This window comes from Numenius arquata, chromosome 1 (genome assembly GCF_964106895.1).
Source record: "Numenius arquata chromosome 1, bNumArq3.hap1.1, whole genome shotgun sequence".
In the NCBI taxonomy this organism is placed as follows: domain Eukaryota; kingdom Metazoa; phylum Chordata; class Aves; order Charadriiformes; family Scolopacidae; genus Numenius; species Numenius arquata.
This window is the reverse complement of record NC_133576.1, coordinates 40,469,807-40,591,702: the sequence shown is the minus strand read 5'-3', so window position 1 is coordinate 40,591,702 and position 121,896 is coordinate 40,469,807. Positions and strand designations below refer to the sequence as shown.

At 42.2% G+C, this 121,896-nt stretch overlaps 2 protein-coding genes across 5 annotated transcripts; one reads left to right on the top strand and one right to left on the bottom strand.

Moving 5' to 3' along the window:
- Window positions 1–907: 907 nt before the first annotated feature.
- CLIC6 (chloride intracellular channel 6) lies at window positions 908–34,601 on the bottom strand. 3 transcript variants are annotated; one of them, XM_074146530.1, is made up of 7 exons: window positions 33,557–34,601; window positions 33,036–33,475; window positions 5,400–5,509; window positions 4,823–4,948; window positions 3,603–3,709; window positions 2,446–2,627; window positions 908–1,069 (listed from the first exon to the last, which is right to left on the bottom strand). In XM_074146530.1, the coding sequence occupies exons 1-7, from the start codon at window positions 34,599–34,601 to the stop codon at window positions 908–910; spliced, it is 2,172 nt and encodes a 723-aa protein (XP_074002631.1). The 3 variants fall into 3 exon arrangements, with proteins under 3 accessions (XP_074002631.1, XP_074002622.1, XP_074002639.1); XM_074146521.1 differs by having other exon boundaries at window positions 33,036–34,601; XM_074146538.1 differs by lacking the exons at window positions 33,036–33,475; window positions 33,557–34,601 and adding an exon at window positions 6,681–6,743.
- Window positions 34,602–47,682: 13,081 nt separating this feature from the next.
- RCAN1 (regulator of calcineurin 1) lies at window positions 47,683–90,762 on the top strand. Of its 2 annotated transcripts, none has more exons than XM_074145396.1 (4): window positions 47,683–48,102; window positions 83,320–83,493; window positions 84,501–84,660; window positions 87,696–90,762. In XM_074145396.1, the coding sequence occupies exons 1-4, from the start codon at window positions 47,845–47,847 to the stop codon at window positions 87,857–87,859; spliced, it is 756 nt and encodes a 251-aa protein (XP_074001497.1). In that variant the 5' UTR covers window positions 47,683–47,844; the 3' UTR covers window positions 87,860–90,762. The 2 variants fall into 2 exon arrangements, with proteins under 2 accessions (XP_074001497.1, XP_074001505.1); XM_074145404.1 differs by lacking the exon at window positions 47,683–48,102 and adding an exon at window positions 80,814–80,900.
- Window positions 90,763–121,896: the final 31,134 nt, after the last annotated feature.

Here is a 121,896-nt window from a genome sequence, read left to right as displayed (position 1 = left end):
AGTCATGGAAGGATGACCAAGAAAGATCCTACATTGGTAGCTGGGGACAGATGTTCACCTATTTCTTCTGTCTAGAGTGATGAACTCTCTCCCTCCTCCCTTGTCAAAGATCTACTATGAGATAGTCCATAGGTCAGTGACAATCTGTGTTCCTCTCTTTGGGAGCACCAGGAAGGAAGTTTGATGGGTTATGCAGCCCTGAGAGAGAAGGCAGGAATGTTTTTTATTTATTTATTTATTTATTTTTAATACCAAAGAAGACTCATACAATGTGAAAATGAGGTGTTCTTTGTTGACCTGCCCCGCAGGTCTCTAGCACAGAGGAGAGGGCTTCCGGGACATCAGGTGTGGTCCCACCTACAAGCTGGCCTCTCTCCTGCATTAACCAGGGTGCTGCATGGGCACCACCTGCTGGCTCGTGGCCCTCTGAGGCTTGCAGAGAAGCAAACCAAAACCCTCCCGGTAACTGTGAAGTTTGGCAACGACTGTGAAACAGAGATCAGAGGCAGCAATAATGACAGGTTAAATGTGTGTTAGAAACAGGGCTTCTCAAAATTCAGCAATTTAGCATAAGTCACTAATCTGTAATATTGCTATAATTGTGTGACCTACACTGTTTCCCTAACTTCAACAAATGCTTTAATATTGACTGATGCCTTTAACTTGCAATGCACAACAGACATTCATATGTCTGTATGTCTGTACCTATCTGTTACAGACACATAAACATATACATATATAATTTAAAAATGAGCAAATAATGCTATACAATCATTATAAAAGAAGGATTGGCCAATAATAGAACTTAAAATTACGCTGCAGAATGTATGCTGGCTTTTGTTTTTTTCTTTCTTGGCTGGTGCCCATCTAAATCTCAGAAGTAATAAAGAACAGAGGCATCTTCTATTTACTTCATTCTCTTTGCAACATCCAAATACGCGTATTCAATTTCTTGATCAGCAGGACAAGTGTTTGTAAATTCATCTCTTGCATATGCATTGTTCAAGTATCTTGAAATCCCTGTCATTTCAGGTGGAAAATCAAAATTTCTGTATTTTTTCGCAACAACCTTTTATTAAAAGAAAAAAGATAAATATCATTACACACATGATCTGAAAAAAAAAAAAACCCAAATCTACTCTTCATGCACATTTTTAATTTTTAATGTGTAATTCTGTTGTTATATGCAACATAGGGGGAAAGGAGAAGGAAAGACCAAAAAAACCCAGAAGACATGAGATGAAGAAAGCTAACTAACAAGCTAACTCAGTTGAAAGGATTTATTTGGTATATTCTGCTAGAGCTATGCAGAGCTATGTGGACTGGTAGACCACACCTGGAAGAGATGCAGCTTACAACAGCGAAGGAGCTAGCACAAACCAGAATTAACAGACTAATCTTACAGTAATAAACTGGCTCACACTTGGATACTTTCACTGAAACAGAAAGGGAAAACTTGAATTAAAATACTAAATTTCAAGTGGCTAGGGAAAATGCCTATTGGCCAATACCTAATCCCTCCCTGTTGGCCAGCAAAGATGGTGTGACATTCATCCTTCATCACCCTTCAGACATTCACCTGACACAAGGTGATTCTCCCTGTATCGGCTCTGCTGACCCAGCTACCTCTTGTGCTTCACTGTGCCTGAGCTTGGGAAAGGGCTCATTCTCTTGCTGCTCTCTCTGGAATACATTTAACCAGGACATCTCTGGGGCAAGTTTTCACTTGTGGAGGTGTCAGAAAAAAATCCTATCTACTCTTCCTCTGACAGAATAGTAGTCAAAAAAGGAAACTTTCTGAAGTGACCTTGTTTGTTTGAAAACCAATGAATTTCCAGTGTGGCCATTTCTCTTTCAGAGCCTGGCTGGCTCAAGAGTCAACCAGGCACAGGCTGTAATAACACCCAGACATCTTGGTCACCAGGACTGTTAGGTGTGTGTGGGTGCTGTGTAAGAAGAGGCTGAGAGCCTTGGCAGGAAGGCAGTGGGTGCTGGCTATCCTGCTACAAGTAGTGATACTTAACAAAGCAAGAGTTTTGGATTACAAGTGGGAGAAACAGGTTTGAATTTCAGCTTTTTTTGGCTTCTTGAATCGGCACGGACAAAATAATTTAACCTTACTGGTCCATGGCACTTTGCATATGAAACGCAAATGAAAACACACCTCTATAGCACTGAATATAGCACTCATTTCATACTTGTGAGAGGCTTAGCAAGTGCAGTCACAACCCAGATATGAAACCAGATATTCTAGTTGAAGAGTCATCAATTTGAGGATCTGCCTAGCTGTGCTGTAATGAAATGGCCTTGTGCATTAGCATTCAGTGTCCCGACAGAGCTACTGTGTGGCCTCAGAATAGATAAAAGGATTCCTCTGCCTTTTAGAAAAGGACCTGAGCTTCTGTGTCGCCCTTCTCTTCAGGAAGCTAAAAAGCAAATCCAAACCTTGATTATATGGAGCTTTGGTAGGAGGTTACAATCCGCTAAGGTGAGCTCATCTCCATCCAGGAATTTCCGGCTGGAAACAGTGATCTCCTCAGTGCTGTAAGCATCAATTTCATCAGGCAAGGGGCTATTTAAATAGTTGTCCAGCTTCCTCAGGGCTTTAAGCAAAGATTTTTCCAAATCTAGGTTAAGACAATAAAAAGGTCATTCAGGCCTGTACCAAGGTCTCTCTGACACTAAAGCAGAAAGGCAACTCCTGCATCCTGTCTTCTGGCACCAACCCAGCTTGCAGACACCCGGCCATGCCAACTCCTGCAATTCCTTTATCCAAAGCTTAAAACTTAATGCCGGGATAAGAGCTCTAAGTAGCTAAAGGGGGTTCTGAGAAAAACCAGACTGGGGCTGTGTTACCAAAAATGGCTCCTGAGACATCTCTGCAGGGTGTGCTTTTGCAGAGTGGCCCGGCAGAGTGGCTCTGCCTTCACATTGACTCTCGCCTTGGGAGCCAGGGGGCAAGTGCATGCCCACAGGCAGGACAGCAAGGCTGGGGGTGACCATGGTGAGCCACCAGGATGCCACTTCGGAGTGTACAGGAAACCGGTCCGCGAGTCCTGAGCTTTCGTCTGAGCGTGTGGGGTCAGGGAGCAGGGGCTGGCAGAGGTTGGCTGGCGGTTTGATAGGCTAGTGGTGCCTGAGTGCCACTGAGGAGAAGCAAACAGCAAGAGAAACAGGGCTGAGACCTGAAGGACAAAGAGGAGTTAATGAATGGTAGTAATGAGGGTCCTGCTCTAGAGAGATGTGCCATGGGGCTAGAGTCCTCATTATTTACACAAATGGAATAGAAAGGTAAGGTCTCAGTTCAAGCAGGCTGTGCTTTTAGCAGAGCTCTTGGGAAGGTGCAGTGTTAACAAGCTTGAGAGCTGAAGAAACAAGAAGTAGCTGGAGTTGGTGCTCCCATACTGACAGTGGTATCTGCTTAAACTAACTTCGGGAATCCCCAGATAAGAGAGTGAATAGGCACAGATTTCCACAGCCTTTATGCTCTGGAAAATGACTGCTTAACCTGAGCTGTAAATGGGCTATCTCCAGCACAATATGCTAGAATTGTATAGCTTCAATTTCTTCCAGCAACTACCCCGTCAGACTGTAGCACATACTTTCATTAGCATCTTTTCTTGGGTTCTTTATGAACGCAGAGAATTTTGCAAACACGTCATTTCCTGCAGAGTTAGACTCGGGGTGGTTCGGTGCAAGTTTGGGATACCTGAGGAGTTAAAAGAAACAAAAAGAAGTTATATGACTAGCCTTTATTTTCATCTCCACTAATTATTTAATACACATTATTTACACTGCAGCCTCACAATATACAGCCACACAGGACTCTTGAAGGGAACCATCCTGACCTAAAAATCACTTAGCAAGTGCAAATTTAAACCACATGGTTAAACCATGTGGATGACCTCCTTTCCCTGAGGGGGATGGGAGACGACCGCAAACATTGCCCAGACAGCCCAGTGCCTCTCCCAGGCCTCCTCCACTGGAGGTGAGGCTGTGTGGAGCGTGGCTCCTGCCATGAGGAGGAGAGGAGGGAAAGTCCCGACTCGCACTAGCTGCTGCTCCTCCCAGGCTCCAGATAGGAAGGGAAAAATGGAGGGGAGCTGCTGCTTGACTGGTTTGAGTCAAGTTTGGCAGCTTGAGAAGGCAGCGCCATTGAGGGGACTGCTGTCCCAGGGAAGAGACGGTGGGTGGATGGTGGACACGATGCTGCCGATGGGTGGGAAAGAGGGGACAGTTTGGGGAGAGGTGGGAAGAGCTGCTGGGGTGGGGAAGGAGAAGTCTGAAACCCAGACCCCACTGTGTAATAAGATGAGCCCACCCAGCCACTCAAAATGAGCCCTAGCACATCTGCCGCGTGGGAGGCTTCCACTGCCCTTTTCTTCCAACTCCCAGTAAGTGTAATCATTTGTCTAGTGCGAAGGGGGAAACCTCAAACAAACACAAGTGGAGGAAGGGAGGTCAGGTTTCTGCAGTGGCACGCCGGTGTCTGCACGTGCTTGCCCCAGTGGGGTGGATTTCATGCCTTGACTTTCCCGCCTTGCAGTGGCACAGCAGTGGACCCGGGGCAGAGGCAAGGGCAGCGGGAAGAGTACAACCAGGGTCTTGGGGACACCCCCGGCCAGGCTTCAGCACTCACTCCAAAGTTATCCCTCCCAGAAAGCTCCACCACAGTGGCCGGACCAGCCCCCCCCCCCCAGCCTTGCAATTATAACCCATGCAGCTCATCAAGAGCCTGACTTGCTGAAATCGAGGGGGTTTGGTCACTCACTGACCGCCCTCGAGGGCCGTGAGGGGCTAAAAGCGGCCAGGAATACGGTACCGGGGCGGCGCTAGTTTTTCTTCCAAGAACTCCTCGATCTTATTGACATCGGTTTTCACTTCACCGTCAAATGTCATGAAGGGGGGGTTTGTTCCTGGGGCAAGGTTCTGCAGGTCAGCAGGCTTTCTGATGGGAAGAAAGAGATGGGGTTAACCGCAACAAGAAGCAATTTTGTGATTTCCACTGTTAATTGCAACAAACTGTTACACCTTTAAAATGGCAGGCTACTCCATGTCTTTCTTACTAAATAAAACTTAGCCAGCCGCCTCACACCGGTGGGGTGAGAATTCGCTAGCCCGTATCTGAGTGTGCTCTGAAATGCTTAAAAAAACCCTAAAATCTTCTCTCTTATGTTACAGAGACCTACTGCAAAACAGATTAAAATGTCAACTGCTTCAAAGGAGTTAGTCCACTTTATATTAGTGAACCCTAAAGAGGAATCAGGCATCCAGACTGTTAACGTAATGCCAAGCCACGGTGCGCATTTCCAATCTATTAGAAGAGAGTCACCCTTTAAAAGAAAGACACCATTTTGGAAAAGTTATTCTGAAAATGAGAACCCCGGTTACAATCTCACCTTTTCAAATCCACAGTTGTGACATTAAATATGACACCTTTTAGCCACAGAATCATAAAGAGACGCTGAGAGAAGGGGCAGTTTCCAATACTTTCTCCATCACTGCCAGCCTACAATCAAAAAAAAAAAAAAAAGGGGGGGGGGGTAAATACTTCTGTGATGAAAGCAAATTTTGATAGCACATGCAGTAGGAAAGCAGAAAACCCAGATCTGCTATGAGTACATACAGCATGTTACTCATCTTTACTAACACAAATTTTCATGCAAAGTTTCTTTACATCCTTCTCCAAACATGCACATAGATATGATGAAAAATCCTGTCATCTTGGAGAGGTAGTTTTTCATTAAAATACATAATGAATATTGCCATCAGTTGGAAAACAAAATTGAAATCCCAGTAATCCTTCCACAGGAAATAGTCTCCACTTCATTTGTCTATGTGAACATAAATCTACCTAAGTCATTGCCAAGATTAAAACAATTTAAATCAGTTTATGATCACAGGAAACAAATAGAGAAAGATTTACCAGCATAAATTGAGACATAATGTCTAAAGCACTTAAGGGAATAAACAGAATAAATCAAATTATCAAGAATTTCAAACTGAACAACTGTGGGGACCCCAGAGAAGGAAGGAAGGAAGGAAGTTTGGCAGTAGCCTTGCTCCAGCTCAACCCACCCGTCCCTGTGCTTTGCTGAACTGAGGCCTAATGAAGAACAAGTGCCAGGTCCCCCTGGCTAATCCCTTCTCCTTATAGACTCAAGGCTCCTACTTTTAAGACTGAAGTGTGGCCGTATCCTCTCTTTCTGTGTGCCCTCGTAATGTAAGGTATCAATGTAAAGCACAAGTGGTGCAAATCACCATACACGTCACCACGGAAGTGTTGCTCTCACGTACTTCGCATTGCATTTTTTTAAGAGGCTTTGTTAAAACAAGGCAAAGTCTTGTGGAGTTACTATAGGTTAAATTAGGCTTCATGCAACATTGTTGGGAGAGTGCAGAGGTCTAATTTTTAAGCCCTTGATAAGATTCTCCTAAAGCACAGTTTTAGAACTGAAGATTAAATATAAAGGCGCAGAAGTAAAAAACCAGGTGTATCATTTACTTAGTTAATAGGTTAGTTCATTAAGGTTCGCAGATCTTAGAACCAAACAACACACATTAATGAAACCAGTTCTACTTGCTCTTTCACCTTCCTCAACGCTATCAAATGAATCTCAAATATAGTAAAAAGTTCTCCATAAACAAACATTGCTGTTGCACAGCTTTACAGTGCTCACCTTCACAAAGAGCTCTATGTCTGGAAACAAGCACCTGGTCTGGCGCAGGCAGGTTCCTGCCATGGAGCTGGAGGGACGTAGGAGGAGGGACACTCGTGCGGCTTGATAAACTGTCTTATTCTCCCTATCGACTCGAAGGATTCTCCCCTGATAACTCTCTGCTGCTTTCTGCCTCTGGTACTGCAACAACCACTGGCTTTCTTGGCAATGAAAACCAGAATAGCCTATTGCCTTAAACACTGCCAGGGTATGAAAACTTTTAGAAATGCTAGAACAGCTGGACGGCTGTGTTAGAAAAGTCTTGTTTTGTAGGCAGCAAAAATGAAAGCTGGTCAAAAGCTACTATTGTATTTTTCCTCCTACTCAGAGCACTGCTTCCCAGCGCTGTATAGTTTACAGCAACAGGACGATAGAAAACTACCGTGTATTTCATAAAAACAAGACTACAAATGCTGCTAGCATGTGCTTAAAATAGAGCTAAATACATGACACTACCATTTTGCCTCATCCTGCCTCTTACTTCAGGTTTTACCAACCCTGCAAGGAAAAAAGGGGATGAAGGGTGATACTGTGACCCCTCGGTGCTAGCAACGGGTACCCCAGACTCTCTCAGTGCTAGGCTGCACTGAGGGGAGAAGCAGCAATCAGGGGATGTCGTTTTGGAGATACCGTGTCTGGAGCAGGCAGGAAGATACGTCTGGTGATGGACTGGCTCCCACCAGCTCCTTTCCAGCTGCCCCTCACTCTCTGCCACAACCACGTCCCAGCCCCCTGCCTTCACACAAGCTGTGCTGCCAACAACCAGCTGTTCACCCGAGATGGGCTCTCAGGGAAACCCCTTGAGCAGAACACTGAGGGGGCAGCAGCCCAAGCTGGTACCAATCTGTGCTATGGTGTCTTAAACTGTTTATCACAGAGGAATTTAAACCATCAACCTAAATCAGTGAAGAAATAATCTTACAGTAAGAGATTGCTATGGTCTGGGGAAAGAACAAACAAGTGTCCAGAAAAACCATTTCCTACAACTGATTTGATATTTTCATTCAGTCTTTGATAGGAAAAATTGTTATCTCAGCAGGGTTCATGCAGCGTTCAGAGAACTTTGCAGATAGCCCTGCGCTCAAGAACAGCTATGTGATCAGGAGTGACAGCAGGGTGAACTTTTCCTGATCAATTACTATCTTCTGATGGCCATTAAATACTAACATTTTGGCTCCCTCTAACTTTTACTACTGGAGCTAAGGAAACAACGTTGTTGCTTCGTATTGTCCCACATCACCTTGGTGACAGTAAATTTCAGGGAGTTCGACGCAGTTCTTCTGGGGAAATGTCCACAGGTAGAGTCAGAGACCCAGGTCAGGAGAGATGTGTTACCATGACAAACGCAGGCATGAAGCAGGCACTGAGTCCCAATTTGTCCTTAACTGGAATGACAAACAGGCAGCCAGGAAAGTGAGGGATTGGCAGCCTTGGAGATGTTACAGAAGCAACCTCCTGTCTTGATTCTAAGCGCAAACTTTTTAATGTCCATACCTACTTGGGAGGAAAATTTAATACAGCACTACTGATTTTCTATTTTGCAATGCATAAAATAGCAAGCAGCCAACCTCTCAGCCTTTTTACCTTTACGTCTCTCAGCCTGCTAGCAACCTTTCACAAAAAAAAAAAAAATAATTTGAACACCAAGGAACCTAATAAAACAGGGAATTAAGCATTGTTGATTACAGCAATGCTCTGCCAACTGTAATGACTGAGATGACTGTTTATTTGGTACTTTTTCACTACTTCTATGGGGTAGTTCTGATGGTGTTAAACATCTCGAAATGTTCAAAAGGCATCTGACCTTCACCTACAGTGCTGTGTTCCCTCCCACGCTGCCTACAAGGGACATTAATAGTGTACTGCTGTCTTCACTGTGTTCTGTGCAATGCAGGTACCATGGTTTCTAGTGAAGTGCTGTGGTGTTTGCCCAGCTTTGCGCCTCAAGTGGTTAAAGTAAGCACTTGGCTTTTACAGCAGAAAATTAACAGACACTAGGATGTTTCCTCATTTCTGATGTGGCCATGATTCTTCTCACAGCCTAAGGAGGAACTCTTCTGAGCAGTTTCCTTGTGAAATCATTGGTGTCCTTTAAAATATAAATCTGTTCTAAAAGCCCATGCTATGCAGGCTGTGTAGTACACCCCGATGTCTAAGACGGGGCCATGACCTCTAGGGTTGCTGTGCCTGGACTGAGAACAACAGCAGATCTTTGGGAGTTACTCAGTCAAAAGCCTTGGCTGCTGAGGTCCTACAGTAAAGGAGGCAGGTAGGGGCAACTGGGAAGCTGAAAGCCATTTAGTCCCCAGGGGCTTGAGCTCCGCAGAGAGGCAAAGGGAGGACAAATCTCTAGACTAGTCACGCCAGGGCTGGTGTGGATACCTCCAGGTTTCCTTCAGATCTCTAGAGCTGGGGGCAAATTACAGTAGCCCACACAATAGCACAAGCAGGGATTAAACCTTTCCTTACTGTAACAGCAACCAACAGTCTGAAGTGACTGCAAGACCTTAAGCACCAAATCTAATTCAGAACTTGACATGGTTTGACCTGGCAGCTCAAAGTATAACCTTCCTTGAAAGCCCCGAACATGGATATTTTGTCCTGCTCTGGAAAACAGGGTGAATACAGCTAGCTAAAATGCCTTCAGATACGTCAACTTGCATTTTGGCTTACAAGAGACAACTCTGTTCTCCTAACTCAGCTCATCTAATCTGGGAAGCTAGAACTCCTACTGGACATAAAAGCATCAGTGACAAATGCCAAAGGTGTTTGTCCAAGTTTTCAAACAGAGGGTCTGCCATGATGAAACCAGCCATTCAAAAATCACGAGCTGGGACACTGAAATAGCTTTATAGTTGTGTACCGAGCAACACGACAATAGCTGAAGTATACCATCATCGTACCATAATGTACTTTCCAACAAAGCAAGGGTGGCCTTTTTACAGAAGTGAGACTGTGTGTCAAGGATGCAGGAGTAAGAGAACCCAAAAAGACCTGCCTGCCCCATATTAATACCCCCAGGAAGACGGCGCAGCTAGGGGTATTGCAGCGTGGGGACAAGACTCCCTGCATTTTTCTCCACAGCAGCGCTCAGGGATGTGTAACTTTGAGCTGTGCTTGGTATACGTGCAGAATTTAATTACACTTCCTCACTGTTGGGCTTAGTGATGATGCAGGGTGAAATCTGAACTCCGGTGAAGTCAGCGGGAGTCTCTTGCTGTTGATTCAATGGAGGATTGTGTTTCCAGACTGGTTATAACCTTAATAACCAGGCAAATGCTGCTATAATTGCAGGTAATGCTGCAAGTTGGCCTCCACCTGCAATTGTTGCGACATTCTCTTAACATCCAGCTCTTGGGGGTGAAGTGGGCCAAATCCCCAAAACACAGAGCTGGTTTTTATGCCCTTCTGCTGCTTAAATAGATGGCTAACCACTGTCTTGAATAAGTGGCATTTATGTTTTAATTGTGATCGGTCAGGAAGTCAATATGCTTTTCCTAGTAATACTGGGATTTAATGAGTTCATTAATCAAACAATTAAGAGAGCTGTTGCTGCAGAGGAGAAAAATGTCAGGCCGTGCACAGAAGCTTTCTTTCAGAGCCTTCAGGCAGCGATTGTATATTGTGACAGTATCAACTTATGACAGCTCTCCATAATCATGTGTCATTACTTAATGGGATTATTAGCCTACACTCCCTGTTTTCATTTGTCACTGTTCCACACTCTCTTCGATCTTTTTCTTTTCATTGTTGTTGTTGTTCTGGGTCTTACTCAAAGATGGTGGGAAAGGGAAAAGCTCTCCACACCCTTCTTTCTACTACTACTTAAGCTCACAGGTAAGAGCATCATCATGCCCTAGGCTAATTGCACTAGGCGGCGATACCTCATGCACAAGATATTAAAGAGGGTCCCAAAAGAACTACATTCAGTTTCTGGAGCTGCAGCTGCTACCACCTTGATTCAGCAGCTCTGCTTTTCTGAGTGGCCTCGAAGAGGTCACTTGCCTCCACATCCTCATCCATAGCAAAGAGGATAATTATAGTGACTTTACCCAGGAGTCATACACTGTATGTCATTCTTAAACCAGTAGTTTGGGCCCTCCCTGAGGTGGAGTTGCTCTGGCCCTGGAGCTGTTGTAAGAATTTGTTTTGTAACCGTTTCTGTCCAAACATCTTAGGAACCACGTTTTTGAAGGTTCTTCTACTGACCTCAAATGTTCTGTGCCTTCAAAATCGTGATGAGTGGAATTTGTTTTTCCTGGACTTTTTGTTTCCTTTTGAAGGTTAAGCATGGAAGAAACAGTTCAGAACGAGCAGAGAAGACTCTTTTATTTGTTTTTGTATAATTATATAATCCCTTTGAAGCTACAATAAGAAGGAGAACAAGGAGCATAATTTTTTTTTTCCCAAAAGCTGAACTCCAATTCCATTTTCTTTCTTCGACACAAGAGAGCTAAGTTACCTCCTTTCCCATATTTATGCTGGCTAAGAGGCAGGTTTATCCAGCAAGTGGAGCAGAACCGCTGCCTACTGGGAAACAAGGAACCGTCCAGCTGGGACCAGCATCGTGGATCTGCCCCTGCCTGTTCTGCTGAGCTAGCTCAATCTCAGGCTGAACTGGGACTTTCCTCCAAGTTTCCTTATTCAATCCTCAGCTATCAGGCAGTTTTTGTGTGCTCTTCCTTCTCATACCATAGCAACTCCCCTCTCCTTTTTCACAACACATTTGATCTCCTGTCAAAGAACAGGAGCCACGGCAACCAGCTCAAAACTACTGTGCTTGAAACATGACAAGGAGATCGCAAGCTTGGGCTGCCTGTGGGAAGCAACTTTAAGGCTGGGTGCAACTTTCAAGACCAAGAGCTATTTTGTTTTCGTTCCTTCTAGAGGCTCATTTGTTCTGCACTGGCATGGATTAACTGAGCCCACTGCATTCCTAGCACCGACTCTTGCCCTGAACTAAGCCAGCCTGATGGCAGCAGCTCCTATGAGCAGCTACCACTGGCTTTGCACACATAGTGGCAAGGCAAAAAAGGTCCCTGTAGCAGACAGCTCTGCTTCCTGCCCTACGGCACCACTGGGACCAGCCATTGAACTTGGCTGCACGATGGCCAAGAAGAAAGGGGAGGGGGAGCTCCCAGTGCCTTCCCCCTCCTCCTCACCCTTGAGAGGAAATCCCACTGCCCTCTGGCTTACCATGAAATGCCCAAGCCCTTTTTTTTTTTTTTTTTAATAGAGCATTTTTATAAAATCACAGGCAGAAAAACAGAGGGAAGCAGTATGACTGCATTCCCACACTCCCACTAGCGCAAAGACCTCCTTGAGCCTTGGCAATAGGTTTTGAGAAGCACATGGGCTTAACTGCAGCTACATTAGAAAATGTCTATTTTCTAGACATAACCATGTTCTGTTAGTGTGCCATGACAGATATATTGTTTTAATTTTTTTTTAACAAAGCATCTTCTCCTTGAGGACACAAAGTGCGTTTTACATTCTTGGTGCCTGCTACAGTATTCATGCAGAATCCTATAGTATCGCAACATTGAAAAAAAACCCAAATTGGCAATATTACTTCTGTTATGAATGCAATAAAAATATAGTTATAAGTAATTTTGGTTCACTAAAGGTAACTGTAATGCACTTAATAACATATGATATTCTGCGCTAGGCACAGAAGCACCACAGGCATGTCATTTGGGTCAGATCATGTTTAAACCAAAGCTTTTTGCGAGGAAGAGACAGATTACCTGGAATTTTCTCTATTTTAGCACTGTGTTCATTTTGTGGCCCTAAGGCTAGGGCAGGAACACTCAAACACTGAATTTTAGAGAACTCTTTTGATGCCACCTACTGGGCTGGAAATGTAAGTCCTGACTTCTGCTCTTGGAGCAATGAGCAGTGGCAGCCTCCGATGTTAGCACTTCTCCTCATGAGAGGTTCTCCCCTGGAGCCACCTCGGCAGCAAGATGCCTTGCTTTTTGCTAATGACACTCTTGAGACTACTTGGGATGCTGAAATTATAGTTCCAGGCTAAGTTTTAAGACAAAGCATCTGTAATTTAAAATACATTTTAATGGACAAAGTAAAAATTTTGCCACTTATTAATCCAATACTTTTAAACAGTCATGTAGCTTTGCCTATCCACTAATATTCAACACTTAAAACAGATGTTTCCAGCTGCTGTTTAATTCCTCAGCCAAATAGCAGAAATATTCATATTTAAATGTGCTGGTAGGTGAGATTCCTGCACATAAATTGCACTTTTTTGTACTTGCCAGAGTAGACTCTTGCTGTGTTTGACATCCACAATAGCAAAGTTCAATGAGAAAGCTGTGTTAAACAGCAGTTGAACACTCTTTCAGGTAAAAAATTAATTTCCCCTTCCCTTTTTCTGTTTTTTAAGAGCAAAATAAGCACCTTGATAGTGAAGTGTGCCATAAAGAGTTCAGTTTTAAAAAGAAATGTATCTTATTTAATACTTAGAAATATTAATAACATCTACCTTTTATGTTGAACAGTGTTATAGGGTTCAGAGAACACTAAACATACTTAAAGGATTACAACTTTGAACACACGAGTTCAATAACACAGTTTTTGTCCTAAGCCCTAATTAAGCTTTCAGGTTAAGGAGGCAACAGTACACGTAACAAGACGCATTTTGCTAAAAATAACTTTTTACGGTGCTAAGAGAAAAAAGTATGCAGGGGAAGGAGAAAGCAAGTACACTAAAAAGTTTTCTCTAAAGAATGAAGGGGTGGTTTGACTTCACCATCCACTCCCACAATGTCACTTGCAAGGCCCCTTTTTCCTGCTGAAGCCGTTAAGTCTGCTCCTGCTGACTCAACTGGGGACAAAAGTTGATCGCCCTCCTTCCAGTGCAAACAGCTTCTAGTAATTGAGTAGCTGAATATTCAATCAGAAGAATGTCCATGTTAAACTCCACCCCTGTAGGAAGCATCGACCTTTTCCATCTCAGCAGAAATGACCCCCCTTCTCTACCCACCACCCCCTACATAAGAAGGACCAAGTTGGGGTTGCAAAGACCATCCCAGCTGGAGCCTTCAGCTACACTGTAGACAAGTTCTCACTCTATACACCCTCCCTCAAGCATTTGGATAATAATAATGTGGTGGTTCAAGATACAGTCTCAGTAGGGAGATCATTCAATGCAAGACTGAAAGGATCCCCATGACCACCCATCCAAACTAAACCATGCCAACATGTTGCAAAAGATCTTAGAGGGCATGCAAAATTTGTCATCTGGACAGTCAGCTAAAAAATGGACCCTGGGACCTTCAGATGTCTTCCTCTCTCTCCCGTTTCTCCTACCTCTCTTTCAAGTCACAATCAGTAAATGCACTTAGGAATGCCTGTAACTTTTAAACAAGCAAACTGGCTTACCAACTGCAAATAGAAGGATGGGTCCCTTAAGTTTTTTATCTGCTAAATGGCCTCTTGAATGGCAACCTGAAATGCTGAAATTAAAACAAGGGGAATTTTGCTGTCAGAATAAAGCAGACTTTCATTATAATCCTGTGCACTCGGTAGGGGAGGAGAAATGACAAAGCAAAACATCAATTGACTTTACATCTCAATGATCCAGTCTGCAAATTGAGGCACTTTGGGAAGAGGACGTGTTAAAAAATGTATGTGCCCAGATCAGCAAGCTGCACAAAACCTGAAGACGGGCAGGCAGAACTACAGGAAGGAAATCTTGAGGAGGAAGCAACAACTCAATTTGTGTACACTTGGCTTGACCGTGACCTGCTACTACCCTGGAGGGAAAAGCCTGGGTTTGCTACAGAACCGTGGAGTCGTCTCCATCCAGGTCAATGGATGCCAAGTGCCACAGGGAGAGGCAGCGGTGCAGAGAGTCCCACTGCACAGAACAGAATGCAATTAAGCAAAAAGCACGTGTCTTCTAGAGCACTTGGGCAGCTGGAAGTGGTTCAAATCACCGGGCATGTTGGTTTTCCTGTTCTCTTCCTCTCCCTCACAAAAATGAAAGCACGCACTGGTCCAAGAGGGAGCCCTGGAGGTCCTGTCTGGCATTTCAGCAAAACATAAGGTCCAGTTTCAATCAAAGAGATGCTGGAGAAATACCTGATGACAAAAAACAGACCTGCAGATGGAGCCTGCAACCCAGGAGGCAGGAGCAGCAGCAGCACCACCAGTGCTTTTTGGAACAGACTGAATATCACACAAACTGATAACCCTAAGTGCTGGGATAATGAAAAAATGATAAAATGGGTACAAACTATTATGTTACACAGTGAAGCTGGAAGCCACCTCACATAGAGTCAGACAGAAAAAAACCAGGTCTCTGGTTAGTAGAGAGAGACACTCCTTAAGGATTCATTATCTTGCCTGTCTCACCCACCCACCCACTTGGGATGACATGCCCTCTCGTAGTGCTGCTTTCTCCAAATACAACACGAAATAGCCCTATAGAGTTTAGGCATCTAATTTAAGTGAGCTGAGTCCCACCCTTGCAGACTACTTATCAGCTAGAGATAACTGCTGAAAAAGAAAGACCAGAGTGTGTTATTCCCAGTATGTCTGACTCAACTCTCTGATGGAGCTGTAGGGAAAAGGCAAGGTTGCCTTAGGTTACATCAAACCTGGCACCTCCATGGAGGCAGGGCAGCATTCAAACCACAGCACAAGATACTGTACGTGGTCCTGAAGATGTCTCTGCAAAAATCTGGTCCTCCGCCTTCATGAAAGATGAAAACAAACTCAGTCAAGTGCTACTAAGATGACGATGAAAATGAGGAACCTATTATACAACAGAGGACAGGAAAATCTGTTCTTGTTTAGACTTGCAAAACAAAGACGGAGGGAAGATATGATTACTCAGTGCAAGTATCATTTTTTCCCTGATAGTTGGGGGTGATGCTGAAACAGAAACAAATGAGTGCAAACTTGCCATGAATGTTTCTAGCTGACAACTAAAAGGGCTCCTAACCACCACAGCAACAAGGTTTTGAACCAGGTTTCCAGTAGGATTAACAAGTGTATCAATATGTATGTGCCTATGTGACAGCACAAGAGGAAAAAAACCAACATTTTGTCTCGAGATTTGATCCCTTTCAGCTGGGACTTGAACCTATTCTCTGCTGGGAGGTCCCTTGCTACCCGTTGTTTCTTTGCCCACAGCATGGACATCACTCCAAGGACAAGATGATGGCAAGTGCCATGCTTTTTGTCTTCCATTCCATTTCACAGAATCACGGAATCAAGGGAAAATAACGCATGTAGCAAACTTGGGGGCAATGATGGAGGGGAAATGCTCATTAAACAGCAGCAGCTATACAAAACAGAGTTTACACTCTAAAGTAATTGAATGATTCCTTGGAAAAGGAAATAAATGATGGATATGGTATCTCTGACAGCAAGCTCCAGCCAGACACCAGACAGGGTAGATGCTGTTGGCACCGAAGAGAGTCCATGTGTTAAGACTAGCCAGACAGCAAAGAAGTAAATGGTGCCAGAGGTTACCCTCTTCTGAGGAAGAACAGGAGAGCAGTTAGCACAAAATTGCATTTTATCTAAAGTGGCTTGAGCAAATCACTGCAAATCTAACTGCTGACGCTGTATGTCTGATGCATGCTTACAACTAGGGATGGACACATGCTAGTATGGGCCAGTATTCATCCACTGGCCAGGTACAGCTGCCCAACCTACAGAATACAAGGAGCAATGCAAGGATCCCAGGGATGGCAACTGAAAAAACCCCACTCCTCAGCCCAGTAGCCTCACACAGAAATGGCAAAAGGCAACAGTCTCAGCTGCAATGGGACACAAGTCTTTAGGCAGAAACAGGAATCCAAACACAACCCAGGATGGCTGCAGCAGCAGCATCCTCTCAGACAGTGAGGACATCCAAGCAGCTCAGGCCTAAGGAAGTACAGGAGGGCTCAGGAGGTTTCTCAGCCACCAGCTGGCCTGATTGTGGATAATCATCAAAACAAGGTATAGGCATATAGAGTACCAGAAGGCCATATAGCAGAACAGCAGCAGCAATGGATAGGGAGAAAGTCTCCTACCTGTAAAAACAATATGATCAAAAGGTGGGATGTTGATTCAAAGATGAGCATACGTGGAAGATTATGAGCCACCAAAAGGTTGGTGATAAGGAGTGGTGACTTTCAGATAGGTGTAAATCACTGAGTGCCTGGACCAGACATCAGAATGTTGCTCTGGGCGCTTGGGGCTGGCCATTGCTGGGGAACAGCATGCACGTAGCCAATCCTCTTGACAAAGAGCTAGATCAATTGCTAAAACCCATCAGCAGTTGTTTGTACCCATCGGATATTAATGCTCCTCCACAAAACAGACTAGAGAGACAATTTCTTAGGAGTCCTGCCTTAAAGTGCTGTCAGGATGTGGAGCTCCAGGGCACAGAGAAGCTGCCAAACTGATGCAAATACAGACCTATGGAAAAGGTGAGACTGGGATTCTCAGACAGGAGGATTTCTTAGCCCAGCTTTCCTTTTTGTCCTCATGGAGACAGGGAAATGTAGACCTTTATAGTAGCATCTAGGTACCATAAATTAAGTACTGTAAAAATACAGAACAAAAAGACTGCTCTTAACTTAAAAACACAAACAGAAAACTTACAGGTAGACCATTAGCGGGGATGTGGGAATGCCAAAGCATTTTTGGAAGTCATTTATAAAACGTTTTATAGATTAAGCCTTTTAGCCAAAGTTAGACAAAAAAGAAATGCCAAGGGAAAGCAAATGAAAGGAAACGAGTATAGGTGAAAGGCAGTAAAAGGCATTAGTTTTTTACCTGCACAGCTTCAACTGACCACAGCACACCATTAAACTGGTTTTTGTGTGACCACGGATTATAAGTAGTAGGCTAAAGGTTGAGTCTACCCACAAACAGGATGACAACTTAAATACATTGTGCTTTTAATGATGCAGCTGTACATTAGTGGTCATCTCATTATTAGTTATCTAGCTATTATTACTGATAATAAAAGATGGGCTCTGTCCTGGAGCAGGCCTCTTCTGGCACTGAATGTGACTTCAGGCTGAGCTCCTACCTGCAGAAATAACGAAACCCTTGCTACCTCACATTTTAACATCTGAAGCTTGGGCAAGATTTATGCCTCCCGGATGGGCAACCTATTAGCATCTTCTAATAATTTCATTATTAAGGCTTTTCTCATTCTGTTAGGTTTCTGAAATTATGCTATAGTTTCTCTCATGCAGCATTTGCATTAATTTACTATGATTATTTTGTTTTATTACATTTCATAATTCAAATATTCAGTATGGCTCTTTGCTGGAAATGGTTCTTTGAATGCTCTTGGTCCTCAGTTCATGTTGAGGAATTAAAAGTACATTGGAGTTTCTTTATGGGATATTTCCCTCAACCCTGTTTTTATGTAGTGAGCAGTGGTCACAGTTTAAAGGGGTTATAGACATCTGGAAATTCTAATCCTTTCTAAATGACAGAAAAGGAAAAGAAGTCTGAAGCTGTAATTTCCTCTACTTTCAGCTCTCTCTCTCCCCTACATGCCAGCAGCCATTTCAGAGCAGAGAAAGCCTCCTTTATTCTAACTTTCACTGCATGATTTACTTACTCACGGTCTGTTGGGTAAGTAATTATTGCTGACATTAACTTAATTACTAGTAAGTAATTAAATGCTTTTGATGCATAGGAAGAAATTTTCCTTCATTAAGAACTAACTTTGTGGCAATAAACTTTTTACCTTTGCCCAGTTACTTTATAAATAATGAGAAACAAAAGGCCCAAACTCACTCCTGTTACTTAGATAAAATATCCATTTACTTTTGATTTCGATATCACAGTCTGCCTGGTACTCCTACTAAGCAGTGGGTCTGCCTGCACCCTGCCCTTCCAGTTCTGACAAAGATTATAAATAAATGAACCATTAAATGATATTTCTGTAAAAGCAAACAAAGCACAGGAGAGTGCAGGTGAAAATAAAGAAGTGCAATGTCTGGTAATACATTTATAGAGGCTGTGGTTTTACTAATATTCACTCTTATTTACATTAAAGAGATTAAAGGTTAAACTTGTGTGTGTATGCACTCTTACAAAAGAGAAAAGCAAACCAATTCTGCGATTTTACACACTGCTGTTGCTACCCTTGAGCCAGGCCCTTCACGTTGACTTGGGTATTTTCAACTACAGATGTGGCTCTCTACAGGGTAGTTAAAGGCAGTCAAGATGTTCTCTTTAAAAAATTCCTAAAATAAAATGAAATTATAAAGGAAAAGTGCAAATTACAGGTTTATTTTCTCAGCTATGTTACAGCTACCTAAACCAGGTCTGCAAATAAAGCCACTCTGGTAGTTACGGTATTTAGCACAACGTGGGATAGTGTTGAGCCTGGTTTCGGAGCGAAACCATCAGTGTCTCTCATGATGGGAAGGCAACTAATGAAACATAGAGGATGCTTGCACCTAGCTACCTGTCATCCACAGCACAATAACTACGTGGTGATAACGCAAAAGCAATCAGCAACCAGGAATCCACTGCTTTGCGAGCTCAACAACAATTTACTTAAATAATTAATAAATAGTTTGAGTAATAAGGCCTGGCCATCCCAAGCAGAGCTGTCTGGAGGAGGCTCCTTGCATGAGCAGATGCTCTCAGGCTGCACTGCGGGGAGGGGGAAAGGGAAATCAGATGCTCCTGCAGCAACACCAGCATTTGGGGGGCAGCAGAAAGAGGTTTCCCTGGGGCTGCTTCGGCTTTGAGGGGAGATCTTTGCCTCACACTCCTGACACTCAGGGATGCCCACCCGGGAAGTGGCCTGCGGTGCTTCCCATGACGCATATCCCGCAGCCAGGCATCAAGGCAGGGGTCCAGCAAGCCCTGGCAGAGAACTGGGCAAAATTCAGCGTTTTCCCAGATTTCCATCTCCGGGTCACAGTGCAGCAATCACGCACAGCCTTTTCTTGGCCAGATACTAAACGCTTTAAGGCAAAGTAAACATCCTTTCTACTGTTTTTTAGGTGCCTAGCCCCCGGCAACAATACATGAATACACTAACCCTTTGTGACAGTTCACCTTTTTCCTAAAACAGCTTGGAAAACTATTTTAACAAACAGTACTTTACCCCAGCATCATTTTCCATGCATTATTGCTTTTTTATCTCTTATTTTACAAGGCTTACTTAGATGACGGTGACAAGTAAGCTTCTAGTAACTGTGCACAGCAAGGAGAACAGAGGCAAGGCATGGAGAATTAAATGTAAAAATAAATAGGAAAATTAACTTGTGGCTAGCAACTTCAGCTACAATTTAGTAAGGTTTAAATCAATCTTGCTCAATTCAGGAATATCATTCTCCTACACCATATAGTAGTAGTAGTGATAGTAATCACCATATAACATGAATTATATTTGTTTTACATCTCACTCAAAATGGCATTGCTTTCTGTCATTTGTTTACTTTTTTAGTACATGATGATAACGAATCGTATGTGTATTACTCACACACAGTGACCAAGACTTTTCAAAGCAATGTAAGTAATCGTTGCCACTCCTCCAAAATGGAAGCCATTTTATTTTAATGGGAGATGTGACAAAATCTCCATTGCTTGTAATAAATAAATAAATAAATAAATAAATTCAAGTGGTTTATTCAGAAGAGAAGATTTTAAGCAGAGCGGAAGGGCAACAGCCACAGAGGTGACCCCTACCCTCCCCTGAAGTGAGGAGAGGGAATGCCATTGTCCACTTTAACCACAAGGGAAATATGCCAACTAATTAATAAAAATACACAGCCTTCAAAAAGATCACTCCCCCTAATCCTTATCCATTCTTTAATTTTAAGATTCAAGATTATTTTCAAAAACCTGGCAGTAGTCTAAGAAAAGCCAGAGCCTTTTAACAGAACAGAGATGAAAATCAGAGCTGGGAAACACCGCCTGGTTACACATCACTGGCTTTAATCTTATACCAACTAGTTCAAAACCTGAATTTCCTTCTGCTGTGAATTCTGCCTACAAAGTTCATGCTGCCTGTGTTTGTGTTAATGGGAACATTAACAGGTCACAAGCGTACAAGCAGCAAACCAAATGCTATTAGCTATTTATCCTGTTACAAGAATTATGTTTAAATACCTCAATGCTATTTCTAATCCGTATTTAATAACATGGCAGGATGCCAGCTGAACATTCTACATGGAGACAAAAAATCTTATATCCTTTTTAAATTCTTACAGGGAATTACTTCAACAAAAGAGCATTATATTCTCGAACACATTATAGGTCTGGGAAAAACAGATTAACTGGTATTTCAATGACACATCCTGTTTTACACTTCACCATATGACACTTAACCTGTGACACACAGCCATGCTGTTTCAATCTAAATGCAAAACCTATATGCACATATAAAATACCTGTGATTTGTGGTGTAAACAAATAAGTAAATAAATAAGAAGTACCCAAATAAACAAGCTATTTTATGCAGCTTCAGGGAGCAGGTTGCTGAAGGCTTGAGAAAATAATTTGCCAATGGTATTCCTAATTCTGATGTTTAAATCAAGGGGTGAAAGTGAAAGATGAAAAGCGTGTGGGTTCTTTACAGTCCAACAGTATATGATATTTTTTGTCCACATAGAAAATAATTCAAATGACCAGGTAAAATATTACATAAAAAACCCGTCAGCTCCAGCGGGACCTGGCAAAGGCATGACCTGGAAGAGCAGTTAAAAACTGGCCACAAGTACCAGCAAATACCATTAGCTTAACAGAAAGGGGGGCCGAACTCTATTCCTTTCCTTCCTAGTATAAATTCAAATTCAAGGCTGTTCTGCATCCTGCTCTCTCCACCACCTCACTTCCATTCACAGGCTTTGGGAAACTATGAGAAACACAGCATTGCTAATTAAAATACAGGGTTTTTTTAAATAAAGATATACTGCACGAATCATACTGCAAAACAATCAGCTATAATAATGATACTCCTCAAAACAAGGACTGTCCCCGTGGTCCTGGTCCCTGGGGGGCTCTGGGTCCCCGCGGTGCTCCTGGCAAAAAGGAGGGCGATGGTTTTGCTAAGGGGTTGGTAGCGTGTTCATTTCTGCAGGCAGCACAGGCCCCAGAATTTTTAAGTCTTTAGGGTGTATGTGGATCCTGTTTCGAGTTTCATCTGCGACCATTACGATTTTAAAAATCACTCAGATTCTGTAATAGCTTTTAAAAATTATGACTACCGGGTGAATGTCAATGATTCTCCAAGACAAAAACGAGAATTTTTCTGAAATTTGAGTAGATATTTAACTTCTTTGCAACTACCCCATTGGAATAACTTGGAAAAGGGCATGCATTTGTAACTCCAGTCCCGCTGTAGTTTACTTTGTCATGTAATAATTATATTTCTAGTCTATTTTGAATAGTCATGTATGTGCTAAAATTTCAGTATATGAAGAGGAAAAAAATGAGGTGGGAAATCACAGGATTACAGAATTGTAGGGGTTGGAAGGGACCTTTGGAGATCACCTAGTCCAACCTCCCCTGCCAAAGCAGGTTCACCTAGAGCAGGTTGGACAGGAACCCATCCAGACGGTTTTTCAGTATCTCCAGAGAAGGAGACTCCACAACCTCTCTGGGCAGCCAGTTCCAGTGCTCTGCCACCCTCAAAGACAATACCTTTTTCCTCATGTTGAGAAGGGATTTCCTGTGTTGCAGCTTGTGCCCGTTGCCCCTTGTCCTGTCGCAGGGCACCACTGAAAAGAGTCTGGCCCCATCCGAATTCCAGCGCTACACCTCTGCCTGTCTGTGAGGCACCGCAGTAACCATCTCCCTGCAGGTGGCACATGCCGCAGCCGGCTGGCGTGCCAGCCCTGGGCTCCTGGCAGGGAAGAGGCTGCAACAGGCGCCTTCCTCCCCTGGGAAAGCCTCCGACAGCCATGACAGTGGCAGGCTGTACAAGTTGCCGCTGTTTGCTTTGAGAAGCTAAATATTTTTAGGAAGGAATTAAAAGACTTTTCCCTTAGTGCTGACAAGGCGGGTGTTACTGAAAACAACTGGAGCGGAGTCACTCGACTTGTTCAGGATTTTATCAGTGAATAATCAGGCATTGCAAATGGAAATGCATACAAGTCCTTATCACAGCATGACATTTTATTATCTGAGCAAGAAAACAATCATGTAACCTTCACATGTCATTTACTTACGCTCCTTGGGCAGAGTCAGAGGAATGTGCAATTACTTCCTTTTTAAAAGAAGCAGTAGGACCTCTTTAGGGGACACACAGAGAATACAGTCAGCAACGGCACAGGAGTAAGCCTCCATGCTTTACTTCCCCTTCCATAAAATATGTATAATATTTCCTCTGACTACCTTACTCCCTTTGCAATCCCTGAAGAGGAGAGGCCTGTCTCTCGCCAAAAAGCATACAATCGCCAATTCAAAGCAACTTCACCTGAGATAAGCATCCTAAAAAAGTGTGGTCATATTAATAATTTCCATTATCACTTCTGCTTTGCAATATTAAGCTAACTTCTAAAAAAGAGCATTGAATATAATTTTGCATGGATCCATACGAGACTGTAAGAAAGGCTGAAACACAGAGTCCCTGTGATGGCTAACCCCGGCTGGTACCCATCAAGGTAAAGAGCCGAAAAAGGCAGAACTGTTTGTGGAAGCAGGGCGATCACTAGGCTGCCTAATCCTCTTCCTGTGAAGAGGGCAGCAAAGTGCTGGAGAGAACTGATTTCAAATGGAAGACGACATGGAAGAAAAAGTTGGGTTTGTATTAAAGATATCTAATAAATAGAATTAGGGTTTTTTTAAGCAACAAAAAATATTTTATTTTTACTGTTAGGGATGTTAATAAAACCAAAATCCAGATTTGCAAGTGGACTGGACATGATTTGTTATACATGTGCTGGGAAGGGGACATGATACCTTTTAATCTTTTTAATGTCTACCACATTCTGGTTTCTCAAAGCACACATGTAACACATCTCTTATTCCACCAGCAATCCCAAAATCCAAGAAAACCAGGGACTACTGAATACCATTTAAAATCTACATACTGCTACGATAGGATATAACAGCAAATAAACCATAACCATAAAGGTGCTGGATATGCTTGGCTCCTTGCATTTCACCCTTCTGATGCTGTCTCAGAGAGAGCAGGAATAACTCTTTGTGTCTATAGCACTGGTTTTGGAGAGGGATGCACACTAATTTTCCATATATGCTGCAGACAATATCACAACCTCAATCACCCGCATCCCACATCAGTGTCCCAGGTACAGGGCTAATGATGCAGCTACTGCTGCCTCCTTCATTTTGGCAGATGTGCCTAAACCCCTTGTGAATCAATCACCTAACACTGGTAAGGTAGTATTTCCTTAAAAAAAAATTAAGACCATTTGCAAAATTTCACCTGAATTTACTAATAATTTAATTTTAGTATAGTTATATTTTTCAACTAATTGGCCAAATCCCTTTCTTCCCCTCACCCAGAAAATCATTCACCATACTCTTAATGTTTTGTATTTGTGAATGCTATGAGTCCCGTAGACTGGTTTGGTTTTCACCTATATACAAACATGAATCAAGCCTCAAATTAAACAGTCATCCAGCATGAAAATTCCCAGGCACAGCTGCATGGCAATCATCTCTTGCAGCAGTCACCAACATTTCTACAGAAGGCTGCAGCCCTCCCAACAGGACTCACTAAACAAAGGTTCACTTCAGACAACCAGGGACCAAAGGCAGAAAGCAGACAAGGAAAACTTCCATCCTTGCTCCTGGTCTGTGACGATCACAGGTAAGATCAGACTTTTAATAAAGACAAGAACTCAAGGAGCAAAGGCAGCGTGGTTGAATTTTGGGCAGCAGGCTGATCCCATCAGAAGTTTCTGCTGGTTTCAGCCAGCAATAAATACAGGCTGTGCCCTAGGACTGAATCAGGAAGGTGTTCCCTGTTTAGCCAAGGGCTTAAATAGCATGTGACTTTAAGCTCATGCTTAAAGTGAAACACATGGTGAGGTGCTTTACTGAAGCAGTGCGCTCAGAGTAAATAAAAAGGTCTAGGAACGTAGCTTTGAAGACATTTACTTAATTTCAAGACTGTTTTTGCCTAAAACATACCCGCAAACAGCAGAGATCTGCAGTCACACCAAGAATAAATAGATGATTACAGTTTGTATGATATTATGTGTACATGCAGTTTTAGGACTTCCAAAGCATGGACAAAAAGATGACTCCAGGAAGTATAACTAGATCATACCAAAAAAAAAAAAAAAATTAAATGCAACTTTATATTTCTGATCACTGTCGTGGTTTCGGTCGAATTTACCAAAACCGGACCGACAGATGGCCCCTTCCCCCCCTTCTCCCCCCCACAAAAGAGGAGAGAGGAGGAGAAAGAGATAAAGGAGATTTAGAAGTTTAGAATGAACTAAACTACTTTAATGAAGAATTAATATTAAAATAAAAATAAAGAAGAAAATAATGAAATAGATACAATATATACAAAACCGTATCAAGCTCCCAGGATGACAGTCACGTCACCGGCAGGCACTGGGGAAGTCCCAGACTGGACTCTGTGACGAATGGGAACTGGATTCCAGCTCTGGAGCCAGGAACACATGGATCGGGATCAAAGGCAGATGAACAGAGAGAGTCCTCTCTGGACGTCGGCCATCGCAGAAAGGGGGCTGACCCTTTGATCCCTCAGCCTTTATACTGAGCATGGGGCAGATGGGATGGAATACCCCAGTTGGTCAGGTTTGGGTCACCTGTCCTGTCCACTCCTCCCCACCGATGTGACCCCTCTACATTTTTTCCGTTTCCGACCCTCTAAGGGGGCAAATAACGAAATTGGCTGACCTTGGTTGTTATAGCAATAAGTATAAGCAAGGGCCTCCCTGCATACCATTCCTTGGCATGAGCACAAACATTGGTCTTATCATTCTGAGAACGAGCAGTTTTCTCCACAATATGCCGTTAATTTCAGAGAGTTAGAGGAGGCCTAGCTAGGATGTAAAGTTACAGAACAGAAAATTGGTTCGGTTTTACTTCAAACCGGGACAATCACTTATGTCTATCTGCTTGTTTGTGTCTTTCTAGAACAGGACTTGGCCTCTAAGTCATCAGAAGTGACACTGGCATAAACAAACAGCACCCTACTGCTCCGTTAAGCGTGCCTCCAGGAGCAAAGCAGCAAAGCCAATTTTGGTGCAGTTTTCAAAGCTATTCTTTAGTCAGTGGCTCCAAGAAACCTTGGAGTTTTTTAGCAGTCTAAGCTCTAAAAAGGTGATAACCTGAACAGCCAGAAAGGAGAGCAGGAGAAGTAAAAATGAAAAAGATTGCATGTTCAAAGAATTTTAATCTTTCAGAAAAAAAAAAAAAAAAAAAAGATAGGTATCATTGCCTTTCAAACCAAAGTCTCCTACGCACAGTTTTGTTGAAGACTGCTGGAAGAGTACTCAGCCCCCAGAAGAACTGCTGCAGGTACACCCGGCATGCACAGTAACCTGAAAAGTTATGAAAGGAATTTGTAATGCCAGTTCCTCTTAAGCTGCTTTAGGGAACCCGAAATTGCCATATTCCAGCTGGAAAAAAAAAAAAAAAAAAAAAAAAAAAAGGAGCTGAGAAAAGGCAAATACCCGCGGGAAGGGAGCCAGCTTCCTGCTTTGTGCGACAGTCCTTGGAACAGAACCACAAAATGTCTTTGAACAAGCACACCTCTGCTGATTCGGTACTTTTTGTACAGCGGTCAAAGAATCCAAATCGCCATACAAACAGCTAATTAACCAGCAGCCAGGAAAGAGGGGCTATGCTGGGTTTGCTGGGCAGCCCCAGAAGGCTCAGTCGCGACCAGCTTCAGTTTGATTCTGGTTTCAGCAGATGGAGCCTACGCGGTGCTCGTGCTCTGCTCCAGGGAAGTGGCTTTCTCCTGAATGACTTTTCCCTTGTTCTGCGGTAACTTTCATAACTACTCAGGTATAAAAGCAGACAGGTGCCATAACCAACTGTAAAACAGGATATCCGAAAGAATGGTGGAGGGAAACAATGTATTAAAAAAAAAAGTCAGGATTTTAGGATTTGAGAAAAGGTCCTACTTTCTGAAGGAGGTACACGAAATGGAGCTCAAGAAGGATAAAACCAGAGACTGAGGAGAAAGGAGCAAACATGCTCCTCGGCGAAAATACGGCATGGTTTTGACAGTGAAATTCAGCAGTGCTGGTTGGGATGGGGGGAAAAAGAAGCCATCTGTTTTCTACCATTGCCCAACCCATACCAAATGCTCCCCTGCTTGTTTCACGGCAATGTGTCCTTCTGTAGCACCACACAAATCCAATGCACTCAGCTTTGGCAAGGTCTGGGTACTTTCCTGTGCTTGGCTAAATATCCAGTAACTAAATTTCCCCCCAAACTTCTTTTAATCCATAAATATGAAGCCAGTGTAACTACACACACACAAATCTTTACTTTCACCCTCCTGAGGTCGTCTAAATGAGGCCTCACCTCAAGTACTGTGTCCAGTTCTGTGCCCCTCACTACAGGAAGGACATTGAAGTGCTGGAGCGTGTCCAGAGGAGAACCACCAAGCTGGTGAGGGGTCTAGAGAACAAGTCATATGAGAAGAGGCTGAGGGAACTGGGCATGTCCAGTTTGGAGGAGGGGGGGGGCAGACCTCATTGCCCTCTACAACTACCTGAAAGGAGGTTGTAGAGAGGTGGGTGTTGGCCTCTTCTCCCAAGGGAATAATGACAGGACCAGAGGAAACGGTCTGAAGTTGCAGCAGGGGAGGTTTAGATTAGGTATTAGGAAGAATTACTTTACTGAGAGAGTGGTCAGGCACTGGAACAGCCTGCCCAGGGAGGTGGTGGAGTCGCCATCCCTGGAGGTATTTAAGAAGCGTGTAGACATGGCACTTCAGGGCATGCTCTAGTGCCCGAGATTGTTGGTTTGTGTCTGTTTGTGGGTGGGGTGTGGTTGGTTGTTTTGGTTTGGTTTTGGTGTTCTGGGATTTTTTGGGGTTTTGTTTATTTGTTTGTTTTTGGTGTTGGGGGGGTTTTTTTGGTTGGTTTTTTTTTTTGTTGGTTGGACTCGATGATCTCAAAGGTCCCATCCAATCAAAAATATTCTGTGATTCTGTAAATATTGGGTTCCTACAGTGAATCTACACTAAAAAAGGACAGTAAACACCTGCCTACTTTCTTTTTGATACAGGATGTCAGTTATTCTTATAAACCATACTCACCTAACTTATTTACAGACTAATTTCACCGATGAGCAAAAATCAAGATCTTAAGTACAAATACCTACTCAGTGATTACATTGTAAATGTCTACATCAAGCATTGGGTACAGCACAGAGCCCACTGAATGGGCATACACGCTAGGTTTCTGCAGGGATCTGAGTTCCTGCTCTCCATGGGTTTCTTACCTACAGCACTCAAAGCCCAGTAGTTTAGCTTATACCTTAAATGTAAGTTATATATAAACCACAGACCCATCACATCACAGAAAGGGAGATTTTTTTTCGTGCTCTACTGTGAAGCTCCCATTACCATTTAGGTTGGATACATTAACTGTGGTGGTTGGAGGCACAGATGCAAGCACCTGTTTGCGTGTCTCTACTCACAGCAAGATTTTTACTTTCTCATTTATCAGCACTTTTGGTAATTCAGCACAGCTCTAATTACGTCAAGTCCGTCAAGCACATCTCAGGAGTGGTGCAAGGAAATTCCGTATCGGTAAAGTTAACCTTGGTTCCTTGGAGGAGTGACGTAACTTTCTGAATGAAAATAAATTACTTTGATTTAGAGACCAAGAACATCAGAAAACTGAATAAAGCCTACTGCTTTTCACTGGATAAAATCTATTATCTTGGGCTCATGGTCAGCTTTTACTATGTACCATTTAACCCAGAAACTAAGCAAGAATTGTTTTGAAAGATGACCAATCTCACAAAGCCCTTGTGCTCTAGCTGGGTTGTTTGGCCAACTGTTCGTGTTCAGCACTTACAGATAAATCACTACCCCTAGAAATCTTTGGAGTGATGAAATCTGCAGTAGTGATTCTGGTGTTTAAGTTTTCTATCTGTAAGAAAACTCAAAATTGATTGGTATGTAACCTTGGAGGGGGTTTTTCTGTGGGTTTTGTTTGTTTTTTTTAATTTAGAAATAAACTTTTAAGGCCCACATAAATGTTTAAATTGCTTAAAATTAACTGAATAATTTTAGTGAGAGTTCTGCTATATTCAAATAGTAAGATAAATTTATGTCATTTACAAACAATTGACAAATAAATGGCTTTTGCCACATTAAAAAAAAAAAAAAAAAAAAAAAAGCCTGCATTTCCCATTGACCTTAGAAGACCAGCTAGCAAGCTTCAACATCCACAAGGTGTCCTACCCAAGGTGCTAGATATGCTTAGCTGAATTACCAAGGACCAATCAGAAAGCATATCTGGATGACCTTTGCAAACATTTGACTTGGAAACACCAGAAACATCAAATATTACTATCTAAAGGAAATATACAGTATGTGTTGTTTCATGGGAAAATGGAAATCAAATAGGCACTCAGTGACACCCTCAAAGCAATTTTGATATGGTCTTGCTCCTATAGCCAAGGAGTCTTATGTAGTTCAGCTTCACTAAGGGCACAGTTCAGATGCCCAAACACAGATGTCTGCTGTCTTTGGAGATGCCTTACTGTAGCCTGTACAGCATCGAGCTGCTGGTCCAGTCTATCTCCCATAGATGCTGCTAAGTGCTAGAGTATCTCAGACAGCACGAGTTCTCAACGTTGAACCCTGGCTGTCTGAGTTCAAACTAAATAGCACTGCATAGCAACCCAAATCAGCTTAAAAGTACAATTGCCGGTACCCATGCTTTTGGAGCTAGCAGGAATTTTGCCACCCACCTCACCAGGGGAGGCATGAGGTGACACGATATGCACAATATTCAAATGCATGTATGCAAAACTAAATGAACCAATGCAAAGCAGCAGAAAGCAGAAGAGAAAAAAAAAAAACACAACACCAAACCCTCTAAAAAGAACAAGATTCATCAACAACAGTAAAAACAACAAACACTGTTCATCATACAGTTATATCTGAAAAGTTTATTTCTGATGGTGATGCTTCTGTTTGCTTTTCTCAAAATGTTATTACTGAAAGACTACCAGGTACTTTAATGTCCGCCAAGTCTAGTGTAATGCTCCCTAGCAGAGAAACTGTGAGGATCAGTCGATCACTACTACTGTATTATTTTCTTGTGAGTTTTCTGCTATTATGGGACTTACTTTCAACTTTTCTCTGTATTTGTATAGTGCTATCAAATCATGGCACAGACCTTCTATCTCTCGCACTGTGCATGCAGGCACAGATAACAAGCAGACAATTCCCACCTTGACCATGTACAAGTAAGCCAAAAATTAACAGGCAGGGGAAACAAACAGAAATAGGGATGACAAAGAAATTAGGGTCATACTGAACAAGACAAACAATGATCTCAGTATTTTAAACAGCCTAATCACTGCTCAGTTTCCAGTGGCATTACAGAAGGGTAGAATTTTAAACGGAGGTTTGAAGATGATTAGGGAGATGATGAATAATATATTTACAAGGAAGCCCCCAGCTTGCATGGGAGAAAATGGACAAGGTACTTGGCTAAGAAACACAGCAGAAGGGTGAAAGAGGCACTTGCAAAATTAAGGTGGGTGTCAACATCTCAAAAGCACATAAGAGCTAATAGGCAGGCATAGAATAGGGATATAATTTTAGCATAAGAGGGGTGGTCACACGCATTAGAAATGTGCATGTGAAGGGAAGTGTTTCAGGTTGGAAACAAATGCTTGCATTCGGTTTGGATCATCTTCTCACTGCCTTAACCCTTGAGTTTTAGCACTTGCTCAGGAAGGAGCACCATGTCTGTGGACCACATGCCATGGTCTGATATAGACACTCAATAATCCCCAGATGCCAGAGTTCACACTTCCCGTGTTGGAATCCACTCTCCCCCTTTTCCCATCAAAATACATCAGCACCTATTTAAGCACAGTATTATGTATGTGCTCTTAAAAACTACTTTAAGCCACCACAGAGAACTTCCAGTCTCCCCCTTTTTAATATACCCTTTCCTGCTGCCAAGAGAAGGGTAAAAAGATAGCGAGTGTGTCTCCAGGTGACAGCAAGAACAGCATGAACATCAACTCTCCCAACAGCGGGACAGAGAAGTGCTTCTCATTTCCCAGCACTGCAGCCCCAGCACATTCTGGTGAGTGGGGAAATGCTGAGCTCTCCAGGAGGCATTTTTCGCTTGCACTGAACTGGAGGATCTCAAACAAAAAAAAAAAAAAAAAAAATCTAGCTCCAGGTGAGGTAAAACATTCAAGCTTTGCAATACTCCTCCGCTGAAATCATCAGAAGAGCAGCTATTGTATTTTTAAGGTGTTCTTAAGTTACTAATGCTAAGTCTATCATGAAAACGTTACTTCTTCTGTCATTATTAATTCCCAAATATTTTCAAAAACCATAATACTAATGTTTGGGGAATACAGAGTCAAACAGGTGCTCTTATTATAATCTGGCCTCTAATTTTGGTCACATTGTTCTACCATAAAGCGTGCACTGGATGCAATAATGCACAGGTAGCCTTTATGACTTTAGCCCTCTGCCGCTCTCTGGCATTCCCTGATGGATATAAGGGCATAAAAGGAGAATAAATAAGTTACAAACGTGTCCCTGCAAAGGGACCTGTTGATCCGTGAGCCAGAAACTCCATAAATTATCTCTGCCAGGCTCAACAGTAACAGCACCTGCTGTTTGATGCAAAATCACAGATTTTGGCTTCAGCATTACCATCTAGCTACGGTACACCAACTTGACGTGCAGGGTTGCCTTTAACCCACATAATCTGTCCCAGCCTGCGTACTAAGGAATTGCTTAAACTGGGGACTGGCTAGGGAGCATTCACCAACATCAGCCGTTATTATTATTCATCTTTCCAGTATGGCATTATCCAGCACGTCCAACAGTGCTATGTGTAAGCCTCAGAGCATTCCTCAGCCTTTTTCAAGTAACAATACTTCAAAGAAGGCTCAGCCTTGCAAAAAAAGGAGTGTGCGCTGAGGTGGGATAAATCAAGACATAAACATTGCTGCAGCCCTAACCCCCCTCACCCAGAAGAGGGCTGGCAATGAGTTTTTCTTTCACGGTTAATTCCAGCTGCTATAGAAGCAGTCTCAGCCAACTCAGGAGGTACAATATTGGCATGGAAGGTATGGCTTGTAGCAGAGGTGGTCCCAAACACCTTCTGCTTCCCTAGTGTTAATCCCTTAGTTTTAGGTCTACTCTGAGAAAAATATCCCACCCTGCTTCACGCTTTATTTAGTCCAGAGAGGTTAGAGAAGAGGGAAGAAAACATCTTAGAATGATTTCTACACACAGAAATTTCACATCTGATATTTCCTCTCTGTGGACGGATGTTGTTTCCACACCAGGTCCCACTGGTTTTGGTGGGATTCCAGGCACAGGCTAGAAAGAAGCTCTAAAACTCTATGTTATAAAACACCAGAAACTAGTTTTAATACCATTACAGTTTTTCCTCTTTTTTGTCCATTTCCCTCTAACCTAAATCTTCCCTGACTAAACATACACAAACTGGACTATTACAAGGAATGCTACATTGCTGGGCAGTTTACTGATTCTCTGAATCCAGCCTTGCCAAACTTGGAGCCAATTACCTAAATGCCGGCCATAGTTCATGTTGGAAAATCCCAGTATCACATTTTTAATTATGTTTTCCAGTTTCTACTACCTCAGCCCCCATGATGTGATGTGTACCCTTCTCACTGCATTCCGAAGACCTTAAAAACCATTGAGAACTCCTTATTGTCACAAGCTGCTGCTGGCGATTCAAAACAGATGCTGCTGGGTACATTCCCACCCCTGCCCTGGGTCACAGCCCCACAGTGAGGAGGGCACAAGCACAGCCCCTGAGCCCACAGAAACCAAGAGCGCTGTATACACTTTCCATTTAAACTTAGAGAAACCTCAAGTAACCCAACACAGGGCCCATCAGGGGAAAGTATGGGGGAGACGACCTTGCAGGTCAGGTCTATGCTTCTCTGGGTTGAGCAGTACCACCCTTATCCCGTCCTGCCTGCTATCAGCTGAAGGAAAGAGGAGGCAAGTTTATTTTGGGCACTAATAACCAAATCACCTTAGCCAGGCTGGACTTTTGCCTGCCAGATTTAAATGCCACTCATCACAGGAACTGCCCGGGAGCTCCTGGAGAAGGGGAGGGTGGCGTACCCCGGTTTCCCCAGCAGCCCCTCACACCCTACCTTGACGAAGAGGGAGATGTCGTGCTCCTGCTTCTCCTCATCCTCCTCTTCCTCCTCCAGGGCGGCCGGCGAGCCCGCCTCGTCCTCCTCGTCCTCTGCCCGGCCCCGCACGCCGTTCAGGCTCCGACCTGCCGCGTCCCACTCGCCGCCCTCGGACCCGTCGTGCTGCCCCGCCGCCGCCGCGCCGCCTTCCCCTGCCCCCGGGGCCGCGCTCTCCGCTCCTGCAACCGCCGGTGCAGCGGCTCCCTGCTCCGCCCCCGGCCTCTCCGCTCCGTCCTCGCCATCGGGGCCGCCCGGCGACCGGTGTCCGCTGTCGGCCTCCCCGCCGCACGGCACCGCCGCCTCCGCTTCCCCGCAGCTCTCGGGAGCCATCTCGCTCCCCGCCGGGGCTGCCGCCCCCTCGGGGACTGTCCCCGCCGGAGCTGCCTCCCACACTACATCTTCAGGGTCTGGCCCCGCCAAGCCTGTCGCCGCAGCCTCCTCGGGGACTGTCCCCGCCGGAGCTGCCTCCTTCACCACACCCTCAGGGTCTGTCCCCTCCGGGCCTGTCGCCGGAGCCTCCTCGGGGACTGTCCCCGCTGGAGCTGCCTCCTGCACAGCATCCTCAGGGTCTGTCCCTGCCGAGGCTGTCGCCGGAGCCTCCTCGGGGACTGTCCCCGCCGGAGCTGCCTCCCGCACCGCATCCTCAGGGTCTGTCCCTGCCGAGGCTGTCGCCGCAGCCTCCTCGAGGTCCGTCCCCTCCGGGAATCCCTGCCTTAGCCCCTCTTCGGGCTCTGGCCCCGACGGGGCTGTCGCCTCCGCCTCTTCGAGCTCTGGCCCCGACGGGGTTTCCTCCCTCACCGCCTCTTCGGGGTCTGTCCCCTTCGGGGCTGTCGCCGCAGCCTCCTCGGAGTCTGGCCCCGCTGCCTCTTCGAGGTCTGTTCCTGCCGGGGCTGTCGCCGCAGCTTCCTCGGGGTCCGGCTCCGTCGGGGCTGCCTCCCTCACCGCCTCCTCGGGGTCTAGCCCCGCCGGGGCCGCCTCCGCCTCTTCGGGCTCCGACCCTGCCGGGGCCTTGGCAGCGTTCTCGGGCTCCGGCCCCGCACGGGCTGCCTGCTCGGGCTCCGTCCCCGCCGGGGCCACCGCCGCATCCTCGAAGTCTGCGCTGGCCGGCGCGGAGCCCTCGGGCGCGTCTACCCCTGCGGCCGCCGCCACCGGTTCCCCTCCTGGCAGACCCTCGCTCTCCGGGCCGCCCCCGTCGGGGTCTTGCTGCTCAACCCCCGCCGCAGCCTGCTGCTCCGCGCCCGACCCGTCCGGGGTTTCCACCGCCCCCTCGGGGGAGCCGCTCCCTGTCCCGCCGCTGCCCTCGGGGGACACCGCCGCCGCGGCCGGCTCCTGCCCAGCCGCCGCCTCCCCGCTCAGCCGCGGCGCCTCGCCGGTGGGTGACCCGTCCGGGGGCTCCACTGCCCCCCCGGGGGACACCCCGAGCTGCGGTTCCCTCGCCGTCGCCGCTTCCTCATCGCCTCCTTCCCGCGGGACGTCGCTCCCCTCCGGCGGCGAGGCGCCGAGCCCTCCCGGGCTCTCCGCCATGCCGGCCTCTCCCGGGGCCGCCACACAAAAGCGCAGCGGGGCGGGAGCGTCCGGCCGCTGGGACGAGAGGAGACCACCCGAGCCGCCGCCGCCACCGGGGATGAGCGCCGGGCACCGACGGGGGGGACGGCGGCGCCTGCGCACGGGCGTCCCCGGGGCCGTGTGTGTGTGTGTGATTGTGCGTGGGGGAGGCAGCCACAGGTGCCCACGCTCCGCCTCCCGCGCCTCCCCCGCACAGGGCACGGCCAGCGGGTACCCCCCACCCGACCCGGTAAATCCAGGGATTTTGGCTGCTGCTGGCACGGGAGGAGGTGGCGAAATAGGTGACCGTGGTGGCTCCAAGCGCTGCCGGGTCTCCCCTCAGCCATCTCCTCCCTGCCCGCAGGCTGCTTCCAGGTGTTCAGCGAGACTGGAGCCTTGGCAAAGAGTAGCCAAAAAGCTTGCCCCCCTCCTCCAGCGGCCCCACCGGAGGTGGTCACGCCTGCCAAGCACCTGCTGCCTGCCCTGCCCGGGATTTGCCTCCCACCCCAAAGCCCCCCGAACCCCATTTCTGCCCTCACTTTTCCCCTTTGCTTCTGTTCGCAGCATCAGGCAGTGTCTCTCACAGCCCCCCAGACACCCCGCTCTCTGGCCACCGGCCTGGCACCCACAAGCCCAGGGCCTGCTGCCAGGTGGGGCTGGCAGCCATCCAGGGGCTGGGGGGTTGCTGGCCACCAGAACAAGGAGAGGGAAGCCATTTCCCAAATCCAGGTTTATGAAGGGAACCACTAAAACCCCCACGGCTGCTGGTGCACTGAAACTGGCAGAGCCCCAACTTCCATGTTTTCTTCAAATACAGATGGACCAATACCTCATCCCAGCAGCTACATAGTACTTGAAACATATTCCCAAGCCATCTTTGGGGTGCACCAAATGTTGTTAAGAAGGAAAATTTATCCTTATCAACTTGAAAAGTTGTAAGAGGGAACACTGAAACCCTGTGTAAAAAAAAATATAGATTTGCACACTTTCAAGTAGCTTGCTTTCATATGTGACCATGCCAAGCGCTATGCACCGCTGTGAGAGTTTGCATTTAAATGTGACGAGAAATACCATGTTGTGTGCAGAGCAGGCAGTTAGTGCGAAAGAAGCGGTAACTTTTAGTTTGGGTAAGGCAGCTGCAGATTCATCCCACAGGCCATCTTCTGTTCCAGATCAAAGGCATCTTTTCCCATTTTTGGTAATTTCTCTGGCTTATGGAGGCACTTTACACAAATACAAAAAAAAAAAGGCAATCAGCAGGTTCTGGTGTGAGGATAAGCTTCAGTAGTCTGGCTTGTAGGCAAGAAGTCATTTTTCTAGGAGACACAGCCTGCGCTAGTCCCACTCTTCTCAGAAGTAACTTATGTGAAAGCATTACTTATTCTATTTGAACGGAAAATAGTCCTAGTTTTCTAGGTGCGGAGAGAACAGTGGACGGAAAAGTTAGCTGACAGGAGTGAGGTATCACATTTAAAAAACATGCAGTTAAACAGTTTTATGTATGTGTATATAAAAGCACTTTTTTATATCTGAGAATGGGAAGAGAGGAGACAGACTGAACACAGAGTTTTGGAATGGGTGGGAAGGGAAGGAACAGCCAACAGGAGATGGGGAATACTAGAGAAAAAATCATTCTGTCAGGTCAAACACCTGCTCTGATAAAAATAACCAAACAGACAAATAAATAAACAATCCTGCAGGTATTTTTCATAGAATTTATGCTTGCCCAGAAGTGTGTTGCCAGTGAGACAAAAGAACGGGGACAGTCATGGTCAGAAGGGATGTTTCTTGAAGATTTAGTAATGGAGGCTCAGCATCTGGCAATGGAGGTCTTGCAGCTGGACACATGGTAAGGCAAGTATTTCATTTCTCTATTATGGGTTCTGCTATCAGTAGAACGACACAGCTCAGTCATCTCTATTTCTACATCAATAATATTGGTCTACTCATCCTAACCCTTGCTGAAAGGTTCTTAACCCTTGGCCTGAAGGCTGGCCATACCCTCCAAGTGCAATACAAGTCCCACATTACAAAGCTTTCAGATATGAGACAGAGCTGTCTTCAACTGTGCAGACCATCCACAAGCACTGCCGCGTTGTCTCCTGTCCAATGGTGGATAGGACACTGGCTGGAAGGAAGGCGGCTTACCTCAGGTTTTCACAACGGGAATGAATAGCAAAGCAATATCCATGGCATAAAAGTAGTGGGAATTTTGCAGGAGAAATGGTTGCAGGTTATAGACACAACCACTGAAGTCAGCTGACTATGTTTATATGAATAACTGTATTTGGCTGCACCCCTTGAGAAGCCCTCTCCTGCCCCCAATCCCCATGAGCTCAGCTTTGCTCAGCTTTGGTGGCTGATGGCCCCCGCCAGCTGGGTTCCCTCTGAAGCTCCATGCGGCACAGCCTCCCCTGGCTTGCTGGAGCTGCTGCTTCCTAAGTGCTTCTTCTTTTCAACTGGCCTTTGGATCTGCACCACTTCTCTGAATACCTCCTTTGGGTATCAGTTTCAGTTTTTGCTCAGGCTGTGAGCTTGACATGGAACTTGCGTCCTGCTGATCTGATGGAACTACATGAGAGATGATTGTCTCTCAGCTACACTTATTCATTGCAGAGCTTATTCATTAACACTAGTATCCTCTTTTCCTTTATTTGCCTATTCCTTGTGCTGTAGCTCTTAGTACAAAACAAGGTGAGGATTTCAAGGCTGTCAAAAAACCCCTCTCAGTGATAAACACTGCCTGATTATTAACATTGCGCAATGTTTAAGTGTAACAGAAGATTAGCTCTTTAAATACTCATGGAAGCCTGACAAAGGCAAGGCAGAAAAAGCAGCTCACATAGCCAAGTTAATTATCTTAGGATAGAGAAAATTTAAGGTATGGTATTTGATACAGTTACCAATTTCATGGAGTAATGACTGAATAGTTTGTAACAGATCTTGCAGTGTTATTCCTCAGGTACAGGAACAGACATTTTCTGATTCTGCTGGAGTTAAGACCCAGCAATGACATGAGGAAGCAGTGGGTCAATGTTGCTGCTCTAGCAGGTCACCCTGCTGGGGCTTATGCCGTGAGGTCCCAGTGCAAGCAAGGGAGACAAAGTAGGAAGTCAGGGAGCCAGGGACAAGGCAAAGAGGCAAAGAGGGACGGGGTGGGCGTAGTTCAGAGGAGAGCTGGTCACTCAGCCCGACATTGCTCCTTGTCACTCTCCAGTGTTTTGCGGTTTCACAAAGGCAGTTTTGGAAATACACCGTTAAAATTAGATCTGTCCCAGTGAAATCCCAGAGCTTTGGGTATCTGTTGTTTCATGCTCTCTGCAGTCAACACACTTCCCCTCCATCTCAATTACTTAACAATTAATCTCTCCTGCTTCACAGTCCTCCTGTACACCACCTTCAAGCTCTTTACACCCCATCTGTTTCTGAACTAGGTCCTCAGCTAATAAATATTATTTTCTCACTTCGGCTTCAGGAAGGATTACTGCACACCTTCTTCATTTAAAAGATGAGTGCAGGTAATTAAATATCACAGATGTTAGACATTAGTGGACAACATGAAGATCCCTTTATAGTCTGTTAGTGCATAAGTTATATCCCTGGGGGTTTTCAATTAGGCTGTACTTGCTCGGATTATTGTAACTTCTTTTTCTTCCCTGACTGTCCAGGGAGTTGCTGATCAAGGGTGTAGTTTTTGCAGCCTGAGGTAAGTTAAAAACACCTCTTGCATTACAAGGGTCTTGGAAAGAGCCCCCCCCACTAACTCCTGGGACAGGCTGTCCCACTGAGCAGACTGGGGTATTTGTTCATGCCTCTGCGGCTCCAGTTCACAGGCCTGTGCAGTGCCAAATACAAAAGTGCCAAGTATTTAATGGTTTGCCCTAAGTGAACTGGGGCAATGGAGTCACAGCAAGGCTTTTTTGCCTCCCTGTGCAGGCTGCTGCCTCCCGCTCTGCCTATTCCCTGCTGCCTGCTCTGGCTGAAGCCACGCTCCTTCATGAAGCCGTTTCCTCTGCCCTTCCCAGGGTTTGCCACACTTCAGAAGTGAAGCTACGTATCCCCAGGCTAAAAGCTGCCTGCACACGATTTGAATTCTGCTTGTTTCTGCCAGATGCGGAGTACCTGCTATCTTGCACTGACCTTGGTGGGAAATAGGGGGGAGCAGAGCCTCCAGAAATCGGGTGGCATTTAATTGGGTTCCCCACTATGGGAAAGAGAGAGGGATTTATCTGAGCAAACACAGACAGGTACAACCTGCATGTCTGCAGACCCTACTAGTGAGCAGAGTCAGTGAAGTGATTCTTCTCATCCCAAGGTACATGTTTAAAGCAGACCAGATAGTCCTTGACGGAAAAGTGCCTATTTCTCTACACTGACTGTACAAGGACCTGAGGGTGACTGGCTCAGGGGGGTGATGTCTGTGCTGGACACATCTAAACTCATATGAGATAAATCCCATCCCAGGTGATTTCCCCACAGACTGAAATTTGAAAAAAGGACAGTCAGCAAAATGTGGGCCAAAGCCCAATGACTTCTTCTGCATTATTTTTATTGCAGCTGGTGGTTTAACTGGAATTTTCACAAATTCCTTGTGGTATAAAACATTATCCCATATAAAAACATGACTTCCTAGCCCTCTGTGATGGAAAAAAAGAAACCCAAAAACTGTATTAACATTTTTATGTAAGCCAGTTCTGTATTTTCCTAATTAAAATATGTTATTTCAGCTATGGAAAAGGCGAAGTTTCAAGCGAAAAAATGGTAATGGAGGACTATAATTTTAACTACTTTCAAAATACATTTGTGTTAGCTATGTTTGTCCCTGGTTTCTTAAAATTCTGTCAAGAAGGCAGTGTGGCATTCTGCTGCTTTGTAGTTGAGAGGGTGTTCAGTCCGCTCAAACAAAACTAAGAGGGAGAGATGCCTTGTTGAAAATCACAGCAGCATGCTGCGTCTTCGGGGGGTGATGCCATCTGTATTTAGTGTTCTGAGCTTCCCACCAGCACTAAGCTGATTAGGGGCAATCAGCTCCCTCCCAGCTGCTTAGAGGCAGTCTGCTTGGGAAGAAGGTAGGGATGCAGACATGCAAGGGGGGAAAAAAGCCTGGTTGCTGGGCTAGGAAGCACAGAAAGCCAAGCTACTTCTAACCAAGACTGCACAAGCAGAGAGGAAGAGCAGGTGCACCTTCTTGCCAGATACCACCAGTCACTCTCTTTCTTCTGTTTGTTACTCAGTTCCAAAAATTCCCATCATCCCACAAAGCTGCAGGCACCAAAGCAGCCTATACTTAAATTCTGAACAAATCATTCTGCAATGTGTAAAAAAAACAGAAGAATATAAATAAAAAAGCTTTCAAAAAATTACTATTTTTTTAAGTACTTAAAATCTGCTCATTCTCCAAAAGAGTCTTTGACTTTCGTGTTCTTATTTTTTACTTTTATTTTTGTTAAGCAGTACTATTATAATGAAGCAGTAGCATCCTCCATGTCTTGCAGGCAAGATAACAAACATACCTTATATGTAGTTTTTTATTGTCAAGTATCATATCTAATTCAATAACATAGTGGTTTGGAATTAACTTTGAAAGTGCCCTGAAAGCATGAAGGTTCTAGGAAGTCTGATGACTATCCTGGAGCCTTGTATCGTCTAGTTTTCTAACTAAATAAGGCCAGCTGAGCACTCACTTTGTTGTTAACAGCGTATCTGGCTTGAACTCTGGACCTTCTGTCTTTTTGGACAACTCTGGGCCTCTGCCCAGGCTTTTGATTCTGCTTGGGAAATCCCCATTAAACTTACTTCGCTGAACTCCCTCCTCTCCATCACTTTCAAATGCCTTTCAACCATTCCCGTCCCCTACCTCATGCACCATTGCTTAGGGAAGGGCGTGCGCACAACACTATTTAAAGGACCATCTTGATTTGCACATGATTCAATAGGATTACTGATATGTTTAAAGCTAAGAGTCTTTGCAAGGATCTGGGTCTTATTAAGTAACTGTGATTTCATTATTGTCATCCTCATCATTCCTCCTTCCCTCTATTTTCTGACACTGAATTTGGGGCGTGAGTTTTCAGAAGATTTTTTTTATAACTTTAAAAATAATTATAGGTCTTGAGAAAAAAACTTAGAATATTTCAAAAAATAATAAAATTATTTCAGTTAATACCTAGCTAATATAGAAGTTCCACGTGCAATCAAGAGGTACCGTGATTATTTGTCTTTTATTACTAGCGTTTCAGCATTTGCAGATTGACTGTTACACTTACTGTTAAATTACTCAATTCATTAGAAAAACAGATCACATCTATATGTAGTTCTCTATAAATTCATATATAGCTTTCACTTCAGCAGAATTTTCTGAAATATTTTTATACACTGTAATAATAACCTTGAAAATAGCTTTTCATATAATCAGTAAGGAAATCTGCTGGTTTTGCAGCCTTGTACTAAGAGGCTGGAATAGGTGATCTCCAGAGGACACTTCAGCCCTACTTTCCTTTTGCTTAGTTCAAATGTGGCATTCTCACAACATCTATGAAGCGGACTCTTTTTTTCCTTTCCATTTTTTTTTTTGAGGGGGTGTTCAGTGAAGCTGGCTTTGGTGCATCATGCTCTAGAAGTGATGATAAAGGGTAGGAAACCCTTTATCTACCCTTCTTTAGGGTAGGAAAAGGCAAGCACCATCTGCCTTGGGGTAGAATTACACACAGCTTGTTCTGTATGGGCCCAGGTCCATTTTTCACTAATGTTAATTTTATTTGCATACAGATTATGCCACAATCTCTTTTTCTTTCTTTTTCTTTTTCTTTTTCTTTTTCTTTTTCTTTTTCTTTTTCTTTTTCTTTTTCTTTTTCTTTTTCTTTTTCTTTTTCTTTTTCTTTTTCTTTTTCTTTTTCTTTTTCTTTTTTCTTTCTTTTCTCCTTTTCCTTTTTCTTTTTCTTTTTTTCTTTTTCCTTTCTCCTTTTTCTTTTTCTTTTTCTTCTTTTTCTTTTTCTTTTTCTTTTCTTTTTTTTCTCCTTTTTCTTTTTCTTCCTTTTTTTTTCTTTCTGTTTTCCCTTTTCCTTTTTTTTTCTCTTCTTCATTTTCTTTTATGTATTTTTCTTTTTTCTTTCTCTTTTCCCAGGGATTAGGAACCCAACCTTGATCTTTCTATTAACAGCTTTGACACAGTTTTTGTTGAAATTGTATTCTATTTATTGTTCCTTTTCAGAAGTGCTTACTGACAAAACCCATTTGTTCTACAGCATCGTAAATGAGGTCTACAGTAAATCAGTAACCAAGTTTATTACTGATTGCTCCTGAAATAAATGGCTCTTTTACCTCTACTATGTGTTACTCTTTTATACCTAATTTAGGAGCTGACTTACCAGAGTGTAGTTTAAAAATCAGTAAGAGGTACACGGTAACCTGCTGCGTTACTATAATGAAAAGCGTATCGTTATGCGATCTAGGGTGGCATCCAAAGGTGGCAGTGACCTTGGGAGTCCAACCCTGCCAGGCACAATGCAAATATAAGAAGACGCATTCCAGAGCAACTTACCACCTAACTGAGGACAGCGGGAGGGAAGGAGCATAATGAGCCATGGGAGACAGGGGAGATAAGTATAAAAGAGAAGAGATTGTGCTGATAGACATTTAACAAAGCAACCGATCTGAATCAGTTACATGAGCTTTGTACGTTACCTACCACTTTAAAGACTCCTTAACATGCCTTAGCTTCTGCACCTCAAGACTTTCTTTTTTAGCCTCCTATCAATACCAAGGTAGAGAAACCTTAGCTTCACTGTAGTTATTTTATTTAACAACATTTTATTTGTATGTTTCTTCTCTGCTCTGGGGCCATTCCTACTCTTCCAAATACTAGCAGTTCTTCTGCAAAACACTCCAGCTAATCCTGCCTCTCCTGCAGGTGCCAGGTCCTTCTACAGAAGATCCATCTACAGAACATGGCACAGAGAAGCTGTCACTGTCACACTGCTTATTTGTTCTCACTACTGTGGTTTTGAGACAAAGACAATCAGCCTGTACAAGTTAAAGAAGAAAAACAAAAAGAAAGATGGCACTTTGTATTGGCAAATGCAGTGCACCAAACTGCTATCAGAAATAACCCTTTATGTTGTGCTGTTAAAGACATTTTGCTTTGAAAGCCAGTCATGAGATATTTTCAGTCAATACAGCTGGAAATAGCTAATGTAGATGCTTGATACGATAAGGTTGTAGCAATTACTTGAACATTATTGGCCACAAAGACCATAAAACATATAGAAAAGTGATCTAAACAATTTATTCCGAGCCACCAAAAAATCAAAACCTGTGGTAATGGTGTTTTAAGATGTCTGCCTTGATAAGGCTTGGGGAAAGCTATCAAGCTGGAGTAAGTGCACTCAGGACACCTGGTTACTGTGGCTGCTGCAGCTATCAGTGGATAGAGGCCAAGCTATGCAAGCCGCTGTGAAGATCACAGGCATCCAGGAGGAAAGGTAGGGTGGGGGGCATGGGGGTGCTGCAGAAGTATGGCAGGAGCTTGGCAAGCAGCACTGGACAGCATCCAGGCCTTCGGAGGGCAAGGGTGATGATACTCTGAAAAGGAAATCCCTTAGGATGTCTGGATTAAGTCAAGGGAAGGAAAGGGAACATGATGGGGAGAAGTATGGACCAGGCATGAAACCACTTTCAGCAGCTCTAAGAGGAAAAAAAATTGAGAGATTTGCAGGACTGGATCTGCTTAGCTGAACAAAAAGAATAGTGAGGAGGGAGGGACTCCAACATAAAACATCAAGTACTGGGAGACTTTTTATTACAGTGGAGAAAAACATAACCAGAACAAATGGTTATAAGTGAGAACCAGATAAATTTAAGCTAGAAATAAAAAATACCTTTAACAGCATTTAACATCAGAACAAACTGTTAACTGAGACTGGGAATTTTCTTTATTTTCTTTGGGGGCATATGCTTTACTCAAACTGAGTTTAAGTAAAAGCAGTGAGATTTTGTGTACTTATATATTCACTTTAAGATCACTGGCTTGCCTTAAAATAGTCAGGCCTCTCTCTGTCTCTTGGGGGCTGTTTTAAGGGAAACAAGTCTATCTGTGAGAAATTAACCCAGAGGGCCTGCTTGGCAGATAATAAGCACTTGAAAGAGGTAAATTGAAGACTTTACTGATTAGGATTTTTAGTGACAGCTCCTAGAGAACGTGGCCTTCAGGATGGCTGTAGGAAACATAAGAGGTAAAGCTCTTTGCGAAACCTGTGAAGGACCCACCACCGTGTGGAAAGGTCCTCCTGGCTCTGGGAAGGAATTGAGGATGGGCATTTCCTCTCCAGCATAAGAACTGGATTTGGAGCAAATGGACTGAAAAGTGACTGGCACAGTCACAGGCACAGTTAAGGTATGCCCTTCCACATGGGAGTTCCAGAACTCCGTCCTTGAACCTTGTTAATAAATAAGATCCCCACAAGTCAGTATTGTTGAAGCAGTCAGGCTTTTATGAAGTTTTTATGACCTAACAAGAAATTAAGTAAGTATCTAAAATGTCTTATCATACACTGGTTTGTCATGCTTGACTCTGGGGAAAGTATGAGTATGGATCAATTTCTTTTGACCATCTTTAAGATTAAACTGGATGGTTGGGTTGCTTTGAGCTTGTAAGTCTGTGAATGTGTTGGACATTTATCATTGTAAATCTATGAGGTTATTTGGTTAAGGTTTATGAAATCAAGATTTTCTGTTACATATATACAAAGATAACTGATAATACAAATATTTCAATGTCAATGTACGGAAGCAACTAAGGACATGTGCTTTTGTACTTGCAGGATATGGGAGTAAAAAGAAAATTTATTTCAATGAAAAGAAAACTGCGTTATTGATAGCCAAAATTAACCTTCAGTGTTAATATATGCATATTTTAGATATGCAGATCCTTTGTTAAAGTCTACAGGCAAGGAAGGACCGCAGCGCTGTCTTGTGAAAAGGCTTCTATGCAGGAAAAAACCTCAGTCTTCTGAAGTATTGTCGTTGATACCAATGCCACTTGTTTAAATTGCTAACTATATCTGCCTATGTGTAGCCATTAAATAGGTGTAATGAAAATCTGTTGTGAGGAATATTAAATAAGCCAATGCTATAAATGAGTGTTTAGGAAGCAAAGTTGCCCATAAGGCTGCATGTCCCTCTTTCTCCAAAATTTTTCCATTTAATTATAATCAAGTTCTGTATAGTTTGATTTTTTTGTTGTTGTTCTGGTTAGCTACTTTTCACTAGAGAATTAAGGATTTTTTTTGCAGATGCCTGTAATAAAAGAAGCCCTTTTGAGATCCTTCGTGCTTTTCTTTCTACCACTAGATGGTAGTGTGTGTTGTTTAAAACATTTGAATAGCACTGTTCTAGTGTGCATTTAGCGATTTACCCCAGGAATCTTTTTTTCCTGCGTGTAAAGAAATCATTATCGTTAGTCATTGGCACTTGCACTGAAAAATGCACTCTGTCCCAGAAGCTGAACATTGGGGTGAAGATCAGCTTTTTTGTTGGCTTACCAGCTGTTCCAGTCAAAAGCATACGTCACGTTCCCTTCATATATAACAAAATGAAAGGATAAATCTGTCATTATACCCTAAGATTAGGGAGATTCAGGTTTAATTTTTCTTCTGAAGTCTATGACTGAATTAATGTTGGGAGTGTGCGTTCACTTCATATTTGTTTTATTTGCCATATTCGTAGAACATCAGCAATGCTTTCTCTGAATTGCCTATATGAACTTTTAAGCTCTTAGGGCAGATAGGTCCTTTGGCCGTGGAGTACAGCAGTGCTTGGTAGGATGTGATAACAATATCAGTTGAGTTTTAGGTGCTATTATGTTACAAATATAATTAATAACTTATTTTCATCCACAAATCTGACAGCTGAGTTACAGTAACCAGCTGGGGGGCGGCTTATGCTATTAGACATAGAATATGCCATTAGATGAATATTTTTCAGTGGCTTTCATAATAGTAAGATGGCAGGCTGCAACTACAGTAATTTGTTGTTGGCGGGTTTTGTTTCTTAACATCAAGTTTTTAAGTATATATAACAGCAGATTTCCATTCAGATTCCTCAGGTGGAACTTCTGTAGGGGGCTAGAGCTCTTGATGCAGAGAATACAGACAGATAGCTTCTTCTCAAAGAGGCAACTGTCACCACTCCTGTCAAGAAGCAACTCTGAAATCAAAGAACAAGGTTTAAAATGGCATTAGCTTGTCTGGACGTTTTCATGCTAATTTAGCATTAAAAAGTCCCAGCTTGTTCATATATGTGACTTTTCTTTTAAGATACCATTTGCCTGAATTTTTGTGAAAATTGGTGTGAGAACATACAGACTTATGTCACTTAGCACAACGGATCACAAAAACATCCTGTATCTAAGATGAGAGTTTATCTCTCTGAAAAAGGCTTAAAGGGTTCAAAACAGATTAGAGAGTCTGAAGAAACTTCTAACAAAAGAGGAGGGAGAAGGCAAACAATTGTCTCTTCACGTGGTATTTTTGCCCTCCTTGTTGTATCCTGCAAGATCTCATTAAAATTGACTGAGACCAGTAACTCATCAGTTTAAAGTCTTTGATCTGTTGGAAAAAAGGGTCAGCAGTGCTAACTTCAGAGAGGGTAACAGTGGTACCTCAAGGAGTGGGGCTATTGCCTCTGCTGTAACCTTTGCACACTGCAGATCAGTAGGTGTTACAGCATTCGCAACAGTCAAAATTAGTTTTTCACCTAGTTCAGTTTTTTCATGTTCCTGCATTTTGGAAGAAAATATTTGTAAGAGTATTTTACTTTGAAAACCGTTGAAAATATTTGCTGTACTAGAAGAAGTGACCAGTCATAGCCTGCCTCATTATGTCATATCTTATAGAGCCCTGCAGGAATAGAATATTAGATTAGTACTTTGTCAGCTACTGCCCAGCATCCTCTTACTCCTTACTGCCTTTTACTGCATCATCCATGTACTAGTATAGGATCTTTGAGGTAGAAGTGTGAATGTCATGACAACTTTATAAAAACCCTATGACCTCTGACATCCACTTTTGGGCCTTCCCCTGGAAGGTGATATTACGTATACAGTAAGAAAAGTGTTTGTCTAGGTCAGTTACGTTGGACTAACCAGATAAGCACATTGGGTAAACTCTATTCTTCTACGTAGGAATGTCTGACACAAGCAGCTCCATGAGGGTAACCAGGGAAGGTGCCAGTGTCCTTTAGGGCCTTACTGACACAGGTGAAAAAGAAAGGTTGTAAGAAAATGTCTCTTTCACATCCAAAGTAAGGAGAAAAGGACATAGACGTGGCTTTATGTGCCACTGTTCAAAAATTTTGAAATCAAAACACTTTTGGTCTCATCCCAGCAATAGGATACTTTTGAAAGAAGTATAGAGGTAGGATGAAGATTAGCCGCATCAATCGCCAGCAAGAGGAGATGCAACTGTCCAAACAACATTATGGGCTTTTTTTTTGCCTCTAAGCTTCCTTTCTGTTGTCTCTTCAGTGAACTGTTTGCAGAACGTCAAGGGTTGGCTTGTCCGAAAGGCATATAAGGGAATTAAGATGTAAACAATGGCAACTTTTGGCTCATTTATAAGTGTTGAGTAAGGCTTTTTTTTATTCACTTCCTCGTTGCATAATATTCCTTGCCCTTTAAATCAAGACGTGTTGTTCTGTGCTCCACTTGTGCCACAAAACACAGCAGGCCTTGGCCAGTCACCTTGGCCCTGGGCTGCCGCCATTATCCCTGACCAGGCGGCTGCACTCACCAGGCGTGTGCCCAACCTCGGCTGCTGGGTCACCTCGCCCCTCACGCTGCCCTGAGCGCCCGGCCGCCTCTCATGACCCCTCACTGTGCGTGTACGGCTGCCCCACGGGCGGCCGCCCCACAGCCCTCCTGCTCCCTCACATCCTTCAAGCCACCCGCTGCCCTCACTCAAGATGGCGGAAGCAGCGCCGGGCCCGGGCGGGCCCACCTGTTGCTGCGGCGGCGGCTTCCTATTGGCTCACACGGCGCCGTGCGCCCTGCGCGCGGCAGTAGAAGGGGGGCGGGGGGGGGCAGGAAGGCGCCGGTGGGTTAAGGGAACAATAAGGCGGTCGGGGGGTGTAAGTTTTGTGCGCGCGCGCCAAGGTGGGGAGGCGCGAGGCTTCGCCTCAACGGCCGCCGCCGGGCCCAGCCCTGCTGGGGCTCCGCTCGCCCACAGCCATGGAGAGCGGCGGCGGCGGCGGGAGGGGCCCGGCGGGGCAGGAGGAGCCGCCGCTCCGGCAGCCGCTGCCGCCCGGGGAAGCGGCGGCGGCGGAGGAGGAGGAAGAGGAGGAGGCGCTGCTGCCGCTCCCCCCCGAGGCCGAAACGGACTGGAGCTTCGTTGACGGGGAGATGGAGGCGGTGGCGCTGCGAGACCTGCCCACCGCCACCATCGCCTGCAACCTGGACCCGCTCGTCTTCCAGGACGGACCGTGCCGGGTGAGCGGGGCGGCCGGCGGGGCGGGCCCGCCCCACCGCCGGGAGAACGGCGGGCAGGGCCGCGGGCCGGCTCCCTCTGCCGGCGAGGAGCCGCCGCCGCCGGCTTCTTCTGGTGTGGGGAGCGGCGGCTTGTGGCGGGGGGGGGCGGCCCGTCTCCGCCCGGGTCTCGGGGGGCGCCCGCTTCCTCAGGAGGCGGGGGGAAGTGGCCGAGACGGTGGCACCACGTCCCCGCCCGCTTCTTTGACACCGAGTGGGTGTCGGGAGGCGCGGCGTCGCTGGCCCGGCCGTTTCGGCCCCTCCGCGGGCGCGGTGTGCGGGGTCTTCTCTTGGGATTTCCCTCTCCTGGGGTCCGATGTAGGGGCGCAGCCCGGCGGATCCTCCCGCCTGCAGCCGTAGGTCAGGGCTGAGAGGTGCACAGACCAGGGGAAAGGGGCGAAGACCCAGCCCTGGACCGCACTGCTCGGAGGAACAGCAGCTTGTTGATGCACCCGAAGGCGTCTAGGAGGACACCGGGGTGGCAGGCAGGGTTTGGAGACCTGGGAGGGTGGCAAGTTCGTGGCCAGGGGGTCTGAGTGGGCGAGGAAACTGCCCGCCCGCAGGCAAAGGGAGTTATTGGGTGGCACACACGGAGCCGTAGTGCTGGTCTGAGTTGAGGACCGCTTTGTTTTAAAAAATAATCGAAACTAACAGCTGTTGTTCCAGAACAGAGAAAGGTAACAGCAGCTCTCAGAGGAATACTATAAACCGTCTGAAGTAAACTGCAGCACTAGGTGTAATAAGTGGATGTAAATATTTCAGAGTTTCTTCTCACATTGTCTGTGGCCTTCTTGATGAAGAAGGGATTCAAATCAATCTTAATTTTTCATCCTTCTCTCAACCCTGGCCAGAATTAAAGAATAAGTGAAACTGACTTTACTGTCAGTTTTTATAGTTGGTTTTGCTATCAAGCTCTTATTTTCTAGTGACTTTGATACCGAAGGAGATGTTTAGCTTTTAGACAGATTGAGGTTAAATGAAATGGACTCGAAAAATTAGGCAATAATTGTACTGTTTTAAAATCCCATTAAAATAATTGGCTGTCTCTTTGTGAAGAACAACTTAGAGTTGGTGTAGTAGTAGTTTAACAACCCTGCTAACAGTTATAATGCATTAAAAATGAGCTGGGAATAGGAGATGCAGCTACACTGTATTCCAGTTACTTTGTAAGGTTATATAACTTTTAATAGCGGTATACCTTTGTATGGCTTTGGGCACCTCCAAGTGTGATGGGAATGGTAAACTGGGATTTACCCTATTTACTTAATTCAAGTTCACTCCAAGTATGCTTAGGAAAAAACCTGTTATCGGTTCTATGTAGTATCATCAGTTGCACGTAGTAATAATATTTTCTTAGATGGATTCTTGTTGAAGGGCATGTTTTCAAACAGCAATTAGATGGATGACAATGTAGATGCATAACCCCATGCAAGACCAGGTGGTATCTGAACACTTAAACCATTTTCCATCTTTCTGTTTTGATTCCAAAGAATCTCTCTCTCCAGACAGTTCAGATCAGGACAAAGTCTTATCTATTCCTAATGGTACAATAAAGAATTATTTTAACTATTTTTTTTTCCAAGAGCCACATCAGGAAGCAATGCAGATTACATAAAATAATAAAAAATTAATTTGAGGTTAATCATCTCAGCATAAACTCTGTTATCTTCACCATGGATGACAGCATGTATAGTTACTACAGCAGTTACTGCAGCATAGCTGCTGTTTTTAAAATTTAAATTCCTAAGACAAAGAACGGAAGAATTATCTTGAACTTGAATACATACGTGTATCCAAGGGGGAGGAGGAGTCATTCTTAAAGTTTTATAAATAATGCAAAATAAATTTAAAAAATGTTGAGGTGCTTGGGACCCAGTGTTTTATAAATACGGTAGATATATACAGACTTTTAATAGATCAAAAAAACGGCTTAGGTTCTTGCTAACTGAATCTCAGCCACTGAAATACATAATTTACCTTCAGTTAATACCCTTAGAGATGGCAAGAGCTAACTCTTTAAAGCTGGAAATGTACGAGTGCTGCATAGGAAAACAGATTCATGGACTGGATGCATTTTTAATCTGTTCTGTTGGACAAACATCAGGCAGTTGCAAAGAGAGGAACTGGAACGAGGCACCAAAGCTGGATCTCAGACTGGCTGTGTGAAAGGTGGCTTCAGCACACTGCTGTTGGATGGTATGGAAAAAACCAAGGTTATATTAGAAGTGGGGAAAAGTTTACAGTCTTCCATGCATGCATCCAGTTTTACTTTAGCATTTACAGATTCTGGTATCCAAGAAAATAAAGGTGTTTTGGTCTAGAGTGACAATTTAACATCTGAAAATGATTCCAAGATAATTTTTAAAGGTCACACTTCATTAGGGGGTTATTTTTAAGAAAATTTACTTAGTTTATTGTAGAATGTATACAGAAAAAGCTAACTTGTTCTTATCAGTGTAGCAAACAGTTGTGTGGAATTCTGTTTCTGTGATGATAAAGGAATGAGTAAAGGTATTGTAAAATTAAACATCACCAGACATATAGTGTTTTATAAATATTCTATGAATTTTGATGTGTGCAATGTGCTTTCTTCTGTTTTGTGAACTTCCTACTTTTTCCAGTGTATGTAACTCTCCTAAAATACCTTGCCTACATAGTGCTTTTTTTCTCTTCAGTAGGCCCCTTAATAATCCAGGATTGCCCTATTTGAGGAGGGTTGATCCAATCAAAGGTGAGATAGGACAGCTAGGTGATAGCTGACAACAACTATTTCTATTTTGCCCTCCCTCTTCCCAAACAGTGATTTGCACCTGAAGTGCCAATTGTATGTTCTTGCTCTTCTGCTTTTTAAAAAATAATAATAAAAAATATTTTTAGGGAGGTGTGAATGTCACAGTTGAGAAATCCGAGGAATTTTTATCTGGTTTGCGATCAATCTCTTAAAAATAGTCCACCCTCTTAAGTTAGGTAAGAGTTCTGGTAAATGGCGGTTTCTCTGCTTTGTTCTCATAAGAAAGAATCTGACTTGCTTAAATACCTTATGGCTAGTTTTTCAATATCAGTTCCAAAATCTTCCAGAGAATGCTTAAATACTCTCAGGGTTTTTTCTTAAGCACGGTTGGAGGAATACCTATAGATTCTGCATTTTCTTTTGTTTTCACTGAAGTACAAGAAATTATCTTAAATGAAAACCCTTTATCTGACCTTCAAGTTGGCTAATTACATTGGAAAAGTGCTGTTCTGATTTCCTGAAACGTCTTTCACCCCTGATCCCCAGCTTTTTCGTAGTTTTAATGTTGACTCTATGGTTGAGGAATTGTAATTCTTTCTTGGAGAAAAGCAGTATTTCTTCATGCAACATACAGATGAGTTTGATCTATTGTAACTGTATTCTTGTGTATTCCTTTTTAAAAAAAAAAAAAAAAAGGAAGAAGAAAAAGGTGTCAGTAGCTAATTACCAGAGCCAGCAGTTATGCTTTTGCATATTTCCATCCTCCTCAATTTTTAAGAGCCTTTTTATGTCAGTAGAGGACACTTGGGTTTTTTTATAGAACTTCTACTGTCAAATGGCAAGTCCAGTAGGTAATAGGCTTGCTTGTGTCTTGTAATCCTGGAGGGATGCGGCATACTTCACTGATGACTTTAAAGTTCTGAGTACAGCCACGGGGGGGCTAAATAACTTCATTTATGCGCTGGTAGTCTCTTGCTAAGTAGGTTACCTAGGTCTTTTCTAACTGTCAGGTTTCCATTTCAGCTTAATTGTAGACAAGTATAACTCATTTAATTTGTGAAGAGTAAAAGAGGAACATAGAGAGAATCTAGAAAGAATTCAACTTTGGGCTTCTGAGAAAGGAATTGGATTTTAGGGCTAAGAGACGAAAGATTTTTGATTCAGCTATTTATTTTTTTTTTTTTTTTTTTTTTTTAGAACAGGTCAAATTCCTTAAGTTACTTTAAAATATATATAATTGTCTTAATCTGCTAAATCTTGCAAGTTACTGCAAACTAATGAATGTAGTGGAAGGCTTCCCATCATTAATGAAAATAAATAACTCTTGAAAACAGGGTGTTATGTTACGATAATGGTTTTTCTCCGGAGCTTGCTAGGGAATACTTCACTGGAAGCTGGATTTTTAAAGAAATTTAGCTTGATTGCTTTTAAGTGCACTAGAAGTAGGAGCTAGCCAGTCTCCTGCAGTAGTCTGTGTCCTCAGTTAACCTCCAGTGGCAAGCAAAAGTAAAACTGGCTGTGAAACAGTGTCTGTGATTATTTACTTTAAAAATAAAAAGTGTGTTTTGAAGATAAGGCCTAAATAAGGTCAGAAATCTCTGACCTTATTTAGGCCTTATATTAACCAAGAAAAAAATCAGTAATGGCAGCTGTATTTAATCTTGTTAATGATTCTCATAGCTTTAAAATTCTACTCTTCCGTTAGCTTTATATAGTTTCGGTACAGAAAAAAATATTTGTGAATTGATCTGAAAATAAAGCCTTTGTTAAATGGGCCATGCTTTTAGAAATTTTTAACTGACTTCCAGCCTACTGGAGTGATTATGAGACGTTGAATGTATTTCATGTTTTTTAAATACTTAGAGAATTACTTCTGCTTTACAGGAAGCTTGTAAAATTTCTCAAGAGTAATTACAAAACTTTCTTTACAAAATAGTATTTGGGTTTTCTGGTAATCTTTTCCTGTCTCATCTCATGCCTCATTAATCCTTTTACTTAAAGTTTGTTAATCCTCTTAGATCACATTTTTTTAAAACAAAAAAAAAAAGATAAAACTAAATTTCAAAAAGGTGAGTGTTTCTAACATGTTTATATTTTTGTGACCACAACTCTGTTTCTAGCAAAATGCTCCCTAATGGGAATGTAAAAATTACTTAAGTCTTACTTTTCTGCTTATATTTTGAAGATTTTCATTCTTTCTTTGCCAATGTTTTTCACAAATCTTTTTTTTTTTTTTTTTCCCCGTGACAATGTTTATAGTTCTTTCTACGGTATTGCTTTCCAAAAAAGCCCAGGGTTAAGATTATTGTTCAAAATCATATCCCAATAACCTGTTTTTACACTGAACAGTGAAACCGTTAAGGAGGATTTAAAAAAAAACTTTTAAAAAAATTTAAAAATCCATTGTGAAAATTTTTGCAATAAAACTTCTGGAGGTATTTTGGTCCTGTACTTCAAGATGCTGCAGATTTTTTCTGTAGCTATTAACATGTTAAGGCAGACTGCTGAGTGACTTGGAGCCTGGAAATGATATAAATATAATGCTATGGCTGACGTAATAGTCTTTGACGTTACAGTAGCGCATAATACCATGTTCATGCAGTTTTATGGCTCCTGAGATGCATTCAGTCTGCCAAGTGCCCAGGCAGAACTTGTTCATATGTCTGCATCTGAGGACAAACACGGATTCCTGAGAGTCACTGAGATGCCTAACCTCCTCAGCTTCTGAGGGTCTTCGGAAAAAATCTTTTTTGTCTAAAAAGGTGGCATACTTTATGAATGATATGAAGAGTTCTAATGCTTTATACTGTATATGCATTCTGTATGGAAACCATAGCAATAGTCACAAAGAGGTGAAATATCCAGAGAGAGTGAATTTAGAGTATTCCTCACTTTGAAGACAAAAGCTGTACGCTTTATAGACTCAAAGTAAATAGCTATTTTAATGCTTGTAGTTTGCTTGGTGACAATGCTGTCCTGGGGGTTTTGTCCATTCTTTCTAAAGAAAATGGAATTAAAATATGAATACTACATATTATCAAGTATTAAAGTTTTATTCAATCTTAGTGTGTCTGTTCAGTTTAAGGATGGTGTCTTCAGTCTTCTTGCTTGAGTAGCTTTATTCGGCCTGTGAGCTTGAGAGCAGGCTTTCTAGTTTCTTCTTCCCAGTTCTCATGTGGGATGCTGAGAGATGATTTGAATAAATTTCAAATAAATAATTCAATAAAATTCAAATCACAAAGGTGATTTGAATAACTTTTGAGGTGAATACTCTATTTTCAGCTGGAGTGGAAGGATTTGAAGAGACTGTACAGCATAAAGTTTTTTGGTCAAGCAGTGCTGATTGCTTTTTTCCTATATTCAGACTTTGAGGCATTGAATAGTGACTTAGGGGGCTTCTTTTGACTGCCGTCCACATGTTAGTTATACTTGTTGTGAAAGTACAGATAATACTAGCTAATGTAGTAGAAAGGCTGAGTTCACAAGGGAAGGGAGAATTATTTATTTCTGTAGCTCTTTGTTGTGCTCTAGGCATTTCAGAGTGCATTGTAACCAGTTGAAGCCTTGATAAAATAAGGTGTTAACAGAGAACCCTCGTGCTGCAGCTTTGAGTATATTTGTCTTGTTAAGAGGAGGTATTTGAGAGCGGGTTCAGGTTTATGTCACCCTTGGAGCCTCTGTAGGTCTCCTAGGTCAGGTGACAATGGCAAAATACTTATTTCTATGTCAAAAATCCACTACCAGTTAAGTCCTTAGTGTGCTGATCATTCCATTCTCTGAGCAAACAATGCAAGTGCCTTTATAAGTAGAAATAAAATGGAAATATCTAATAATTATCTTAGCACACTATGTAAGTCACGCATATTGGGTTTTTACCCAATATAAGAGTATTTTACCCGATAAGAGTAAGCAACAGTCAAATTTATCATTGTTTTGAAACAATTTCAGTAATGGTGCACAAGATAGCTCTTAGGTGGCTTAAAAATAACTAAAAATAAAAACAGATATTGTAAAATTGTCATTAAGAGCATGAAGTTGGTGATATTAACAAAAATTTTTTCCATAGGATCCAATGCGATCTCAAAGTCATGAGAAAACATCATAGGCAAAATCTGTGCTACAAGATTAAGAGCTTTAACCTTCCTGAAGAATCAAATGGAAACTTGGAAGAACTTTGTCTGGTTTAAATCACTGTGCTCTGGTCACACCAACAAGTCTAGTATACATTAGAACTCTATGGAATGCATTTCCTTATGTTCTTTGCTGTCTCTCTTATTTTTTTTTTTAGGAACAAATCTAGCTTTGTTCTCTGGGAATACTGGAACATACATACCTGTGTAAAAAGAAAAATATGAAAATAGCTACAGAATGTTAGATGTGATACTAACTTGAATTTTATCCCAAACACCTTTCAATAACATAAGCATTAATGAAATTATTAGGTGACTGAACTCTCCTATGCAGAATAGGTTTAAAATCATTAAAAAAGCAGTCTTTTTGGCAACAAACATACATAAAGCTTAATTCTGCAGTTGTTTGTTACTGAAATTGCTTATTCAGTTGACCAAGTTTTAATAAGCAATGTTTATAATAACTTGCATTTGTAAGTAATATTGGTCATTAATAAAGAATATGCTTTTTAGTGTCATAACTGAATGTCGGAACAACTAAAAATGAAAAATTAGGACAATAATTTAAAAATGGTTACACAAAGTTCATACATGGTATGTTAAATAGACATGACATTTTAATTTGGGTTTTTATCTTAGATGTGTGAAAACATGCTGGAGATCTGGATGTGTGATTTTGTTTTTTTTGGGGTTTTGAATGGTATTCTAAGAAAGAATACCACCTTCCTCAACTAGGATGTTAGGTAGTTTTAAATGGGGTCAATTTGGTTTTTTTCCTCTTGCTCTAAGGATGACCAGATCCAAAGCATGGTTACACATTTCAAACTTTTCATGGAGATGCTTCTCAACTTAGTGAAGAAAAATTAAGTTTTGTTGTTACTGTTGCTGTATCATCTGATAAATAATCCAAGAGCTGTTTTGATACCACTGTGTCAGGTAAAACTGAATGTGAAAGAAGAGTTGGTGAAGCTAGTTAAGGTTTTCTATGTACTAATTTATAAAAAATGTAAGATAATTCAGAAACTCTGCTTTTCACTGAGACTTCAACTTGGTTAAACAAAAGGCCTACAACCATGACATGGAGACTGTGGGTTGTTTGAGTTTTGTTTTTTTTTTTCCTTAAGACTTGATACAGCTCATTATAGAAGTATCTGAAGGATAGATCCAACTGAGACTCTTGTAAGTAAAATAAGGACTTCACTTTGTTGTGCCAAGTGGTTTCTAGACACCTCTGGTCTAAAAGCAACTGGGAATGACTTTATAATTAGTTACAGTTTTTTCCATTCAGATAGCCAGAACCTTTCCCAGACCCCCCTCCCCCCCCCCCCCCCCCCCCAAGCAAAACTGTATTTTTTTAAGTGTAATATGAGTTGTTGTAACCTGGCATTTATGAAGGATTTACAGTCTTGGTGGTTTGGGGTTTTTTGGTTGGTGTTTTGTTTTTTTTTTTTCTTAAGGAAAAAAACCCAAGAAAGTATCCTTCAAATACTACTAAAAAAAATTTGAAGCATAAAGGATTTTCATTTCCATGAGACAGGGGAGCTGTGGGAGTGAGCCACTCTGTGAAACGTTTGTACTCTTATTTTTCTTACAGAAAATGAGAATATGTTGGAAATGCATTAGTGAAGCTGAAATACTCACTGTCTTCAATGAACCTGAAATTGGGACAGTAGTCTAAAATATGATTTTTTTGCAATTTTTTTGTGATGCATAATTAAACTGTGAACGTCATTGTCCTAGAATGTTTGGGAGTACAGGAGCCTAATATTAAAAAAGGGGTGGGACTGATTCATGAGTAGCATCTGTCAAGCACAGTGATTAGGGTATAACTTAATCCTTAGAGTTTGTGAAGCGCTATTGCCAGGTTTAGATGGGAGAAGAGTAGCCTATATGTACCTGGCTTTATACCTTTTGTTTCTTCCTCCAAGTATTTGTTACTGCTGGAGATACTTAGAACGGCTTTCTTCTTTTCATTAACTATGTGAGTCATTATTTATTACTGATCCCACTCATAAAAGCAGAGCTTTCAATATTCATAGGGTGTGCAATGGATTTCACTTATTGAAGTGTAACCTCATTGTCCAAGACAAACTTTCCTCTTTGCTTTGCAGACTTTCAGATAGTTCAGAAGTTAATAGTTGGGTTTGAATTGTCTTTCCTTTTTGAAGTTTTCTTTTTTTGATGTTGGCTGAATTCCTGGAATGAAGATGCATTCTTAGCTATTGACCTGAGAGTGCATTGCAAACCTAATGAGTTGGATTTTAGTTACTTGCTCCTGAAGTACAAAAGGTATTACGAAAACACAACACACACGCACACACTGTGAACGCCATAGACTGTGAGACAGTGTACCTCTTTAATGTAACAGTGGTTTTAGGAGTGGTACATGTATCAAACTGTTTTATTAGGAGAGTGAAGTAGGAGTGAGTTGAAAGTATTGCGATTTGTTTTTTCCTGTCTATGTTCAGCCTAGCTGAAAGATGTTTCTGATGGGATAAACTTGAGTCATTTGGCAGACAGACAGCAAGGAGAAGAAAAAGGTGCTTTTGGGTACTTCTCTCCTGGAAGCTATGTTGTAGTTGTCCTACTGAGAAGCTGAAGAGAGCTTTCTTGAGGCATACATAAAAACTGCCATAAAAGCCTAATGCTGTAATAGGTGTGTGTAGAGTCTTGTAGCTGTAAATATGCTGGATCACGTGTTGGCTTTGAGTGGGGATTATGGTGAGATGAGGATTGTTTGATAAATGGATTTATATATGTGTGTGTCTGTACACTCTTTAAAAAAAAAATAATCTTGGTATCCTTAAAAAAAAAAAAAGTCAGACCTTGACTTTTAGATGATGTATAGGCAAGTAAAAAATAATAACTTTGTTTTCTTTCATTGACAAAATACTATTCTGGAAGCTTCCGTGAAGGTTTGGGCCTGCTTTCAAAACAAGGGACTGTCTGGATGAAAAAGTCTCTTAAAAAACAGGATGCTTTCCAAATAAAAACTGGCTGAAAGGGATGGAGAATTGTTTTTCTTTTTCTTAGAGGTCCTGTTTCCTTACTCTGTAGAGATAGGAAGCCAGGGTAACTGAGCTGGTGAACTGCCAGAAGACACAACCTGTATTGTTATAATAAATTGTTTTCTTTCTCTTTCCAGTTTTTATAGGTAAAGAAACTGTTCATGATCCATATAACTATATAACACCCATCTGTGGGGGGCTTCTAGTGAAAATATGAGAAGGGTAGAGGGTGCAACCCAACAAATGCAGATAATACACGTTATGAATTGTGTTAAGAACAACTCCCATCTCTGACACTTCTTTATAGAATTTTGGTAATTATTCAGGGCTGGTGGCTTTACTAGGAAGCTGCAGTGCTAATATGTCCCATTACTATAGAAAACCGAGGCTACTTTTAATCCTGCTTTTTGTTTAAAAGTGGGAATATGTATGCTGCAGACTGATTTTACCAGTTTGGGGAGGAGGATCACATTAAATATGGGCAAAAGAATAAAATATAAGAACTAAAATGTACATTTCTTGCAGGTTGTAATATTAAATAATAAGAGATATTTTCTTCTGTCAAGAAGAACATACGTACTTGTGAAGTGTTGTGGAGAAAGCGTATGTGCATGGTTTGTGTAAGCAAGAGGGTATCAGTGGGAACTCACGAGTAGTATTTGTCCAGCTTCTGAGGTATGGGGATGCTTCTTTGCAGGATGGATTTTATGGGGTTTTTTAATCAATTTCCTGTAGTTAGACTGCTTGGCACTTCGGCCATATCGCATCCAGCCGATAGCAAAGATCAGTTGGCTAATGGAAACAGTGATTAAGGGCTTGAATTTTCCTGAGGCTCCAGGGTGATAGTGAAACAGCTGCTGTTGCAGGCAGTGGAAAGTATGAATAACTCTTGCCTGGGGTTGTATAACCAAAAGAATAATCGGATCAGAGACGAGGTTAAATCATTGTGACTTCTATTAAAAACGCTGTTAGCCCATGTGTTCACGCCTCATTACAGCATATAATTTAAGGACACTAAATAGAGCCCACCTATTAGGCATGAATAGATAAAGCCTTTGCATCAGGAGTCAGGTGTTTTTCCCTTGAGAAAGGAGTGGAGGAGAAGGTCATTTGCCTGAGAGGTGTATAATAACTTTGAACATGTTTGTAAAGCTGTTGTGTTTTTTTTTTTTCTTTGGTATATACCAAGTAAACTTTAAAAGCAATTATAGTAACTTAGCCCATAGAAGATTAAGTGCAGTAATTCTTCATAGGAGTTTATTTCAGGAGAGGTTGTTTCTTAATTAACTACATGAGATGCAGCTATGTCTCCTATTTCTTCTTTAGTTAGTTGCCAAAATAAAACTCAGTTCTTACCAATACTAGACTGCAATGATGAAGTTTTCATCTCCCCTGATGAAATATGTGAAAACCAAAAACATCTATAGGAAGGGCAGGAGAAGCCAAAGGCAGAATAAATGCAGAACTATATTGGTTTTCAGCAATGTTAATTGATGTGTAAGTTCATAAACACAGTTGCATCGCATATTCAGGAAGTTATAATGGTTTCAGGAGTTATTTTTCTAATACTGGTCTTTTTTCCTCTTCAATGAAAACAGGTATGTTCTTGCCATATAAACAAAGAAATTTAAATGCATCCAGAAAGCTCTCCTGTTAAGTACCTCAAAAAGCTTTAAGTGCCAGTGTTTTTTGTTACCAGTAGTTTCAACAGGAAAAATTACCCTGAGGCGTCTCTGCTTAGGTCAGATGGTCATGTGTCTGTTTTGCTGGGGTTTTTAAATGCCAAGGTATTGCCACTAGCAGTTGAAGTAATTCGGCCCTTGGTTGCTATTGTGTGGCTGCTGTAACGAAAGGGTTAGTTACATAGGAAGGTTCACAAACTTTGCAGGCAGTTAGGCTATTTGACTGTTAAAAAGCTGAAATAGATTATATTGTAGTATGGTGTTATAATTTATCACAGTCTCTAGAATGTCACTACTTTAACATGCCTAAGAAAATTACAATTTACTAGACATTAACCTTACCAAAAATGCATGTGATTTTAGGATAAAATCCAGATGCTTCTGTTGCTCCTTTTATTACCTCTATATAATAATTAAGTATAATTAATAAATAAGTATATTTTTAAAATACTTTTGAAACTTCCAGGTGCACTTAGTATTTTCTTAGGAGTACAATAACTAATTGCAATTATATTGTTCTTCTGCTACCCACCCAGAAAATTTTTTTAAAAGATTTTTAAACTATCTTCTATTTTCCTTCCCTGACTCCGGTGGAAAATTTCATTCTTTAAAGTTCACAAAAATACCAGCCTCCTTCTGAACAGCTACTGTGGTTTTCTAAAGACTCCTGTGTTACAGTGTTTTGGTTTTTTCCTTGACTTCTGTTTTTCCCTCAGTCACAGAGAATGTAGCAGGAGTGGCAAGAACAACACTGTAAAATGTGTAACTTTTACTTGCCTGTGATAATATCTTTCATACTTGTTAAACAATTACTGTTGTCATGCTATAAAGAACTAGTCATTAAAAAGCCCCAAAACACATGCTTTTCATACAGTCTCATCCTTATCTTGTTTCTAACTTTGCACTCCCTCAAGTAGTAGTTTGGCATAATGTAGTGGCATTTGTTTAATGATAATAATAGTTAATTGCAGAACACGTTTTATCACATTTCATCAGGTTTGTGGCCATATCCTCACTCAGTATGACAGTTCATGTACTTGTCATGGCAGAAAAAAACCCACCTTAACAGTTTAGAAAAATGTTTTGGGGACAACTCCTGCTTTACTTGTCGGAAATGACAGCTAAAGATCAAAAGAAAAAAAATAATCGCTGAAATACACAATGTAGCACACACAAAAAGCAAGCCAAGGTAACATCTAAATTTAATTTCACCTGTTAACCACCTTTGTCATTTAAAGGATAACCTGGTTTCCTGGGTAAAATTTGGTACACGTATGGAGACTTAATTTTAAATATAGTCTATATAAAGTGCACCAGAATGATAGCTGACAACATGCAGCAAAGAATGAGCAGAAATGCCCCAAGCTCCCACTTTGCTTTTAGAAAACAGAAGCAGCAGAACTGAAAATGAGAGAAGGAGGTTACTCCTGTTGTGTGATGGGGGAAGTGTTGTTAAGTTAGGCTACTGTGGAGGCATCCTGGCAACACCAGTCTTCCAATCTTGGAAGAGGCCATTCTTTCCAAGCAGCTGTTCTGTACTCTAGTGCCCTTATCACAAAGACAGGGACTCACAGGGCTTTTGAAGGCTCTAAAGTGGGCCAAGCAGATAACAAGGCTGCAACTGGATGGATAGCTACTGCGGGTTTTGAGTTGCTTCTAATAGCACAGTTCACAGTTTCTAAGAAATGCACCTTAGAATTGTCATCAGATTTTGCAGCATTCCTGGCGTTAGGTTATATGTATGCATGAGCTTGTTCAGTGTTGTCAAACTATCATTGTGTTCTGGAGTGAATGAACTGGCTTTGTGTGAGAGCGCTGTCCTTTTGTCTGTTATGTTTGTTCCTTCCCTTCTGAAAACGCCAAGCATACTTCTAAAGCTGATGGCAATTTGGACATCTGTGTGTGTTTAATGGAAACAAAATTGAAATTGCCAGCTTCTTGCTTGGGAATCTCTGAAGAGCTGCCTTCTAGATACTGTAAATAACAGCAAATTTTAATTTATTAGATGGAAATAATAATGCTTGCTGTAGTAAACCTCTGACCCCGTAGATGATGCAGTCCTGAAGGTGTATTTGAAGCCTTAAAGATATACAAGATGTTTGCTACTCAGAATTAACCTGTATAAAATTATGTGCAGCTGCTTAATTCTTACACACTGCTGTGAGTCTGTTTTCCCTCTCCATAATGCACAGAAGTTCTGATGTTACAGAATACCACACTGATTTTGAAGCTTTTATCTCTGAAAATGTTATGAACTACCTTTTTATTTAATAGCAGACTTTTGTTAAATTAAGAATATCTTAGTGACGGTTTTGTGGTAGGTTCCTGTAGAAGGAATCGGTGCAGGAAATAAACAAAACCACTGAACAGTCAAGTCTCACTGTAATTTACAATACAGGGTGATGAAGAAGAGTCTGTATGACATAGTTGGGACCTGAGTTGATGCTATTTAGAGAGTCCTTTGGTCTGGGAAACAGATGATGACACTGATGTCTATTTTTTGAGGGGAGTTTCTTTCCCACAGTTAATCAGCTATTAAAGTTATTTGTAGTAGATCCATTCCTTTAATGTCATGGTGACTAATGAAATGGGAAGTATGTGATGTTTTTAAAAAGTAAATTTTAATATCACTTCTAAATAAATACATTTTAAAAATCCTAGATTATAGGACAACCAGATGGAATGATAAGAATTAACTTCTGATCACTTAGTGGCTGATAGTAAGTTGGAAAGTAGAAGTTACTTAGATCTGTTTTGTCTTTGCTTCCGTGTCTCCCGTTTTAAGACTAAACCTGGTTTAAAATCCCACAGCTGAGTGATTGGGATGTATAGTTTAACCATAATTATTAGGAGGGCAGTTGCCCCATCATCTTATCCTTAAAAATTGCCCACGTATAAGCTTTATGTACAAGGTAAAGGATCCTGTGAAAGCCAAGTAACAGGAAAACAAAAGCCATCTCCAACACCTCAGTGCTTTAAAACCACAATACAGTACAGCCACTGACGGATATGCTATCAGAAGCTTGCACTAATGTAATTCAAAAAACTGAGGTAGTGTCTACAGAGGAGCCAAGGTCCTTTTCAGGCCCTTGCATACCAGGGCAGCTCTGGCGTAAGAACCTGCTGCTTGTGGCACTGAGGAATTGGCACAGTGCTGGGAACACTTAGGCTGAGCAGTGGTGTTAGCTCAGACAGTCAGCCACATTCTTTCTGAACAGCTGGATGTATCTAATAGGAGTAAAGGCTAGGAAGACTAAGAAGTTGGCTTTGTGACAGACTATGAGGGTTTTGGGGGGAAATAGTAGTTGGATCTATAAACCTAAACCAAAGAATGACCATAAGCAAATAAGTGCTGAGAAGTCCTAATGTGTCAGCCCAACCAGGTCACCTTAAATCTTGAAGTGAATAATCTTATTTTTTTAATAGATTGGACATGGGACACCAAAATTTACTACTGAACAGGCACATCTGATTGTATTTATTTTACGGTATATTGGAACCTTATCCACATCAGACAGAAAAGGAATTACTGTAATTGCTACATCCTGCAGTTGCGTTTAATTACAGATGAAATGGTGTGCAGTAGACAAATTTAAGAGAATGTTGTTATTAGTTTAGCAGTGTGGGGTGGTTTGGTCAGGTTTTTTTGCCTCTCCTGGTGAGGAAGAACATACCCTGGAAAGTTTTGTTATTGCAAGCTGATTTATCTTTAATGTAACTGGTAGTTTCTAAGCCTCAAAACAGGCACCTGACTCTTTCTGGTAGTTGACAATGTAGCTTGTCCTGTAAATTCACAAGATCATGGTTTCCTAAGGGAACTGCTGGTAAGATTTTTATTTTTTTCCTATCCACTTCTGTTTTCCAGCACACTTGATCTTTTCATATATTTGCACATTATTGTTTAATTTCTGTTCCCCTCCTTTCCTACCTCCCTCCCCCTCTGCTTGTTATAAGTATCACTTTTGCTGACTGTTTGGGCTAGTACTTTTCATTGCATATTCTTTTATTTGAAGACTCTAATTCTTTTGCATTTAAATCCACAAAAGCCTTTCTGTAACATTTAGGTTGCATAATGTAGAACTGGAAATGCTTGTTGTAAGCTCTTTTTTGCTCTGCTTGGCAGGTTTGAAATGTCAGCTAAAATTTTCTGACTTGGCTTTAGAAACAAGAAAGGCAGTGCTTTCCTTAGAAGCTGTCAGAATCAAGTGACTTTGAGAAGTGGCCAGCCTGTGGTGGTTAAAAATGCAGTGTTCGTGAAACTGACTCCTTAAAGAGTGTTTGTTAATCATGCACAAACTGTTTTTATGAAGAACACCTGAGCACATGAGTGTGTTTTCCTCCTAGTCAAACTTGTGAAACAAAACACTTTATCTCCAAGCTTTTTACAGAAGTAATTCAATCAAAACCCAATTCATCTGGAAAAATAATAAGCCTTAACTGTTCACACGGGAAAGGTGTCTTTATTTCTGTATTTACTTAAAAGCTAAGCATACACTAGTAGTCTTTCCTTTGACTAGGGCATTATTGTTGCAGTTAACTTAATGAAGTTCCCCCGAAATACCTTGGAGAGTGGCATTAATAGCAAACAGACTAAGAATAGCTCAGGGCAGCACCCTGAAGGGAGCTGTCAGCCTTTCTTCCTTGGCTGGAGAAAAGACTTCATGGTTGTGTTTTCCAAAGTAGGGTGTGGGGGACTTGAGAACAAGTAAACAAGAAATTTGAAAGCACTAGGGAAACCTGAGAAATTACATCCATGTTTAATATCGCACTGAAATTTCTTTATTATTTAACCTCCACTGGGAAATAGGAACAATTTTATAACACTGGCAACCTATTTTGATAACACTGTTTTAATTACATGTGTGATAACCTATTTTTCTAAAATTGGTAAAAATGAATTAGAATGTATACACTTAAAGTAATTTCAAATGGGGAAGTCCAGCAGAACTTGCCTGAAGCAAGGACTGTAAAACTCTCATAAAAATGAAATTTGTAAGTCATATTCAAGCCATGAGAAATGTGAGCAGTGCTTTGTCAGACTGTCTGGGAAGGGATGATTTGGGTAATCGATTGCCCTTTTAAGCAGGAAAGAATGTCTGGTGAGAGAAATCAACCTGTTAACCTTTGAATTGCACAGAGGCAGCAACCCAGATATAGATAATGTGAAATGATGTTACATGCAGTTTCACTGTACCCAGAGCTTATCTGCATACTAAACAAAATTAAGTTCCTTTAAATTTCTTAATGGAAATGGGAGGAGATGAGGGTCCTGGGAACTACTTTGAAGATTCATTTGTTTAAGTAGTACCCTCCTGACTTGGACTTGATCAGACAGAAGGTAAGCAGAACTTTGATCAAGTATAGTAAAGGTAGCTTCACTGGTGCGTGCAGTGTTGAACTAACACCACAAGGGATTTTAGAAACCAGTTGGGCAAGTAGTTTCAGGGAACTTACAATTATTCTACAGTCCCTCTATGTAAATAAACTCTTTGTTGTGACTTCCAAGAAGAGAGCAAACCCGTAATAGAAGATGCAAGTATTTGGAGACTCTTTCTAAATTTCCTTTAAAAAAACCCCAAACCCTAAAAGAAAAACAACTCCCGTTTCCTAGGGCATCTAAGGCTGAAGTTCTAGTAAATGGAGATATATAGGAAATGGAGTGAAAACATGCATACATGTTTGGGGTTTTTTTCATACTATTTTGGGGGAAAGATAAGCATTGAAAATCAGAATTTAGATTTCTTTTCAAAATTTTTAAACAAAATCAAATTACATACACCCCACCCCCTGTCCTCAACCTGCCCTGTTTCCCAGTTTCTCAAGGCTTCTGTTTCAGAGGATTTAGCACAGGAGATTTCCTCAGCAATGTTCCTTTTAAGAGGCTGAGTAAATTTCTTGCTGTGTGGAACATCATTTTCACCTAGATCTTGAATTGGGCCAGTGTTTACAATTACCACCCTTCTATAAAGAAGCAAGAAGAATTGTTTGGGAAACTCCAGTTCTGTTTATGACTGTGTCTATATGTTTGGGATTCAACTGTATATTCTTGACTATTTTCTTTTCCCGCATACTCACTGATAGAGGATAAGTGTCCTGCTATTTAAACACAGGAGCCCTTTCTGGGTTAATGGAAAGGGCATTGGATCTGCTGACAGCTCTGCTCTTTAAAGCTTCTTTTTGCAGGAACTGATAGTGTTTTCACTGGAGCCTAACCGCCTCTGGCTTTTGAGGTTGCCATAAAGTCAAATTGCTGTAGCCTGTCCTCATAATTTTACCTTTGGTTGTATTAAACAGGTAACTGTATTTATTGATAGTTTGGGCGCTTTTGTTGTATCATTTTGGCAGCAACATCTAAACAGTGATAAATCCCTTCTAAGAGGAGCTTACAGATAAGGACTCGATCCTCCTTTCATTTAGGAAAGTGGCAATGTTATGGCATTATCTTTAAGTAACAGAGTCAAGACACAAAATACTGATATCAGGATGGGCAAGAGAGGATAAAATGGACTATTAAAGGATTTACTAAATCTAGTTACATGTTGAAGTAGAACTGTGTGTAAGCCTGGAGTAACTTCTTTAGGAAGACAAGTGTGTGCATGTTTGCTGTGATGTCAGTTCTTCTGGGTATAGGAGTGCTTGAGTTAACAGAATCATATTTGATAGAATGAAGTCACTAAAACATGCTGCTTGCTTTTAAAGAGAGAGTCTCAAGGATTCACAATTAGAAACTAGACAATGAGAATATACTACTTTACATACTGTGCAGACTTTGTGAAATGTTTTCCAGGAAAGTTGAGTACAGCCATGAATCACTTATGGAAAGCACAGTGGAATGAATTAGTCAAAGAAATATTTGAGTGACCACCCTTTGCCTTCTCCTATCAGGAAATAGTGCAACTTTCCATGATTTTATACAAATCATGTGGCATAAATAAGAAAAGCTATAGTTAGAATAGCAAGCAATTACAATTGCTACTTTTTGACTTTCTCATAGCTTTCTAAAAACGCTTATTTTGAAATAAATACAAAACTTAGTATCAGACAAAAGGTGTGCATATTTTGGGGGAAATCTTCAAATTTTTAAGATGCTCAGGGAATTTCTGTACTTTCTTCTCTGAACTTGCCTCTTCTACCTGTGTTTTCCTACTGGTATAATTTAAAAGCGGGGGCTGTTTTCAGTCTCTTCTGAAGCTATTACTTGTCTTCTCTCCTTTGACTGTCAGGCTTTTACTTTCAGGGTAATAACTAAGCAAAGTCAAAGACTGTACAATTGAGACAACTATAGATATGGAGACTTCTGCATTGATACTCTAGGAGTTATGTATTTGAAAATGTAAGTACACTGCAGTATTGATTACTGTTGTTCAGAGCATTGACAGAAAATTATGTCCTCGTATGCATTAAACTGGTCAAATATTTCTTTACTGGACGGCAATGAATATACTTTATTTCATGTTATCAGTGTAATTAGCAGTCAAGTTCTGCAGTCTGTTGTGTGGTTCATTCATGCAAATGTATTGAAGTATGTCAACTTTCATGCTTTTTGCACTGGCAAGTGTGATCTGAACAGTGTTAATGATTATAGCATTCAAGATGAAAAAGGTATATCGGAAATTCCATAGAAGTGTGGGGGGGTGAGCAAGTACAGCTGTCAGTCTTCCTTGGAGTGAATCCTGCAGTAATTTTTGTGACATGGGCTGTTGATGCAAAAGCCATGGGGAGCTCTTAGTGTTTGGAAGGGCTTAATGACATCCTTTCATAGATATGAAGCTGTGAATATTGAATGACTGAGAAGTCTCACTTTTTGCTGCTTCCTCTTCCTTAATAAGAGCTGGCTCTAAAGATGATTGCATCCAAGTTCTTTTAGGGGGCTGCATAGGAAGTTGGCTTGTCTTTTGTTTGGTGCTTTTGTTTTTGTTTTTTGGAGTTTTTTTTGTGGGCGACAGCTTGTGCGTGGATATATTCTTGATTAAACCAGTTACGTCTAGTGAAATAGGTTGAATATTTTGTTATTTAGTAAGTGAAAGCTGTTGCATTCGCTTTTCCTGTTCAGCTGTACTGAACTGTGTCTTACCAACTTACTGGGCTATTTCTGAAAGAGGACAATGTAAAGGAAAGATGCTTAAGCAACTTTAACTTTGAAAATGAGGCACCCATCCACTTTCCAAAGAAATTCAGTTAAATACGTCTGAAGACATTTAATGACAAGATACCATTGAGCTGAACACTGTCTTCCCCTGCTCTGTATACAGAACCAAGCTTGAACCTATTACTGCACGTCTACACCCATTTGGATTCTTTTTTTTCTCCTCAGTTTTTGTCCACTTTACCATGCCCCAGATAGCTGTAATTCATTCTTTCACTTCTGGCCTTTGCATTCTCATTGTGTGGCCAGCAGGTCGAGGGAGGTGATTCTTCTGCCCCTCTACTCCACTCTCATGAGACCCCGCCTGGAGTACTGCATCCAGCTCTGGGACCGCCAACATAAGAAGGACATGGACCTGTTGGAACAAGTCCAGAAGAGGGCCATGAAGATGATCAGAGGGCTGGAGCACCTGTCCTGTGAAGACAGGCTGAGAGAGTTGGGGGTTGTTCAGCGTGGAGGGGGAGACCTTACAGCAGCCTTACAGTATCTAAAGGGGGCCTACAGACAACATGGAGAGGGACTCAAAATCAGAGTGTAGCAATAGGATGAGGGATAAGAGTTTTAAACGGAAAGAGGGTAGATTTAGATTAGATATTAGGAAGAAAATCTTTACTCTGAGGGTGGTGAGACACTGGAACAGGCTGCCCAGAGACTTTGTGGATGTCCTATCCCTGGAAGAGTTCAAGGCCAGGCTGGATAAGGCTTTGAACAACCTGGTTTAGCGGTCAGTGTCCCTGCTCATGGCTGAGGGGTTGGAACTCAATGATCCTTAAGGTCCCTTCCAACCCAAACCATTCTATGATTCTTAAAACCAAAAGCGTGCGTGTCAGTATACTTTTCAGATTCACATTGCTTGTCCAGTATGCATTTCAGCCTTTAAGTGCAAGTTAGGAGGTGGTCCTTCTAAATTATCTTTAGCCCTCGCTCATTCTTGTTTTGAGCTCTGGAAACTCATAGGAAACTAAGACAATTTTTTTTCCTAAGGTAACTTTTACTTTCAAAGTTTTATTATAGCATATGGATTAAGTGAGTCCCTAAAGCTTGCAAATTCCTTTGTACAGTAAGCATATTTCACAGACTGTGGAACAAATGTCTGTCTTATTTTGTATTTGTGTCCTTGGCCGTCACCTTCTACAAAGTTCTGAATTCTCCCTTCTTTACATCCTGCGGCATATGCTGATACTTGTTCTAGCTTGTCTGGAGGCCCATATAAGCTGCCTGGCTGGCTTCTGCCAAACAAAATAGCTGACAACTGAGATCTGCATGCTTCTTCCTTGGTCTTCCTACCCTGCCCAGTCCTTGATATTTTCACACAACTCTTACCAAAAATGCTGTTCTTTAACCCTTTATCTTAATATCATAATTGCCAAGAAGCTCAAGACAGTACATTTTTTTTTGCCTGCTTTCTGATGCCTTTGAGAAAACTCTCCCTATCACTTTAAGGGACATTTTTCTTCTGTGGATTTATACATGCATGAAGGAGCTCTTTCAAAGTAAAACACAATAAACAATGCCTTTTTTTCCCAGATCATTCTTTAAAGGATTAAGTAATGTCCTGAGAAGATTATCCCTCAATGATGTCTGAATATAGTGTTATAGGCTCTTAGTAATCCTCTAAGTGAACATAGAGTGCTCCTCAGAAATTCATAACCTTTTAAGATGCTATTTGTTAGTAACTATTTTCTGCTTTCCAGGTGAGAACAAACTGTATGGGCTTTCTAACATACTTCCTAGGTATACAGCAGTCATAAATATTCTTTGCTCTGTTCTTGCGTTTTCCAAAGAAACACCAGCTGCTCTGGACTGCGTGATTTGTAGCTCCCAAGTGCAGGATGGCTTTGAGGTATAGATGAGTGGGAAGGAATTCTAGTGCTGATCAGGCTTTCAGGTGGCATTACATGAATTGGTAATAACCATGTGTCATGGTTTCTCAGTTCAGGTTAACACTTCTGTTCCAAAATGTCATCTCTTTAACAAAGTAGAAAGGTTTCTTGGAGATTTTTCTTAAGAAGTGTCTGTTCTTTCCTCAGCAGGTTTATTCATGATCAGTTTAATGCTGGTTTGCACAGATGTTACAGTATTTGAATAGCTTCTGTTTGTATGATCTGTCCACACAGACTGACAGAATGCTATGCCGTTCTTACTTGTTCTGGCTTTGCCTCTTATTAAAAATATTTTTCTCAATGAAGCAAACTTAATTAAACAGTTGTTTCTTTTCTAAAATGTTCTCAGCATATAAAATCCTAAGATACTTTTTTTTTTTACAAGTCCACTATTCTACTTAGTCACTGCAATTTTGCAAACTTTTTGGATGCTAGTTTTTAGCACTTAGTAATTTTTCCAGGTGGAATGGTGTTTTTAAAATGAATAGAAAAATAGTTGCTAGTAAATATACTGTATGAAAATGTTTATTTCCTTCCAGAACACTTGAATGAGGGCAAAACTGTAATCCATTTACTATGGACCATTTGAGTAAATTCCTTGCAGCAATGGAAACATGTTGAAAAAAAGACTTTACATTTTGGAATATATCTGCCATATTAAAAAGTTTTATAAATAAGTCTAGTTCGTTACTCAAATATTCTGTAGTGGAATTTCCAAATTACCACTTTTATGTTACCAGTCAGTGAACAGGAATTTAGTGTTTAATGCTTGGAAATGGAAGTGTAAGTCATGGATTTTTCCAAGGAAGGAATAAGCACACAGTAGGTATTTATTTTTCAGATGGTTGGCTGGAAAACTATCACACATTGAATCTGTAAATAGCCCTTCTGTGATAGAGCACAGTTCTTTATATTCTGTTTAAACACATGTAGGCTACATAATGCAAGCATGACAACAGTTCATATATTTTAAGCTCCAATTAAAAAAAAAAATCTTGTAAAGAGTCTATTCAGTAAAAACAGCTACTGTCCTTCTTGGAAGTGCTTTTGGAATCTGTGTTCGAAAAGAAATCATCAGTGGGTTATTTGAATCTTTTTTTTTAATCCCTCAGTGGAGTAACTGTAGAGTGGATAGCTTTGATGTGCAGAGAAATGGCTGAATTTAGCACTTGGCTTAATAGAAACCTCACTGATGTCCATAGGTGATGCACACTTCTGCGGTCAGCACTCTGGATCCCTTGGCATTATGGCTTTCTGCTGACAGGATATACAGCTTCAGGGTACAGTCTGTAGTTTCAGACTTCAAATGAATGTTTGTAATTGCATTAAGAACTAATTTGAGTAGGACTTTATTCTCCTTTTGAAATAATAGCAATAGATGTAGACAACCTTCTGGAAGTTTTTTTTCTTCTGTCATGTGAAAAGCTGTTGAATTAAGATAAGAAAATTAGTAAGTTAACTGGCATTCATTGGAGGAAGCCTGGGTTGCAAGTCACATGTCTTTTATTGTCTCGCAGGTTTTGGAGATCCCCTGGAGAAACACTGATTGACTGTTCCAAACCATTTTCCACAATCTTCTATTCAAAAGAGTGCTCCAAAGTTTCTGTAATATAACCAGACTGTAGGCAAGCCAGTATGCTACTTCAGCAAATGTCATCAAAGAGTAATAATAGCTCTTGAAGATTTCTAATCAGCTGTAGTCCCTCTGTGAGGGGGAGTAGTCCACAGAATGACACCTGTGTATTATCTTTGTGTGTGTAAGACTGTACCCAATTCTCAAAAGTCTACCAGAGTAATCTTGAGAAACAGCTTCTGGGAGGAGGGACCACGAAGACCACTGGTTTGAGTAAAGGTAGCACCTTGCTGTTATCTTGGGGACGTAAATAAAATGCTTATTGCAGTAGTGGCCCAAGCTGCCTCATTTTCTAGTTCCATTAGCCTCGAGGAGCATCCATCTGTTCTGGAGAAACTCCAGATTGTGCAATTTCAAGACCTTACAGTTGGAAAATTCAGGTGGAACCGAGTAGTGAATATTGCATCCTTCCCTATTTACTACTGTTTTGTTTAACTAGCCACAGTGAACTGATTTGATTGTCCCAATGTGATCATGGAAGATTCGTTGCAGCTCAAAACTCTAGTTCGGTTTGAGTACAATCAGATAGGAATGAGTGGGTTTTGGTTTCTACCATCAGATGTTACTTGTTTTGAAATTTTCACTTAACATGTTATAGGCACATCATATTGCAATGGACTTTGTGGAATTGAGGAGTAGAGGTAATGGTACAAGTCATACCAAAACACAGGTTGGTGACACACTTCTAGCGGCTTCCAAAAATCATCAAAAGAAATGTCAGCTGGTTTCAGAGTTTTCTTTCATTAAAGAACTTTGGAACTCTTCGTCTAAACAGTTGATGCAAAAATACCCATCAGAGATCCTTGGTCGTAGGTCTTGAAACCACTAAAACTCTGACTGTTTCAGAAGATATTTGAACCTTGGTTGCTCAAAGAAAAAGTAGTTAGGCTTCTTAAATTGGTTTACCTGAAGCTTTAATATGCAATGATTCATGCTTTATCGTGGTAACTCCTGATTTAGATGTTGAGTAGGGGAATAAAGATTAGCTGACACAGATTCATTCCTTCTGCTTTTTCTCCTCAGTACTGACCTTTTTATCAGTATCTCCATTATATAGAATGTACAAAGTGAGATAAAAATATCTTTACTTTTTTTTTTTGGTCTTTTCAGAAAAGTTTCAGTGGATATGAAAGAATATTGAACCAAAAATGCCACCTGCCTTTTAATCCTGTGGTGGTTGGTGTGTGTTTCGTAAAGCCAGAGAGCTGGACAAACATATATATTTCATTTTTTCCCTCAAGCAGCATTTAAAAGGCTAGGATGCTGACATCAAGCTTTTATTCTAACTAACATATATATATATATATATATATATATAAAAAATATATATATAAAAGACATAGTCTTTGATATTTGAATCTGGATTATAACCCTGTCCAATCATCTCAAAATCTAGTTTTTAAAAACTCCTGTTTTGTAAAATAGATCATATCTTCTTCAGTGTACTTAAGTATGTAAGTGTATATATCAAAACAGTTCCCAACTTACTGGATTGAATTTTTAAAATCGTAACTCAAGTCTAGGTTTGGTGTTCTGTTAGTATTTTTCATTTATGTTGTGGATGCTGCTTCTAGCTCCAGGGTGGAAGGCAGGAGTTTTGAAGGTGTATGCTGTTGGAACATCTGGGTATTGGGGAGCTTTGATCACATTGGCTTCCATTTGATAAGATTTGTATAAAATATTTTCAGCTGTGGGACTGGATTGTGATACACTGCTGAATCCTTTACTGGTTTCTCTTTTCCTCTTATCACAAGAGATGTTTGGGGAACTTGGTTCCTGCGTCTGTGTCTACATCCTTCCTTGTAAGCTGTCACAATGAGATTGTCTTTATGCAAGAACTTCCATTCCTCATCACTCCTTATTTTGGCTGCTGAGATAGTTCTACTTACATCAGGGTCAGAATTTAAATATATCCAGGCTAGCACTGAAGGCCCACTTTTCTTAAACTTGGTTCCTGTTCCGTCCTCAAGCATGGTATCTTTTAGATACCAACGTACAAGCCCAGCACCAACATTTCCTTAGTGCCCCTTAGCTCACCCTAATGCATGGGCGATGTGCAGAGGCAGAATCATAGCGCAGCACTCCAGCTGTGGTAAGTGTGAGAATATGTATGACGTGCTTAAAGAATGCATGAATCCCACTCTAAGCATGTGCCCTATCCCCTGGACCTCTCCCTCTGCTGAATCTCACTTATAAATAACTTTACAGCTGTTCCCTCTTTACAAAACAAAGTGCTGTTCATCTTCAGAAGGTGCCCCCTCACTTAAGAAATAATTATCTGAAGGGCCGTTTTTATATTAGTAGCTGATGTGTATAGCATGTCCCTTTCTTTCTTAAATTATTTCATCTTCCACGTCCACCTATCTGTTAATTACCGTCTAGATTTTTTTTCCCACAGTGGTATTCAAATAAATAACCTTGAAAAGGTCAGACTGCTGATGATTTTTCCTAGCTGCAGTGGTAGGAAGAATACCTCACGCTTCCTTTATTTCATAGTTACACAGTGCTTATGAGATACTACTTTGTATCATGGGGGGTGCAGGAACATTTTTTTTTTTTTTTTTTTAACAAATCATTTCTTTCAATTCTGCTGTAAATAGTTCACAGATGCTTTTTCTATAGTATGCAAAAATGGCCTATTAACACATTTTGGTTTAAAAGCCCTTGTTCTTTTTTAGTTCATAATAAATATAGATGATCTCTGGAGAATTTTCCTCTTTCCTCTTTTTTAATCTTCACTCTGAGGAAAGGATTTATATAGATACCTATATTTATAGAAGCCTTCAACAGGTTTAAGTTAGAAGGGAAGAGTTGTTTAAGGATTTCCTACCCTTCCCTTTCCATAGTTAGCCTTTTCTAGTGTGGCATGTGCACTACTTCCATGATGAGTTATAGACTGTACTATTGTCCCCAACGCTTTTTTTTCCCCTCTCTGCCTTAAATAGAAATAAATAATCAACACTGTAACTGCATCCGGCCATGGGAATGATCTTGTTTACATTTGTCTTGGTTAAAGATTATCATCTTGGTCTTTAGCTTTTTATTTTGTGGATTTTTTTTTTTTCCTTGCAGCCCTTTCCCCTCCCCTCCCAACATGTAATGGATTGAACTATAATATTGCTGGACAGCCTTTTCCAGGTATTTTCATCTGCTTTTAAAAAGCGTCTTATCTTCTTGAAGATTGTTTTGCTTATTTGAAACCAAGTTCTCTTTCTGTGATGGGGGTGGAGGGAATGTTTATGGTTGACCTTGCAAGAACTTTCTCCTTGCTTTTTTCCATCCTCCTACCCAGTTACTGTGAAAAGACTTGGTGTTTCATGATATGCTCTTTCTACTGTAAATACACTGCCTGTAGATAACTTTGTAATTAAGGTGAATCAGTTAATGAATTTAAACAGAAATAAGTGCGGGAGAAATAGGGAGAGTTTTTTGAAAAACTTGTTTTGATTGGCACTTACCCTTTTATATATTTTAGGTATATAAAGAGTTTTGTGTCTTAAGCATGTGCACCATCTTAGTAAAGGTGCAGAATCTTACAGCTCTTCTGCTTTCTTTTACATGTTTTGCCTAACATCTTAGAAAATGGTCACTCACTCCTCTGCTCTGTTTTCTGTTTGGAAGAGAAAAAGGTTTTCCTGGAAGAGCTAGGTGTCTAAAACAGAGGTGGCACCACATGCCAGATGCTTGGCATTTAATTTTTATTGTCAGCTGAGTCTAGCCATGTCTATCTGCAATAAGTATCTATGCTAACATACAAAGTATGCCAGTGATAATTGTGCTGGACTAGTGCTCTGATAAATATTGCTGACAAGTATTCAAGCTTTATTTCTGAAAAGTTGCTTTTAGATATGAAACTATTTTCCAATAGTTAAGAGTTTTATAGCCATTGAATACTTTTTTCAAATGGCACTCCTATATAGTACTTGACATAACTACATGTAGTACAGAAAGGCTTTTTTTTTTTTTGATGTGTGCCATGTTATATGGAATCAGATGCTTAAATTTTGTTAAAATGCACAAATTTTTGCCTCTTTTTATGACTGGAAATTCTTGTGACTAAAATACTTGTAAGTATATGAAATAGTGAACGGTCATGTGTTTGCCGTTCCACATTATAAACAAAGTTAATGAGAGAAGCTGATGATGACAGTCTTAACTCTATGCTCTGTGCCCCTTTTTCCATTTTGTCATTGTGTGGGTGTTACCTTGACTTAATACACTGCACGTAGCTCTGTGTAATTTGGAAAACCAGTTTGTGTACTTATATTGCTGTACTCTGTGTGATTTCTTTACTGTAAATAAATATGCAGATACTGTTTGTGCAGTTTATTCTGTAATACTAATGACGGTTTTTTGCTTGTTAAAAAGGTGTTTTGCTGCAGATTATTTCTCTGCTAATGTACTAAGTCAGTGTATATGCTTATTTCGCTTGTAATATCTTTCTGATGAACACACAGAATATAAAATCAATGCAATCAACTTTGAAAAGCTTAAGGGTTTTCATAACAACAAAGCAGAAGAAACTATCCATTAGCATTTTCAGTCGTATGATGCTTCTGACTCCCTTCTTCTCCCTGTGTTTCTGATCTGGGTTTGCCTGGCATGAGAGAAATTTATCCGGTAAAGTTAAGGGCCATGTTACTGCCTGACTGCATGAGTAGGTGTATAGCTATTCCAGTGTTCTGGATTAAACATCAAAGGTGCCGGTCTCCCAATGCTCAGGCTAATGTAAGAATTTTAAGGAGAAAAGTATACTCAAGTATGATTGGTCTGCCAGTTAATTTTACTTCATAACAAATCCTGTCAGACTTGCCAAAGAAATGATGTCCAGGTTTCCTTTCAGTCATCTTTAGTTTGGGGGAATTTTTCTTGGGGGGTGGGGTTGATTCATTTTTGGCTAGTAAAACGAGACTAAGAACTGTGCAGATGTTTTTAAGGCAAGTGACTTAACTCATTGCCCTCACTCCTGTCTCTTTGGTTGAGCCAGCCAGCATTGGCTTCTTTTGCTCATCAAGTAAGTTTCAAAACAAAACAAACCCCACAACACAAACCTCCACGTGAAAACAGCCCACTTCTTGAATCCTAAGGGAAAAACCTAAGAAAGTTTTTCAACAATGGAGAATGTTACTGTTTCCTGACAGCAGTGTTAGTTTGCAGAGCACCCTTAAAGGCAGTAGAGAAAAATACACCATCAAGGATTTAGGATTGTTAGCCCTTGATATGTTAAACTTCTTTACTTTTTCAGTGGGTGTGAGTTCTGGGGATTTTCTTCTATTACCTAAATGCATGCTGAAGCCACGGTCTAGATGTATGTAAAGTTCTAGAGAGGAATGTTTATTAGCTTTTCCCATTCTCTCCTTCAGTGTGCCTGTCCTGTGCAGACACATAGCACCCCTTTTTTTGTGCTGATGGAACAGTGCAGATTAGAAGGTCGCCTGAACCCAGGTGCGTGCTAGTGCACACAGAGCAGAGTTTACTGACCCTAGACGCGCATGGATAGCTCTGGAAGCTGTTTGTACTTTACTGTCTGCCCCTCCCTCTCCTTTCCCAACCACTAGGAAAATGAAACCAGTATGATTATTCATTCTAGATAACTTCAAGATGTTTATCCCTGTCATAAGTAAGGGCTAGGGTAAGATAATTACCATGAAGACAGGAATAGAAACTACATGTTAATAACAAAATATCAGCAAATATATATAGTGGGAGTACAGGGATTACATAAAGAGAACCCTCCAAGGGCAATTATAAAAGTCTGCCAGGGATGAAAGAAAAGAATGGACTGATTTGTACCTTGTAGGTGATCATTTTGTTAGCTTTCAGAATGACCAACACATTTATTTTCATGTTAATTTTCTTCCTCAGATTGTTAGCTTTCCTAATGTAGTTATCGGCAGTGAACAGTCATTTTTGTGACTTGCTTTTTTTTTTTTTTTTAACTTTTGTGGTCTCATTTCTTACTCTTCTGTGGCTTACCTACTTTACTGCATGGAGAGATTAAATTATAGAATTATTTATGGCATTCAATCATATTGTGTTCCCACTATTCCATATGGTCATTTGACTCGTCGTTTCTCCTTTCACCCCCAAAAATAATCCAAAAATGGTCTCTCTAAAATTTCTCTGCCTGGGAAGTGCTACTAGTGGAGGATCTGTCAGGTGCTGTTGATGTTAGGGAGTACTTTAGGTCTTCAGTGAGCATCTTGTCTACAATTTTTAGAACTCAGCTTTTAAAACTTGAGCCCCAGAATCTGTATCTTTCAAGGTACTACTCTTACCCCTTTTGGTTTCCCTGATTCTTGTTGCCCAAAATACAGCAGCATCCTGTTGCACTAATGAAGTTTGTGTTCTTTAGTATCAGACACATGCTGTCATCCAGATACCAAATAATATCTTTGAGCAGGTGATTTCCGTGCCCTTGTTCTCTTTCTGTAGGTTACTAGGGAGTTTCAAAGAGAAGACAGAAAGCAGCAAACTCTCTGAAGACAAGGGAGAAACTGCTCTCTGATAGTATCAGAACATCAAATCCAGAAGTTCTGATAGTCTTGTCGTGTCCTTGTTCCAGACAGTTTGTTAGCACGTGGTTAACAAATGTTACAGCTCCTGAACACCACAGAAGAAACATTGCAACACTGTCAGGATTTTGTAATGGTGGTTTTGTAACTTTGACTTCTGGTTTCTACAATAGATTACATAGTGCGGCTGCCTTAAAAAACACTTTATTAAATGAAGCAGAAGTAGTAAGAATTTTTTTTTCTTTTGAGAAAGTAAGCCTTTCTGTTTGCTTTTTAATAATTCAAGGTAATTTGTTTAATCCACTAATTGAGACATTGTAGACTGCATTTTTGTTCAAATCAAGCATAGCAGTAAGGGTATTAGACCACTTCAAAGTGGTCTATTTTTTTCCCCAGAACACTAGTTCTCGGTTTATTCTCTGATGTGAATGGAGTGTTAGTATGCAACCATTTTTTTTGCCTGAATTGTTTCTTTGAGTGACTGGTGACACAACCTTACCAAGAAGTAATGATGATAATGATAAAATGGAACAGACTAGGACTGGTTTCTTTTCTTTGTATTTTAAATGGGCAAAGTAAAAACCTAGTGTGTATCAGTAGAAAACTCAATGTTTATTTTAAATTTGGAGAACACAGTGTGAAAATGTGTTAAATGTTCTCAAAAAGAATTGGTTTGTTTACAGCTAACACAATAACTCAGTAGGCTATAGTCCTGTTTTAGATGACAGTGTTATGTTTGAAAGATGGCTGTAGTAAGACCTGTAAAGTCATTTTGCTTGGGTCCCAGTAATATGTAGGTGGCCTTGAGGATAGCAATCAGAGGTATTTTTAATGTCATGCTGTTATGGGATCTGGCCATAAACATTAAGTCTATACTTACAAAGGGATGCAAGTGTCTAGGATCTACCTGTCCTACTTTAAGCTGTGAAGTCCAAAATAGAGCTTTTGAAGACTTTTACAAAAGTCTGGTCTGCTAGGAGGCTTGCTAAGTCTGCTAGGAGGCTTGATGTGCTTAGCTATATAAAGGTCTGCAGCTAGGTTGCCAAAGGCTTCATTCTGTTGAGCAGCTCAAACTGCCTCCTGTGTAGGCCCTGTGAGGCTCTACAAAGGAAATATTTTTTTCCACCTGTCACCCACAGAGATGCTGCAGTCACTTTGGTAGCCTCAGAGTATGACAAGTGACTCTGACTCAGTAGCAGGTTAAAGGGGGGACCTTCTTTACTTTCTTATCGGTAGCTATAGCATTCACCTAGGATGTGGAAAGCCTGTTTTTCTTTCGTGCTCAGGTGATTCATGGCCATATTTTCCAGATGAGCATCCTGACTGCTGGTCTATGGAGTCATGTTTGGTGGTTCTACTTCCGAAGTCTTTAAGACACTTGGTGACCTAATTCCAGGGCGAGGGCAGGATTCAAGACATACTCAGCATGATTTTCCATGTGAGCTCAGGTGGTTCACTGTTTGGCGTGATGGCTGTTTATGAATCCTTTTCTTAAGTGTCTGTGTTTCTGGATACAGGTTGTGAGCTTGGGAACTCAGACCTCTTCTCACTGTATGTGTGTGCAGTCCAGATCTCAGCAGTGTTGAGTGGCTGGATAGCCACTGCGTCCCATCTTCTTAGGAGGTCAGGGAGAGAAAAAAAGCTGTTGTTTCTTCGCATCTTTCTGTCGTTCAGGCACCCAGTATATTAGGTGCTCCTGAAGCACTGGAGGCTTGTTACCTATTTCTTTCAGAGTTGAGTTGCATCTCACTGACAGCATCTACACTGGTTGTTGAGTTGTCTTTCAGAGCACCTTCTCTTTTCCTGAGCTGAGCTTATTTTTAAGCAAGAGCTTCTGAAGAAAGGTGCTAGGAAGTTGGTCTGGGTAGCCTTTCACACTAAGGTAACTTTTACACTAAGCTAATACATAATAGCAGAGAAAAAAAAAACACAAAAGAGCGATAAAAAGGCCACAGAACAAACAAAACTCAAAAAATCCACCTGTGTTCTGTGCTGCTTTCTGGGAAACATTCTGAAACTGGAACACAAATATCTGTAAACCAGAAAATGTCGGAAATGTAGGTTTTGTACCTCATCACTGTCATCAGTAGTTCAGGTAGTTTCTTAAAACCCTGCCAGCAGACTTCTGATGAAGCTTTGTCCAGAAAAAAAAAAACAAACCCCAACAAAAAAACTCCAAAGTAAAACCCAAAAAAACCCAATAGCTTTTAAGGCTCAGACTGAGGTTGGTTTGTTTTTGGTTTTGTTTTTTTTTTTTTAAAAAAAGGTAATTAATCCATATAATTGCTTTGAAGAAAACTTCAAAATTAATTCTCGCTGTAATGGGGGGAAAAAGTATGTTCCCAAGTCAATTCCTCCTAATCTCTAAATTTCAGTCCATGTGTTTTTTCCACAAAATTACCAAAAGCTATTGACCTGAGGGATTTGTTTTCCGTTCCAAAGTCTTGAAATTTTCCTCCTGGCTAATTACAGCCTATTACTCTAGACTTTGGTCCTTTAGCAGTAACATTTTCCATCTTAAGATGGGTTGTCCCATTCCAGTGAAGAGCATGTTGTCTGAGTGCTGAATGGAATTACTACCAGTGGAAACTATGCTGCAAGAAGCTCGATAAAGCAGCTGCTGTGCAAACCTCAGCTGTTTTTTCCATCCTCCCGAGTGCTGGTAATTAGCATAGGGAAGCTGACTAATGTGCTGACGTCACCTCTTTCCAGTCGCAGCTTACATTTTGTTCCTGACTGCCTCAAAGCATGCAGGACTTTGTTCAGGAATTCGCTGTCACATACAGGCATACAGGATGCTCTGAAACCTTTCTTTTTTTTTTTTTTTTTTTTTTTTTTTGAGGGGCTGGACTTGTTTCCCTTATAAACGCTGCCTGCAGGACCAACGGCTTCCTTAAAAGTCATTGGTGTCTGTGGAACAGCAAGTATCGGTTTGGCGAAGCACAGAATGCATTTTAGAAATTTTAACTACAGTTTTAGCTCCCTGATTGCCTGTGTGGCAGATAGCGATGTCTTCAATCAAGCAGAAACAAGGGTATGCTTTATCTTTTGTGTTGTAGTCCAGTAGTTCACAGAAATAAGAAAGTATGTAGGTACTGTTTCAAATTGTTTAAAATATGAATGCCTTGATAGCTTTTTGACTTTGAAGAAAATTTCAATTTGATGTAAGGGTCTTGGGTCTTACAAATCTGCAACAGTATGCTCTGATATGAATGACTGACTCTGGAAATTATTAGATCTTAAGTTATGTGTTTTTGGAAATGATTAGAAGTTTACCTCCAGACTTCCTAGACTGTGTAGTGTATTCTTCACTTGCATATGTGGTTTTGGCAAATATTTTGGTTATAAATTTGGTAGTAAGAGTCATATAATTTATAGTGCACTTTATACTTTTCGTGGGATGTTCTGGCTGGCACTGTAGTTAAGAGCATAATGTTAAAACTTTAAGAAGTCCTCTTGGATTTATATTTAACTGATTAGAATTAATATAATGTAAGTAATCCAGTCCTGATACAGTGAATTGTTCACTGCTAAGATACCTTAAGGACAAAAATAACATTTTGTTTATTGTTGTATTGATAGCATGACACTTATGACCTTTATAATCACACACATTTTTAAAAAACTCTCTATATTTTGCACAAATCTTGCAGATACTCTCCGAGTTTAAATGTTGAATGTGACCTTCAAAATGCATTTAGCATGGATTTGGCTTACTTTTCATGATTGCATCCAGCTCTCTCTGGAGTACAGGAGGCTAACAAAGAAGAGCTTTGTGTGTGGAGGGTCCTGGTCTTGTTTCAGAGCTTACTTTGAAGAAGCTTAAGTGTGGCTCAGCAAGAAGCAGGACAGCTCTGATTTTAAAATGTTTTTGAAATATAGTGGTTGTATACACAACCACGGCAAGTTTGTGAAGCAGAGTTTTTCAGGAAGGAAAATGAAAATTTGAAGTAATCGCTGCCACCTTATGTAATTGTTGTTGCTTTTTTTTCCCCACTAATTCATAATGTAACAGTAAGAAAAAAGAGAATGTGATTTTACATACTTGTTTGTTTTGGCTCTGTATTGAACTTCTAGTAAGCTTTTATGAAGAGAAAATATCTGAAAATGTTTGAAATCTGAATGCTTAATCTGTTGCCATCACTGAAATAAGGCTTGTGACTGGTTACTGTGTTCTCAATGTGAGCCTGAAACACTTTGCAAGAGCGTGGCAGCTTCAGAACCTCCTGCTTCTTTCTTCTCCTTTGGTCTCACATCCTGAAGTAATCAGGACATCATACAAATGATATGAAAAATAGACAAGTCAGGTTTGCATAGATGCCCTAGGAGCACAACCCGAAATGCAAACTGGAAATAGCCAGTGTTGCTAAAGGTGCTTCAGTCTTTTCATGCAGACAGGACAGCAAAGTAACTCAGCTGCAGATGCATGAAGGTATGAGGTTTTGGTCCAGTTCCTACTCTTACCACACAGTCAAAACAGAAAGTGTGCCCAAGGCCCTTCAGGAGCTGTACGGTTAGTATTTTAGATTTTTTTTTAGGAAAAAATCATAGAATCATAGAATGGTTAGAGTTGGAAGGCACCTTAAAGATCATCTAGTTCCAACCCCCTTGCCATGGGCAGGGATACCTCCACTGGAGCAGGTTGCTCAAAGCCCCATCCAGCCTGGCCTTAAACACTTCCAGGGATGGGGCACCCACAACTTCCCTGGGCAATCTGTTCCAGTGCTTCACCACCCTCACAGTAAAGAATTTCCTCCTAATATCTAATCTAAATCTCCCCTCTTCCAATTTAAAACCATTACCCCTTGTGCTGTCACTACATTTCCTGACAAAATAGTGGGAACTTTTTTAGAATTTGGATCCAGAAATAGAAGAGGCTATTAAAATACAGTTCAGTAATAATATGTTCATTTTCCAAAATGAAAGTAGCATCTATTAAAACAGGAGATGTTAATGAACTTTATTATGCATGTTGAGTCACTGAAGAAAATTACATTTAGCTTGCAAATATGCTTTTTTTTAACTTTTCTCTATTAAAACTGTTGCGTTGGCTTCCTTGAAAATCGCACACTTAAACAAAGGCATGCTTGGCAGATGGTTTTCAAGGCCTTTGGATATTACTTTTGTAAGACAAGCATTTCTCTTCAATATCTTACCAATACTAGTATTTCTATTATGCCACTAAATTGGAGTATCATGTCTAATGCTCAGTAGTGATAACCAATTTTTTAATAAGGAAGAAAAAGGCTGCTGGGGGAAAACAGGAGGTAGGTTAGAGAAATTCATCATAAAAAGAGAGAAGAAGAAAACTAAATCTAAGCTGTTATAAATACATCAATATTCAAGAGTGGTGGTATGCCCCTGCTAGTGACTGCCACTTATTTCTGTATTTTTCTTTAGAGAAAATGTAGTGTGTTACATATTCACTTTCTTCTCTGGTCCTTTCTTTTCAGGCCAAATTTGAATCGCTGTTTAGAACATACGACAGAGATATCACCTTTCAGTATTTTAAGAGCTTCAAAAGAGTACGAATAAATTTCAGTAACCCTTTATCTGCAGCAGATGCAAGAATCCAGTTGCACAAGACAGAGTTCCTTGGAAAGGAAATAAAACTGTATTTTGCTCAGGTAAGTCTTTTTGTGATTATCCTTACAAGGTACTAAAGCATAACTTATTATAAGCTTCCACAGATCTTTAATTCTGCTAATAACCACTGTTAATTTTTTCAGTTTGATTAGAGAATCACAAGTTGTTCCAAAGCTACAAGTATTTGGAGGCTGTTGCATATTTTGCATTTATGTATCCCTCTGTATTGTTTTGATAACCTTGGGGAAAGGGAGGAGGTAATAGTAATCAGCACAGTCAAAGAGTCATCAGCACAGTCAAAGATCAAGTTTAACGGGATGGGGGAAGTCAAGTATGCTCTGCCAATAGTACACACGCATGCTGAAGTATCTGAGGGAATCTAAAGTGTAGAGCTCCATTTTCAGGACTCTACCTGATAATTCTGCTCTCACTGCTGCAAATTGCTTGTTTAGCACCTGTTTGTAGTTGGCAACCACCATCAGTGCAGCTCTATAGCTGGCTAGCATCTGCTATTAAAGATGTGACACTCTCACGTTCTGATAGTCTGGGTGCTTTGTGGTAGCTGCTGTGTATTTTCCTCCATAAATTTAATGGGAAAATTAATCTATGTGTGTCTGTTTCAGATGTCCCTAGGGACAGTCCTGAAGGAGCCAGTTTATTTATATACCTTCTAGAATTCTCACCACTCTCACTTGTGGTAATGAGTTTCAACACCATTTGTCATTAGGCTTTAAAGCCCATATCCAGCTTCCTCCTACCTCAGTATTTTAAGGACAGATATTTTCTGGTGAAATTTTTGTAAAACTCCATAATGAGAAGATGCGGATGTGCATACTTCATTGCATGTTTCATCAGAGTTAATGAATGTGGTGGCTTGTCTGTATTTTGTATACTGGGTCTTTCATATACCTCTCTTCAGTAATGTAGTTACATGCTGCCACCTTGAGTGCCTGTTACAGCATAACATCTATCCAAACCTTAGAATTCCTTATGAATGGTGGGTTCATGGATAATAGTGAAACAGCATTGGCTCTTATGCTTTTTTCAGACTTTGCACATTGGAAGCTCACATTTGGCGCCACCAAATCCAGACAAACAGTTTTTGATTTCACCTCCTGCCTCTCCACCTGTTGATTGGAAGCAAGTAGAAGATGCTACTCCAGTCATTAACTATGACCTTTTATATGCTATCTCCAAGTTAGGACCAGGTAAGAAGGTGTAGAAACGCTAGAATTTTGGTTGAGTAAAATGCCTTTTAAACTTTCTGAATTTCTAGAACTTTTCCAATTAATTACTGTCTACGAATTAAATTTGTAGTATCAGAAAAAGTATTCATAAATGGTAGTTTCTTACAAACATAGTAATACCACAGGGTCACTTGGAGGGTCCAGACCTCCACAATGTGATCTTTTTTGTGATTTGCAAAGAGCATGAATGGTGCTTCAATAATATATTAGCTTGTTCATCAGAATTTTCAAGAAGTAGCTTCCTGAAAATGAAGAGGCAGTTGTGTAGTTACAATGCTCTTGAAGGGACAGGAAAGTCCTGTTTCAGACAATGAACCAGTTGACAGCTGTGTAGCTCTGTGCTAGAATTACCTCTACATCTGAGAGAGTAGTATGTGTAGGAGGGAAACTACTGGTATCAAGCTAATTTTCTTTTGGAGTTAAGAGGGCGAAGTTTCTGCCACTCCTTGCTCCTTGTAATTTTCATCTGCTGTAATTTATTCATTAACTGGAAACTTTGAGATAGCTTCACCCTTGAAAGGAAAAAAGTTTATATCGGGTTGCTCTTCCTTTTTTCCCCCACTGTCCAAACTAAAGGAGATATTAAGAACGTACACTTACCCCTTATTTCTAGTGCTTTCCTATAAGTTGCTTGTTATTTCAGCTAACCACACTGTGTAGACTGTTTATAGGTCTAATTATTAAAAATAGATGGCATCACAGATAGCATGTAGAACTATTTCTCCTGTTTGTGTTCTTAACCAAATGCTACTTTCAGAAATAAATGTAAAGTTCCACTAAGCTGAACTCTTATTTTAATCATGGTTCCACTTTTCAGTGATGATGTCAAGGGATGTGATCATTAATCTTATACGTCAGCGAAGACAACCTTCTTAATAAGAATTGGTGCGAATTATATTTCACAAAATCTACAACTCTGATTTAACTTGTTTGCAGCTGTACTATTAAGTTTAGGGGAGAGAAAAAATGGCCTCATTTAGTAGCAGTATCATCAAGAATAAAAACTGTAGTCTGAATCATTTTACTGCAGTGTTCTTATGTACCTGCTTACCTACCAACTTAGGGAACACGTCTTACTATGTCAGTAGTAAGGGGCGGAGAAGAGGGTAGGGCAGAACTCTTAGCTCCTCATGCATCAGCCTTTTATGTAATAGTTTATGGTTGACTGCATGCTGGTGATATCCAAAGATTCTAGCAGAAGTAACGTACATCTCACAAATGACTAGGGAATTGTTAGCTGTGCAAATTCAGCCCTTGGCAGTTTGTGAAGGGACAAAAATTATGCTTGTGCTAGCATAAGAATTTGGGTAGATTATTGCCAGTTTTTAATAAATACAGTGTTTTAAATGGTATGTGAATTATAACGGCAAGAACAATTTATAGGAAAGGTATTAGAGTTAGAAGTATAAAATGCTGCCACAAATCATTTGTTTATCCAGAAATATGTAAGCTAAGCAGATGAGCCTGCACGTAGGTCTTTAAAACTGTCCATCAAGAATACTTCTGACATAATATGTATTTTTATCAAAGATTTTATTTTCCTGAAACTAGTTTTTGAAACAGAAGTCCCATAAGGCTATGCTTGTCAGAATAAAAGTTATTTTTAATTAAAAGAATGGAATGAATAAATAAATAACATTACAGCTTACTGTTTTTATGAAAGTTCAGACCTTGCTTCATGGGTGCTGCTTTCTTTACTACAAGCTTTCCTTTTAAGGTTTAGCAATACCAAAAAGAAACCTGTAGGTCTTGAAATAAATACTCAAGGGCTTACTAAGCAGTAAAAGTTGGTCTTTTTTCTCCTGAAAGTTCTGTTATTTAGATGCCCTGCAGTGAGCTTACTGGCAGATCTGTGATCCCTTTTCCTGTGAGGTTTTTCATATATATATATTGTGAATGAGCCCTATAGAGCTCTGCCTCTTTCTTGACTGTGATGTTCATTGGAACGTGGAGTTAATGAATTTTTACCAAGGAACAAGCAAGGGTTATGGCTTGTGTGTTTCTGAAGAACTGGAGGCAAGAGCCTTTTCCTCTCTGGAACTGCTCTTTGTGCCAGTTCCTCTTCCTAAAGTTCTTGGGGAAACAGAGTAGAGACCACTTCAAAGCCTTGGCACACTAGAATGTGCTGCTTCCCACTGGTGTTAGCTCTTTTGAACAGCTGATGCACAGATCACTGTAGTGGTCTTAATGGAGACTGTACCCATTACGTCTTAGTGGAGAGAACAAAGTAACAAGGAAAAAACATTAAGGGGAGCTGATCAGGGAAGTGGTGAAAAGAAATACTTTGCTCTTTCTTTGAGCTAATGTAAGATTAAAATTATTTAACACCTGTTTAGATTTAAAAGCAATTCTTTATATTATGGAAAAAAACAGATTTCAGATCAGTGATCAATAAAATTTGTGTCATAGCACTTCTGCACGCTGGTTGTATTATATCTGAGTGTTTCACATTATATATGCATGAAGCTTGCTGTCTAGCTCTGCTGCACCACAGAACGCCAGAACAGCGTTAGAGCAAGCACCTTTGTTTGGGGTAGGGAGAACTGCACCCAGCTTTCTTAACACTGAAAACTTTTGGGGGGAAGAAGGATCCTGTGGTTTTACTGTCATTCAGGAAAACAAAGTCTACCTGAATATGGTACAGCGGATGGGTAATCTTGTACGCTTTAAAATGACAAAAGCCTACCAACAAGACTTATGACTGCTCATGTAGAATGCTTGCCTTAATTGCCTAGGCTAATCTATGTAAACTTGCTTTTAAGAGAGCAGCTGAGCTATGTTGCTTTGAAAACAGGACCTAAATACTTCTGGATGGTAAATGTGACTGTTAGATGGTGCAGGCAGGTGCATTACTAATGCGTTGTGGCATCAGGCTTTTGTCATCAGTGTATTACTTACACATTTTTATGAATTGCTTTCTTTTTTAGTAATTTCTTTCATACTTTTCTACAGAATAGATCCTTTTTAACCAGGTTTGCTAATATTTTAACTTTCAGGAGAAAAGTATGAGCTACATGCTGCAACTGACACTACTCCTAGTGTTGTCGTCCACGTGTGTGAGAGTGACCAGGAAAACGATGTGGAAGAAGAAACGAAGAAACCCAAACCAAAAATTATTCAGACAAGAAGGCCAGATTATACTCCTACCCATTTAAGTTGAACTGCTGTTGTTTTTCCAAGGGTTACAAGTAGACATATGTGAGGGAAACATTTACTGTGGAAACAGCAGATCACAGGTTTGGTGGCAACAGCAGCAGTTACAGTAGGAGAAATTCCAATATAAGTTTGCTCAGAAAAAATATAGGAAGTTTCATCCTTATTTTTTGAGGCTGCGGGTTGATGGATGTCATGAGTGTATTCCCAGATCACTGGGAACAAAAGATAGGCAGAAGAAGACATTTTGAGACATAACAGGATAAACTAGGTTTATTTTTGGGGGGTACTGTAGGCTGTTCCATTTTAAAGCAACTGGGGGAAGCTTTCTTTGTTCTGACTCACCTAAGTCCTCAAACTAATAGGCTAGTCATTGTGTGGAGTACATAACGATAACAGAGGTGGTTTTAAAGATTAAAGTACGGGAATTGTAAACCTTTTTCTTATAATAGATTTTGTGCATGTGTATTCTTGGTCTTCTAAAGTAACTTTGCATTATTTTCTATAGTTTCTCACATGTTTCTGGAATTCTGGGAAATTGTTTAAAGTATTTATTATCTCAGCATCCTGGACTTACTACTAGATGTGTATATACGTATATATTTATATTTGGTTTTATTGGCACTCATTTTCCAGCAGGCATACAATTTCTTCAGCACCTTATTTTGGTGCTATGTAACTTGTGCTTTTAAAATCTGAACCTTTTAAATGCCTATATAGGGTTTTATCTGGCAAAGTAATGGAAAAATGTGCAATAGGAAAGTTGTTTAAAATATAAGTTGATTTTAAATTATTTAAGTTTTTAAATAATTTATATCTTCAATAACATTTGTTTGGTAGCTTTTTGACTTTCTCATTTGGAAAAAAGTACTCTTAAATGTATAAATAAAGCTGATGTTGCATATTCACAGCAATGTAATTTTTCAGTGAAAAAAAAAAGGTAATGGAGAGACATTAACTTTACTCAGTATGTGAATCTGCATTGTTGTAAGCAAAGTTTTAACAGTGATAGAGAAATTGCACACAGTGTGTAGAACAGCAAAGAGAGATGGAGTGCCTTTTCCTCATTCATTCCTGATGTGAACTGTTCTACAAGCTGCACACTTGTATCTTTTTCTACTGGCTTTGTATGTCCATAAATATAAACTTTCTTAGCTTTGCATCCAAAATAAGCTGGTATTAGAGATGCTTAATGCCAAGTAATGATGCATACTTAAGTAATGGGTATGTGTGGGAAAAGCTTTAGGGTTTTTTATATGTTAGTGTTTAAAGGCAGTAGCTCATGACATACAAGTTTAGAGGAAAAAAGATGGCAGAAGTGTATTTTATTACTTGTTTTTTAAAATGGAGATCCTCACTTTGAAATAGGCTTTAGTATTTTTTTTAAGAGATAGTAACTCATATCTGTGGGAAAATATCACTTACAGTTTTAGAAAGGGGATGTTTGAAGCTTCTCAACATGTTTTTAGAAATCAAAGCATGGTTCTCTGTTGGTTTGCTTTTGCCACAGTTGGTTTGAGAATAAATAAGTTTTGTAGCTGGAGTTAATATAAAGAAATCCATTCTGTGCCATTTGAAGCAAACATTGACCTGAATACCCGGGTTCACACCTTGTTTTTAAAATAAATAATATATATTTTAAAATGTAAGATGTATAATGAAGCCATTCCAAACTGTGGTGCAGTGTAAATGTGGTGGTGTTGAAGGCCTGTCATTATACTAGGAAAAATAGAAATTGATATCCTGTGACTACCAAGAGCAGGAATGTATTGAACTTGAGTAATACTTGCAGTTTTGATTGGTATGCCCTGTAAACTGAAATAAACGCTGGTACTTGGTGTCTGTGTTGGACCTAACTCAAGTGGCACTCACCATGTTAACAGTGTTAAGAAGAGCTAATGCCATGTATTGCTGGAGCCATGTTTTATGGACATTGGGATGCATAAGGTTATTTTGTGTTACTAAAGTGTAACAATCAGCTGGATACACGTACTGCTTATTAACACACAAAATAAATAAAATGGAGAGAAACTTTGTAGGTTGGTCACAACTGCCTTTAAGCCTTTCCAAGATTTTTTCCATGTTTCACAAATTACTGCTGGACTGACTTCATTCAATTTAAAATTGTTGGAATAATTCCTGTTTTGTCCTTTTTCAATCTTTCCATGACTACCATTTAAAGCATTAGTTTTGCATTAGAAACCCAGGTAGTTGCTGTTTCCTAGCAATCCTAAGAAAGCAATGCTACCTTTCAATTAAAAAGAACAATGTTAAATACCAATATGGTTTTCATCATTTTAGTACACTGACATCTGCCTAATAAGGTGGGCACTAGAAACCATGGAAGTCTTGGGATGGTTACAGTGTGTTTCCCCTTCAGATGGTAACTGCAAACAAAGGTTGTGAGACAGTAACTTGCCTGTCTTTCTGGTTGTATATCCTGGCTTGTGCCACCTTCTGTTATCATCACTACAGTGTGCTGCTTGCTTTTTCTGTTTTTTTTTTTTGTTTTTTTTTTTAAATATGTTCGAATGAATGCTTAGTTGGTATTTTATACAGTTGTATAGTATGGGGCATATTTAAATTAAAATATTTTGTTGTCTTCTTGTAAATGTCATGGTATTTATGCATGAAACTAGCTGAAGATTTTGCACCAAAGTTTGAACTTTAAGATTCCAAACACTTCTGATTTGAAAAGGTAAGAATATTGTCCCAGGACACATCTTTACCAACCAAATGAATTTATTAAGGAAAAAGCTTTCCAGACTTCTGCTTAAGAGACTTGCATGATCTCAGTCGAAGTATGAGAATCTTCTAATGAGTAAAATACAGTCCAGGATATTCCAATGAAAAACTGATCCTGTGCCTGAAATTGATATGCTTCCTAATAAAGGTATCAACATCTTACTATTTTATAATAATCCCTGTGTATTCATAATATCCTTACCAGTGTTCTTCTACAACATGAATAATTCTGTTTTTAAAGCCTTTGGAATATAACAATACATCAGCATTTAAATGGATTTACCTAGTAACTGTAAGTCTTTGTGTTGCAAAACATGTTATGCAAAAATGGATTGAAGGCTTCACTCAATATAGATGGAAATCCTTTCACGGCAGAAAGGAGTTATTCATATTAATGTTCATCATTCTTCTCTAGTTACGACTGGGAAGTATTGATGTTTGTAAGAAACAGTTCTATACACAGAAGTGGTTTGAAATAACAAAGTGCTGCTGCATGCAGGCCCATGCAGGGGAATTCCTGCATAGAGTAACAGGAATAACTTGGTCCTTGAGTGAACTAACAAAAGATAGAAGGTGAAATAGCAATTCTAACTGGGCCATCCTGCTTTACATAGACGACCTCATGCCTCTTTTTTTTTTTTTTTTTTTGATATATAGCTCATGTTTTATATTTGCTCTCTACATAAGGATACCATGCACAATCTCCATAAATCTGTAAGTGATCACTAGCATTTGTCGCTTTGCAAGGCTTGTTGCCAGCTTAGAGATACACATTCCCATCACTGGATTATGCCTTTGTGCATATATTACTGTATTAAAGACCTTACTTGTTTCCAAGGTGAATTCAACAACGTGGAAGACTAAAGTTTGTTCTTAATCAGGGTTTTGTTTTTCAGAGCAGCAACAAGTGTAGTAACTTTGATATTTGAAATAGTGGACAAGTGTATTAGTTGTTCTTGCGTAGTCCAGACTTGTCAAGGGCGGGGAAGGAATGAACTCGAGCAACTGTCTCATAGCATTTTAACAGTTACAGCACAGATTTTGCCCTAGGCATAGTCACCAGCCTATTCAAGTTTTGCTTTGTCACACTAGAAAGAATGTCTTGGGGAAGACAAGTTCTTTAACTTGAAATTGTTATTTTTATCTATAAAGCTTACTGGCTTGTTCTGGTATGTCCAGAACCCTCTCCCAATGCCAAACATAAAAAATTATAGCAAGGGGTAAACCTTTACTCTAGGCATAGACTAAGTTCAGAAATTCACTTACTAGTTCTTGGGTTCAGTTGCTGCACTTCCTCTATTGTCTTTGCTTTTTTCCTGGCTTGCCCAACACACTGTGGAAACATTTTTCAGAAAATTATACCTGCTTAATGCTTTTAGTAATTTATGCTTGGGTATCTAAAACGAAGAAAACAAAGCAACTGATAATAACAAAGATAAAACATCCCCCAAGATACTGTACATTAAGTGAATAAAGCAAGACTACAAAGGTGACTTGACTGATGAGTAGATGACAGGATGGATCTGGCAGGACTGGATTTATCTTCTCTGACAAAATTTCCATTGATAAAGCAGTGACTATTGTACTTGAAACTTTTTGTCACTTACCTGGTCTGTATTTATGTATCTAAAATTACAGCATTTCTGTCATCTTGCTTGCTTTCCCCCCGTTTTTGTTTTTTTTCAGTAACTGGCAATTATTTTTTACTGTGGTACATTCCACCTCAGTTATGAAAAGAAATAAAATGATGGGAGTTTATAAGTATGAAAGGTTGAACGGGTGGAGGAAGAGACAGAGGCTTCAGGTGGCATGTTTTCACTTCTGGGAGCCATGTCACCCATTCTGTTTTGGACTTCCTGCCTCTCCAAGACCAGCTCAAAAAGCTCCAGTTCTTCCTAATGTTGCTTCCTGCTCTTACCCCTGTCCTCCTTCCACAAAATGTTATTCCAGGTTTCCAAAAGATTGAGAATCTCTGAGGTTTACAAGCATTTCCTAGGTTGTCGTTCTGAAATCACTTTTTCTCTTGCCCAAGGATAGGCATAGCTCAGTGTCTGTGGCTTTGGAACTTTGTTACAGGCGTTACAAAGGTTTTGCAAAGGTCTTGTCCTCTGGCAGCACAGCATGGGGAGGGGCATGGATGGGAAATTTTTCAGTAGTCTTCAGTCTGGTGCTGATCTTGCTGCTAGATTTTGAGTCTATTATTAATGACTTTGATATTTGGAGTGATTGTGTATTTATAGCTTGCACTTGGTAGTCTCAATTCTTTTCAAAGTATGTGAATTTCATTGGGTGGGATTTTGGGGCTTTGTATCTTTGTCCCATCTTGGAATCTTTCTTCCACTTTACTTTTTTTTTTTTTTTTTTTTTGTCCTTCTTCCTACATATTGGACTTTGTTGTGTACCATGTACCAAGCAGCTCCTTAATCTCCTTAGATTTTACTTTTGACTTTATTGTGTGGACCTGGCTACAGTTTAATTGTGTACATGTTTCTTTGCCATTGACGTTGTGCCAGGAAGTCATTTTATTTGCAGTTTCATCACTACCACATCCTGCCTCAATGTAACCTCGAAGTGCAACCAAGAACTTTTCCTGCATTCATCTAATGCCCAAGGTGGTGTGTTGTTTATTAATCCTAATGAGATTGTATCTGATTCTCTGTTTGCTCTGTGTTGTATGTCTCCTACTGTCATTTGTAAGTTCTTATGCTTTATTTTGCTGGTGTAGGCTGTTGTACTGTGTTCTGATGCCATGCATCTGTAACTCTGGCCAAGCTGTAATTAAGTCCCTATCTCATAGGGTGTGCTGTGATATTTTTGATATCTCTGTAGGTCTGGAAGCAGGTCAGACTCATGAGCGTGATGCTGGCTGCTATCTACCAAACCTCTGGAAACTTTGATGGCGCCTGTCCTACTCTACTGCTTCCTGAGCCCAGTGAGGAGAAGCTTGTTCAGGCATAAACAAATGTGCAAAGAGCCCTGCAGTATTGGCAGGAGTTCAACTTGTATCTCTTCTTCAAATGTGTATCACCTATTAATTCCTTTTCAACCTGTCCTTGTTAGTCAGGATAGACTCATTGTATCTCAGAGTACTCGCATTTGATACTGAGAATTTCAGTGGGTAGCCAGTGTTTTGCTCAAAACTCCGTTGTTTCCAAATCCATTTTGTTCAGTTTCGTATCTGGAGCCTCACTACTTGAGTTAAAGGTTTTACAAAATAGGGCTTAATGAGGCACTGCAGAAATCTAGAGGAAAAGGTAGAAGATATATCTGGTTTTGAGTCTTTTTGTGCCACTGAGCGTCCTGTCTCTTGACTGAATATTTGGAGTTACTCCAATATCAAGCCTATAAAAGCGCCCAAGAGGAAAAGCTAAATAGGTTCTTTAAGTGTCATTCGGGTAGACATTACCATTATTTGATTCAAATTTCTTTTGTGGGAATGTGGTGTGCTTTTAGGGGTGCTGCTGGGTCTAGGCATGTTCTGGAGCTCCCCTTTTGAGCTCTGTGCCTCTGCATTTCAGTGGTTGGAAGTTTGTACTGTGATCTCTGCTGAAATCCTGTTGTTACTTTCCCCTGTCCCTTACGTCATGCACTTACGTCCCCTGATTCTTGTGATCTCTTCAACCTTTTCTGTAATAGTTCTTCTAAAGCTTTGAAATGCATCTTCCAAAATTTGTCAGGCTTTTAAACAGATTTTTGGTGAAGTCATCTTAGTGTCCTTTCCTTACAGTGTCTCTCTTGTTCAGAAAATTAAATAAAATAGTCTGACTTTCTCATAAAGTGTATCTGTAGTATTCAAAAACTAAATAGAAGATGATCAACTCATAGCAAGTGGCCATTTCTTGTTACAATGTTATGATTCTTTGGGTAAGTTTCGAAGGAATTTAGCTTTTAAGCTCTATAGACTTTTATGCTTTTATTTTGTGATTCAGCATACAAATGAAATTACATATGGTTTTCAGTGAGCTGCTAATTAATTTATATCAGGCTGTTTTAGGAGGTCTGAAGAAGTTCTATAAACTAGAGATCTTGAATTAGGTTGCAGCTTGCAAGTCAGCTTTTGTTTGAGAAAGCTACCAGAATTTTGACTTAAAAAAACCTCACTGCTTAGTATACTAGAACTTGGTTTAAAAGAGTCAATACGAATGCTTTGGAAAATAAGGAAATAATCTTTTACATTCTCTATAAAAGAGATCCTGAATCTTTTTTTGTTGTTTTTGTTTAATTTCTAAAATGCAGTGTTCTGCATTGCTTTCCCCCCCACTTTTCCCTCATTCCTCTCCTTTCCATTAACCAATTTGTGTGCTGCATGATTTGAAAAACTACTCAGTTCTCAACAGAATTATGCATCTACTTTTTTTCTTTGGGGTGGGCAGTAGGGGAGACTTGTGTGGTTAGAGCCTTAAAGTAAATTGGGTAATTTCAGTAAATTGAAAGAGGTACGTGGAGGTGCCCATAGGTGGAGCTAAATATCAAGCAATGTCATTGCATACTATTGGATAAAACTCAAAACTCAACCTCCAGCTACGGCTCCCATCACAATAGCAGATATTTAAAAGAAATAATTTCACTATTAGATTACGGAAATATGGTGTTCCTTGTCTCTGATCCCTTTGAATATAGTTGATTTGAAACATATCTATGGTGTATAGGAAACGTTGAAGCAAAATACTTTTTAAAGGTAATCATGAGCCATTCTAGCAGTAAATTGCAGTGTGGCACACTGTGCTCGGCTTAATTTTGTGGATATCACTCATGAGAAAAAATTCACTTATGCAACGTTTGGAACAGCCTGCTAAGAAATCTTCATTTTCAGGGCAGGTTAACTACTGGAAGATAGCTAGCAGTTAGTTTCACATCTCAACTTGTTAGAAGGCCACAAGGATGCAGTACAGGTTTTAAAGACTTTTGTTTCTGTTTGTGCTTTATAACCTCTAAAAAAAACCACATGGAATTTGTGCCCAATATTTCATGGCAAAGGTTGCTTCCAATACTTGAGTCAACTTTGTGCATATCTGGGTATCCCTGTACGCAAGTAAGCGTGCATACTCTAACATGGGCTTAATCCAAATGATAAAGCATTTTGTAGGTGGGCTGTTTATGCTGGGATCTAGCAGTTCAGTGGAGAGAAGGGTTTTTTTTGTCACTGAAAAGAAGTCGTCGCTGCGATGCTCACGTAACAGGAAAAGCAAGTTATAAAAGGCTGACGTGCGTTGCAGGCTTGCCATGATGGTTGATGCTTGTAGTTTGCAGATGTCTCTGTATCATACCTTTTCAAGCTAGTCTTACTCTTAACTCTCATATTTAAGCACACCAGCTCGAAGGAAGTGTAGCCAGCAGTGAAGCTACCTGTTAAAAGTGGGGTATGATTTTATGCCAGGGGATAGAAACTATCTGGGATGTAGTTCTGCTTGTATCACATTATCAGTCGCTCTACCAGCTGCCCTGGCCTAGCTTTGTGCCACATAAATGAGAGTAAAAATTGCTCATGTTACATAGCCATTAGACATGTTTAAAGTATTATGAGAAGAATTTCAATCTATTTTTGTCAACTTTTCTTCTTAAACCCGTTTGCTTTAAAGGGGCACATAGGTCACACAGTGAAAACTGTTTACAATTGCAAAAGGGTGAAGTTCAGATGCACAGCTCTTTGTGGCCACTATATAAGGTGATGCTAATTCACAGGGTCTATTTGACTCAGGTGAGTTCATCCAAAAGCATTTCTTAATGTGAGTTACTGTCAGGCTAATACAAAGAAGACCAGCTACATAAAGGGCCTTTAAAAGCAGTGAGGGAATTTTTTTGGCCTTTTCCAGGATTGGAGCTGAACCGTGTTGAGTTGAGCCTTTGTTATGATAAGTGAAGTAATGACCAATTTATTAATCTTACTTGATCTGGGGAAATATATCACTTGGTATAAAAAGCAGTTGCACAGCCCTTTGTACCTCTTGTTTTGCACTCTTAGTATTTTGCCGCTTCTGTAAAATGAAGTTTAATCATGCTGGCCTGGTGTGGCATGAAGCAGAGAGCGCTGAGGCACTTGTTACACTTAGCAGTAACTGAAATAGTTCATGTGCTGAAGCACTTCTGTGTATCAGGCTGGGGGGACTCACCCCTGATTTGGTAGGTCCCTGCTCAGTAAGGACAAACAAGTCGGCAGTCAGCTGGCACTTTACCAGAGCAAATGTGTGGAGGGTTTTGTGTGCATTTCTTTCTCTAGAAAGCATCAGATCTTTCAGTCTTTGTTAGTATCTTCTCAATGTCCCCCTAGTTTTTTATGTCCCGTTCAAATGTTTCTAAAAATGCCGTTTCTGATCTCTTGAGAATTGCAGAAACAGCTAGCCAGTGAACAATAAAGGCTGCAAGGAAATTTCCGTTCAGCTGAGTAATTTTTTTAAGCTGGTATTTTAGATGCTTTGTGTGCACTCTGTACCTCATTCAAAGGGGGGAGAGTATGCATAGAGAACATACATGCTAATATAGCTCTTGCGAGAGGGAATTGGAGTATCTTCCTTGTTCTGATACTGAAGGTCAAAACTATTGCATGTCATAACATGCAGCGTTCTCGCTGAAGGCAAATGGACTAGTTCGTGATGAAGGACACCTGGAAGGACTTCTACTTCTTGTAAATGGGAAAAAAAAACAAACAAAAAAAAAGCTGCAGGGAAAAGTCTTGCCTGTAATTGCTTTTCCAGTCTGCGTAAGGTAGCTCTGTCTGAAACAAGGTGGCTCTGTCTGAAACAAGGTGGCTGCCCAAGCTGTCTAGAATCACTCCAGCATATCTGAGAAGTGGATTTTAAAAGACTGAAAGGATCAGACTTGTATTTCCTCAGTCATGCACTAGATTTTATTCAAGGAGATGGAAAAGGCTTTCAAGAAGAGGTTTTTTATGCTGAAGTCCGTTGCTCCAGATGTGGGGTTTTTTTCATGATTTCCAATTTCCTGTGTTGAGACTTTAAGGAAGAGCAAGTAACAGTCAGAGAGAGAGAGAGGAAAGAGAAGGAGCGTGATGTGATGGAAAAGGTGGTAAGAGGCAGAGAGAGGACAGAAAGAAATCCTAGGAGCAGGTAAACTGATTTGGAATGAAGAAATGTGAACACAGAGCAACTGTCAATGTCTTTTGCTGGTTTGTTGCTGTGCTTGAGGTGGTTGTATGATCTGTGACCTGATCCGTGACTAGATCCAAGCCACTTCAAGAACTGCAAGGCAGGTGTGTGGGGAAAGGGGTGAGCACAGTGGGTGCACTTGTTCCTCCATTGAGTCTGTGGTTCCTGGATGAGAACATGGTCTCACCACTCCACTCCTGGGACTCTGCCACCATCATTTCCCCTCTCTGGGCTAGTCAGTGGGGTGTCCAAGTGTCAAGCATCTCAGGTCACACACTGGCATCTGTCACTCACTTCTGCCTGTGTCCTAACCGGGATGGCCACCAGCAACTTGGTCACGAGGGTGTCACCTCACAGCTTGGAGTGTGATGCAGCTGGATGCTTGCCCCGGCTCCTTGGCTTGTGCCAGGCCTGCATTAGGAAAAGGAGAAGCAAAGGATTCCTGAGGCTGAGATGAGGAGTCTGGGTATGAGAAGGAACCAAAACAGGAGGAGTTTGACATGGACATCAGAGCAAGCTCGGCTCAGACTTCCCCTGCCACCATTCCTCAGTGCCCGCACATATGCCTCCTTACGGTGGACACAGCTGTTCTCCAGGTCATTTGTACCCACTGGCAATACTATTGCTGTAGGGACCATCACACTGATCCTCTTCGTAATAATAGCTCTGACCCAGCAGCTGGAGTTGTGCCCCTGGCACATCACCTTCCTCTCCCAAAACACATGCTCCACATCACCAGGTTCCTCTTGCAGCACCAGGTACCTCTCAACTCCCTTCCTTTCTCCTAATTTTTGAGGCTTATAGAGAGTAAACTTCTACTTTCTCATGCTCCAGTTGCACATCTGTATTTCACTGACCTTCCTTCACCACTTTAACCACGTGGACAGGTCTAATGGCCTTACCAGTCCTGGTGCTGCTGACCAGAATATCTGCCTTTCAAGCTTCAGCCAAGCACAACTGTGGTATTATTTTTAAAAGTATGAGCGAAAGTAATTTCTTAGATTATTTTTAAAGCTAAGGATTTATGCTTTAAGGAGAATACACAATTCAGTCTAACAGCAGATATTCATACACTCATGTTCTGTACTATATAGCTAGCTCATCATCTGAAGAACCGGTGTTGCTGCACCATAAGGAAGTCCACTTAGATGCAGCGTATTCACAATAAGTAGGGAAAAGCTAATCTAATTATGCTGGAGGACTAGTAGTGTGAGTGAAGACTTCTACTGCCTTAGATCTCTTAAGGAAAGGCAGCATGAAAAACTTCAGGCTCATGAAAATAATGCAGTTTATGCTGTGGGAAATCTTGAAGAAGGGACACAGGGCTGTTGTACCTGACAGTAAGGTCTCAAATTCATTTGGGTGAGTCACAGCTAGGTATTCAGTTTGAAGTCTCAGACCAAACAATTTATTTTTTAAAAATATTTTAAAAAAATACTAAACAAAAGCCACAAGAAATTTGATGTGTAACCATGAGTTTCCTAGGTATCTTCAGCTCTGAATACTCTCTCCTTCCAGGGCAGCAGCATAGAATGGAAACTTTGACACAAACTTAATTATACGGTAATGCTGCCATACTAAAGGTAGGTCAAAAAGCTTCCTGAGCACAGTACGGTGTTCCAGCACATAATTGTTGAGGAGCAGTTCTAATGGCACACTGCTGATTAAGGAGAGTGGTTTAGCAGTCAAAATTTTTACATGAGATTAAAAAGAAGATGCAGTACGTTATGCTGATAATCTCTCTGCCAAATTGTGTTGTGTGCGAGAGACATTTAGCAAGAACTTTCCATGCTTTGTCAGCCTGTGGAACCATCCGGGGAAGGAACTAACACCGTTTTGGGGGAGTGTTGTGCTGATTAGTAGTAATACCCAATCTTTCTTCTCCATAGAGCGTGGCAATGAATTCACCTATCCACATGTCCTGGAACTTCCTTCTGATGCCAAAGGTTTATTGCTCAGTACTTGATCTCTCTGTCCTTACCTCCTTTATACATCCAATGCGTTGCCAGAGCCATGTTGGGACTCATTTTATGCATAGCCCAGTTTCCATGTCGGAGAATGTCAATAGGGAAGCAAGGTGTTGCTGTGTGGTTTTAGGGGTATGTTTATCATCAGATATCAGGGTTGCTGAAGGCTGTGGCAGATGTGTGGGCTGTGAGGAAGGAAGAACAACTGCTTGGGTTAAAATATATGGTTAGTTGTCGTTCAATTCAAAGTTCACGGTGGCACATGTTCTTTGCAAATGTCAGACTCCGGGAGGTCTCTGTCTCAAGCAACTTTGAGCTACAGTGTAAGAAAAGAGGACCAGATACCCAGGTGTGTGATAGAAGACACTGAGGAGGCCAGAAAGAAGTAGTCATTGAGCATGAGTGAGGTGTCAATAGAAACAGCCCCAGTTTATGGCTTGGCTCCAAGCTCCCTGGAGTGGAGGAAGCTCTCAGAGGTATTTAAGAGAACACTTGAAAAATGAAGTCCTACTGGAAATCAATTTCTTATACCCTGGGGCAGATGAAAATTGATATAAGTTCTGGGAAGTTATGCCTCTGCAGGCTGGATGGCACAAGGCGGTGGTGAGCGGTAAGAGGGAGGGTGTAGGCAGCCGATGCCAGCGCCGTTCGTTTCCTCAGCAGGTGCCTTCACTTGACCAGCTGAGTCACGCTGAATTGCCTCTGCATCTGAACAGATGCTGGCTCCTGGCAGAGAAGGAAACGCACCGAAGAGACGCATTTGTTCTGTTACCCACAGGGTAACTCATTACAGCCCGAGGACTTGCTTGCGGAGCTGTCACCTATTGCCTAGGGTGAGTGGGAAGTGAGAAGGTTGCCATTTTGCTGCCGTTAGTCAATCTGAACAGCAGCACGGTTCCCAGTCATCATGAAAACAAGTGCTTCCTCAGCTGACATTGCAGAATCACCCAGCCTGGATCTGAAAATGGCAGACTTCTGCCGATGACACCGCAGCTTGGCTGTCTACAAGGCTGCCTGCTATCTGCAGATGCTAGCTATTTTGCTTCCAAACGTCTCAATTTCCCTGTGCTCCACTTGATTACACGCTGCCAGATGGTGCAGCAAATTCTGCACCAACTCCACAAACACATTCCACAAAGAGGGCTTCAGATAGAAACCACGTGGAGAGCTTACACTGCAGGTAATCGTGACATCTCTCCGGGTACATGAGACTTCTGTGAGAAGATAATAAATAGCCAGATGCAGGAGAGATGCCTGCTAGTGCCTCTAATGAGGGCAAAGGAATAAAGAGGCCTTTTCTTTATAGGACACCAGAAGATCACTGTGGAGCTAGGAAGCAAAAGGAGGGAGGGAAATGAATACAAGAAACATCCTGCTTTCCAGGAACGCTACTGCCATTTTGTAGGGTTTTTTTGGAGCACCAAAATAATTCAACTGTAGAGTGGGTAATCCATAAGAAAGCAAGTTTCCTTCATCCTTCTGCTTGTGGAACAATTGGTTTGAAAATATCTATTGCAGGTAAAAATGATACCTTGCAGTGATGAAGCTTTTAAAGTGTTTTTAAAGCACTTTGGTAGAAAGTGTAGGGTGACTTCTTGGTGTATGTACAAGGTCTGTTCACAGAAGTCTGAATTCATTGCAAGCGCTGTGTTCCAGTCTGTCCAACCCGGCAGTATTTCAAGGTATTACCAGAGGCCCATAAACAAATTGGAAAACAGACTGCATTAAACACCTGAGCTCATCTGCTGTTGAATCATGTCCATGCTAGCTGTCTTGGTGCCACAATGAGCTGGCTTCATCTTAGGCCAGCCTTTTCATTTGGGTGAAATCCAAACTTGCAAGTGTGTGAGCATCCAGCCTCTTCTGATCATTTACTTTATCAGCAAATCAGACACCCATGTTTGTGTGTCCTAAAACGGGTGTCAGATCTCTATGTGGTGTGGCAGATGGCTCATCAAGCACAAACAGCTGCTCGCAAATTTTCTTTTTCCATTATCTCCTAAGCAAGCACATAACTTTCCCCTTGGGGAGGTGGGAGGGAGGAGGAGGGTCCGTACACTTTGCCAGGTCCCTGGCAGGTTCAGATTCCCCAGCTAGCAATTTTAACCCAGCAGGCATCAAGCTCTTACAACTAGAAGCCACACTCACAGCTGCTGACAAAAGTTTTTCTGGTAGTGAAAGCTGCACTTAACTGCTTGAAAGCCTTTTAATTGTAACTTGCAAATTTGGATCTGCAAAGCTCCCTGCTCTTCCCACCCATGCAATCCAGTTCTATGACTATTAAAAATGGAATTAAAAAGTTATCTGGATAATTTCACCCAAATATTTTTCCAACCAGGGAAAATTCATTTCTTTTGTTTCTTAGCACTTCAAAGGGTCAGAGCTAGAGCCGCAGAACTTCTTGCCTCCTTTTTACCTTTGGTTGCAATGTCCTGACTGCCAGGTGAAGGAGTGTACTGGGAGCATCTTAATGGGAATTACCCTGTATCTTTGTTTCTTTTTTCTTTTCAATTACTTGTTGGTACATAAAATGGAGCAGAAGAGATGTCCCTATGCATGTGGAACCACAGAAATGGTGATAGACGCATGCTTGGACTCCTTGTGTTCCAAATCAACATATTTCCCCAATTTTAACCTCAGTTAACAGCATATTATCAAACAAACTGAAATACCAGGGGATTTTTACTTCGAAAACTGAACAGAAGGCTTTTGTGTTCAGTTTGCTCTGGGTGGAGTTGGGAAGAGGGAGGGGTAGCACTTTTTCCCTTTTTTAGCTGAAAAAACCCTCCAATTATTTGCACTCGCCTTGCTCTGAATGCAGCTTGCTTTGTTGGGTGATTGCTGTTTAGGCAGGTAGGTAAATTCCGACCCACCTTCTGTTTCAGAAGCTTTGGTTTGACGCATCTGGCTGGTATTAGGTGTGCTACAAAGAATGGTGTCAAGGTGTCTGCAAGCTGTCCGGTGCCTGAAGGCTGTCCAGTGGGTGCCTGCTGAGGGAGACAAGCCTTGTGGCAGGTGGCACAGGCACCCAGCTCAGTCAGGGCTTTGGAAAAAAAAAATAAAAATCAATTTTTGTGTTTTTCAGACAACTGGATCAGTTTGTGCAAGCGTTGTGTAAGGGGCCCTTGCTGTCTTGGGTACTCAAGTGCCTGGTGTCCTGCCTGGGGTTCCTCTTGTACAAGGAGGGCAAAAGGATTGTCTTTGTCCAGAAAGTTTGGTCGTGCCACGTCTCCTTGCTCGACAGTTGCTTTTGCCTTGCTGTGACCTTTATTTGGGTGGGTGTCCTGCCTAATGGCAGCAAGGTAGCTTTCACTGAGCCTGTGCTGAATGCAGAAACTCAGAAATGAAATCTATGTGAAAACCTGCTCTTTGAATGTATTTTTATAATCTGTAAAATCTGACGGTTTTTCAGCCTAGAGAAAAGAAGGCTCTGGGGAAACGTTATACCAGCTTTCCAGTATCTGAAGGTCACCTACAAGGAAGCTGGAGAGGTTTACAAGGGCATGTGGCGATAGGACAAGGGCTAATGGCCTCAAACTGGAAGAGGGTAGATTTATATTAGATATCAGGAAGAAATTTTTCACTATGAGGGCAGTGAGACACTGGAACAGGTTGCCCAGAGAAGATGTGAATGCCCCATCCCTGGAGGTGTTCAAGGCCAGGCCGGATGGGGCTTTGAGCAACCTGGTCTAGTGGGAGGTGTCCCTGCCCATGGCAGGGGGGTTGGAACGCGATGATCTTTAAGGTCCCTTCCAACCCAAACCTTTCTATGATGGCCACGCAGCAGAAAGGAAACCTCCAAACAGGAGGACTAAGTCACAGGAAACCACTTGGGCATAATTGCAGCAGCTTTTGGGACTGTGTTGCCTCAGCGCTGGGAGGAACTTGACCTAGCCTGTGGTAGAAGAAGTTAAAGGGTGAAATTCTCTTGCCATCACCAGCCATCTCAGATGTGGAGTTCTTACTGCAAAGAGGGCATCTGCAACCTCATCAGTGCGTGTATTTGGTCTTGGCCTTAATATCATTACCCTAAGCAGATGACCTTTTCCTTCCTAATATCCACTGGTTCAGTTTTAGAAAAAATCATACAGAAAGGTGACCTTAGAAGTAGGCTAAAATATGGATTTTGAAATACTGCAATGTCTGCTTAGTGACTTGTGTTGCTACCTGACCTGGGACGTACTTTCTTCTGTTTGTTTGTTTGTGAGGGCTTTTCCAACTGTTGTTTGTTTTTGGTTGTTTTTTTTTTTTGGGGGGGGGGGGGAGGTGCGTGTGTGTGTGATGTTTTTTCCTACATGTGTAAATGTTTGCAAGGTGATTTGACATCGATCTTTATTTAAAAAAAAAACCAAAAAAACAACACACCAAAACAAAACTAACACAAAAATTAACTTTACTTTCAAAACCTACAAAAAATAACAAAAATTGCCTTTGACCAAACATATGAAAAATCATAGTCATCAGTTTTTCCCTCTGAGTACAGAGGCTCCTCTCGTTAGTGAGGATGCTGCTGTGAGTTGCTGCAGTGCTGTGTGGTACTGTCTGGGAGCAGCTATGGCAGAAGTAGTGACACAGTGACCTCTGGATCTGGCAGAAGCAGACAGGCATCAGGGACTGGAAGTCCTGGCAGAGCCTCTCTAGTCCTTCCCATCCAAAGTACTGCATACGCTGGAGAGGAGGTGGAGGCAGAACAGGTTTCCCTGGCCATGAATCTGCCCTTCAGCAACCATTAAGGTGTCCTGTCTCACAGAGACAAAGCCACCTCTGCTGAGACCCACCTGTGCTGCTGCTGCAGGAACGGGGGAGGTCTGGGCAGCCCTTGTTCACCAGGGACATGTTTTGCGGAGGGGAGGGACATGATGGGATGTCAGCCAGAGGGACCTGGACAGGCTGGAGAGGTGGGCTCAGGTGAACCTCATGAGGTTCAACAAGAGCAAGTGTAGGGTTCTGCACCTGGACTGGAACAATCTTCGCTATCAATACAGACTGGGGGATGAGGTATTAGAGAGCAGCCCTGAAGAAAGGGACTTGGGGGTGCTGATGGATGAGAAGCTGGACATGAGCAGGCAATGTGCACTTGCAGCCCAGAAGGCCAATCATATCCTGGGCCGCATCAAAAGATGTGTTGCCAGCAGATCCAGAGAGGTGATTCTGCCACTTTGCTCTGCTCTGGTGAGACCTCACCTGGAGTACTGTGTGCAGGTCTGGAGCCCTCAATATAGAAAGGACATGGACCTGATGGAGCGGGTCCAGAGGAGGCCCATGAAAATGATCAGGGGGTTGGAACACATCTGCTATGAGGACAGGCTGAGGGAGCTGGGGTTGCTCAGCCTGGAGAAGAGGAGGCTCTGGGGAGACCTAATAGCGGCCTTCCAGTACCTGAGGGGGGACCTACAGGAAGGCTGGGGAGGGTCTGTTTACAAAGGCCTGTAGTGACAGGACGAGGGGCAATGGCTTTAAGCTGGAGAAGAGCAGATTTAGACTGGATATTAGGAAAAAGTTCTTTACCATGAGGGTGGTGGAACACTGGAACAGGTTGCCCAGGGAGGTGGTTGAGGCCCCTTCCCTGGAGATATTCAAGATGAAGCTCGATGAGGTCCTGGGCAACCCGGTCTAGTTGGAGGTGTCCCTGCTGACTGCGGGGAGGTCGGACTAGATGACCTTTGGAGGTCCCTTCCCGCCTGGACCATGCTATGATTCTATGTGCATGAACAGAGTGTCTTGTGACATCACCTCATCAGGTGATGAGGTGCAAAGGATGGGGAGCATCACTGATTTTGTTGGCTGTGTCTTGGGGACGGAGCTGTGGAGATGCATTCATAGGCCACCTGGCCAAAGGACACCCCATTCCAACTTGAGGGTTTGGATGTCACAGCTTTAATTAAAAAGGAAAGGGTCGATATCTTGGTTGTTTTTCCATCTGCAAGATAGGTACTTGCTCTGTCGTTTTTATTAGAGTAATTGCGTCAATTTAAATTTGGTTTCTTGTTACTTTTAAGGAATTTGGATGCTCTAGTTTATTCACTAGTGTGATGCAGCAGCATTCAGATCATGAACACCTATTGAAATAATTGCGTGCATGAGTTTTTGGATGAGATTCAAAAGAAAACAAACCATAGGAACATTTTTCTCTTCTGTGGAAACATAAGTGGTTAATTTTGAACCGTAGTACAAGATGTAGTGCGAGATGAAATCAGGTATGATAGAGTAAGCAAAAATATCGTTTTCATGCTACTTCTTTGTCCTAGAAAGCTTTATTTTAAGGTACGCTTTGACTTTTTTCAAGAGGTTGTCACATCTCCAACAATTAAATCATGGCTGTCAACATATTTAATTAATTTGCCATCAGAAGCATTATTGGATTTTATGAAGGATGAGAAACACCAACAGTATTAAAGATCAGCTTTGCTAGAGGAGAGCTGAATGGAGTAGAGTTACAACCGAACAGCAGCCCCTATGCAAAGGATTCAAGTATTCATCCACCTCCCAGCCAGTGTCATGGCAAGCCCCTCGTTATTCCTGATGCCACAGCATGGGTACGCAATTGAGCACAGACAGAAGAGGGCAAATGCACAGCACATACCTGATTTATCCTTCTCAGCATTGCTGGGTGAGACCTGCTGCTTCTGGTGCCGGGCCAGGAGCGACAAGGACAATCATAAGGCCACCTGCCTCTGGTCATATGGTGATGGTACTAAGCCTTTGAGAGGCAGTGTGGGGTCTGAGCTGGTGAGAGTCGCCTGCAGCCAGAACTGGAAGCAGGGGGGGCACAGGCACCCCATAATGCATGGCCTCAGGAGCAGCCCAGTCTTCCCTGTGTATCGGGGTGTGCATGGTGCTTCCTGAACACTCACTGGGGAGGATCCCAAATCACTTTGCTTTTTCCCATTGATGTACCACAGAGGAGAACACCCCAGAGAAGTCGAACAGCTGTTGGGGTGGTGTAGGATGGGACAGGCAGCTGGGGACTCAGCCTGCAATGGTCTGCAATACTCAAACCAAATACTTTTGGTTCACATAAAATACCCAAGACTAAGGCTCTAAAACACTTGAGCAATTTCCAGTGGTCCTGGCTGACTAGAAGCCTTCCGTGATGCTCACAGGTAGCGAATCACTGGTGATTAAAACAGACAAGAATCCTGCTTACTTTTTTAAAAGGATTTGGGATAAAAGGTGACGCCAAGTGGAGCTTTTTGACATGAGTGTCACTGGTCATAACACAAGAAAAAAAACATCCTCTTGGTGAGATCTACTGGAAACTATTTGGATGGTAAATTTGTTGTATTAATACAGTTTGAGTAATGGATGGTGTTTGGAAACTGAACTTTCCAAACAAAAGGAATAATGTACTATATCTGGTGCAAGAGTTGAACAACAGGAACTCACATTTTCCATTTCCTAGTGTGGAACAAACAAAGTAGGCTTAAAATTAGTAAATCTGTTAGTCATTGCATTATGAATGGCATGGACGAGTAATGCCACCGCTTGGGGAAAATGTTTGTTATAACTATATACAATTTTATAAATAAAACAGACCTGCTGCTTGGCATGTGGATCTCACTTTAGTAAGATGAAACATTTGGCATCTCACACTTGAGCATCTTCATTTGCATGTGACAGAGGGATTTGGGCTCTGATAACCGACAGGAGTCAGCAACGAGGAGTTCTTGGACTTTGCTGGGTTGGGATGTGTCTGCAAAAGACAGCGTGGGCTGAACCTTGAGGCAGCATGCTGCTGCCTGGGAGGGCTCACCAGAAAGCTAATAGAGCTCAAATGCACTCACAGTGCTGGTACTTCTGCTACGATGACTTTTCAAAACCCACGCGTTTTGTAGCAATTTGGGATTTCAATGAAAGAACTGCTCTCCCGTAGTAAGTTTGGGTCTTCCAAAGTGTTTTTGTCTGTATTTTTAGCTACTGGCTTTTCATTAAATGGCAACCCATTCCCTGAGGACATTTGCTTTTCAATAATGAGAAGGTATAGGTTCAGCCAGGAATCCGCAAAAGCAGGAGAGTAGAGTAGTTTCTTAAAACATCCTGGTAGTGAATTCCAACCCTTCTACAAGCATTGTGATTAAGGTCACCTCACCATTTGCTTGTGATGCTTTTACCTCTGGACTGCAACTGAGTATGGCTTACTGCAGGCAACAAGAAAAGTACAGGCAACAGAGGTTGCTTTTCCAGTCCCAGTTGAGAACCAGTATGGGCTTCAGGCTTGCTTGTTGACCGAGAAAGAATGGAAATGATGAGTTTAGCAATAGCCCCTTATTTAAAGCAAGAGGAATGTGTGGCAGCCCGATTTAAGGAGGGACAGTTTCACTCCATGTCTAGCCTATTGTTTCAAGTGGGAGGGAATTCAAAAAAACTGGGAAGGCTTGTTTGCCTAGGAGGAAAAGAAATGCCTAAAGTAACAAAAATATGCGGTGTGTGGAGAAAACGTCCACATATGCACACTTAAAACGTGTATGTGTATAAATACACGTATAAAGTTCCCAGGTGAGGAAGAGGAGGGCAGAGCGAGGGAGCCGAGTGAGCGGCAGCCCTGGCAGGCAGGGCTGGTGAGTGCGGTGGGAAGCATGCCAGGGGCAGCTCCTTGCCCACTGACCCACAGCATCCCGGCATGGCCGGCAGGCGCTGCCGAGGTGCAATGTGTCTGCTCCCCGTACACACGGTTTTGATTTAGGTTTACCAGAATTTCTTACAGGTGGAAATTTTATAGATGGAGAAAGAAGGACAGAGTTTTTATTGTCCAACAGTTCCCCTCTTCAGAGATGGTAGCACAAGAAGATTCTTACTTTCTTGCCAGTCTGGGAGCTGATGGTGTAGAATAAAAATGTTTCGTGGCTCTCAGAAAGCCATTGGGTTGTGTGGGTGTGCCTTTCACGATCACAACTGTCAGCCAGTCTTCTGAACGTCAGAGAGCTGGTTCCTGAAGCTTCTGCTGAACTTTCTGCTGAACTTGCACAACTGATAAATCTCTGTCTCCCTTACTTTTATGTTTGCACAAAAAAAATAGGACAATATGCTGAGGGGCTGGGTTTTATGGCTGGCAGTATAGATATTGTGAATCATCAAAGCGTTTATTTCAGTGGACTGGTATGAAACTCTTGGGCTACGCTTCAATATTACTCTCCCCATCACTGCCTTTGACTACTTGCCGCATGAACCGTTAACTGATATATTCTCCAGCTCTGCTTTTTTCAGTAGCCTTGGGCTCATGTCTCCAGATGACTGACAATAAAAGTTTGACTGGAGTGCTGACAGCCTATCTACCACAATTAATCTCTTCCAGCATGCGTTTGAGGTTTGCTTTTAGCAATATCATTAGGTGGAGCTACAGCCTCTGGCACTTCTAGGAGGGTCTGTCTCTGTCATTCATTAAACACACTGAAGATGGATGGTAACTTCAAAATCAATTAATTATTATCACCATTGCCTTTAATTACATCACGCCTAAACTCTGTGAGAGGTTTTCTAGGTAAGTGAGACATGAAGTCTCTGCCGTGAGGAAGTTACTGTTAACACATGATTCTGACATAGATAAAGAACAGAAGGACTTGCCCTGAAGAACAGAGCAGCCTAGCAGTAGACCCTCTGTGTTAAGCTTTGTTTCGCTGCGCTCCTTCTCACTTCAGTGTTGCAGGCCCTGCTCTGAGGTAAGGATTTAAGTGCTGATTAATTGGATTTGCATAACCGGAGCCCAAGGCAACTCTAGTTAAGCCTCATGCTTGCAGGCAAGGCTGCTCATCCCCCAGGCCAGCACAGCCAGTTCCTAACCCCCACGCATCGCTGGCATGCACTCCTCCAGTCTGCAGGCAGCTTGGGATACTAACTCCAGGTAGGTATTAAACAAGAGCCAATTTTATTTGAAAGGGAGGAGAATTAGTTATTGATTTTTGGTAAAAACGGGATTTCATGTCAACCAGTTGAGCAGAGACTATCTGCTAAAGCCTCTGCAGCACGTGTTTCTCCTCCAGACCGGTGAACAAACTGAGTCGCAGCCGTGTTAGCGCAGCAGGCAGTGTTCAGGTGCAGCAGGGTCAGGCACAATGCGAGATGCTGTATGGGATGGATCTGAACTCAGCACCAGCTGCAACAGTGGTGCTGCCATACAAAAATCTGTGGTGGTGGACTTTTCAATGCTTTTACGGTCCGGAGGTGCTGTGTGATACTGAACGAGCGGGGTCAGCACCACCACAAAGCAGGAACTCCCAACTAGAGTAACGCTTATCCAATGCTACCTCTGTGTTTGTTTTTCTATGCATGTTTTTGGTTAGGGAAATGCCTTGATCATTTCAATATGTTCTTAATTCACTGTTGTCTCGAAGTTCAGCAAAACATAGGGAATTGTCTAAAAACATGTGGTGGGGTGCCGTGCAGGGAGTGCCTACTGTAGCCATGGCGGCTGGTAGCTGAGAGGCTGTGCAAAGGCTGCTTAGCTCGGCATGTTTCCTAATGGTGTTCCCTAAACGTGTGCTCTGGCCACGAAAACATTGGGTTAAATGGAATTGACCAGTTATGGCTGTTTGCATGTAGGAGCTGGTCAATGTTTCCTGGAAGAAAAGAATCACAGCTTGTACCTTTTCTTCAAGGTGTTTCAGGTGCCGAGTGCCCCGTCTGATATTCACATCCTCTGAGTCAGCTCATGCCCTTTTGCTTTTTCTCCCATGAAATATGTGTGTCCAAGCAAAGAGGAACCTGGCAGAAAACACTGGCTCCGGGTGGAGTAAAACCGCTCTCAGGCTGACTTTTCTGTACTTTCTGTTCCTAAGCCTCAAGATTTCATTTCCTTCTGCTTGGTTGTGATCAGAGAAGAAAGATATCCTATGTGTACTAACCTTGTGTACTAACCTCATGTACTAACCAAGGAATGATCTTGCCCTTCAGTTTATAAAGCTACAAGCAAGTTGTTACATAGCCTGAGCAGCTATCTAATATACAGGGCCCCGTGGCATCTCTTCTGTTGAGGAAAATATGAGTGATGTGGCTTATGCTTCCCTTTGATGTCTGGTTTAGTTTACAAATACGGAAAGCCTTTCTTCTTTGACCTGCAGAAGAATCAAGCAGCCTGCAGTTTTCTTGCTCACCGCTTCCAAATCACAGGGACGAGGAAGCTGGAGTCGTGGCATGAGAGGTGCCAATGGGTTGCAGACCCAGGATGACTGGAGGGTTGGGCTGTGCCCAGCACTCACCTGAGGCAGAGAAAGGCAGGACAGACACTAGAGAGCAGGTGTTACGTGTTTCTGTTGTGCAGACCCTTGCTGGGATGATGGCAGCCAGGTTTTGTGCTGGTTGAGCTGTTGGGGTGCAGTGATGAAGAGACCTGCTTCACTGCCTTGTCCTTGCTAGGCTGATCTGGCTCCTCTGTTGCTTGGGAAGGTATTTTGGGACCAACTGCAGAAGCTCTGGCTGTGCCCTCGAGGTGGTATGCAAGTCTGACTTTCCGTACACTGAACTGGGAGTAAATTTACTCACGCTAACTTGGTTAAATCCATGCAAAATGTGGGTAAGGAGAGATGAGATGCTCAGGACAGTGCAAATCTGTGCCAGTGCTTCAGCAAAAGTTGCAGGGGCATAGCTGCGTGTCCAGAGAAAGCATGTCCCAGGGGCAGCCCTGGCCCTCTCGCTCTGCCATGGGTCAGTGGACCAGAAACACAAAGGATCTCGGAGGTTTCTAAGGGTGGCAATTTTCTCATACTGCTCACATCTGGTGTTTGCTAGAGGGGAAAAACAGCACAGCAGGAAGATACGTGCGGCTGCTTCTGCAGAAAAGCTTATCTGCCTCACTGTAAAACAGGCAGCTTCTTCAGAAATCAGGACTAGCACTGCCTCTGAAAGACTTCCTTGATAATGCAGGCAAGGTTGAACCATACGTGATGTGCAGGCACAGGAACCTGTGGGTTGCATGGACGAGAGAGTGAGTGTATAGCTTTCATTATTTTAGCTAAATTAATGGAAAGGGTTTTTTCACTTCTGCTTCTCAGGATACAAGGTTTCCCTTCCCCCATGATCTGGTTCTTCTCCTGAATGGGTACATTTTTGAGAACGTCCTTCCTAGTGCATGGAGGGCCCTCCTCTCCCAACCTTACCTAGCAATTTAGTGCAAATTCCTGGAAGATTAGAGGGGACATTTGGACAGCTCGCTCCTTCTCTACCATTAGGGAATCTTTGATCTTTCTTTCTTCTGGCAATCCTACTAGCAAAATTGGTCTCTAAAACATCTCTGCTTCTTGGTGTATTGGGAGATCTGCTGATCAAATATGGGTATAAAATGCTCTCTCTGAGGTGGTTGGATTCAGTGGAAGAAAAGCCAAAGGTTCAATATTATTTTTGCTTAAGCAACATACTACTAAAGGAGAACATAACATAGCTTCTGGGCTGCATAGGGAAGAGTGTGGCTAGTAGGTCGAGGGAGGTCATTCTCCCCTTCTACTCTGTGCTGGTGAGGCCACAACTGGAGTGTTGCATCCAGTTCTGGGCTCCCCAATTCAGGAGGGATAGGGAACTACTGGAAAGAGTCCAGCGAAGGGCAACAAAGATGATTAAGGGATTGGAGCATCTCCCTTATGAAGAAAGGCTGAGAGAGCTGGGACTCTTTAGTCTGGAGAAGAGAAGGCTGAGGGGAGACCTTATTAATGCCTATAAGTATCTCAAGGGTGGGTTGAAGGAGGAGGGAGCCAGACTCTTTTCAGTGGTTCCCAGTGACAGGACGAGGGGCAACGGGCACAAGTTGGAACATAAGAGGTTCCACTCGAATATGAGAAAGAATTTCTTCACGGTGAGGGTGACAGAGCCCTGGAACAGGCTGCCCAGGGAGGTTGTGGAGTCCCCTTCTTTGGAGATTTTCAAGACCCGCCTGGATGCAGTCCTGAGTAGCATTCTCTAAGCAATCCTGCTTCAGCAGGGGAGTTGGACTAGGTGATCTATACGGTCCCTTCCAACTCTAAAAAAATTCAGTGAAATTCAGTGAAACAATGCACACCTGTAAAGCTTTCAATACTTTAAATGATGGGAGGATGAATAAACCTCCAACAATGTGGTGATGCTCTGGTGGCTTTCAAAAGCCCTTCCTGCCTGATGCCGTGGCTCTTCATGGGTCATTGCAAGTACAAACCCTCCACTGCCCACGCAGGTTTTAGGGGATTGGGATGGGGGTTTGTTTTTTGGAGATCCTATCATTTAATGCCTGGCGGTTCTTCAGTACTGAGGGATCTGGTTTGATCAGATGTGCTTTGTGAATACAACCTTTGAGTTTTGCCACCTGATTGAGTTTGTGGTTTGTCAGCCCACATTTGTTGTGGACTGTGGCTTGTCAGCCCACATTTCCCCCCCTGCTAAGGTGAAGGCAGGGGAGCTGAGCACCGCAGAAAGACAGAGTGGTGAAGGGGAGCATCATTTGGGTATACCCCTCCCTCAACCAGGGGTGCTGCCATGCCATAGGGAGAGGGGGCAGAAACCACTGACCACTCTCCTGTAGCAGGGATATGTTGTGTCCTTTTGGGAGCTAAGCTCGGGTTGTGATGGGCATTGCACGATATCTGACAACCTCTGGCTTACTGCTGCAGCAGCAGTAGTAGAGATTGCACGGTGAGTTGCAGATATAACCTTAAATATAAGCAGGGAGCAGGGTTGGTTTGATTTCTTATTTTTTTGGTACTATCTTGTCCTTACGTGGTTGGGTGGAGCAAGTGACAATGAATCCTGCTTAGTCATATGCTCTCGCTTGGTACCTGCTACATCCCAAAATCTGCATCTCTAAGGTGTGTGCTCTCTTTGGAAAAATGTCATTTTGATTTCTTAATGGAATCTGGCATGGATTTTGACTTCTGTGTACTGCAAAGGAGGAGAAAGTTTACAGTATTTTCCACTCACTAATTAGTGTTAGCATGACCCTCATCAAAGTGCAGAGGGGTCTGCAGTGCTTTTCTACTGCACTGATCCAAAGTTTTCATGGGCTTTTTTCTCAAAATATTTTATTTTTATGAGTATATAGCTTATGTAATTCCACCTGGTTTAAGTGAGATCTTCAGACAACATATTTAAATCCTCATTCAAAATAGTCTGAAGTGCTATTTTAGCTGTACTTTTCTCAAGATAATCCTTCCTTTTGAAAGATGTATGTAGCCTCACCTTTTTCTAAACCATGACAGCAAACAAGAACCTAATCCCCCTTAGACCACCTGGGGAAAAAGTGTGGAGAGACTCTTGAGTGGATGGCTCCTTCTGGCTGTGCACAGGCAGTGCAGACCTCCATGATGGTCCTCCTCACCTTCGTCCATAGTGGTAGAGAACAGGGCCTTCTAGTGCTCTGAACCAAAACGGTGATCCAAGCGAGTGCTGCCTGGCTCCTGCCGAGCCCTGGAGGTGCCCAGCCATGCTCAGTGGCTTCTTGAGAAGATCTGCTGCAGGGTGCTCTGAAGTGGGCCAGGAAACGTGCTCCTGGGGAGAATATGTCTGAGCTTGGGATCCAGTGTCTCATGCATTCTCCCTCTGCCTAAATCCTGGTGGTACGTGTGCAGCCCAACGAGCATTTGTAGGATACACCTAACACAGGCCAGGTAGGACTGAACTTCTGGTAAAATGTAGTTTTGGCTGCTTGCATTTAACTTGCTGGTGGTGGCATGGACAGGTTACAGCAAGTATATACAGAATGACGGACAAGGATTTGGTTGCATCCTCAAAAAGTTGTCAAGCATACCACCTGCTTTCCAGGGCAGCACCTTGCAGGCTGGTCTGCATGTGCCTCAGCAGCTCCATGGCAGTTTAGACCTATGTCACTGCTGAATGCAAAAACTGAGGCAAACAGCAGAATTCAAGTCTCTCCCCTCCCAGGACAGGGTCCTCATCCACAGCTTGCAGAGTAGGAGACCCTCTTCACTCCCCTGTGGGGCCAGGGGGATGGTGTGACCTAGCCTCGGGAGGAGAGCCCGTGGCAAGAGCAGCAGCCTGCGCTGTGGGGCCGTGTCTTAGGAGGTGGGTGGCAAAGGCTTGAAATGCTTTGGGCCAAGGAGACACTTGCCCCAGGGTCTCCTGCATCTCTAAGACTTTGAACAATGGAGGTCAGGGCAGCGGTGTGGCCAACTCTCCCAGGCATCCTCGAGTGTGGTGGGCTAGTGGCCATGTGGAGGATATGGGCTGGGAGCTGCGAGGCATGCATGGCTCCAAGGGGCACGGCCAGCTGGGTGACCCTCACTGGGAACACCGGCAGGGGGTGGCTAGGGGCTGGCAGGAGCAAGGCCCCCAACTGCTGAGGGCTGTTCTGGGTGTGCACGTGTGTCCCTGCTATGGCACCAACAAACCCAGCATGAATGAGCAGGTTAGGCAGCAACCAACCTTTTTTTTTTTTTTTTTTTTTATTACCTCTTTGAAATTGCAGTTTTGCGTGGGTTTGGGCAACATGCCAGGATCACTTAGAAAACCTGTGAGGGATTAAAGGGCCCTCAGTCCCAATCCAGTATTTTAAGGAGCAGAATATTCTGAAGGAGGTAGAACTGAATGATCTCTGCAAAGGAATTATTTAATTTTTTTTGTCTCCCAAATGGGTACAAAAGTGAAACAAAGAAATCTCTGCCTGCACTTTTGTGGCGGTATTATCTTGGTGGTAGGAAGGAGTCCCCCACCATCAGTGCTTGCAAGGTCAAAGACATGGGCTGAGAGAGGGTTAGCCAAAAATGGGCGTTCTGCAGAGGGGAGCCCCGGGTATCTCCTCCAATGGACACATGCAGGGGGGAGGTGGGCCAGACGCAGGCAACGCTGTCTACCTTTGGCTGTTCCTGGCTTGTTGCGGCAATGCTCCTGATGTGTGGGGAGCTGATGGTACCAGAAAAGGCAGAGTAAGGGGCAGGCTGCTCTGATCACTTAATTGGCTATGGACCTGCTCTTTGCAAGGCACCCCTGGGAAACCTCTGCCTCTCCCTCTGCGCCGTGTCTTCCCTCTCCTTGGCGCATGCAGACATGTTCCTCCCGAGGAACAAATGCCTCTGTCAGAAATGAATGGTCATGCCTTTGCAGACCTTTTAGGCAGCATCCATGCCCTAAATGGAGAGGGGTACCCGTCCCTGGGAAGTGACCGCCTGCCAGTGTAAGATGCCCCATGACCGGCATGTGGAGGACTTGGGATGGCGCAGGATGCGTGCTGGAGCAAGGATGCTATTAGCCATGTGGACACCTCTGTTAGTGCACCCAGGGCAGCACACATGCCTGAGACAGTTTTGGATGAGAGGAAAGATGCTCCAGGGCAGACTCGTCTCCTGATTCATCCCTGCACAGAACAAAGCTGGAGAAAAGTGGAAAAACCAGTCCAAGCATCCCTTAGAGAAAAAAAAGCTGCCTGTATCACTGCTCCTCGAGGAAACACATGATAGTTATTCTACCCCTTCATTAATGCGGCTTTTTAACCTGTGGAGGCAGGAGCAGCAATCCACACAGGCAGGCTCTCTCCTCCTGGGAACAGGAAGGAAGAAATGTGATGGCTCTGTCATGACCTGCTCTCCTATACCACTGCTTGGGGCAAAACTTGGCCTCCTCTCCTTGGGCTGGCTTCAGGGTGAGGGGAGGATTTTGGGGGATTATTACCCATGTAAACAGCGTCTTTTAAAGAAATCTTTTCACAGCTGAATGTTTATAGGGGAGTGTGGTGGGTAAAGAAAAAAAAAAATCCTGTTTTTTACTTACAAGACACTACCCATTTGAGGAAAAAAAATAGCCACGATTTGTTAAAAAAGGGGATTGAATATTTTGTGAGCAATGCGCCCCACTGCTGGGTGCCAAGAGGCAGTGCTGCTGGTGGCTATTGAGCTGTGGCCACCTGCGTACTCAACACTGAGCCGAGACCGTTTAACGTGATTACTGTGCTCCTGTCCCGGGAAGTGCTCATTTCCCAGCAAGACCGGGGCTATTGTGAAACAACATTGCTAGCCAGTAGGAATGTGCCCAGGAATTTTATGGGCATCTCCATGCACCCATGGAGCATGACTGTGATTTCTTTTTTTTTTTAAATGAGGTTCTGCTTATTGTTAGGTAACCATACTGCTTTCCACATGTGTTTGCAGCAGTGCCCAGGGGACCGAGCGATAGGGACAGTAGAGCTGTGCTGCATGGTGTTGAGAATTGGAGTTGGTCATTTCTCCGAAGGCACTGCATCGCAAGTCACCCGAAACGCTACTACTGGAAAGGGGTAGGAGCCACAACACAGGTACTGTGGGAGCTGATAACCGCAGCTTGCTCTCAGGAGACGTAGTTTGAAGTGGATATGAATTTGTAGCTAATAGCATAGCCTTCCCATGACGCCTGGTGAACAGTCAGAAGAATAAACTGCAGCATCGGTCACTGCTAAAATAAATTTCCCCTGTCTGGGCATTAAAGCAATGAGCGCCTTCTGATTGGGGATGACTCATCTGAACCATCAACATAAAAATATAACACTCCAACCTTTGTGCCTCTGCTGGCATCTATGAATTACTTATCAGTAAGGGAATTGAATTTAACATTGTTATGGGGGTGAGAAGCATCTCCATCCAGTGTCTTTCCAAGTGCTGCAGGTGTCAGCACATTTTTAATTTAACATTGTGGTTTTTTACAGTCTGAATTGTATTTCACTGGCAGGCTGCAAATGGCAAGCCAGTTTCCCCAGCTGGTGTCAATCCGCACAGCTCTGCTTACTTTGCTGCAGCTCTGCTGATTTGTGCCAGCTGCAGCTCTGACTTGTAGCATCGCTCCTGCTGCTGCAGCCAATTGAACCTTTATTGTGTAACTGCATAATAGCAGAGGTTGTGCAAATGTAGGGGAGCAGGTGGTCCATGTCCTTGCTTTTAGGAATTGGATGTGCTTGCATTCGAGCTGGGATATCAGCAAGTGTACTAGTGTCACCCTCTTGGCCAGGTTTGCTAAATGTTACGTGTGATTCCAAGTACTTTTATTTTTGACTATCTGACTTAAGCTTCATTTGCAGAAAGCCACTGCTTGAAGTTATTCAAAGTCACTTCTACAGCATTTGGGCTGAATTGGAGGTCACATCCCAAAGGGGCTGGCTGAGACCTTTAACAATAGAGCCAATTGGTGGGAATTCATTCTTGGGATTGGGAGGGAGCTGGAGAAGGGCTTGAAGCCCTATTTGTTCTCCTCTCCCCGTGGCTCTGCCCTAAGGAAGCAGAGGCAAGCAGGCAGTTACAACCTGGTCCTTGCCATGACCTGAGCCCAGCTCAAGTCACTGCAGGACCAGAGGAGACCAAAGGCACCTTCTGAGTTATTTCTCCCTCCCCCTGGGCTGCCCTGAGGAGCCCTCTCATTTCTTGCTCAGGAGCCCAGCAAAACTCTCAAGTAAAGATTTGCATAACTTTCTGGTGGTTTCCCCTGATTTTGAGGGATTAACATGATACATATGGGAAAGTGCCAAAGATAATGATCTTCTGGACAGAAATAAGTTAGACGTAATCTATTTATGGGCAAGAGCCATAGCAGTAACCTTTCTGAGAAAGAGCAATGATTCATTGAAAGAGTAAACTATATTTTCTGCTCCCCATATCTACTTCAGTATTTCTTTCCTCAAAGCAACACTGAGACCAATTTAAAAACAAAAGACCTCCCTCCACACCTCCACCAGGAATATGGTTTCAAGAGATCTGCAAACTCTCACCTTCCAGAGAAAACCTGCCTTTGTTTTCTGAGGGATCCCATCACTCTTCGTGTTGTCATTGTACTGAAGAAAATGAAACCTTCGGCTACTGACAGATCCAGGAGGGCAAAGAAACTTCTTTCCTGGAGTGGTTTTGCAGCCTTGAGCATAGTCTTTGTACATTGCCCTTGTTATATAAAAAAAATAATCTCCTCGTCAGATGCCCTCTGAGGTCCCACCAAAGTCAAGTAGAAGTTACACAGATGCTTCTAAAACAAAAAGAATCTGCTCTTGGCTAATGAAGACACAATCCTCCTCTCAGCTGCACTGGAGCCCTGCTGGTGTGATGGTGGGGGAACTGAGGTCCTACATGGACCCTGGGATCTCTTAAAAATAATCCTTGTTTTGGTTTGCCCAGCCCCATGGCTCTGGAGCTGCATCAACTGGAGCAGTTTTGACGGTGGCTACCCCAGCACTCAGTGGTGCAAGGAGGCTATGGGGTGAGGGAAAGCAAGGGTTAGTCACTGTATTTGCATTTTCCTTCCCCACCATTAGCCCGTGGGATCCTGTTCACAGATCTCATGCTGATTTTAGGGAAATGACTGTGAATATCAATTCTCTGTGATATAACAAGAACAAAGCAAACCCCAGAAACGCAATGGTGTTTCTACAGCATTGCGGGGAGACTCATTCCTTGTCCCCCTGCAGAAGGGGTTCATTCCACTGCATCCCTTATCAGGTTGGTAACCTCCCTGCTGCATTTGGGATGGTAGGTTAACACCCTACTCTTCACCTGCCCGGGTGGTGGCAGGGGTCTCATCACCCACCAGCTGCTGCTCCCTGTAACGTGCTCCTGCCTTCCCCAGGGAAAGTCACTTGCCTGTTTCAGCGTGGTGATGTTGCCTAGCGTGGTTCAGGTGCTCTCCATGGCCCATCGTCCTTCCTGCCAGTGGAGAACCCTGCCTTGGGGGCAGATGACAAGAAATGGGGCTGCTTCTGCTAAGCCTTGGCTCGAAGTGCCTTCCTTGGGCGCTGTTGCCCAGCCTGCCTCATGTCCCAACAGCTCCTTCCCCATGCCTGTCTCTCTCCCAAAGGAGGGGCATGGCCACCAGATCATCACCAAAGTGACGATCCTGTTTCCCAACACCTTCCTGGGTATTCAGCTATGGGAAGAGGAAGGCTGGGCCAGGAAGTCATGTGATCTAATTTTGTCCCAAATTTCTCCCACGAGGAAGAAGCAGGGCCTGACTGTTCGCTCGCTGCTGTCACTGACCATGCACGCTCTCTATCCTCTTCCTCCTCCTTCTCCTCCCTCATCCCCTTTTGGACCCTCTCCAGGCTTGAGGCAGTACCTTTCAGGGTTCTCAGGCTGCCCCAAAGTAGAGTGGGGTGCAAGTCTTCACTGCCCTAACCCTATATTTCATCCTTCTTCATTGCCACAAGATTTAATCAATTTGTTTATCAAGCAGTGCACTGTTTTCCTAATTAGCCATAGCTCATCCTTACAGCAGCATCTTTTCCTGGTAATGCTCTAGTGTTCAGTTAAACTCTTGGGACACCCTTCTGTGATTTGGATGAGATCACACACCCGGGCACATGATTTCCTTTTATTCTGGCACTTTGGTGGCCGTACTTGGCCTCAGGCTGGTACCACTGGTCTCCTACAAAAGGGAAACACTTTCCCCAGCATTTGGGGAGCAATCCCACACTGTCACCAGCTCCTCCTCTGAACTTGGGCCATCCCTTCAACTTCTCCATCTTCCTGAGCCCTACAAACACTATGCCTTATGGCAGGCATTAAAATGCAACTAAAAGGTCTCAAAGGGGAAAGTTATGTGAGTGCTAGGCAGGTGCATGAAAAAGCAAGAAGTATCAGATCTGCCTCAAGTCTTCCCAGAAGCAAAGTGAAACTTTATTTTGCTACCCTGGAGGAGAGAAACTGAGCCCCCAGTGCCATGCAGTAGCTGGACCAGAAGCACGCCAGATGTTTTCCAGGGCTTTGGACACAGCTCAGGACAGTCGCCAGCACTACCCACCCCTTCCTCCAGTGAAGTCCACTGAAGTCCAGCCTGGGAATTAATCCCATCTTGTTACCAGCTTGCTCTCTTGTTTGGATGCAGCAATGTTATGGGCAGTGAAAACATGGACTTCCTCCCCCACCCCACTGAAAATCATAGAATCATAGAATGGCTAGAGTTGGAAAGGACCTTAAAGATCATCTAGTTCCAACCCCCCTGCCATGGGCAGGGACACCTCTCACTAGAGCAGGTTGCTTAAAGCCCCATCCAGCCTGGCCTTGAACACTTCCAGGGATGGGGCATCCACAACTTCCCTGGGCAACCTGTTCCAGTGCCTCACCACCCTCACTGTAAAGAATTTCTTCCTTATATCTAATCTAAATCTCTTCTCTTCCAATTTAAAACCATTGCCCCTTGTCCTGTCACCACTCTTCCTGACAAAGAGTCCCTCTTCAGCTCTTCTGTAGGCTCCCTTCAGGTATTGATAGGCTGTTATAAGGTCTCCCCGGAGCCTTCTCTTCTCCAGGCTGAACAACCCCAGCTCTCTCAGTCTGTCTTCATAGGAGAGGTGCTCCATCCCTCTGATCATCCTCGTGGCCCTCCGCTGGACCCGTTCCAACAGGTCCATGTCCTTTCTGTGTTGAGGACTCCAAAGCTGGACACAGTACTCCAGGAGGGGTCTCACGAGCGCAGAGTAGAGGGGCAGAATCACCTCGCGAGACCTGCTGGCCACACTTCTCCTGATGCAGCCCAGGACACGGTTGGCTCTCTGGGCTGCCAGTGCACACTGCCTGCTCATGTTGAGCTTCTCATCCATAAGCACTCCCAAGTCCTTCTCCTCGGGGCTGCTCTCCAGCCATTCTCCACCCAACTTGTATTTGTGCCTGGGGTTGCCACGTCCCAGGTGCAGGACCCTGCACTTGGCTTGGTTGAACTTCATGCAATTTGCACGAGCCCACCTCTCCAGCCTGTCTAGGTCCCTCTGGATGGCATCCCTTCCCTCCAGCGTGTCAACTGCGCCACCGAGCTTGGTGTCATCAGCAAACTTGCTGAGGGTGCACTCTATCCCACTGTCCATGTCACCGACAAAGATGTTAAACAGTACTGGTCCCAGTACCGACCCCTGCGGAACACCACTCGTTACTGGCCGCCACCTGGACATTGAGCCATTGATTGTAACCCTTTGGATGCGGCCATCCAGCCAGTTCCCTATCCACCGAGTGGTCCATCCATCGAATCCATGAGTTTCCAATTTTGAGACCAGGATGTCGTGCGGGACAGTGTCAAATGCTTTGCATAAGTCCAGGTAAATGACGTCAGTCGCTCTGCCCTTGTCTACCAAGTCTGTGGCAGTATTGTAAAAGGCCACCAAATTTGTCAGGCACGATTTGCCCTTGGTGAAGCCATGTTGGCTGTTTCCAATCACTTCTTTATTCTCCATGTGCCTTAGCAAGGATTTCAGGAGGATCTGCTCCATGATCTTGCCAGGCACAGAGGTGAGACTGACCGGCCTGTAGTTTCCCGGGTCTTCTTTGTTTCCTTTTTTGAATATTGGAGTTATGTTCCCTTTTTTCCAGTCAGTGGGAACTTCACCAGAC

What these genes read in the sequence shown, in the direction of transcription:
- CLIC6 (XM_074146521.1), bottom strand. Translation starts at nt 34,601, where the DNA reads ATGGCGGAGAGCCCGGGAGGGCTCGGCGCCTCGCCGCCGGAGGGGAGC. An exon ending in ACATCTCCCTCTTCGTCAAG is followed by an intron (nt 5,510 to 33,035) that starts GTAGGGTGTGAG and finishes TTTTGATTGTAG; the next exon opens with GCTGGCAGTGATGGAGAAAG. An exon ending in GAAAAACTAGCGCCGCCCCG is followed by an intron (nt 3,710 to 4,822) that starts GTACCGTATTCC and finishes TTAACTCCTCAG; the next exon opens with GTATCCCAAACTTGCACCGA.
- RCAN1 (XM_074145396.1), top strand. Translation starts at nt 47,845, where the DNA reads ATGGAGAGCGGCGGCGGCGGCGGGAGGGGCCCGGCGGGGCAGGAGGAG. An exon ending in TAAAACTGTATTTTGCTCAG is followed by an intron (nt 83,494 to 84,500) that starts GTAAGTCTTTTT and finishes TGCTTTTTTCAG; the next exon opens with ACTTTGCACATTGGAAGCTC. An exon ending in TATCTCCAAGTTAGGACCAG is followed by an intron (nt 84,661 to 87,695) that starts GTAAGAAGGTGT and finishes TTTAACTTTCAG; the next exon opens with GAGAAAAGTATGAGCTACAT.